The 144179-nt window shown below is 34.5% G+C and overlaps 1 protein-coding gene across 3 annotated transcripts; it reads left to right on the forward strand.

Annotated features, from left to right (window-relative positions):
* The first annotated feature begins 34574 nt into the window (after positions 1-34574).
* On the forward strand, positions 34575-113346 carry NPR3 (natriuretic peptide receptor 3). Of its 3 annotated transcripts, XM_023496153.2 has the most exons (9): positions 34575-35220; positions 35910-36637; positions 43430-43552; positions 56539-56705; positions 86149-86284; positions 99417-99511; positions 102295-102430; positions 105825-105912; positions 107730-113346. In XM_023496153.2, exons 2-9 carry the CDS (start codon positions 36064-36066, stop codon positions 107839-107841), a joined length of 1431 nt encoding a protein of 476 aa, XP_023351921.1. In that variant the 5' UTR covers positions 34575-35220; positions 35910-36063; the 3' UTR covers positions 107842-113346. The 3 variants fall into 3 exon arrangements, with proteins under 3 accessions (XP_023351921.1, XP_031801740.1, XP_012396925.1); XM_031945880.1 differs by lacking the exon at positions 34575-35220 and having other exon boundaries at positions 35390-36637; positions 105828-105912; XM_012541471.3 differs by lacking the exon at positions 34575-35220 and having other exon boundaries at positions 35391-36637.
* The last annotated feature ends 30833 nt before the right edge of the window (positions 113347-144179 follow it).

Here is a 144179-nt window from a genome sequence, read left to right on the forward strand (position 1 = left end):
TGTGGTATATGAATGTTATGGAATATTATTGTTCTGTAAGAAATGACCAGCAGGATGAATATAGAGAGACTTGGAGAGACTTACATGAATTGATGGTAAGTGAAATGAGCAGAACCAGGAGATCATTATATACTTCAACAACAATACTATATGAGGATCAATTCTGATAGAAGTGGCTCTCTTCAACAATGAGAGGATCCAAATCAGTTCCAACTGATCAGTAATGAATAGAACAAGCTACACCCAGTGAAAAAACAATGAGAAATGAGTGGGGACCACAACATGGCATTTTCACTCTTTCTGTTATTGTTTACTTGCGTTTTTGTTTTTCTTCTCAGGTTATTTTTACTTTCTTTCTAAATCCAATTTTTGCAAAATAACTGTATAAATATGTATATATATATTGCATTTAACATATACTTTAAGATATTTAACATGTATGGTACTACCTGCCATGTAGGGGAGTGGGTGCAGGCAAGGAGGGGGCAAGTTGGAACAGAAGTTTTTGCAAGGGTCAATAATGAAAAATTACCAATGCATATATTTTGTCAATAAAAAGCTATAATTAAAAAAAATGCTGTTTTAGCAACAAGAAGATTACACAACAATCAGTTCTGATGGATCTTTTCAACAATGAAGTGATTCTGGCCAATTCCAATAGACTTGTGATGGAGAGAGCCATCTGCATTCACAGAGAGGACTATGGGGACTGAATGTGGGACACAACATAGTATTTTCATTTTTTTGTTGTTGTTTGCTTTCTTTTTGTTTTCTTTTCTTTTTGATTGATTTTTCTTCTGTAGCATGATAATTGTGGAATTATGTGTAGAATAATTGCACATATTTAATATATATTGGATTACTTGCTATCTAAGGGAGGGGGTGGAGGAAGGAAGGAGAAAAAATTTGGAACACAAAGTTTTATAAGGGTGAATGTTGAAAACTATGCATATATTTTGAAAATTAAAAGCTAAAAAAAGAAAAAAATATAGTCAGTTAATTTTTTTTTCCCTGAGGCAGTTGGGGTTAAGTGACTTGCCCAGGGTCACACAGTTAGAAAGTGTTAAGTGTTTGAGGCCAAATTTGAACTCAGGTCCTCCTGACTTCAGGGCTCATGCTCAATCCATTATGCCACCTAGGTGCCCCAAGTCAGTTAAAATAAAAAAAAAGAATTTTGTTTGATAATGTTTTTTTTTGATATGGTGCCAGTAGTGTTGGTAAAACTCCCCAAACACACATAAAAAAGAAAAACAAACCCAGATTGAAAAAACTGAAGCAAACTAAGTTCCAGAAGAGGAAATTAGAAAACCCAATCCAAAATTAGAAAAGAGGTCATTCTTTCTACCAGATTTGTCAAAATTAATTTTTTTTTGTTAGAACTTTGTCATGTGATTTTGATGTAGTTTTAAAATCTTGCTACTCTCAATATGGGATAGATTTGCATTATTATTTATACATAAGTGAATCAGACTCTATCACAGAATACTAAAGTTTTCCTGAAAATTTTGTCTTATTGTACAAAAATGATTGTATTATTTTTATTTCATTTTTGCATAATTCTTTTATAGAGCTTAGGACATTTTTATTATAAACAACTTTGGGAAAGATACTATTACCAAGTAGTATAGAAAATAATATAAAATGCAATGCTGAAAGAATAATGAAATAGATTTTTATTCCTTGGAAAATGTTTATATCTGGCCTTTACAATCCCAGATTGTGGGAGGGAAAATCATTCTATATAATGTTTGTACTTAGCAGGGCAAGACCTGAAATTCAGCTAGAGGAAAAAAAAATCCATAATGCCACTGAAACTCAATTCCACAAACATTTCTTGAATGTATACTATATGCAAGATATGAAATTTGTGTCAGAGATAGAAAGCTGAAACCTATGTGGATCTCTTTACCTTTATCACATCCTGTGAGTGTTGGCAATCTAATGGAGAGGTATGTATATACAAGTAAAAGTGGCACTGGGCAAAATTTAATAAAGGCAAAAGTGAGATCCGGACAAATTACTTTAAGGAAATTTAAGAAGAAAAGATCAATTTTAGATGGGGGCAAAGGAATCAGGAAAAGATTCATAGAAAAACAACACCTAAGCTGGACCTTGAGAGGAAAAAAAAGATTTCAAAAGGCAGAGCTAGTTATATTCTAGACATGAGGTACAACTTACACAAAAGCATAGAGATACATGACTACAAGGCAAGATCTAGTAATTTAGAATGCTTGAGGGAAGCAGAGAAAAATAAAGTTGCAAAAGTACATTGGAGGGGAGCCAAGATGGCGGGGATGACACGCATTTCTTTCTGACCTTCTCCTAGAACTTTCAGGCTAATTAGCAAATCCAGCTTCTGAATTAGGTCTGGACTGTCATAATCCACAAATTTTGGGAGTGCAACAAATTATCAGCAGAAGATAATTTCAAAGATCATTAGTAAAGGTCTGTTTCAATTGGAAACAAGAGGGAGGCAGCCAAGCTCAAGCAGTTGAGCACAAATGCTAGCACAGACAGCATAGAGACCCAGGGTTATGCAGTCTCCACGTGGCAGTTATAGACTCCATGTGGCAGAGAATCTACAGGGAGGAAACAGACCAGAAAAGGTCTGTTTCAATCAGAAAAGGGAGGGAGGCAGCCAAGCATAAGCAGCTGAGCACAGATGCCAGTACAAACAGTATAGAGTCCAGGGGTGATGTGGACTCTGAGGGTGGGGTGGCCTCCATGTGGGGGAGAATCCACAGAGAGGAATCTACAGCAGCAATGTTGGCCACTCTGCCCTGGTTGCAAGCTAGTAGATCAGCAGAGAAATTATAAATCCAACACAAACACAAAAGGTAAATAGTGAACCCCCAAATGCCAGAATCTCGCTGGACCTGGCAATGCTCATCCAGCACTGGTATTGAGTCAGCAATGACCCAGTGTAGCCACCCTTGCTTATAGAGAAAGCCACTGCTTGTAGAGGAAGCTTGTAAAACCTCCATTGCCCTAAAAGCAGACCTTAACTTTTTTTTTTTAAATGAGTAAAAATGAAAAGAGAACTCTGATGATAGCTTTTATAGTGAAAGAGAAGAACAGATGAGACCGACAGATTGTCTCCAGATGAAATCCAGATGAAGCCCCAAAAGGTGATATAGTCCCCATCACACATGGCTCTCCTAAAAGAAATGAAAAAGGATCTTAAAAGAAAGCTAGAAGAAAAATGGAGAAAGGAAATGAAAACTTTGCAAGAGAATTTGGAAAAAAGCATATAACTCATTAAAAGATAGATTTGATAAAATGAAAAAAGAAAAGAACTACCAGAAAAAACAGAATTTGTGAAATGGAAAAAGAAAATAATTCCTTAAAAAACAGAATTTGTGAAATGGAAAAAAATTCCATAGAACAAAACAACTCATTTAAAAATTCAATTGGACAAATACAAAAAGAAGTAAAAAAAGTAAATGAAGAAAATAATTCATTAAAATTCAGAACTGAACAAATGTAAATGAATGACTCAATGAGACAACAAGAATCAGTCAAGCAAAACCAAAAATATGAAAAAAATAGAAAAAATGTAAAATACCTAATTGGGAAAACAATCAACCTGAAAAATAGATGTAAGAGAGACAATCTAAGGATTATTGAACTTCCTGAAATCCATGATGAAAAAAAGAGCCTAGATATTATTTTTCAGGAAATCATCAAAGAGAACTGCCCAGATGTCATAGAATCCAGAAGATAAAATGACCATTGAAAGAATTCACCGAGCACTTCCTGAAAGAGACTCCAAAATTAAAACCCTAAGGAATATTGTGGCTAAATTTCAGAACTATCAGACTAAGGAAAAATATTACAAGCAGCCAGAAACAATTCGAATACCAAGGCACCATAATAAGGATTACTCAGGACCTATTAGCTTCCACTTTAAAGGATCAAAGGGCCTGAAATCTGATATTTCCAAAAGGTGAAGGAACTTGGAATGTAGCCAAGAATACATTACCCTGCTAAAATGAGCATTTTCTTTCAGAGAAGAAGATGAACAATCAAGGAAACTGATGAATTCCATTTATTTTTTATGAAAAGACCAGAGCTAAACAAAAATTTGACCTCCATCTATAGAATGTAAGAGAAGCATAAAAAAGTAAAAAGAAAAAAAATTGCTCTTGAGTACTATTTCTGTTATGGGTATATATAGAGAATACATGTATAATCTGATTTTACTGTTATAACATAAAAAAGAAACTAGAGATGGAAAGGGGATTGTAACAGAAAAAAATGGGAAAGGGGAGGTAAAATGAGGGAAATTTCATCTCAGGAAGAAGCAAAGAAAATATATTATAATTGAGGGAAAGAAGGAAGAGTGATGAATATTGTGTCAATCTTACTCTCATCAGATTTGGCTCAAAGAAAGAATATTAGATATATTTGGTTTCACTGAGAAACTTCTCTCACCTTATAGAAAAGTGGTAGAGGAAAAAGGAAAAGGGAAGAGATAGGCTTAATAAAAGGGAAAAGAGAAATAGTAGGGAAAAGGTATAAGAAAGGGGGAGGGTCTCTAAAGGGGGAGAACTGCTTGAGGCAAGTAGTGCTCATAAGTAAAATACTGGGGTGGAGGGAAAGGGGAAAAGGAAAGAGAAAAGTATAATTTGGGGTTAAGAAGATGGCAGGAAATACAGAATTAGTAGTTTTAACTGTAAATGTGAATAGGGTGAACTCTCCCATAAAATGTAAGCAGATAGCATACTGGATTAAAAGACAGAATCCTGCAATATGTTGTTTACAAGAAACACATTTAAAGCAGATTGATACATACAGAATAAAGGTAAAAGGCTGGATCAGAATCTATTATATTTCAGGTGAAGTAAAAAAAAAAAAAAAAAAAAGGCAGGGGTAGCCATCCTGATCTCAGATCAAGCAAAAGCAAAAAATGATCTAATTAAAAGAGATGAGGAAGGAAACTATATCTTACTAGATAATGAAGCAATATCAATATTAAACATATATGCACCAAGTGGTGTAGCATCTAAATTCCTAAAGGAGAAATTAAGAGAGGTGCAAGAAGAAATAGACAGCAAAACTATAATAGTGGGTGATCTCAACCTTGCTCTCTCAGAACTACATAAATCAAACCACAAAATAAATAAGAAAGAAGTTAAAGAGGTAAATAGAATACTAGAAAACCTAGATATGATAGATCTTTGAAGAAAATTGAATGGAGACAAAGGAGTACACTTTCTTTTTGACAGTTCATGGAACCTATATAAAAATTGGCCATATATTAGGACATAAAGACTTCAAAATCAAATGCAGAAAGGCAGAAATAGTAAATGCACTTTTTTCAGATCATGATGCAATTAAATTTACATTCAATAAACAATCAGAGGAAAATAGACCAAAAAAAATTGGAAACTAAATAATCTCATCCTAAAGAATGAATGGGTAAAACAGCAAATCAATAATTTCACCCAAGAAAATGACAATAATGAGACAATATGCCAAAATTTGTGGGATGCAGCCAAAGCAGTAATAAGGGGAAATTTTATATTTTTAGATGCTTACCTGTATAAAATAGAGAAAGAGATCAATGAATTGGGCTTGCAAATAAAAAAGCTAGAAAAAGAACAAATTAAAACCCCCCAATCAAATACCAGACTTGGAATTCTAAAAATAAAAGGAGAGATCAATAAAATTGAAACTAAAAAACTATTGAATTGATAAATAAAATTAAGAGTTGGTTTTATGAAAAAAACCAACAAAATAGATAAAACTTTTGATTAGAAAAAGGAAAGAGGAAAATCAAATTGTTACTCTCAAAAATGAAAAGGACTAACTATCCACCAATGAAGAGGAAACTAGAGCAATTATCAGGAGTTACTTTGCCCAACTTTATGCAATAAATTTGATAACCTAAGCGAAATGGCATCTTAAAAATATAGATTGCCCAGATTAACAGAAAAGGAAATAAATTACTTAAATAGTCCCATTTTAGAAAAAAGAAATAGAACATGCTATTAATCAACTCCCTAAGAAAAAAATGCCCACGGCCAGATATATTTACATGTGAATTCTACCAAACATTTAAAGAACAAGTAAATCCAATACTATATAAACTATTTGAAAAAATAGGGAATGAAGGACTCCTACCAAATTCCTTTTATGACATAGACATGGTACTTATTCCTAAACCAGGTAGGACAAAAACAGAGAAAGAAAATTAAAGACCATTCTCCCTAATGAATATTGATGCAAAAATCTTAAATAAAATATTAGCACAGAGATTACAGAAAATCATTCCCAGAGTATACACCATGATCAACGTGTATTATTATTATTATATGTGTATTATTATACTAGGATTATACTAGGAATGCCAGGCTGGTTCAATATTAGGAAAACTATTAGCATAATTGACTATATCAATAAGCAAACTACCAAAAACCCATATGATTATCACAATAGATGCAGAAAAAGCATTTGATAAAATCCAACACCCATTCCTATTAAAAATACTAGAATAAATGGACTTTCTCTTAAAACAGTCTCTAACATCTATTTAAAACCATCAGCAAGCATCATATGTAATGGGGATAAACTGGAACCATTCCCAGTAAGATCAAGGGTGAAACTAGGTTGCCCACTGTCACCATTACTATTCAATATTATATTAGAAATATAATTTCTTCTACTAATATATATTCTTTTTTGAACTGGTCATTTGTTGTTATATATTTTGAATCCTCCCTGATGTTCTCCTGGACACATGACAATGTTCTCTTTTGTTTTGTTTTCTTTTGTTTTACTTCTTTATTCCTTTTTGACTTTTTTTTTTAATAAAATGGTTTTTTGAAATTATATTTCATATTTTTTATTCATATTCTTTTATTTATGGTTTCTCATAAAGCCATTAGCTTCCATTTGTTCAATTCTAATTTTTAAGCAATTATTTTTCTCAGTGAGTTTTTCTATATCTTTTCCAATTTGGCCAATTTTGCTTTTTTAAGGCATTCTTCTCCTCATTAGCTTTTTGTATTTCCTTTTGTATTATTCTCAAATCTTTTCCTAATTCTTCTCTCTCCCTTGATTTTCAAAATCCCTTTTAAGTTCTTCCCTAGTTTGAGGGCAATTCTTATTTTTTTTGGATGTTTTGAATATGGGGGCTTTTACTTTGTATCTTCTTCTGAGTGTGTGTTTTGATCTTGTCAACATAGTAACTTTCTATAGTTGGAATCTTTTTTTTGTTGTCCTTTCATTTTCCTAGCCTATAACTTTGTTTTTAACTTTTTGTTAAAGTAGAACTCTATTTCAGGGTGAAGGGTACACTGTCCCAAACTGTTTTTAGAGATTCCTTTAGGTATATGACCAGAAGCCCTATTTTCTCAAAATAAAAAGCTTTGAAACTGTGAGGAGGGTCCCTACCTCACCATAGCTAAAAGACCTAATATGCTAAAGCAACAAAGTCCTCCTATGATTTGAGGTCTTTAGAAATTGTTCCCATCACCACTACCCATGCCCACTCTTGGTTTGGTGATTTCCCAAGACCACCTCACCTTACTGACATCTTTTCTGTCAACCTTGCAGGTCTTCTTGAATGTCTCTGAGTTGAGAGATCTAGAAACTGCCAGTGCTGCTGCTCACTCAGAGGTCCTGTTTTGCTGGTGCTGGTATTGGTGCTGGTGCTGGTGGTGGTGCTGGGCTGGGCTGCTAGTTCATCCTGCTCTGTGATTACATGCTGGACTTGTAACCTGTTGCCTCAGACTGTTTCTTCTATCCTTCCTAGTCCTCTTTGGTGTCTATGGGCCGAGAGGTCTAGAAACTGCCAATACTACCTCTAATTCAAAGGTTCCTAGATTTGTTACTACTTTGCTGTTACTAGTACTGGTACTGAGGCTGAGATTGGGGCTGAGATCAGGCCTGGGACTTCACTAGCTCAGCCTGCACTGGGACTGTGTGCTGGATTCCCACCCTGATATCACAGACCTTTTCTGCTGACCTTCTAAGTTGTCTTTGGCTGGAAAATATTCTACTTTGTAAAGTTCTCTCTAAAATGTAATGTTCTCTGTTGAGGTTTTCTTGAGGTCTCTGGAGGCAACCTTCATTTCAATCAGTAATCACCACAGTACAGCCAGGTTTTAAAGTCCAAATCCTTTATTGTCTCCTTTCCTGGGTCCTGGTTAGCTTTCTTAGAGGCCTATCTCTCTCCTTGGTTATGATTTTTGTCAATTTTGCCAATCTGATGGGTATGAAGTGGTACCTTAGAGTTGTTTTAATTTAAATTTAATTTGTTATTTAATTATTAGTAATTTAGAGCATAGTTTCATGTACCTATTAACCAATTGGATTTCTTCTTAAAACTGTCTATTCATATGCTTTGGCAATTTATCAATTGGGGAATGACTTCTTAGAAATTTGAATCTGTTCCTTATATATCTTGGAAATAAGGCCTTCAATAGAGAAAATGGCTGCATTTCCCTTTTAATTTCTCACTTTTCTTTTAATTTATGCTTAGTTGGTTTTGCTTGTATACAAATTTTTTAAGTATATGTAATCAAAATTGTCCATTTTCCTGCCTATAACCCTCTTTCTCTTTTGTTGGAGCATAATTTTTTTATCTATTCATAAATTTGATATTGTATTTATGGTAATTTCTAAGTAATTTATTTCATAATTCTATAATTTGTTTATGTTATCATCCTTTATGTCTAAATCATTTATCTACTTGGAGTTTGTCTTGGTATAAAGTGAGGAGTATTAGTCTATAATTACTGTTTCCCATGCGATTTTATAATTTTCCTAATAGCCAAATAGTGAGTTATTGTTTCAATTTCTGGTGTCTTGTAGTCTATCAAACTAGTCTATCAAATCTCTTTCTGTATAATGGACTATCTAACCCATTCCAGTGATAATTTTCTCTATTTCTTACCCAGTATCATATTATTTTTATGATTTTTGACTTTGTAGTATAAGATGATAACTAGTGTAGTATTATATTGTATTGTATTGCTAAGACCTTTTGGGAAGATGCTAAGATTAAGAAAGACTGGGAAAAGGTTCTTGCATACGATGAGACTTCAACTGATACTTTACTTGAAGAAACCAGGGAAGTTAGAAAGCAGAGAAGAGGATGGATTGTATTCTAGGCATGGATGACAACCCATGAGAATAGTCAGGAAATGGAGTATTTTGTTCTGGGAACAGCTAGGAGGGCAGTGTCACTAGACTGTATAATATATAAATAAAAATACAGTATAAGAAGATTGGAAAGGCAGGAAGGGATCCAAAACATTACTTATAATTCTTCTCCACTCTTTACCAAACTTTCTTATTTCTGTCAAGTATATCATCAAACTTTTATAATCCAGGCTAACAACCTTAGTGTCATTCTTAATTTCTTACTCTCCCTTGGCCTATATATCTAGTTAACTCTGAAATCTTATCAAATCTACCTCCCCAACATCTATTGCATTTATCCTCACATCTTTATTTACTGGGTCACCATCTTGAATGGATAAGGTTAGTGTCTAGTAGAGCAGGTCTAAAATACTGCACTATACCAGTAGGTGATAGTTTCTAACATACAACATATGATCATGTAAAAACGTCTTAAATTGGAAGCCAGTAGGTATTCTAATATATAACATTTAATCATGTAAAAATTTCTTAAATTGGAAGGTTTAGATTTTAGATACATTTGTTTCCAGTATACAAATTTGAAATTCTATATGTCATATTTACCTAGGATAATAAATGAATTGTCTCTCCATTTTAATGGTGCAGAAATAGAATTGATTTATTTGGGGTCATAATGGTATCTTATGACTCCTGAAAAAAAGACTATGACATTAGTCTTTTCAACTACAGCACATTACTTGATTCACTTTGAAACTACAGTTGCCCTTCTAGCCTAATTCAATGGCATTTAATGATATCTAACACTGGCCTTTTGCCCTCTGGATTTAGATCTTAAAATCATGGTCAATATCTTAGCAACTAAGATGGAAAAGAGTCATCAACTACACCAGATCAGGTACCAGACAGTCTTCTATACACATTATTCTGGATGTGCCTTGTCACTTGACAGCAACCAGACAATCTTCATCAACTATTCTGTATACCAAGTACCTGGAAGTGAATTGAGATCAGGGAATTTGTTTTATTTACTGTGAGAAATGGTGGGAGAACAATATTCTGTTTCTACAGATGTTGTGACTTGGCTATAAAGATAAGGAGTTGGAAAGAGAATCAAATTAGTATTCCATACTATCTTAGTCAGTAATAGTGCTTGTAGTCACAAAGGAATTTATTCAAACATAAAGTCAGGACTAAGGGAAGGGTTAAAACATCCTGTTAAGATATCTCCAACCAATCACCTTGTGAGTCAGGAATCTAGCTAACCATAAAGTTTCTGATAACAGGGCTCAGACCTAAAACTGGCTAAAACCAGCTAGAGTCAATGACAGGACACAAGCTTTTTGCAAGCATATATGCTTAATGAACCTCATCCCTATTAACTGACATACCCCTAAGATGGATTTAGTCACCATCTTTGAACATGGTATGTATGATTAGGGAGGGGGAACATATTAAATGTATGTAATGTACATAGTGGAAGTACAAGGAAACATGAAACTTCTGAAAGGTTTCTCCTCCAGTGGAAACTCTGGGAAGAAGGAGGATGCAGGCCTAGGGCAGGATTACAAGGTATAATTGTTGATTCTGATACCAGTGAGCCGTGTGGGTAAAGTCATATGGAATTTTCACATTCACTCCTGCAGGAGTATATTAGAAAGTTTAAACTGCTTCACTTATCCTGAATCTGTTTATTCACTGTGCCCTTTTTAGGATTCTTAGTATTATTCCTCATAACCACTAATTTTGGGAAAAAAATTAGCTTTCCTGGAACACGGAAATGCATTCCATGTTTGAAATCAAGAAGTCTGGCAAGTTCCATATTACATATTTAAAACTATTATATAACTGTCTAATTTAGAATGTAAATCTGTTAGATAGGATTAAGTACATTTCTTAATTCAAAAGTATTATGAAGTTGTCAATGCTTAATAACTATGGAATAAAAGTAATTTCCATTATCCATATTCTGTGTACAATAATAGAAGAAAAGTTTTAAACCATCAGAAGTCAAGATTAAACTCATGGATACATGCTGGTAATTTGGCAAAGATATGTGTATTTTCCATCAGATATTGTACTTAAAAAAAAGAAATCTAACCAATATTTTTTCTTGGTCAATTCCATAATCAAAAAAAGGAATTTTTTTTGCTTAAGAAATTCTACTTTACATAAATATTCTTTTGGATTTAAAAAAAAGTTAACAACAAATATTTCCTGTTTCATGGTGCATATGTTGTTCCAAGGACAAGTATCATATTTGAAATTTACTTTAACTTGTTTAATCTTTAAGACTACCAGATACAATAAGGAGTTGTTGGGAGGAATGGAGTTGGAAATAGTAACAGCAGGGGTCACTTATTACTAAAGACCTGTGTATTTTATGAACTCATCACTGACACTATTTTCTCTTTATCTAAATGCAATAAAGCTTCATGAATGGACTCTTGCAGCAAACATTGACATTTAATCGATACTTCCACTTACTATCTTCCTTTCCCCTACTTTTCCATTCTTCTTTTAAGATTAATAAGGCAGGGCAGCTAAGTGGTGCAGTGGATAGAGCTCCAGCCTTGAAGTCAGGAGGACCTGAGTTCAAATTTGGCCTCAGACACTTAATACTTCCTAATTGTTTGACCCTAGACAAGTCACTTAACCTCAATTGCCTCAGCAAAAATAATAATGATAATAATAATAAGGCAATAACCACTCATAAGCCTTCTAATTAGACTCTCTCTAGATGATAACAGGGTTCATAGGAGGCATATATATATCATTTCTTCATAAAACTATAAGCAGTATTCCATTGTTTAGTTCTTTGTAATTGTTAATTTGTGATTAAACGTTTTATATTTTTTTTAACTAGCATTTTTGAACTTTCTACACAATTCTAATCTTTTCATCAGTAGCCAAAGCTGGCAAGAAGAATAAATGAACAAAAATGCTATTTGTAGTAGTTTTATATTGTGAAAAATTATACAGTATAAAATATATACAATATACAAATATGTATAAAAATTATTGTAGATCTGGAGATCTTGTCCCCTTTCCCCTTCTGAAGAGGAGAGAGTCATTCTGTTATAAATTTTTCACAAGGGCTATATAAGTTCCTAGATTATATATATATATATAATCTCTTGCTTCATTTTCGTATAAACTCTAGAGTTTATATAAATAAATAAAAGTATAATAAAACATGTAAGAATTTAAAAACTAAATCAATATGTTACCTGCAGAGATCCTTATCTGCTAATTAGAAACCCTGGTTTCTAGTCTATTTTTTTTTTTTTTTTTTTTGGCCCAGATTTATTAGAACCAAAAGGCAAAGTGAAGATAGAAAGAATATTCTGATAACTTTCAGTCAAAAACACAAAGGAAAAATCCCTAAGGATGTCATAGTCAAAGCTGTTCATCAAAGAAAAAAAAAAAGAACCTTGCAAATATGCCCCCCAAAATCACTTCACTGGATAAATGAAGGATAGATCTGAGTAAGGATTTATGACTGGGCAGATGCATTAGCAGGCTATTGCAACAGCTCAGACATGAAGTGATGAAGGCCTTTACCAGCATAGTAGCAGTATCAGAGCAGAGAAGGGAATATATTGAAAGATGTTGCAAAGACAAAATTTACAGGACTTGTCAAAATCTTCTCTCTCTCTCTCTCTCTCTCTCTCTCTCTCTCTCTCTCTGCTGTCCCTTCCCCTTGTATTTTTCCCCCATTGAATTTAATGATTTGCTACACAGAACTTTGTATGTTCAATCTTTCATTGCCTGGTCTAGGTAAAAGTAAGGTTCATGAAGTAACCCCTATTCCCATTTGATGGTTGTATATTCTTCTTCAAGTATACTTGAATTTTGAGAAATAGTAATTCTTTCCTTCCTATTTTCTCCCCCATCATATTGCTGTTTCTTCTTCCCTTCTCCCTCCCTTCCTTCCTCTCTCCCTCCCTGCCCCCCCCTTCTCTCAAAATCAAAGCAGTAAAACAAAATTCAGGCACTGTGCATACTTTTAAACAAAATTATTATTGTTGTTTGTTTTTTATGCACTCTCTTTGTGACTACTGAAGATGAGATGCCAAAGGGTTACTTTTTTCTCTCTCTCATTAGGTTGCAGCAGTTATTATTTACTTTCCCCCCCTCTGGGACTGTAGTCAGATAATCTTAGTCAAGCCAAACAAATCTGTATAGTGGATATTGTTTAAAAAAAATGTCTTTTTACATCCTGAGTTCACTTATTTTATGAGATATATAACATATTTCATCACAGGTCTTTGGAAGACCTTCTTAATTACTTCATTGATCAGAGTTCTTAAGTCTTTTAAAGTTGTTTTTCTATACATGTTGTCCTTATTTAAACTATTCTCTTGGTTATTCTTACGTCACTCTACATAGTTCATTGAACCCTGTATTCTCTGTCTCTATCATTTATTGTGGTGCAATAATACAGCATTACACTAATATATCACAATTATTTTAACCATTTCTCACTTGATAGAAACCACTCCTGGATTCTAGTTCTTTGCTTTTTCTAATTTTTTCATTTAAATCTTTCCTTAATGACAGTTCCTAGTGCAATAGAAAGAGCACTTAACCTGCAGTCAGAAAGTCCTCAGTTCAAATCTAGCCTCAGTCACTTACTAGTTGTGTGCTTCTGGCAAGTCACTTAACCACTGTTGGCCTTCACTTTCTCAAATGTAAAATGGAAGTAAAGATAGTACTTATCTCTTAGGGTTGTTGTGAAGATTAAATGAGATAATATAAAGTACTTGGCAAAAGGATTGGCACATAATAAGAACTTTATAAATGCTTATTTCCTTTCCTTCACTTTTTTAGAATTAGGAAATGTGTTTTTTTGTGACAATTCCTTCCTGAATAACTTCCTCTTCCTATTTGTGTTTCCTTTAAGCTTGATACATTTCTACACCAACCCGTATATTTGAGTGTGTGTGTTCAATCTTCCTTTGTTTACTTCAGATAAGAATGAGGTTCAGATATAGCCAGTTTCACCTAGACTTTGCTTATTTTTGCTTATTCTTCTTTTCATGTACCCGAGTTATGAAAAATAGTGTTTATTTCCCTTAATTCTCTTTGCTACACTAGTATCAGCTTTTATTTATTCTTCTTTTTTTTCCCCTCTTAAATCCCAAGAGCAGAATTAATCTACTCCCAGGTCCTCCATTCCAGATTCAGATTCTAGATTAGGTCATTATAATGGGTCAAGGTTCTAGAGTCTGGATACCACAGGATACCATGTTTCAGTTCTGAATTGGGTAACTAATTCCTGGGACTAGATCTGAGACTAGGACCTTCCCTCCACCTCAGCCCCTGGCTTCTGCTTTCATCTCCTAGTGTCCATTTTCAAGTTCAGCCCTAAATGCCTCATTTTCCTTGGAAGATATTCTTGTGACTTTCTTAGGGGAACTGGACTCTGACATTTGACATTAACATTTTGGATGAAACTATTAATGTTTAATAGATTTTAACTTGTTTCATTTAAGTGACCACATTTCAACATTTATTAGAAAATTTCCCAATTTATTAGAGTATTCCCAAATTTTCCATAAATCTTATGATACATACATACCTGTGTATGTGTATGTGTGTATACACACATATGTATACACATGTATATTCATATAATGTCAAATGTCATCTGAACTGGAACTAGCCTCTAATCTATTGATGGTCAGAGCCGAAATTGATAGGGCAGGCTAGAGGCAAGAGAGTTAGAACACATAGAAGTTTAATGAATTTTAGAGGAAAATGATATTTGCATACAGAAGTATCCTACTTCCAAGAAGGAGGGCTTAACAAGCTGACCAAAGATAGGTCTTATATTACGCAGCTTCCTAAACTGTGGACTGTGATGTCCTTATAGGATCTCACAAGTGTAGGGGTTGCAAATGTGGGGGTTGCAAAATTATGATTTATTATCAATAAATATTCAGTTTACACATATGTACAGATCTACATACAGGGGGTCAGATAAAAATTTCTTGGGCAAAAAGGGTTTATGAATGGAAAGAGTTTAAAAAAACTCCTTTAATGGTTCCATATCCAATCCAGCACAAATGAGCTGGATCATGACATAATTATTTTTAGATCCTGAGTTACTCTGTGGGATTAGTATTGTCTTAAGTCTTGAGAGTCATGCCCACCCTGCAGGACACATAATGAGAATTTTGTGACAGGAACAGAAGTGTGGTACCTGTCAGTGACAAGGGACAAAGTCTGTGAATATGGGATGGATGGCTCTGGAAAATAAGGGGAGCTAAATCCCTCAGTGAATAACCTGGTGCTGGTTTAAGCAGTACACTTTACCAGAGAGTGATATGTTTCTGAGTGTTAAGGTTATTGTTATGCCAAACTCAGGGCACACATATATGTACACACATATACACAATATGTGTGCAAGTTTATGTATATATGTGTGTATAAATGTACATACACAAATGTATATGTATCTATGTATGAATATATGTATTCGCTTATTTCTATAATCTCCTGAACAAGTGACCATTTTGTATCCCCTTGAAAACCTTTAGGAAGGGGGAACCCACTATCTTCTAAGCTATATCATTCCATTTTGAGATAGATCTAATTAATAGGTAGTTTCATACTTATGTGTAATATCACCTAAATGGGAAAATAATTCAGACCAATTTAAAATGACAAGGAAAGCAAATTGCTAGTATTAGGTATGAATAGAAAAGAGAACATATGTGAAGTCAGAAGGTCTGTTTTCAAATCCTAATTTTGTCTCTTTGAGATCCTTTTAATACTTCACTTCACTATCCTGGGTCTCAGTTTCCTAATGTGTAAAATTAAGGGATTAGACTTCATGATCTCCAGGATTCCTGCCCTCGCCTCCAACTCCAAATCCCATAGACTTATTCAGCAAAATGTTACCCTTGACCAAAGTAGTTTTGCAGGATTTTACTAGAGAATTTCACATGCCATATAGTCAAAATAGTTCTTGATATAGAATCCTCCTACAACACACCCAGGAAGTAGTCATTCAAGCTTAAGATGGAAATGAGGAGAAAATTACATGAGGAGAAAATTCGCTTCTGTGCAAGGCAGCCCATTCTGCCTTTGGATACCTCCTATCAGAAAATTTTTTCTTTAAATCAAGCCACAATCTTTTCCCTTACAATTCCCATTCTTTATCCTTAGTTCTGCTGTTTGCAGACAAATAGAACAAGGCAAACCCTTCTACATGACAGCTTTCAGAGAGCTTTTTTATTCCATTTAGTCTCTCTCTCCTCTCATTTATGATTTACACATATCTATTTATGAATTAAATGAGCAAAACACAATGAATTCATGGACAGAAAGTAAGGATAGGCACCTGATCTTTATGCATCTTCCCAGGAAGAGAATTTTTCTTTTATTTGGCTTGTAATAAATCAATTAATAATTCTATAAATTAATTCATAATTCAATGATTTCTCAGAGAAATTGCTATAGTTTGTTTGATTGATTAAATTTTTGAATCAATATTAATGACATTGATCTGTAGTTTTCCTCTTGTAGTTTATCCTTCCCTGGCTTGAGTATTAGACTATATTTGTCTCATAGAAAGATTCAGGTAGAATGCTTTCTGTTCATATCCTTTGACCATTTGATAATTCTTAGGTTTATAAATTTGACTCCGTTTTCTATATGTTTGAAAAACAAGGTTTTTAATCAGAAAATTTGCTACAATAATATTCAATACTTTCTATGGTACTTTTTATCACAATTAGTTATCCTGAGTATTTCTCTTAATTTTATCTATCTCTGATTTTGCTTTGTCTGATTGCTATACATGCTTTTGTTCTTAGGAGTTATATGTATCATCTTCTTTATAGGAATGTGTATGGTTTAATGTTATTGGGACCTTTCAATTACTCTTTCATATTTACCTTTTTATTCTTCTCTTGAGTCTTTTGTTTGAATGTCAAATTTTCTATTCAATTCTGTTCTTTAATAAAGAATGCCTGAAAATCCTCTATTCAAATATCCAACTTCCCTGTAAGATTATATTCAATTTTCTGGGTAGGTTATTGGTTGTAATCTAAGACCCTTTGTCTTATAGCATAGCATTATTTCAAGCTTCTCCTCCTTTAATGTAGGAGATGCTAGATTTTGTGTGATCCTGACTCAAGAATTCTCAACAGAATATGTGAGAGTTGTTCCTTAACTTTTGCTTTTGACTATTGTAGTATTCTAATTCATTCAGAGGACATGAATTCCTAAAATGTTTGGAAATGGGAAGGAAGGCCTGATTAAATCACTCTCTAATTCTTTGAATAATCTTCATAAAGTTATGATTCTGACTAATTTTCAAATTTATTAAAAATAACAGAGTAACAATTTAATATTAGAATGACCTCTCAGATTTCCTCAAAGGAATGATGATTAGAATGATTTTTTAATCTTCTCTATACTCAAGATAATGATTAATGGTAACCTATAAGGTAACCTTATAACTTATATAAGAAGGAAAAAAAATAATATGTTAATTGGATTGCTATTATTATCAAGAATAGTACTATTACTACTACTACTGTACTACTACTACTACTACTACTACTACTACTAGTAGTAGTAGTTCAAGGAACTTGAGATATAGATACACTCCTCAATGATGCAGATCACAATTTTTCGTCCTCTGACTCTTGGCCATGTAAATTCTTACCAGCAGCTCCATTCACTATACTTTTTTTCTCTAAGATTCTTGATAATATAAAATCTCTTCATTGGCTATCTTTTGTCTTAGCTATACAATTGGTTCATTTGCTTTTCTAGACATATGTTTTTCAGAGTTGTTGTGAGGATCAAATAATATATTATTTATAAAGTGATTAGCACAATGCTTGGGACATAGTAGGTGTTTCATAACGTGTTCCCTTCTTCACCTTCTCAAATGATTGGATCAAAAAAAATTATTAAAAGTGCATTAAAGCCCTAATTTTTCCATAACTCTTCCAGAATTTGTTGTTTCCTTTTGGCAATTTTTCCAATATAAAAGGTTTGAGCTCAAACCACAGAGCTATCTTTATCTGAGTGATTTGGGGCATTTTTCCTTATAATTACTGATAGCTTGTATTTCTTTATCTGAAAAATGTCTGTTCATAATGTCTGGCCACCTTTAAATGGGGAAATGGCTTCTATTGTTATAAATTTGAATCAGTTCCCTATATATTTTAGAAATTAGCCCTTTATCAAAGAAATCTGTTGTAAAACTTTTCTGTCAATGACTTATTCATCTTCTGATTGGTCCAGTGAATTATTGTAAATGAAGATATATTCACCTAAAACTAGATTATTATTATTATTACATGTTGTATTCATTGCACTGGGGGTAAGCATAAGGGTAGAGTGGAATTCCTGAATATTTAACCTAGCCAATTTTATATGCTATCATAGAATTTGCTGCCAATAAGTTTCTGTTCCCATTTCAATTCCAAGACATCATTTCTAAGAATGTTTATAAATTTTGTCAGATTCTCATTCAAGATTACTACAAGATCTCCCCACCCTTATGCCTGCAACATAACTTTCCCTACTTTTGACAGTGTCCCCATCCTTTGTCAAAACAAACAAATAAATAAGTCCACAGCCTAGCCTACAGAAAGAGGTTATTTATAGAATAATAATATAGAATAATAATTCTGGGACTGATTGTCAGAAAATCAATGTTTTATGATCAACTTACTATCAAGTATAGGGTTAGAGTAACATAGTCTATTATGTGTCTAAATGAGTACATAACTATTTCATTTAAATCTTCACATGGTACTTTGCTGACCAGCATCTAAAAGGAAGAACTGAAAAAGATTGATGTGGGGAATAATTACCAAAACAAATTTTTAGAGACCAAAATGATTTTCTTTCCTAAATATTACTTGGATAGTATGGTAGAAATACTTGGAAAACCTGCCTCAAACAAATGAGTTTTATTAGTTTTTTTTCCTTAATATTTGAAGGACTAGGAATTAGACATGGCCCCCTCCTATTGGGCTTTTGGTTCCTTCAAACTGGAAAAAAGGACAATTTTAAGACTTTCCTTATGTGCACCATGGTCCAAGGGAATTAGCATTGAGATCTGGCATTTAATCATCACTTTCCATATCCAAGTTCTTTATAAGTACTCATTCCAATTCTTCATAAGTAAAGGGAGTGAGTTGTCATGAAATTACTCAAGAATCTTCATGATCTTTTCTAAAAAAATTTTGTAATGAGTTTAAAAGACCTAAATGAGAAACATTTCCATAAACATAGAACACCAAAAGAGAATTGTTTGTGAGGCCATAAATTCCATTTCATACCACTTGCTTTAAAATAAAATGATGTCACACATTACTTTCAAAACTGTTCTGCTTATTTGTTCTTCCTTATGAACTTCCTTTGATTTCTTTGCATTTTCCAAACTATTTCAATAGATAACTTTTTTTATTACATCATCATTACTAACTCCCTTTAATAAAGCAAGAGGAAAAAAATAGATGTAATAAATAAGTACATTCGAGGAAAACAATCTACATAGTGGCCATTCACCAAAAAACAAAAAACAACAACAACAAAAAAACTATGCATCTTTTTGTACCTTGAGTCTATCTCCTTTCTAGAAGAGATGAGTTACATGCTTTATCAAAAGTCTTCTGTACATATTTTTGGCCATGTCATTGATTAGAATTCTTAAGTCTTCCTTTTAAAAAAAAATTTGTACTGATATCTGTTTTCTTTTTTTAATAAACAAAATTTCTCCCAGGATTGATCTCTCCCCCCATCCCCAAGAAAGTCATTGCATAATTTTTTTTAAATGAGGGGAAAATTAACAAAACTGATCAATGCATTCAAAAAATCTGAAATGCAATGTATTATATCCTTTGACCTTCCAACTCTGAAATGGAATTAGAAGGAGGTACTTGTTCGGGTCCATTCATTTCTTTGTATAATATTCAGTTTGGATTGTAATCATTTCCATTTCCATTATTACAGTCTGTGTGTGTGTGTGTGTGTGTGTGTGTGTGTGTCTGAGTGCACACGCACATGCTTGTGGTGTCTGTTTACTTCACTCTGTATCAGTTCATGTATTTCCATTCTTCTCTGTGTTCAATAGCAATATTTTTTAAGCCAGAGTAATATTCCATAAATTCATGTGTACTACAATCTGTTTGACCATTCTCCAATTTATGGGCATTTACTTTGTTTCCAGGTCATGAGTAACACACATAAAAAAATCACATAAATGCTTTATTACGCATAAGGACTTTCTTCTTATCAATGACCACCTTAGTTTATAAACCTAGTGAAGTCTTGGGTCAAAAAATATGAAACATTTAAGTCACTTTATTTGCTTAATTCTAAATTGTTTTTCAAAAAATTTATGGATTTGAAGTTCCATGAATAATTCACTAGTGTGCTTATCTTCCCCCAATTATAACATTAATTATTCCCATTTTTGTTATCTTTGCCGAATTTGTTAAATGTGAGATGAAATGTTGAAGTTTTAACTTGCATTTATTTTATTATTAGTGATTTAGAACATTCTTTCATATGGTTTTTAATAGTTTAATAATTTATTTTTCTGCATTTCCTTTGATATTGTAGATTAGATGTGTCCAATGTGACCTCTGTGGCCTGCCTGCAACAATTTGACTGGAATTGGATTAAAATATAATTGGGAAATATTTAACAAAATAAATAAAAATACAACAGTACAGAATACAACAGAAAAACATATATCTATCTACATATCTATATCTATCTACATATATCTTTTAAATCAATATGTGACCACAGAGATTCTGATGTACAGCTTAGTGGGTCTCATTTCTATATAAATTATTCTGATTCTTTTGCTTTTCCACATGGATTTCATTTCATTGAATTCTGTAAAATACCCCTCGGTTGGATTGGAATAGCATTCAAACTGAAAATTTGCTTTAGTATTATTGTCATTTTTATTATACCGGAACAATGTAACCATGAACACTGAATATTTCTTAGCTATTTTGCCCTCTGGTTTTTTTTTTTTTTTTTTTGCTTAAGCAATTGGGTTTAAGTGACTTGCCCAGGGTCACACAGCTAGGAAGTATTAAATGTCTGAGGGCAGATTGGAACTCAGGTCCTCCTTACTTCAGGGGTGGTGCTCTAATCACTGGGCCACCTAGCTACCCCTTCTCTAGCTATTTTGAATTGTTCTTTACTTCTCCAAGCAGAATCTCCAAGTAGATTATATCTACATAAATAATTTATATGCTTTGGCATACTGATCCCCAAGTATTTTTTATACTGTATACTTATTTAGAATGTGACATATTTAGAATTATCCACTCTTGGATTTTGCTAACTGACAATACATGGAAATACTATTGATCTTTGTGGCCTACAACATTCCCCACCCCACCCCCCCCTTTTCACCTATCAGAATTTTAATACTAAAATAAGTGCTAAATCAATGCTAAAATTAGCACCATATGGCCTTTCCCAGATTTTCAGAAAATTTACTTTTTGAGTTTCTCTTGAATCTTGTGTTCGTTTTCAAGTTCCTACTATGTTCTGCTCTTTTAATTAACAATGCTTCAAAACCCTCTATTTTATTAAAGATATGTTTTTCTCCTTACAGAATTATGCTGTTTCTCAGGGTAAGTTATTCTTGGTTGTATGTAATTTTGCCTTGGGAGATATTGTATTATAATTTTTCCTATCATTTATAGTAGAAGCTTTCAGGTCTTGAGAGATGCTTACTGTGATTCTTTGGAATTTAAATTGTTCCTTTCTGGATGTTTACAATTTTTTTTTCTTTTATGGAGAAGCCTTGGATTTTTGAAATGACATCCTTGTGATTTTCCCTTTTGGAATCTTTTTTTTTTTTTCATGAAAGTATTAAAGTTCTTAAGGTTCTGCCTCAGTTTTATATATATATATATATATATATATATATATATATATATCCACTTCTATTTGCTCAAATGTACTTAACTTTCTAGGTTTCTCTTGACTTCTGTGCTTGAATTTCAAAATTTCTACTCAACTCTAATCTTGATTATCTTCTTTTCATCAAAGGGTCATCCCCCCCCCCCCCCATTATGACTATATTCAACTTTCCAGGCTATATTCTTGATTATAAGCTTTTATCTTTTGCATTTTGGATTATCAGATCCCAAGATTTTCTGTCCATTAAAGTCATTCTCAAATTCTGTGTAGTTTCTTGGTACTTAAACTCTTTCTGATTGCTTGCAGTTTATTTGTTTTGTTTTGACCTGGAAGATCTGGATGCAGGCTTTGGCATTTCTTGGAGTTTTTGTTTTGGTGTATTTTTTAGAAAAGATATTAGTGACTTCTTTCTCTTTCCCCTTTGTTCTGTTTCTAATAGATTAAAGGCAGTTTAAATTCAAAAACATCTTGAAATAAAGTATTCAAGCTTTATTTTTGTAATAATTTTCTGGCATTTATGCTTATGTCTCCTTGGCTTGTTTTCTATGTCTTTTAAAAACAACAGATTACAGTTTACATTTCTGCTATTCCCCCCCCCCCCATTTTTAAAAAAAATGTTTTCATGGAGCTATTGATTAATCCATTTTAATTTTTCAAAGGTTTACTTTTTGGATAAAATAACTTTTATTTTGTAAGCAAATAATTTTCCTTGCAAATCATTTCTCTATAATTTCCCTTTCAATTATAATCATATGTTATATCACTTATTTAATTTCTTTTAGATAGTCTTGTAGTCATTGTGGCCAAATTATTTTCCTTTCTAAAGCTCTGCTTATAGTTGTTGTAGAGTTAACAATTTTTTTCTTTTTTTCTTTTCTTTCTTTCTTTTTTTTTTTTTTTTTTTTTTTTTTTTTTTTTTTTTTTTTTTTTTTTTTTTTTTTTTTTTTTTTTTTTTTTTTTGCTGAGGCAATTGAAGTCAAATTCTCCTGACTTCAGGACTGGTGCTCTATCCACTGTGCCACCTAATTGCCCTAGAATTAACATTTTCTTTTGAGTTTTCCTCTTGGATGATCTTGATCCATCACATTTCTTCCTAGTGTTCATTGTCTTCTGGTTAATCATATCTCTACACCTCGTTCTTGATTTTGGACTTCTTGTCCTTCATTTTCAAAGAGGACTATAGTATCAAAGAAGTGATGCCATGGCATTCAAGGGAATTGGATTTAAGTAAGGGACAGTTATGCAAGGTCTTCTATCTCACTTTCCCCTTAAGAACCTTTTAGGTCCAGTGATCATATATAGATAAGGATGATTGGAGATGGCCTTGGATACAAAAAGAGACCTAGGCCTTTTAAGCTAAGATCTTTAACAAGTCTCAATTTGGCCAAGGCCACATCCTTTTAGTGATCAAAACTAAGTAGAAATAGAAGCAAAGAATAGCCTCTTTCATCTCTAGTCAAAAAACAAACAAAACAATATAAATTAATAAATCTGGGAAGGTAAGACCCTCAGGGTTTCTGGCCAAAACAGATTTTGGGTTTAGTAAGAAACTCATATTTCACTTCTGTGTATTATATTCTTGTATGGAATTATCAGTTCTTTGGACCTGATCTTGTATTCTTGAGTTTCTTCTTTGGGCTTCTACTTCTCGTTATGTCTCTCCCCCAAGCAATATCAGACTTCAGTGTATCCAGTCAGAATTCTTTATCTTGCTCTCTTTGAAGAGAGTGCTGATTTTTCTTCTCTCCCTTCTGGGACTTCCTTGGTTGCTTGAAAGGTCTCTACCTTCCTTGAATGTTCTTCGAATATTGTGCTGGATAGTTCTTTATACCATTCTACCTTTCTTGATCAGGGTACTGGGGAGTCTTTTGACCTTTTTTTTGCTTCCAAAATAAGATACGAGGGGAAGGGGGTGTCTTTTGTCAACCTTGTGACATTCACAATCAAGATGTTGTGTAATCTTACATTCCTTAGTGGAATTTCCCTGGTCATGACACTGTTGTTTCTATTTTCTGCATCTTCATATCTCCTGGAGTTGTTTTGATCAGAATGGTAGATTATTTCTGTACTCTCTTGAAACTTTCTTAGTAATGGATTGGTGTCATCTGATTTGTAGTTTTCCATATGCTTATTTTAGCTTCTCTGATAGGCTGATTCTTCCAGTGCCCATATGTAATATGGCCCTACATTGGGCACCAAAATGTAATATTCTCTCTAAAATGTATGTTCTCTTGTTGGGTTTTTTTTTTGGGGTCTCTGGAGTCAGCCTTCATTTCAGTCCAGTAATCACCACAAGTACAGTCAGGTGTTAAAGTCCAAATCCTTTATTGTCTCTTTCAAAGTCTTGTCTCTTTACTTGGGGCTTGGCTAATTTTCTGGGGGCCTTTCAGAGTCTTGGTTTCAGTGGAGAAGCAAAGGAGGAGAACCTGCCACCAAGGTGGTGAGAGATGGGATGAATCTGTCTGAGTCCAAGGATTTGTGCCCCAGCCTTCAGCCTCCAGCCTTCTGTCTGCTTGTCTCCGAATCTCTCTGGATGAAGCTTCTTTCTAGTTTATAAGCTCCATACTGAGTATACACTAATCTTTATATCACTAGGAAACCATTATTTGTTGTAGGATTAAATCAATGCTAAACTAGATTTAATCATTGTCTCCTCAATTCCACTTAGTACCTTGTTTCAAGTTCTGGCCCATAACATCTCCTTGTAGGATTAGATCAATCATACTGAACCATGCTAAATTAGATAACTATTGTCTCTATCAATTCCACTGACTTAGTACCTTGTAAGAATCCTTTGTTTCAGGTTTAGAGTTCTGGCCTATAACATCCATAGACTTCTGATTGTTGTGAATTTAAATTTTTGGGTTCCAGATTCATAAACTCACTATGGGAATAGGATATTAACTAATGAATTCACTGGTTTTCTTCATTATGGATGCATTTGCTTCTATTTCTCTTTGACTTAAAAGAACTGACAATAGTCTGTGAGTCTGTGGTCTTTCTTACAAGGTCCTTTTCTATCAAAGACTGAATTATGTTCAATATATTCCTCTTCTAACAGGAATTTGAAATGATCCACTAAATAAAGAAACTTACTGAAAATCAGATCAAACAAACAAAAAAAAAATGTGATAAAGACTTGTTAACTTAGCAATTAACCAAACAATTCAATGAATGAGAGAAAAAAACCCTGCTTTACCCAAGCATCCAATAAATGTCAGTTAACAATGTGTAAATACTAAAATTCATCTAGAGTGAAAATAATACATTTATGTATTTATCAGTATTTATGCAGATTTAAAAATTTTCAATATATGCCCCTTGCTTCAAAGTTTTCATATAGGTAAATGCAGAAACAATTGTAATGACTGGAAGATCTAATGGTAGTGGCATGAAGAATAAGAATTCATACCTTATTCTGTCTATATGATGAATAGATGAACAGATGATAGAGGACTTGAGGTAGATGTAATGGATTAAATTTCAGAATTTAGAATTAGAAATTTTATTCCAAGGTTTTATTATGCCCAAACTTTGATATAAAATTTTCATTGTCCTTCAGAGTATGTCATTTGAGTCACTTATGTAAATAATTAATTGGAGTGATGCTGTTATATTTATCAAAATTTTAATATAATTAACAGATTTTTTAAATGAAAATACAATGTAGAAGAATTTTTATTCTATATTTACATAGATTAACAGTAGTCAATAACATGGCTCCTCTTGAAATCTGGACATATTGCCCACTTCACAGACAATCACACACATATAAAGAAACATATGTAAAGAGATACCATTTTAAAGTTGTTTTAAGAATAGTTAACTTTATTTAAAAATAATTTGTTAAATTAATGTTTCTTTGAAAAGTATAATGATATGGGAGTGAAAGATAGCAGTACTTTGCCCTGTGATGGTAAGATGTCTGGGAACTTTTCTTGCAAGATGATGTTTAGGCTCCTGTAATATCTGGGCTAACTTTCTGGAGGAATCTCAGGACCAGCCTTAGTCTTAGTGGAGTAGACAGGAGAACCATCAGGAGCATGGTCAAGGATGGAGTATCTCATTTCCAGTCCTCTCATCCCTTAAATACCTCAGTATAATCACATCACACTAAGTATGTGCAAATTAGAGAACCATTATCTCATAAATCACACTGAGTAAGTGCTAACTATAAGCACCCTGCTGTAAGTATCCCTTGCTTCAAGTATAATATAGGTGGTCTTCTGACTTCTCAGAAAGGGAGGTGAGAACACCAAAGGGAAAGGGGAGCCAAACCAGATATTGTTAGCAGGTTTCCTCTGGGCTGAAGGGTCTTATACCTTACCCAGAGTTCCTCCACTATATGCAGCCCTCTACAGGCTACTTTTTTGATCATGACATTCATGAAGTTCAGTGATTCTTAATTTTTTTCTCCTGAATCTATTTTTCATTTCAATGGGTTGTGTTCTGCAATGTGTTAAATGTTTTCAAGAAGCTACAACCTGAAAGCCCCAGTGTTGCAAAACTCTGAACTGACAGTAACTCTGAACAGTCAATGCTGGGTCAAAGACTGAAGGAAAATAGAGTTAAGCAAGTTATTTATTATGACAGAACATCTCCATTTATACATTTCTCTTTCCTTTCACCCTGTCCCTCCTCACAAGTGTTTTGCTTCTGATTTCTTCCTTAGTCTTTTCTTCATTCTATCAGTCTCTTCTTTCCTTTCTTACTTTTATCCTCCCTTCTATCAGTCATCTCCGTTCATTTTTCTTTCCCCATTCCCTTCCTACTTCCCTAAAGGGCAAGATAAATTTTTATGCCCAAGTAAATGTGTATGTTATTCCATCTTTGAGTGAAATCTAATGAGAGTGAGAATCACAAAATGCTTACTCTTTTCCTTTTTTTCCTCTACTGTAATAAGTCTTTTGTGCCTTTACATGTGATATAATTTATACTATTCTGCCTCCCCCTTTCCTCTTCTCCCATTACAATCCTTTTTTTTTCACTCATTAATTTTTAAAATCATCACATCAAAGTTAACTTATACCCACACTCTTCTATGTATTTTCCTTCTAATTCCTTAATAGAGATACAGATGTCAAGAGATATCATCTTTCCATGTAAGGCAGTCGACAATTTAATATTATTAAATAAAATGTTGTTTTTTTCCCTTGCCTGTTTACCTTTTTATGAATCTTTTGAGTGTTGCATTTGAAGACCAAATTTTCTGTTCATTTCTGGTCTTTTCATCAGGAAAGATTGAAAGTTCTCTATTTCTTTGAATATCCATCTTTCCCTCTGAAAGATTATGCTCAATTTTACTGAATATTTGATTCTTTGTTGTAATCCAGACTCCTTTGAGTTCTGGAATGTCCTCTGTTTTTTTTTTTTTTTTTTTTTTTTTAATGCAGATGCTTCTATATCCTGTGTAATCCTGACTGATATTTAAATTATTTCTTTCTGGCTGTATTTTTTTTTTTTTTGATCTGATAATCTTGGAATTTGGTCACAATATTCCTTGGAGTTTTCATTTTGGTCTCTCTTTCAGGAGGTGATTGATGAATTATTTTAATTACTATTTTGTTCTTTGGTTCTAGCATATCAGGACAGTTTTCTTTGATAATTTCTTGAAAGATGTTGTCCAGGGTTGTTTTCTTCTTCTTCTTCTTCTTCTTCTTCTTCTTCTTCTTCTTCTTCTTCTTCTTCTTCTTCTTCTTCTTCTTCTTCTTCTTCTTCTTCTTCTTCTTCTTCTTCTTCTTTCTTTTTAATGAATTATTTTCTTTAGTTAGCTTTTTTACCTCCCATTTCAATTCTAATTTGAAAAGAGTTGCTTTCTTTAGTGGATTCCCACCCCACCCCCAATTTGGCAAATTCCATTTTTTAATGCAATATTTTCTTCAGTCAAAGAACTGAGGGGCCTCTACTGCTGATCTGTGCTGTAGCTAAGAGCCTCCCACTAGATTGCCAGGACCATACCTGCACTGGGTGGTGGTCACCTTTTAACCAAGTGAGAGAGACTTTTCCTAAAGACTTAAGTTATCTTAAGCTGGAAAATTGTTTCACTTCATATTTTTATGGGCTCTATAATACACTTAGAGCTTTGATTTAGCATTGTTTCTGAGGAAAACTGGGGAGAGCTCAGGCAACTTGCTGGCTTCTCTCCATCATTTTAAAAATTATTATTGGTTTTCAAGTCTATTTTATGATTAATAATTTGTATTTCTTTTGAGAAATATTTAGTTATATCTTTCAAACACTCATCTTTTGGAAATTTTTTGTACAAAGATTTTCCCCAGTCTATATTTTTGCTTATTCTAGGTGCATTTACTTTATTTTCATAATTTTTAAATAGAACACTCTACTTTATTGCTCATATTTTCTATGTTACAAATTCAAGTCCTATCTACAATTTAAAAATATGTCTCAAAATTTTATTTTAGATTTTGATAGTGCAACTTATATTTAGCTTATTCCAGTTGGAATTTATTATACTACATGATGCAAAATTATGTTGTTTCTGACAAATTACAGATTACTATCCAATTTTTCCAGCATTCCTTCTGACTAAATCCCAGCTTCTTAAACTGTGGTTCTTGACTGCAAACGGGGTTGAGTATCTGAATGTGGGGGTTATAAAATTATATTTGACTTGTAAATGCTTGACTTGTATACCTATTTTATATATTTCTATGCCTGGGGCAATGTAAAAATTTCTGAGGCAAAAGGGGTCATAAGTGGAAAAAGTTTAAAAAAGTCCTGGACTTAAGTATTCTCTTCCTATTGTACCCCATTATTTTTTGTTTCTATTGTACCCCATTATTGTACCCCATTATTATTTTGTTTAATACATGCAATCATCTCCTTGCTAATTATTGACACAGTGTTAAATACATAGATTAATTTTAGAATCATGATCGTTGAATATTCCTTCACTTTTTAAAGGTAAAAGGTAGTATGATTAAGAGAAATAGAAGTGCTCTAAAAGTACCAAAATAATGGAGATATTTCTTGTAGTTAGGAGTAGTTAGGGAAGTTTATATTAAGAAAATGGACCTTGAAGCAGTCACTGAAGCTTTCTCTTTTTAATATTTTCCAAAATTCTGTTCAACAGGTTGTTCATCACATCACATCACATCACATCAATAGATGTTCAACATCTACACATATATTATTATGACACACACAAATGTGTGTGCATTTGCACACATATTTTTGCAAGCCTTACATACATAACTCTTCTATTATTTTATGGTCACATACGTCCCTGGTGATGTCTTTTATATCATTTCTTGAATACAACTCAGCATTGGAAATAATGATATAAGTCACCATGCATTTTCCTCTACTCTTTGCTCATATGCATGTATTATATACATATATACACAAAGCATACACACATATTACATATATATACATACATATACATGAATATAATACATATGCATGTATTAAAGTTCAGGTGATACTGTATGTATTTCCAAAAGAAACTTGACATTAAGAAGATGTAATTTCTAATCATGTAGCAGGTTAGGATTATTGAAAATGCTATATAGATTCTTGAATGGGGTACAGATAGCCTCCCATCTTCTATTAATATTGATATTATTGTTTATCTAAGATTCCTGTATAAGATCCATGTATCAGAATGCTAACTTAATGGGCAACCAATCCAAATGCATGCTATAATCTGGGAAAATATTTTTTATCAGCTTGGTTTTTACCAATGTGTATTATTTATCTCTTTGATAGCTTGGGCAGTTGATGGTGCAGTGAACAGTGCAATGGACTTGGAATCAAGAAGACTCATCAACCTGAGTTCAAATCTTACCTGAGACAATTTTCAGTTGTGTGACCTTGGACAAGTTATTTAACCATATTTGCCTCAATTTCCTCATCTGTAAAGTGAGTTGGAGAAGGAAATGTCAAACCACTCCAGTGTTTTTGCCAAGAAAAATGCCAAATTAGGGTCATGAATCAATCACATCTGAAAGAAACCAACAACGAAAAGTTTGGGATCTCACTGAAAATGTTCTATAGTATTACAGAGCTTAATACAATAGACACAATGCCATTTGTAAACAAGAGCATCTGCAGAATCTTTACTCTCTAGAAAATTCCTTTTCTGTTAAGTAGGACTTCTTACATAAAAATGATAGACATCTTTGGTAAGCATTATGTCTTGTTCCTTACTCATAATCAGAGGAAAGATTAACAATGTAATTTGTTGTGGTTTATTTATTAAGAAGTCTTGTATAGGATCTAAATACATAGGAGATTGTTGGGGGGAGAGGATTTTCTATCAAATATATGAAGACTTAGCTTGTAAATACTAAGCTGGGTTATACCCCGCTTAGTAGATGGGTTAATGGGTTAGATGGGTTAAATCATTTGCAATCTAAACATTTTCTATTAGGTCTCTCAAGTATAATTCTTTCTTGGAAAGAAAATAAGCAAAGGGGAAAAACAATTTGTTGTTAATGTACACCTAAGAGAATAGTAAAAATTAAGCCCTAAAAATAAGAAATAGATGATCTCCTAGAGCCATGTGTTCACTGATTCCCACAAGGCACTCCACCACAGCAATATCTCGTGAATTTTTATCATAAATTTAAGCAGAAAACATTTTCCATTTCTTGTGAATCTTAAAACAGACGTATACAATAGAAGAAGTGGCACCAAGTAATAGAGCCTCTGCTGTGGGAAGCTAAATCCTAAAGCTCAAGTTTTTATTTAATGTTTTGGTAGTTGTTGTATTTTTTCCACCTACAAGTTCTTTCTTTAGTATGAACTATACATTAAAATGGAAATCTTACACTAAATGACAGATGTGTTCTTGAATTATGTGTTATGTACTTTTATCTTTTCAACCTCTAGGGGGAACTGTCTTTTCAGCAATCCTTTCCCCAGGAGGCATTCTGTGAATGAGCTACAGGCTTCATAAGGATGTTCCTCAGTGTTACTTAGAGCTGGTCAAATGAAGGGTGGAGGCCTTCCTTAAGAATTGAAGCTCGCTCCAATGTATAACAATTACAGCTGTGATTCCAATAATGAATTACTGGAGAGACAGCAACAATTGGTGGAGACAATATTTTTAATAGCCTTTAGAAATGCCATACTTCTATAGAATACTAGTTCCAACTGTTGTAATTATGTCAGGAAAGACATAGTATTGTCATAGAAGATAGTGTTTTGTTTTCATAGGTCCTTAAACAAATGATCAAACAGTTTAGAGAAAAGTTATTACTCCAGTCTTCTGATTTCATGATTTAAAAATGTTATACACAACTAACTAAATAATTTTTAAACTATATGACATAAGTATTCATTTGTATGACAAATTAAATTTAGAGGCTGCATAAAATGTTAAAATACTCCTTTCCTTCCCTAGTTTAGCTTCATTCTGCTTTGGATCATGTTCTCAAAATCTTTAATTTTATATTCCTTTCTGACAGGAAAGGGGGACAAAGTTCTTTCTCATTTCAACATTTTAAACAATTTCAGAGGAGAAGTATTTTCAAGTTGGATTCTTCAGGGATGTAACACTTCTATTTTGTAAGTAATTTTGGCCATTCACATAATAAACATAAAACATCCTATCACAATATAATAGTCTATATTTATATGACTCAAGATTTGAAAAGTGCTTTACATACCTTAGCTCATTTGATCCTTATAACAAGCCTGAGAGGTAAGTGCTATTATTAATTCCATCTTATAGATGGAGAGAGGTTAAATGATTGCCAGATCATAAGCTAGTAATCATTTGAGACAGAAATCAAACTCAGGATTTGACCTTCCCTATTCAGATTGCAAAACTCTATACAATGTGCTAGCTAAATATTGTGTACATTTATGTCACTGAAATTTTTGCCATATACAATTGTGGGTTATTTTAATAAAGTGGAAATCACATTACTACTTGAAGGCATCATTACAGGAGAGCATCACTATATAGAAAAGATTGTCTGTTCATGTTGGAACTTGGCTTATAATTGGTTCACATAACATCTATCAACACATAATTCTAAATCTTGCCTACAGTCATATGGTCAGTATGTGTCCAAAACAGGTCTTCTCAACTACAAGGCCATCTTTCAATCCAACTAGGTGATACTACCTGTTTAAAATATACAGGTTATTAGAACATGGACAAGTCATTTAACCACTTAATGTATCCTAGGAATAGATTTCCAGAACAATTCTATCACAAACATATCTTTGATCTGAAGAGGTGTAGGGAGTTTTTGCACTGGAAATCGATCACAGATCAAATCACAGATTTGGACTAGTTAAAAAAAAAATCTAGTAATTCTCAGAATATGAAAATGAACATGGAAATTATATTTGAAATGTTCTCATTACATAAATATTTGGAGGATATTCCCTGATATTATATCAGGTGATAGGACTAGATGATTTCTAAGACCCATTCCAGTTTTAGGACATTACTTTAATATATATAAAATGATATATTTAGGACATTACTTTAATATATATAAAATGATATATGCTATACACTGATATTCATCTAAACTTCTTGTTGATTTTCAAATGCTAATTTTAAATGAAGTAAACAATTCAACAATATAAAATGCAAAACTTTATGGTGTTTATAATTAGCCTATTTATATAACTTTATGTCAATTTTCATTTGACAATCTGTTGATAAATCCCAATTTTTCTTCTTCAATATTTTTCTGAGGGATGTTTTGAAAAGCAGAAAATTGAATACTATGAACTACTCTAGGTTCATTATTTAGTTTATTAGAGTACCATATGCAAATTTTCTCCTTAGTTCCTTTTACATTTTAAATAACTTTAAAAGTTTTTGAATCAGTTACACACTGAAAATGAGACATGCCAATTCCAAGTCCAAATAGTGAAAATTCTGGTATTAAAGTAAATTTACATGCATTGTTCTGACAGTGACCTCCATGCTAAGTTGAGAAGGCCAAGTGAGAGGCAATTCACTCATACCATTTAAATCCTATGCCTCCCTCTTTATGGCTTGAATAACGAAGTCTGGAGAATTATTTTGCCTTTGACTATATTCACCCGGCAAACTCTTAATAGGAATAGTAGGATACTTCTTATTCTTGAGGATCTTCAGTTTAAAATGATAAATTCATTCAATCCAGGGACTCAAATCTTTGACTTCCTTTAAAAACCCTAAAATTACCTAATAAAGTGCATTTTCAATTATTCTTTTGTGGATTTTGTCCAGATCCTATGTTTGGGGTGAAGGAAGAATATGGGATGTTTAGAGAGCAGCAGTTCTGCTCCCATCGTATATGATGAACTCCCTTCGTAGGAACTCTTTCTACCTTTACTAATTGACAACTTCTGTATAAGTACTCTGACAGAATTGCTTGGTATACAAAGACTTGTCCATGATCACATTGCTAGGATGTGTTAGATGGAAGATTTAAACTCAAAAGTTGTTGACTGTGGGACTAGCACTCTAGCCACTATTCCATGCAATCTCTCTGGTATTATTAGGTAAAATGAAAATATTTTAGAATTCAGTCTTTTTTCTTAACTATTAAGTAGTTAAAAATTAATATATTTTATTTTTCCCAGTTATATGTTAAAACAATTTTTAACATTAAAAAAAAGTTTGAGTTCTAAATTCTATCCCTTTCTCTCTTTCCCCTCCCTGAAGGAGTTTTTTTTTAATAAAAACTTTCATAAGAGTAGAAGAGAACTTTAAATAAAGTTAGATTCTAAGATTAGTTATATTTTCTATTCTCTGTTAGCATTGGTATTGAAAAATTGTATTTCTTAGCTCAACAAGAGAAAAAAAAGAATTATCAGGAAGCACTTAATCATAAATACAAAAGGAAACAAGAATTCTAGATTAGTAGACAAAAAATGCAGAGCCTGGAGCAGTGGTGCAAAGGTTACCAGACATTCATTTTACTACCGAAAGAGGGCGTTTTCCTGGGAGTAATGGGGGGGAAGGAAAGCTTTAAAGTTTGCTTTCTTTAAAGTTAAGTGAAAGTATTTAAGCTAAGTGCAGATCTTTTGTATCTTTTTAACTTGTGTAATTTAAATATTTTAAAGTCTCATAGATGTCGAGAAATGTGACCCAAACAAATAATGAATGTTTTACGTGTACGTATACTAATAATTAGAATACTAAATTATATTTGAACATGCCTGGAAAAGCAAGGATTTCTTGACTTGATAGTCCGGCCATTGACTTGTATGAAATCCTTTCCATTCTTGCCTTTTGATTTGCAAGAGATCAGGATTTCGGACCTGTTACCTTTCTCTTCTTCAGAGAGCTGCACTCTCTTTTGGAAAGGCAGGGAAATGGAAGATCCCGAACTTACTTTTCATTTTGAGCCTATAAGGTTCTAAGGACGTTTTTTTGGGCAGTTTGGAAACATTTGCTGTGTTTCAATAGCTTGTGAGAAGAGGAATCGCGGATTGGAAGTCGTTTCTGCAAGCTAGAAGTTTCGCTTTCTCCCCTCCTTCTCACCCCCCCCCCCAGCCTTTTTTTTTTTTTTTTTTTTTTGGAAAGCGCTCCTTGATTTCAGTTGATCTACATATCTACAGATCTTCCTCGATCCGGGAAGAACGTATGTAAAGAGAAGCTCCCCCAACCTCAGGGATCAGAGGGAAGGCAGAAACTGCATAGGTGAAAAAGAAGAGGGAATGGAGGAAAAGACACCAAGAAGTTTCTGCCGGGGAAGCGCAGAGTGCAGAAGGACCGCCAGAAATTGGACTTGGCAGCTTGTGTCCAAGTTATGTAGTAAAGGACGGGACACTGGACAAGTCTAGTTGATTTCGATCTGTGAAACCAACTTCTTCCTCTTTGGGCGCTTCAACCTAATTGTCAAAGATGTCAGCCTCAAAAGAGCTCTGGATAGTAGAGATAGAGAGTAGGCAAAAATATCTTCTCCGCACATAGACGCCTTTCTGTGACACTGCCTGAAAGAGAGGGAAAGAGAGAGGGCTAAAGAGGAGAGCGCGCGCGCGCTCTGCAGTGGAGAGCGCCGAAGTTTTCCTTGCCAGTAAGTCAGACAGGATCTCGGTTGATTGTTATGTTTGCTTGGAGCCTGTGTGTAAATCTGAAAATTAATTTATTGAATGAGGATCTTTTAGTCAAGACACTTTTGAACTGAAGCGGTGGAGCCTGAATTGAACTGCTGAGTATTGGAGCAAGTTGGGGAACAGAAAAGGCGCGTGTGCACTGTGAGTATGAACTGAGGGGAGATGAGTGAGTACGTGTGCTGCAACTTTAAGAAAAGGTCGGGGTGGTGGGAGGATTGAGGTTGGGGAGGAGGGAGGGAAGGGGTGTGGGGAGGAGTCCTGATGTAAGAATGCTAATGAGAGGCTCCCCTCCAACCCCCCGCCAACCCCCCACCCTACCCGCTCGAAATACAAACCCGTTCTCGCAGCTCCATGTGTGGTAACAGGCTCCTCCGCTACCACACTATTTAAACAGAGGATATGTATCAAGGAACAAGGGAGAATCAATGAGATCAAACAAGAGGCAGATGCTCCGTCAATTACAATCACTTGGACAAGTTTAACTTTTTTTCTTTTTGCAAGCATTCTTTCAAAACCAACCTCAACAACATCCAAAAAAAGAAGTCACCTTTAGGCAAAATAGTATAGGAGAAAAAAAATCAGTATCTATATAACATATTGTAGGGTCATAGATAAAAATTAAAAAAAAAAAAACTGGTGACATTTCAGAATACCCTTTTTCCGGTCATTTGACGGTAGAGGGGAAAATTCTGTTTTCTTAGGGTACCCAAGGGGGCGCAGGGACTAAGGAGGTAGAGAAAAGGGAGAGGGAGAAGGAGGGTGGTGGGAAGAAGAAAGGCTAAGGTGAGTGGAAGGCACTTCAGCGCAATGCCATCTTTTTTGTTACTCAGTTTCTCTTCTTGCGCTGTGCTCAGCTGGGCGCTCCTGGCAAGCGGCGGCGGCGGCAGCAGCAGTAGCAGCGGAAACCGAGGCGGAGGGCTCCCTGTGGTGGAAGAGACACAGAAGATCGAGGTTCTGGTGCTTCTACCCAAGGACAACGCTTACATGTTCTCCTTGGCCAGGGTCAAGCCGGCCATCGAGTACGCGCTGCGTAGCGTGGAGGAAAATGGTACCAGGCGTCAGCTGCTTCCACAGGGCTACAGCTTCCAGGTAGACTATCAGGATTCACACTGCGGCAATCAGGCACTCTTTAGTTTAGTTGACCGTGTGGCAGTTTCCCGGAGGTCTAAACCAGACTTGATCCTGGGCCCCGTCTGCGAGTATGCGGCAGCACCTGTGGCCCGGCTGGCATCGCACTGGGACCTGCCCATGCTGTCTGCCGGTGCTCTTGCCGCTGGCTTCAAGCATAAGGAAAGCGAGTTCTCGCACCTCACCCGTGTGGCACCCGCCTACGCCAAGATGGGAGAGATGATGCTCGCCTTGTTCCGGCATCACCAGTGGAGCCGGGCATCCCTGATCTACAGTGATGACAAGCTGGAGCGGAACTGTTACTTCACCCTGGAGGGGGTCCATGAGGTCTTCCAGGAGGAGGGTTTGCACACATCCGCCTACAGCTTCGACGAGACCAAAGCCCTGGACGCAGAAGAGATCGTGCGCTATATCCAGGCCAGCGAGAGGGGTGAGCTAGGGGAACGTCTCCATCTCGTGTACCTTTTAGCCTTCTCCCACTCCGCTTCCCAACCCTCTCTATTCTACTCCCTGAACATTGTAAGGGTATCCCATTCTCTTCCCACTTTTCCTGGCTCTGGGGACTTGGAAAGGGGTGACAGTGCTGGAGAAGTGCAAAGGGTAATTGCAGAAGTCCAAGTACTTTCAGCTTTGGGATGAACTTTTCCCGCTGGTCACAACTATCAGCCTTCCCATCTCCCTCGTAAAGGAAGAGAATGTTGGAAGTGCATAGAGGGGTGGAGATAGAGAGATAGGAAGGAAATCTATTCTCTCTCCTTCCCTAGGTTCCGGTCCTGGTACTGAAGATTTATTTTGACTTTCCTCTTTCCCTTCCTCTTCCTTAAAGCTTGTGTAGAGGTGATTAGCTTTCTTACAGCCCCATTTTAAGTATCCTTTCCCCCTCTCTGCCTGTCACGCTGTTGTCGCATTTCCCTTACTTTTCCGGCTACTATTTTGTTTTCTTTAAAAAGCTTGATTGCATTGATTTTACCTCCCCCATTACCAGGGTCCTCCTCCCTTCGCGTACCCCCACCCACTCACCCTCAGCCTCCTTATAAATGCGTTTCCTGGGTTTACACTCAAAATGCGTTGCCGTGTCTTGGCAGCAATCAACATTCCCTTTAGATTCTTGAGCGTTTCCATCCCCAAAGCTCCCAACTACGGGCAACTTCAGGCTCCGTGCTTGTTGAAGAATCTTACATCCACGTGGTTCCAACCGTAATAATAATTGTGTCTTAAAAAATAAATGCCGAAATAAGCAAGAGGTGGGAAATGGGTTGAGTGAGCTTAGTAGCTGCGAGTGAGAAAATAAAGGAGTTCAACTTCCTATTATAAACTAATTTCAGAGCAGTGAGTGAAATTTCCCAGGGAGATCAGACACGGTGGCTAACCATATCTGGATAAGGGTGCAATGCGCCAAGGGGATGCCGTCAGCTAGTTCCAGAATAATGAGCCACCTTTCCTCCTCCCCTTACGCCCTTGCGCCTGTAATGTAAGTGGTGAAATCTTGGGTGCTCTCAGCTCTGGAAATGGGTCACGTAAGGCTCAGCTCCCCTAAAGATGCGTGAGCTTGCAGAAAGGTTTACCCGCAGTGTGGAAAAGGCGGTTCCGCGCACTTGAGAGCTGGGCAGGCAGAGCGTAGGAGAGAAGCGAGCACTGGGCGCGTGGAGTGGAGCGGTTTTTGGCCCAACCTCCTCACTTTGTTTCAGAAATCCTAAACAGGTGGGAGGACTGCAAAAGGCGTAGGCGTCAGTTTTAGCCTTGCACATTGTGGTTCAATCTAGGATGTTGGGCAGATGGACCCTTTGGCCTACATGGAGGAAGAGGAGGTCCTGGGATTGCGAAATATGTGGCCCAAATCAAGTTTTTCTATGCATATCTGCCCAGGCCCTGCCTAGGGTTGCCCCGGGCTATTGCCACATGGGACTAAGTGAACGCTTATTAAGTCTCTATAATATATGATTGAGCTATATACATGTATGTATATATACCCACACTCCTATTTACAAATGTACAACTCACACACACGATTGGCGTTCTAGTCCATTTAGCCAAGATTTTGGGCCGGTCCTCTCTATGTCTGCACACACCTCAGATTACCCAGATTACTCGGGCTTTTCTTGCCCTGCTGCTCATGGAAGAACCATTCAGATCGAGTTCTTACAACACATTTCCTACCGGCCACACCCAGGACGTGAAAATAAACCCATCCCCATCTCTTCCCCACCCAAACAGAGCAGAACTCTTCTATAACGGCATATATTCCCAGTGTACTGGCGGTAGATGACTGCAGGAATAAATATGAAACTGACAGACCCGGAGCTCAGATCATCAGCCCAAGTGTAACCCTTCCCTCGCCGTCTGGTTAGTGTGAGCGGCGTTAAACTGAATGGTAGAGAGAGCAGGGAAGATACTGTCTGGGTGGATATCAGTAACTGGCAATGCTGACTTCCTCCCGATTTCTGCTCAGATTTACCTCAGAATCTCGCTATAGCCATGCTTTTTGCCTTGCAAATGTGGGCTTTGGTTGCCCCACTGGGGCATATTGGAAGGAGGGAATCTTTATAGAACATTTCCAATCTCACTGGAGTAGTATTTTTTGCTTTTAAATTCAGGATTAGGAAGGGCTATTTCTTCACCTCTTCCCTTCTCTTCAGGTTCTCCCGCTCCGGCTCATTGTGCCTTGGGGGGAGCTGAAGATTTCAGCTTTAGTCAGTTTCAGAAAGCAGAAGTTTCAGAAGGAAAAGCAGTGGTAGAATAAAAACATCAGTGTGTTCACTAGTTTATTGAAGAGGAAACCCCTATACTTAAAATTACCCCCCGTGTCTTCTCTTTGTAACAGGAAAAAAAAATGTAGTTTATTGCTTTGGATTTGAATATAAAAATGTATATGTAAATGACATACCCGATGATTATGAATTAAAGCTATACTTTTTTTTTTTTTTTTAAACATGCTCCTACCTATAGCTGCAGTTCAAGGATTTTGGAACCTAGAAGAAAAAAAAACTTATGAAAACCCATTTTGAAAGAATAAAATCCATCAGGTTCTCTTTCTATGTGCTTCTTCCCTTCCCCTACCCCACAAAAGGTAGCAAACAGAAAGGTTGGATTTGTGGCTGGCATATAGTAGTTCTTTAATAAATCCTTGTTGATTGATTGAGCTATTTTTTTTCCAAGAAAAGTCTGTGTTTGCAGAGGAAGTACAACTACATTGTTAGAGGCAATTAATTTTCAGATGTTCATAACATCTTTTAATAGTATATTACTTTAAAACTGTTTTCAACAACAATAATAATAATATTAAATGAACATCCAGTGTTTAAGGTTAGAAGACAGCATATTACCTCTTAAATCTTTAGGTCTTTCAAATTTTATCCCCGTTTTAAAGATGGGGAAACTGAGGCTCAGAGAGGTAGCAATTTGGACAGTGTCACACAATGAGGGTCAGAAAAGGCTTGACTTTCCATAGTAGCTTGACTGTTGTTTATGATATCAATTTATTTTCAAAACAGATGTTTAGCAATAACTCTGAAGGTACACAAGTTGACAGGCTTCTTCAAGGCCACCCCTTCCAAAAAAAATCCCTTACTAATTGTCTTTGCCCTTATATATGGGGCACCATACAAAGAGAACCATAGACAGGGGTTGATCCGATTAGAAGTTTATAGCCTGAAACAAGAAAGGGAACTCTGTCTTACTCTTTAAGGAAATTAGAAAATTAACTGAAGACATAAACATTCCAACAGTATACAGTACACAAATTAAAACTAACTCTCCTAAAAAACTGCTGAGAAGCATGTTGGGAAAATCAAGTATCTGGAGTCAGACAACCTTCCCCCTACTCAGGAGATTTGGTTTTGAAGGCCATCTCAGCCATAAGCTTCGCATTTCTGGTCAAGTCCCTAACCTTTTAGAGCTCAAATTCATCTCCTTTCAAATGGGGATAATATATCCTGGAACTCATAAGATTGTTGTAAGAAAAGCACTTTTCAAACCTTAAAGTGCCATATAAATGTGAGTTATTGCTTTAAATATTTGGTTAAAAAATGGCTGTACTACTACTGTACTAGTATACCTGTATATTTTATTACATATAAAAAATGGATGAGTTTTTTTATAATACATTTATTTTTGACATTTAATTCTATTCAGCAAGTACTTATTAAATTTTTACTCTGTACAAGACACTTTTTAGAACTCTGTGTATACAAAGCCAAATGAAAAAACAGTTCTTTCCCTTAAGAGACTTTCAGTGGCAGAAAATAATTTGAAGACCAAGAGCACTAAAACTAGGGGGATTAGGAAAGGTTTATTATAAGAGGGCATATGAAATTGAGCATTGAATAAGAAGTACAGATCATAATAGGCAGAAGTGAAAAGGGAGCTCATTTCACACTTAGTGACCAGTTTAAAGACACGGAGCCAATATATAGAATGTCAGATTCTGAGAACAAGTAATTCATTTCACTGAAGAAAGTATGCAAAGGAGAGTGATGTAAATTAAGCCTAGAAAGTCGATAAAAAAATCGAAGTCTGAGTAAAGGGAATTCAAGTTTTTTAAAGGTACGTCTATTAAGACCTAATTCTAGAGATATTCTCCTTGAGTTAACTATTCAATCTAGGACTGAATATTACTAGTTTAGTTATTCATGACTTAATTAATCTGTACAATTCATGATTAGACCTAGATACTCCATGAGAATTTAAGCCAGCTAATACATGATTTCTTTATTAAACAGTCTGAGATAAAGAATTCATTGGATGGTCAGTGGTGTTTCCAACCAAAGGACTCAATATAAGTACAAAATAACTAATATGTATTATAGTCAAAACAAAGAGCTATTTGTATACTGGCTGAAGGAACAATGTTCTAAAAACCTTTGGAGAACACAATGGTTTCTGAATAATAAAAAAAAATGTTAACATCTTTGAAGACCTATTATTTGTCTGTAGAAGCACAATATTTTTTTATTTAGTTGCAAATAATATGCCTTTTTGGAATAGAAATATTCCTAAATTATTTTCTTTTTATTAACTATTATTTGCATAAGTATCTTGTATAGTTGTGTGATTCATTCATTTGTATGCATATGTAATACATGTTTACATGTGAATAATGTTGAAGAAATTGTAGAACATCAGTCTTCTAGCCCAAGAGCCTAACTGCTGTACTGAAATTACACTTAGTAAAACCTTTAAAGAATGTGTACCTCATTAGGTATTGCTGCCTATTCTCCCTAAATAACAGTCTCACCACTTATTTACACATTACTGTTTTGCTACCACATCAGTCACATATAACATTTAACTTTCTCTTAGGGGCTCAGTAGTGACCCCGTGTACTAGCTTATGGCCTTTTTCTGTACTACTCTCCAAGTGGTTATAGAAAAGTGTTGGAACCATAGATCATACAGGCTTCAAAAAAGGATGTGGAAAGAGGGTAAAAGAAAGAACACATGAAACTCCACAAGTTCTCTAGCACAGAAAAATAGAGTATAATGGGGAGGAAGTGACTATACCTAAAATCTACGTAAGATGCCAAAGTATCAGAGAATAGGGTCTCAGACATACTTACTCAGTCTTATTCTTAATTAATCATCATTTATCAAAATACATTTCAATAAATTAATGAATGGCATAAAAAGTCAGTGTGTTCACTGAGAGCTATACAGGACCATAAGAAGTCTCCAACCTGGCACTTCCTAGCATTCCTACAAGGAAACTATGCAAGAGAATTATTAGCATCATAAAAAGTCTCCTGGGAAGGAGATTCCTCAACTTTCCTTAGTACTCAGGTTTCACTGTTTCATTCTTTAAATGTTTCTTCTAAGGCAGATCTAAAGGCTGTTTTTTGAAATTTAATATCAGTTTTTTTTTTCAGAATACAGAGTTTATAAGACAATTCTTGACAGTCAATTCTTATTTTTTTATGCTGATGGGGCAAAAGAAGCCAATTGAAATTTGAAATTCTTATCTAAGTCAGCTGTTTCACCCTTCTCCTCAACTAACCCTTCTCCCTAATTTCCAACTGCTGCCAAAAAGGAAAGAAATGCACTGGCTTGTGTTATACTCCCTCTCCCTCCATCAGTGGATTGATGAAAGGAAGATCTTAACCTTAGGGTTTAAATAACATAAATAACAAAGAGTGCATTTGAGTTGTAAAATCCAAGGTACTATGACATGTAACTCTTCATTCCAAATGGATATATTAGTCATATCTCCAATCATCAAAACCCCAATTCTATGGGACATCGCTTTAAGAGTTTTAGCCCCTTTGTAATAACAAACGTCAAACTTGGTGCCATAACACATTGAGCTCACATGTATGATAAAGTAAATATCAGTCAGCTTAACTAGCCTCCAACTGCTGAGGCAGGATTTTGCATGCTAAGTTTCAAGTTTGTTTTGTGTCTTTCAGTGCCCATGCTATTCTAAGAGATAGACACTTCTCTCATTGTTGGCCACAGCTCTAGAAAGTTTTTTGCTTACCACAGTGAAAATTGTGGGACATTAAATGGTTTATCCAGGGCAAACAAAAGTAGAGATCTTTCTATTACTTAACTTGCTTATCAATATTGATCAGACTGAACAAATTGCCACTTTACCTAAAAAAATCCCGACAACTACTATTTATATAGCTCTTTAAGCTTTACTAAATAAACATTTTCGGTACAGCAGTTTTGTGAGGAAGATAGTTCAAATATTATTATCACCTTTTCATATAGGAAGAAACTGAGTCCCAGAGTGCTTAAATTATCTCCTAGTCATACAGTAACAGGGCTAGTATTGAACTGACTTCTGATTCCAAGACCGGTATTATTTTCATCTACCACTCTGCCTCACATCAGTATATGTTGCTATTCCAGTGTTCTGGAAATATTTAGGTATTATCTTATAAATGTAAAAATGTAGACCTAAATTGAATTTCAGGTAACAGACCCAACATGCAGCAAAATGCCTATTGCATGTGTTAAGCTTCAAAATAATGTTTTCACATCCAAACCAGGAGATAAACTGAATGCTATTAAAATGTTTAATTCCTCAGAAAATATCTTTTTAACAACTCAATTAATGAAGATATACTTAATTTAGTATTACTGTTGTTAAGATACTTGTATTATTTTATTAATATATAACTTTCCCCCTGTTGCCCCCACCAAATAGTATTAGGTAAATTTATCGGTTTGTTCTGAATATTTTCAAGGACAACTTCTTATTGAAGTTTTTCATTTTTCCTCATCAGTTGTGATCATGTGTGCCAATAGCAGCACAATCAGAAACATCATGTTAACTGCTCACCGGCAAGGAATGACCAATGGGGAATATGCTTTCTTCAATATTGAACTCTTCAACAGCTCTTCATATGGTAATTCTAATTTTTTTTCACCTTTTTGACCGGTATGTAAACTTTTTATTTGTAAATGTGATTTTAATGTAATCAACTGATGATTCTTAAGGTTCTCACTACATTCTCTAGTATTTTATGTTTTCATTTGTGAAGAATTCGAGGTGAACAAAAAGATAATGTAGAATTTAGGTGCTAAGCATTTTAAAACTGATCCCTTCAAAAGTTCATAGAATCCTTAAGTGAGGAGAAAAAGCGTTAGAAATCATCTAAAGAAATTAATAGAACAATATAGCTTGTAGGCTCTATGGCTAGAAAGACCCATGTTTTCCAGCCTTCTCCCAGTTTGATGCTTGAACTAGGTTCAGAGAAATTAATGAATATTTGGATACACAGTTATACAGTTATCCCTTCCCTATCTTTATTTTCCCCATCACAGTTTTGATATATTGTGGGTGGCATAAGAAATTAAATGGGAAATTTGGCAGGGGGGGAGTTTTGTGGAAGCTGTAGATGACACATGAAGGCCAGCCAATAACATAGAAACATTTTAAAGACTCACAAATGTATAAAATACATGTATAGTGTTGTATACGGTAGCCTATGACCAAATACTTAAACTAAAATTTTACAATAAGGTACTGAAAATGCCCTATAAAAGAAAATAAAAAAGGGCAGACTTCTTTTCTAGTGTGAAAGGGAGGCCAAAACATTTTATGTAGATTTTCCAGATCATAGGGATCAAAGGGATAATGGTAGAGGTGACAAACTGAGATCCTCTCATTCTAAATCCAGTGCCTTTGGCCCTCCAAGCTGAAGAAGGAACCCTAGAGGGTTATTCCATTCCTTGTCCACAAAATGCTACAGCCTGGCTTCTTAAAAGTCAGCTCTTCTAGAACTTAGTAGATGGTTTTCCAAGAGTTCTTGTCATTGAAAAGTTCATCACTCTGTAGTTGGGTTGAGGATGCTGAGTCTCTCTGAATTTATTTAGGCTGTTCCCCAGGCAATAGTTATGTAATCTTTTACCTTGCTTGTCCCTGAATGCTTCCAACTTGAACCTGGTAGGAAATCAGAGCAAAACTTTAGTGAATGTATTATGACTATATTGGTAATAACAGATTAAAAATTGGAGGCATATGAAAGAGAACATGTCTCACCAATCCAGAAATTCAGTACACAAACACTTTCTATTTTGCAGTCAGCAAAACTTGAAGCTCAAGTAATATTTTTGTACTACCTTACTAATTATTTTTCATTCAGATTCTTTTTATTCAGTTTTTCTTTTTTAATTTTTAAACTGTTGACTCATTAAAATATTGTCACTTTTTTGTAAGAAGTTGTTTGCTTTTATCATGCTCAATCTCTTATACTTTATGTTGATCATAACACTGAATTATCTAAAAGGGTGATAATTTCATATGTAATTTAGCTTGGAGGCTGAATTTTGCTCCTAGGCTTCCAGACCAAGAAATTAGAAATTTATATGGTCCTTCCTTTTCACTTGTTTTCTTGGGGTTGATATAATAACTTTTTGAATAGTTTAAAAACTTTTAGGATCTTGTCACTTTCACTTCCAGCACATCCTAAGACAACTAGAATATTGTTCAGAACCTGAAGATAGGCAAAAAAAGAGATGTATTCCAGATGGATGATATAATAGTTTATGGAGAGGTTAATTAATTTAAAATCAAGTCACTGTGTGAGTCTCTAAAGAAATAATTCTGAGAGTTTCTTCCTTGAAAGGGGAAAAAAGATGTAGCCTTGAAATGTCTATAATGGATATAAATTTTTTCTCTATCAGTAAATAAATATTAATATTTATAATAATAAACTCTCAATAAATTAATATTTATTTGAAAATGATTTTTTCTAATGTTAAAGGCATAGCCAGTGGTGATCACTAACAGTTATTAGATAGGTTATAGAACAGTAGAATATAGAACTACAGGTATCTTAGAGAGACATCTAATTGAATTCCCTCACTTTATGGAAAAGGAAATTGTGGCCTAGAGAAGGTTAAATGACTTTCCTAAAAATATGCAGGTAGTAAGGATAAAAGGTAAAGTATGAACTCAGGTCTTTAATCAACCAACCAACAAGCATTTAGATGTGAGATGTGATGAGGTCATCGAGTAGGAGAATAGAGAGAGAGAAAAAATGGAGAGTCAGGATAGAACCTTGGAGTACATATCTGACAGGTAAAAGGAGAACTAAGACATAGCATAGTCAAGGAAGTCCAATTATATAAAGGGAGAAGACATATACACATTGGGGCATCTAAAAATAAATACAAGGTGATATGAAGACAAGGGAGGACACTGGCAGTGGGAGGTGATTAAGAAAGGTTTCATGTAGAAGGTGGTACATGAATTTCTAAAAGGAAATTAAGTATTTTAAGAGACAGAGATGAGAAGAAAGTATTTTCTGGAAATTGAGGATAGCCACTTCAAAGGAGTGGAGAATGGAATTGGAATGTTTTATATGAGGATTGTTAGGAAAGATAGTTTAATTGCATTGTAAGGTAAGTTGATGAAAGAAAGTAATATGTAATAAGATGAGAAAGTTAAGTTGGTGTCCAGGATATTAAGTGCCAAACAGAAGAGTTCATATTTACATAATGGTAATGGAGTAGCCACTGGAATTTATTAAGTACAGACATAACATGATCAAAACTTTTTTTTTAAGAACTTAAAAAACCCTTTTGGTAGCTAGGAGGAAAATGAATCAAAATGCAGAGACACTTGAGGCAGAAAGACCATTTAGGAAGCTATATTTCTTTCTTTCTTCCTTTCTCTTCCTTCCTTCCTTCCTTCCTTTTCCTCTCTCTCTCTCTCTCTCTCTCTCTCTCTCTCTCTCTCTCTCTTCGAAAGCAACCTAGGCCTTATTTTTTTAATTTTTTATTTAATAGCCTTTTATTTACAGATTATATGCATGGGTAACTTTACAGTATTAACAATTACCAAACCTCTTGTTCCAATTTTTCACCTCTTACCCCCTCCCCCCTCCCCCAGATGGCAGGATGACCAGTAGATGTTAAATATATTAAAATATAAATTAGATACACAATAAGTATACATGAAGAACCGTTATTTTGCTGTACAAAAAGAATCAGACTCTGAAATATTGTACAATTAGCTTGTGAAGGAAATCAAAAATGCAGGTGGGCATAAATATAGGGATTGGGAATTCAATGTAATGGTTTTTAGTCATCTCCCAGAGTTCTTTTTCTGGGCGTAGCTAGTTCAGTTCATTACTGCTCCATTAGAAATGATTTGGTTGATCTCGTTGCTGAGGATGGCCTGATCCATCAGAACTGGTCATCATCTAGTATTGTTGTTGAAGTATATAATGATCTCCTGGTCCTGCTCATTTCACTCAGCATCAGTTCGTGTAAGTCTCTCCAGGCCTTTCTGAAATTATCCTGTTGGTCATTTCTTACAGAACAGTAATATTCCATAATATTCATATACCACAATTTATTCAGCCATTCTCCAACTGATGGAGATCCATTCAGTTTCCAGTTTCTAGCCACTACAAAAAGGGCTGAACCTAGGCCTTATTTTGCCTCAATTTTTACTTTAGCCTTGAATCACTGAATGGGTGTTCTTTCACACAAACTGGGATCTGGGAAAGATCTCAGCTTAAAAAGTTCAAGGTCTCCTGCTTCCAGGGCCATCACCAGTTATCTTGACCTGTGCCTTGCCATTGGACTCTGTTGACTTTTGAAGAAAGAATGAGACTGATGACTCTTGCACAGCTCTGCCTCATTGCAAATGAAATCCAATTTATTTGCAAATAAAGATGCCATCTTCCTGTTGTTATAACCCTCTTCCAGAATGAAGGACAAATAAGCACAACAACAGCAATATTATAATAGTCCAAGTAAGAAATAATGAAGGCTTGAATTAGGACAGTTGTGTGGATGGATAGAAGTGGGAGAAATATGAGAGATGTTATTGAAATAGAATCAACAAGATTCAGTAGTTGACTGGATATGAGGGATAAAAATGAAGATTTGAACATGACACCAAAGTTGTGAACCTGGGTAATTGGAAGAGTGATGATGGCACTGATTAAAATAGGAAAGTCTAGAATAGGAATGTGTCTTGGGATGGGGTAGATATTGAGACCTGTTTTGGACATTTTGAATTTGAGCTATATTTGGGTCACTGAATTGGAAATATTCATTAGGCAATTGGTGATATGTGAGTGACACTTAAGAACTCTGGTTAGATCTATACAGATCTGAAAATTAAACAATGGGATGTGATGAGGTCATCAAGTAGGAGAATAGAGAGAGAAAAAAAGGAGAGTCAGGATAGAACCTTGGAGTTCATTGATAGGGAAAATGAATGAGTCACTTCAGCAAAGACAGAGGGAGTGATCTGACACGTAAAAGGAGAACTAAAATATAGCATAGTCAAGGAAATCCAAAGGAGAATATATATCCAGGGGAAGAGATTAGTCAACAGTATCAAATGTGGAAAAGGTCAAGAACTATTAAAATTGTAAAAAAGCTATTGGATTTGACAAGAAATGTGGACTGTGGCATTTTTTTCCTTAAAAAAAGATCAATTGAACATAATATGTTATGGTCTCTTTTAAGATTTATTCATTTATTTATTTATGTGATGATATTTGAAAAATCTTTTTCCTACAGGTTTTCATATACTTATACAATAATGATTAGGAAGGGATCTTGAGAAATTTTCTAGCCCAGCATTATCTACATTATCTTTTTAGAATGTAAATTAAGTGAATAGTTGAATGAGAGATCCTGTCTTTTGAGGTTAAGTAATTTTACAAAGCTATTCTGCTTTCTGGGGATCCTAATGAATATTTTTCACATTTAATTTATTTTATTATTTATATTTAATTTTATTTATTTATATTTATAGATTTATTTATTTATAATTTAATTTTAATAATTTATTAATTTAATTTATTTATAAGACTTTAATTCTTATAATTTATTTTTATATATTTTATTTTTAAATTTAATTTAATTATAAGAATGGGAATATGGTATATATCAGTAATTTCATGCCAAATGATTAGAAAAGCTGAAAATAGGAAAATATTAGAAATTGGAGCAAACTGTTGAGTGTCTAGAACATACAAACCTAGAGCAGAAGCATTAAAATATATTATGTTTGTAAATTTGCAAATGATTCAGTTGGCTTTGATCTTCTCCCAAGGTGTTACTTAAACAGCCTCTAATGTTTTCAAGTGGCAAAAGGTACAGGAAAATTCAGCCAATCTGTGTGAATGCCATTGGGAAGCCTGAGCTCAATGTATTCTTTACAATCTGGGCCTCTTTAGAGTTTTAGCAGTCTGGCATGTGAATCTAGAATTTCTCAAGGATTGAAAAAATAATTATATTCTGGAATGATCCACCAGGGATAGCAAAACTCTCAGGCTGAAGAATTTCTAGGCAAATAAGTCTGTTTGGAACAACCTTGAGAGTCTTATCTATTTGAAAGAAGCAACTCAGATAGTACTTCTAAGATAAATGGCAGCACACGTAGAATTTGAGGCCTTCTCTCTGAGATTATCTCCTTTACACAGTCTTGTGTCTTATAAGTGCATGATTCTTTGCCTGTTGCCTCTTCCCCTAGAATGTGCACTCACTGTGGACAGGGACTTTTTTGCTTATTGCCTTTCTTTGTATGCCTAATATTTGTTGGTTGGCTATAGCTTGAGAGATTGAGATTCTAATCACATTTGTTTTGCCATTCATTAGCTATATGCACATACATAACACACTCAACTTAGCTGTACCTTAATTTTCTCTTCTTCAAATAAGAAATAATCTTATATGTCTTGAGGAAACGAGGAGGGGCAATGGATTGAGCACTGGGCCTAGAACCAGGGATGCCTGAGTTCAAATCTGGTTTCTAACAATTACTAGTTATATGATCCTGGGCAAGTCACTTAATCTCAGTTTGTTTCAGTTTTTTCAACTATAAAATTGGGATAATAATAGCACTTACCTTACAGGAATCAAACATTTAGCACAGTGTCTGGCACATATGAGGCATTATATAAATGCTTATTCTCTTCCCTCCTTTTTCCTTTCCTAGCAATTGCTATATCAAATGAAATGACTTACGTGACAGGATTTTGAAAAATATAGATCTTTACATAAACAGATGATATTATTATTATTATTATACCTCACCTCCACAGAGTTCTGGGCCTCAAGGACAATACTAAATAATTTTGTACCTTTTGTTCTACTCGAATATAATCTAGAAATTATCTAGTCTAGACCTTTATCCCTGACATAGTCTGAGGGACTTTAGATATAGTCCCGATGTCATATCTTACCCACTGCACTGTTTGTACCTTCACACTAATCATTCCTTTACTTTCCCATGGTTCAGCAGGATTGGAATTGAAGGTGAGAAGAAATGTTATACAGCAATACTTTTAAAAAAATGAAACGCAAAAATATGGTCTAACTTGTTATTTATTGAGTGTTGTTTGTCAGTCTCCAAAGCCTTAATTCTGTTTTGGGGGAATTTCTTTTATTTTAATTCAATTAATTTCAAAAATTTATTTAGCACCCACTATGTGAAAAGCATTTTTCTGTATGCTGGGGATATAAGGGCAAAGTCACTGCCTCGAGAAATTTATATTCCCTAGTGAAGATAAAATGTGCACACATTTATCACTTCTCTCTATTTCTGATACTAAGAATAGTGCTTGATATATAGTAAGCACTTAACAAATGCTCACTGACCAACTGATTGATGTCTAAGTAAATACAAGATAATTTTAGAAGGAAATGAATACAAATGACCAGATGAATTAGGAAAGTCTTCATCTATGTGGTAATAAGTTGGATTAAACTTAAAGAATGCTATTAATTCTAGAGATAGAGTTGTTATGAGTATAACCAATGTTGGGGATGTCTGGTGGCAAAGGGCTAGAAGCAGAAGGGTAGCATGCTAAATAATGGTCTCAACATATAGGCCATTTTACTGGAATATAGAGCATTTGAGGCAAGTAATATGAAATATATTTGGGAAAGTAGATTAGAACAAGAATGTTGAGAGCTTTGAAAAAATGCCAGATTGAGGAGTGTTTGTTTTATCCTGAAAGCAGAAGAGAAGCACTGAAAATTTTTGAACAAAGTAGCAAAGTGGTTGGGTCTAGCAATATTAATTTAACAACTATGTGAAAAATATACTGAAGAAAGGAGAATATAAAAGCAGGGGAACTGATCAAGGATAGGCCATTGCAAAAGTATGAGCAAGAGGTGATAAGATACTATGTTAAAGTAAAGTCTGAGTGGAGAGATGTTGTGGAGATAGATTGTTCAAGATTTGGTAACTGATTGAATAAAGATGGTGAGGGAGAGGGAAGACTTGAATGTACAAACTTGTTACTAGAAGCATAGTAGGTGAATGAATAAATGAATGAAAAAAGAACTTATTTAATATTTACTACATGCTAAGCCCTGTGCTAAGAGCTTCAAATACAAGTAAAAAAGCCAAACAGTCCCTGCTTACAAAACTCATTTTCTTTTTTTTTTAAGCTTTTTATTTTCAAAACATATGCCTGGATAATTTTTCACCATTAACCCTTGCAAAACATTGTGTTCCAATTTTCTCCTCTTCCCCCTACCTTCTCCCCTAGATGGTAAGTAATCCAATATATCGTAAACATGGTAAAAATATATGTTAAATGCAATATATGCATACATATTTATACAGTTATCTTGCTTCATAAGAAAAATCAAATCAAAAAGGAAAAAATGAGAAAGAAAATAAAATGCAAGCAAACAACAACAAAAAGAGTAAAATTCTGTGTTATGATCTGAACTCAGTTCTCACAGTTCTGTCTCTGGGTGTAGATGGCTCTTTTCATCACAAGATCATTGGAACGGACCTGAATCATTTCATTGTTGAAAAGAGCCATGTGCAGCAAAATTGATCATCCTATAATTTTCTTGTTGCTGAGTACAATGATCTTCTGGTTCTGCTCATTTCATTAAGCATCAGTTAATGTAAGTCTCTCCAGGCATCTCTGAAATCATTTTGCTGATCAAAACTAACTTTCTAATAGTGGATTCATGGAGTTATAGTTCAAATGGAACCTCCAGTGAATCTGAAGGCAAGGCAGATGGTAATACATTTTTTTTAAATGTCATTTCTAGTGATAAAAACTATATCTGTTATTGATGTTGAACTATTTGACAATGCCAGATGCTTTATTGGTAAGAACTTTCTATTCTAGATCATCAGTAGCTTTAACTGGAGAAGTGGGGGTAGTACTACCTATAAAGATGCAAAGATTATAAGTTGCTCCTCTTTCCTATTATAGTTGTGGGGACTGGGCTAGAAGCAGAACTGGTGGCCTGGGGGAAGGGGGAGCATTGCTATTCTAAGGGCTCTGTGTAGTGGACAAAATCCCCACACTCTGAGAGAAAGTCGTGATGTGGTAGTTTAACATACATAGCATATACTCCTTCTTGTCTTTGTCTTAAGAAACCTTATTGTTTTAGCTATACTGACTTTCCTATCCCTTTGGTGATGTTTGGTTGTGGTTGTGTTTGTGATAAGGTATCCCTTATCATAGCATTTGCTCTTCTCGAAAATGACTTCAGGGGCCAGGTAGAATGTTTGGAGTAGTGAAAATGATGTTCTTTGAGCATCGTCTAAGGTTCTTTGGGCTCCTTTCCCTTTAATAGCTTCTGGTCAGCAGTTAATAGATAATGGAAGTAGGGGTGGTACATTCAATGGAAATAAAGAAATTTGAGGAAGGTTGGGTTTAGAAGAAAGGTTCTGTTTTGAGTAAGCTGAGTTTGAGATAGTGATGAGACAATCACTTGGGAATGTCCGGTAGGTAGTTGATGCTATGAAACTATAGTTCAGTAGAGAGATTAGGGTTGAAATGTATATCTGTACAAAGAAAATAAAACTGGACTTATAGGAGTTGCTGAAATAACCAAGAGAAGATGCAGCAAGAGAGGAAAAAAAGATCCAGGACAGAATCTTGCATAATAATCATACTTAATGGTTGAGACATAGAGGAATCCAGTGAAATATGCTAAGGAAATATCCATCAGATAGATGGAAGAACCAAGAGAGATGAGTGTCATGGAAACCAAGGGAACAAAAAATATTTCAGTCAACAAGCATTTCTTAAATGCCTACTGTGTGTCAGACACTGTGCTAAGTGCTAGGGATGCAAAGAAAGACAATGCAGTCTGCTTTCAAAGAACTCACAATTTAATGGTGGGGGAGAGGAACATGTAACAAAAACCTATAGACAAACAAGATATATACAATATAAACTGAAGATTATCAATAAAGGGAAGGCATTGGCATTAAGTGGGATCATTAAAGGATTCATTATGAGATAAAATTTTAGCTAGGACTTGATGGAAGCAAGAAGGTGGAAATAAATTGGAAAAGAATTCCTAACATGGGAGAAAGCCAGTAAAAGATACCCAAAATATCTTGTGAGAATAATAACAAGAATATCAACATCATTGGAAAGTAAAATACAATGTAAGATTAGAAAGGCAGGAAGGAACCAGGTTATGAGAGGTCTTGAACACCAACAGAGGATTTTATATTTGATCTTGAAGGTGATAGGGAGTCACTATCCTGAATTGAGTAGGGTAGTGTCATGGTCAGATCTGCATTTTAGGAAGATTAATTTGCTATCTGAGTAGAATACTGGTTGGTCTTTTTGCCTCATGTATCTCCTTATAGTCTTATATAAGTCTATTACAATAGTCCATGTGTGAAGTGATCTAGGCTAAGATGGTGGAAATGTTAGAAGAGAGAAGAAACCAATGGCTAGAGAGAAGTGGAAGGTAGATTTAAAGTAAAAGAGCAATGATTGAACAAATTCTCAATAAAAACAGAAGTAAAAGGGTTCAGGGACCAAGAAGAGGGAATAACCTTGGTATGAAGAAAAGTTAGCTCTTCTTCAGAGACTAAAAGAAAGGAAAAGTGAATGGGAGATGATAAGAGAGATTTTGGAGTATAGAGTAATACAGATGAGAGAGTTTACAATAGAGATTGGGTTATGTATGTAGATTGAGTGAAGAGAAGATACTCAGTTATGGAAGCAATTAGAGAATTTGTTAAGTGACTTCAAGAAACAAGAATTAAATGTATTTCTCCTAATCTCATGTCTTAAGAAGTATGAGATAAGGTATCCAATGGTGGAGAAAGTAGTTGGGAACCCAATGCCTTTCCACTGTCCAAATACAACTTTTTTTTTCTTATTTCTTCACAGCATTTATAATTCTCAGACCAAAGTAATCTTCCCTTTGTCCCTAACAATAAATAATTATAAAAACAAATTGACTAAAAGGAATAATAATATAAAAATAAAAACAAAACTTAAATAAATTGTTCAAGAAATAGTAAATTTTCAATCTCTTCATTATGGATTCATCGGTTTCACACATCAAATCAACAGTTGAGAATACTGTGATGAGTCTTGCTCTGATTTTCTGAATAAGACAATCCTGTCAATACCTTGAAATAGTAAAATAGTTGACACCATCATGTTGAATCTATGAAAATTTCATGGACTTTGGGGGCTTCCAGATGTAGAATTAGATGTGGTTGTACAGGAAAGCATCCTCAATTTAATTACCACTCCTCCCCCACGAAATAGCTATTTTTGTGCAAGTTAGTGGGCTAAAAATTAGGAAATAAGAATGAAAATTGTTTTCCCACAAAATGTTTATAGTTTAATTATTGCAGGAAGATAATGTATATATATGCATGCAAGTTTGATACAAAGAAAAATTTGATTAGGGAAAAGGAAGTTAGGATGTAAGGGGAAAAAAATCACCTTTAACAAGAGGAAGACAGCACTTTCACCTGGGTGGAGGACCAGGAAAGTGGAGGACAGGAAGGGTTGGCACCTAAGTGGAGTCTTGACAGAAAAGAAAAGGTTCAACAGGTGCTGATGTAGAGGGAATTTGTTCCAGGTATGTTGGGAATAACTCACACTGCTATTTGAAGACAGGAAGAGTACCAGATAAGAATGGGGAATGTGGCTGGAAGAGTTTGAAGAGGAGTTCAGTTAAATAAGGTTGAAAAGGTAGATTGGATGCAGAGTGTAGGGAATCTAAAATACCAGGTCAAGGAATTTGTATTTTATTATAGAGGTGACATGGAAGAGACACAGAAGGTTTTTTCATAGATGACATCAACAGACCTATATATCAGATATCTGTGTGACAAATAAATAAGAGAAGGGAAGAAAAAGAAGTCAGGTAGATCCATTAGGAAGTCATTACAATAGCCTAGGTGACACATAATGAAGATCTGAACTTGGCTAGAGTGAATGTAAAGACAGAGATGAGAAATATTATGGAAGTAGAACAAATGAAATTTAGCAGTTGATTGGATGCAGGGAGTAAGGAATTCAACTAAATTCAACAAATCTTTATTAAGCACTTACTACATGCAATGTACTATGCTAGGCATAGGGCATATCATACCCTTTCCTCAAAGATCCTAAATTTTATGAACCAGTTATGGTTGATAGGAGATGTGAGTAAAATATTTATACCAATAAAACATAATTGCACCTACAATAACATATATTCCAATAAATAAATATAAAATAATTTCAGAAAGGAGAATGATCAGTGGTAGGGGCCAGATTTCTCATAGCAAGTATCATCTGAGTTCCATCTTAAAGTCCATAGATTCTAAAACATACCAGTGAAGAGGGCATGCATTCTTAAAATGGAGAACAGTATCTATACAAAGATATGGAGAAAGGAAATGACATGTTGCTTTGGAGGGGAAATAGCTAGTAGGCAAATGTGACTGGAACACAGAGTGTGTTAAAGGAAGTTAACATGAAATGAACCTAGAAATGTTGGTGGAGGTAAAGTCAGAATTAATTCAACACTTGAGAATAAGAGCAATGGGAGAACAATAGTTTTAGGGAAGATGGTAAGTTTACTTTTGGACATGTTGAATTTGAGGTGGTAAGGGTACATTAAAGTGTGGATGCTCATCAGACAACTAAAAATAAAGGACTAGAAATTGGGAAAGTCACTCAACTCACTTTTGCTTCAGTGCTCAATTGATAATGAGCAAATGAATGCTATATTGCAATTCATTATCATAGGATAATAATTTTAAAAATCATTTTGTATATTTTATTTGAAAGGATTTAAGATACTCATTCATTTAAAATTCTTGGCAGTGTCATGATATTTGTTGTTATATGTATATGTATAGAATATATACTATATATGTATTTTAATTAAATTTTTAGAGAGATAGTGTGGCATAGTAGATAGAATACTGAATTTTAAAATCAGGAAAACCTATGTTCAAATCCTACAAATCATTTAACAGTAACTGATATTTATAATGTTTGCACACATTATTTCACTAACTTCATTAACAACCTGTTAGGTTATTATCTCCATTTTATAGATTAGGAAACTGAGGTACTTTGAGTTTATTACTTAATTAATGGGAGCCTCAGAAAGCTAATATTTATCTACCAAGTTATAGGAATTTTCAGTGTGGTAGAGAGAGGAAATAAATCTTTGATATATAGATATATTGTTCTGTGTACATTTGTGATAGTGTGATGTTTCAAGACACAATTATATAACACAAATAATTTAGTATACAGTTACACTTTCATTAAATTTCTAGTTGGTTCCAAATGATTTCTCTTTAAGAAGACAGGAAAAAGATTTTGGTTTTGAAATTTCGATGGGTGGAAATTGGCTTTATGGGGTTATTAACAAGCAATTACATCAACAATCCTTTGTTTCTCTTCCCATTTCAAATCTATTTTTTTTGTTCAAGGGCCTCCTGCCATCAGATGTTTTCCACAATGATACATTCTAATTAATTGCAAAACTGTGACAATGCCTCTTAGCTTGGCTACTATAGAAAGAAAGCAGAATGTGGAGACTCAGGGCAGTCTAAAAGGAAAATGGTTCCTTTATGGTGACTAGCTTGGAATTGTAAATATTTTTATTTCTCCTGTAGGAGATGGCTCGTGGAAGCGAGGAGACAAACACGACCTTGAAGCTAAGCAAGCGTACTCATCCCTTCAAACAGTTACTCTACTGAGGACAGTGAAACCTGAGTTTGAGAAGTTTTCCATGGAGGTGAAAAGTTCTGTTGAGAAACAAGGACTCAATGAAGAGGATTACGTAAGTACTTGATTATAAGTCTAGACCTTAATAGCCTGAAAACAGTCATGTAATTAAATCAAAGGTGACAAAGTCGACTATTTTAAACCATTTGGGACTTCCTAGGGTCAAGTCTGAAATTCACCGTTACCATCTGAGTACTTTTTGTTGGTCAACCTTTATTCTCTCCCCTGTCCTCCCATCCTTCACTCACACTTTCAAACTGCAAAAGAAAAAAAATGTATTTTTTTGTGTGATTTCAATTACACAGAGCAGATTTCTCTAGACACTCTCATCTCCCTATTCAGCAGGGAGAAGTTGTAAGAAGGAATTCCACATTTCTGTCATGCCTCATTTTCTAAATCTTAGCAGCAGGAGAGAATTATGGTTTTAACATTTTCTGTCTTTTGGTACATTTTTTTCTCCTCTTAACTTTGCTGCTTGCCAGCTCTTCTCTTGTCTATTTTCTTATCTCATTTGTCCCACTTTTTGCTGTAAAATATTTCTCTTCTGAAGAAAATAGGATGCTTTGTATACTGATTCAATTCAGTTCATTAAACATTTATTCATTATCTACATTTTGTGAGCTATTTTGTGAGCAATTGCTAGGTACTACAGATATAAAGACAAACTCTTCAAATTTCACCAATCTCCAAGGAGTAATATTGATGATAAAATTTTCAAACCTGGACTAGACAAATTGGCATCTCACAGAAAGTGTAATTACTTTCAAAAAGATACTATTTAAGCTAAAAAAATTTGACCAAAATATAGCACATGATAAACTCTGGCCCCTTCTTCCACCTAATTTTATGTATTCTATTGTTATTAAGACAATTTCCATTAGATATTTTATTATTTTAAAACAATATAGATAAGATATACTTTTTAAAAATCTCATTTGAAAAGCCTTTTTCACAGCTTAATAAGAGAGCAGTGGGGCTTTTTGGACAGTTGAGTTAAAGTATGTGAAACTGTTAATGCTCACTTATATAGTTTGGGAAGTTGGTTTCAATGATCATTTCATATGCCAGTTAGGCTAATACAGTCTTTTAAATAAAGTCTAGGAATAATTTGAATTAAAGTTAATCTCACTATTCCTTTGAGTATAATTCAAAACTATAATATAGCTGGGTTCAAATCATGACTCTGCTACTAATTAGTTAGGTGGCTTTTGGTTTCAGTTTTCTTATCAGTAAAATGGATAATAATATCTGTACTATTACCTATACCACAGGGTTGTTGGTGAGAAGAATATTTTGCAAATTTCCAAGTATTATATATACTATTCTGATACAATATTGTACCAAGTACATATAGCAGGTGCTTTCTAAGTGCTTGTTAATTAAAATTGATTGATTAACAGATTCTAAGAAAAGCAGCATAGCATAATGAATAGAGAGATGATTGAAATAATGTTCAAGGGATACTTCCAATATTAAATGTTCTATGACTACAGCGAAGTTGCTTAACTTCTTAGTGTCCCAGGAAGCTCTCTTAATAGTTTAGGTTCTATTACAATCATACATATGTAATATATATACATATATATTAGGTTAAATTATATATACATATATATATATATATATATATATATATATATATATATAGAGAGAGAGAGAGAGAGAGAGAGAGAGTTTTTTCAAAAGGAATTCCCTAAATCACAGGTCTAAAAATTGTTACTTCTCCTTATGAATGCAATATTTCTTTTTTATTATAGCTTTTTATTGACAGAACATATGCATGGGTAACTTTTACAACATTGTCCCTTGCACTCACTTCTGTTCCAACTTTTCCCTTCCTTCTCTCCACTCCCTCTCCTAGATGGTAGGCAGTCTCATACATGTTAAACATGTTAAAGTATATTTTAGATACAATATATGTGTGCAGATCTGTACAGTCCTCTTGTTGCCCAAGAAAAATTGGATTCAGAAGATAAAAATAACCTGGGAAGAAAAACAAAAATGCAAGTAGTCCACAATGAATGTAATATTTCTAAATGAAATATATGTGAGCTATTGTTATTATTATTACTTTTCTATCTCATAGAAGATCATAGGATCCAATGACTGATAAACATGTTTATATAACACTAGACAAAATATAAACTCTCTGTGTTAAATAATAATTCTTAGTATAAGAGCAACAAAGGCAAGTACTTGTAATAATCTGTATGCTGAAGCAAGTAGATTTATGTAACATAGGACAAGTAATCAATTCTTTTATTTTTTATCATTTTTTAAAGTCCTTTGTTCTAGTAGACTGAAAATAACAAAAGGAACTTGAGTATTTGATTTTTTTAGGGTTCTAGGATATGCAAATTCCTATTGGGTACAAGAAGTTTGTCAAAGAATTATGGGAAATATTGAGTAATCAACTCTGTGATCTTATTGAACCATTCTAAAAATAAAAGTGTTAGGGAAAATATTTCTGGATTATCAAGAGATGTCATATATCAAAGAAACTTATCTTTATCAAAAATTAATCTCTTTTATAATATTTTATATATACATGGAAAACTCTAGAATTTATTTTCTTTCACATTAAACAGAGAATACTGAAAGTCAAGAGATATGAACAGCAAAAAAGATTGGGAATCCAATTTCAGTTCTTAGGGGTCCTAAAGGGAGAGAAATTTCAATTTTTAGGATTTCAATTAGTTGACTGGAAAGCTCCAACAATAGCTTTTAAAAAGTACTATAAAAGTATTACAATAGTTAATGTTTATAGAGAGGTTTAAAGTTTTCAAAACATGTTACAAGGGTAGTTGCTTATTTTCCATCTTATGATTGCCCCTTAATATAATTACTATAGGTAATTTTTGTTATTTGATCATTTTGTTGAAAATCCTGTAAAATGTTGTTTAGAAAGCAACATAAAGTCTTCTCTCGATTATCTGCACATGATTTGATGCCTAATAGGTAAATATTGACCAAAGGCTGGTTTCCTAGTCTCACCCAACAGACTTTTGGTCCATTGCCCACAGTCATCAGTTGGCACACATTCATGGAGTGTAACCTAATTTTAATAATAGTATATGCAAAACCTAGTTTGGAATGCATTATGACTTTTTGTAGTGGATTTACTTTCCCAAGTCAAATATAAATAACTACTTGCTATTTTGGATGAGCTATACTATTACTTCTCTCCATTGGTGGGATAATTAAAGGGTGACTCTAGGAGTAAATAATAAACACAAAATAGAGAAAGATGTGTCACCTAGTCCATCCAGCAGACAGACATTAGTGCAAAATTTCTTCTTCCTTTTTTAAATATTATGGTTTTTCTACCATTCTTATGAATATTTATTCTTAAACAAAATTATTTTAAAATCAGTTTTCTCCATCAACAATAAAGTCCAGAGAATCCTTACACTGGGATTGTCTTTAATCATGCCTGATGACACCCTGAATTTAAAGCCCTTCCCTATAGTTTTGCCAAAGATTAACTCTTATCACAGAAAAATAAAGCTGGAAAAATCTTCCATTTTACAGATGAGGAGAGAGATCCGGAGAAATTCATTGATTCTTAGTTTATATAATGTCACATTATTATTGAAGAAAACATGGCTTGAATTCCACCTCTTTTACTGTACTATGCTGCTACCTCTAACAATAAGCTCTGCTCCTTCATTTGAGCTAACCTGGAAATATAAACTGAAATGTTTTTTCTACAAGCACTCACACGGTTTTAACATGGAATTATAATACCTCCATACCCTGTGCTCACATACTTATAGTAGTAACAAGATTCCTTCCATGTCTCCTGATTCTGCTGTAACCTGCTCTCTCTGTTGCATGTGATATAGAGCAAGCAGTGCTTATTAAACGATCCATACTCTTCTATTACATAATCAAATAATATTTATTCTATGCCTAACTAAGCATGACTGAGCTAGATGCTAGCTAGTGCTGTGACTCCAGGAGGTATGGGAGCGTCTTTTGTTTCTGTGAACCCAGCATGCATCATAGCTTCTTCCTTTAAAAAAAAAAGTCTCTGATTGTCATAATGTTTAATTGCATTCCTTGTCTTCAACACTTATTAGACTCTGAAAGCCTGGAACTTACTTGTAGTCCCTGTATTGTAAGTAAGAGTCTTTAACTTATCTATAGTATTTATATTAAGGGGCAATCACAAGATGGAAAATAAGCAACTACCCTTAAAGGCTGAGGATGGGAATCTGAAATTGAAATGGAAATTAGGATGAAATTAAGTAGTGGGAGGTAGGAGAACACTATAGCAAAGACTATCAAAAGGGGAAAATAAATAATTTGGATAGTTTATGATGTATTTTAACCTTTGCTGTGAAAAGTTAGTTGCCTCCTTACATTTTGGTTAGTGTTCTACTTGAAAATATATTTTGGGAGAGTGGCTAGAGTGTTGGACCTAGAGATAGAAATATTCATCTTCATGAGTTTAAATCTCACCTCAGACACTTAATAGTTTTGTGACTGAGCAAATCACTTATCCCTGTTGACACATAATATGAGCTGGAGAGGCAAATGGCAAAACACTACTGTGTTCTTGCTAAGAAAATCCCAAATGGGGTCACAAAGAGTCACACCAGATCAAACAACAATGATCATATGGAATTGCTAAATATCATTTTCACCTATGGTATAATAAAAACTGGACTGGGGCAGTAGCACAAGACATTGAAATTAGAAATGCCAAAGATTACTTAACCCTGTTTGCCTCAATTTCCTCACCTGTAAAATGAGCTGGAGAAGAAAATGGCAAACTACTCCAGTATCTTTGCCAAGAAAACCTCAAATGGAAAGAATCAGACATGGCTGAAAAATGACTCAACAACATACTTGAAAATATATTCTGACTAGCTGTGGCCAGATCAAATTATATATAAGATCTATACTTACTGTATTCGGTCTCTGGCAGTGAGGTCATTGCAGTAATATGTTACACATAGCTTTCTTCAGAAAGTCTGAATTTTATCAAGAGGTTTATTTATCCTGGCTGAGATTGACCGAACTGGGCAGGCAATATTGTTACTGCTTAGCATATTGTAGAGAACAGCCTGTTTGGCAAAGCTAATGGATTAACTGTGGACACAGTCTGACAAATGAGAGCGTCACAAACCAAAGAGCTTACTGAGTTTAATACTATTTTAAAGTTTTGGTCTATTATAATATCTATCATTCCACCTTTCACCCATTTCTTTCCACCCCAGTTCTCTCTTACTTGGGATCTACTAATAGGAATAAAGGAACTGTTGTGTTCACAAGACAGTTCTTATTGAAAATGTTATCAGCTGCCTCTGATTTGATAGTCAGAGTTGTGACATGAAAATGAAGGTCCTTTGATAATAGTGACCAGATGAAGTTAACAGGGTCAACTAGATAGTTTCTCAACATTTTTTTGAAAATATGAAATGGATCCATAAAAGTCTATGATACTGGACTATGAAAGTACCCAGAAGCTGTATTTTATACCTCCTTAGTGAAATAACATGTAAATGTGTGTCTAACACTCAGATATACTGGATTTGCTAGAAGAATCTAAGCCAATTTATGCTGTAGCAGAATAAATCCAGTGCATTTGTAAAAGATGCCCAAGTAGCCCAGACAAAAGGAATAGAATCTTGCAGGCTTGGTTGTTCATCATTTAGTGGGTCTCTTTCACAAGCATCTATGAGGCAATAGCCCTTTGTTCCTTTAATGTGACTGTGGTCAATTAGTGTGCACACAGATGGTGTTGCCCTTATTGTTTTTAAGAAACTCTAGAGAGTGGTTGTTTTTATCTTATCTCATATACACATATGGCATATCCACACACATATATGTATGCATACACACACATATATATATATACACACGTACACTTTTATACACACACACACACACACACATAGACTGAGATAGGGACAGAGAAACAGAGTTATATAGACCAAAGCTTCTTAGATTATAAGTTATGACTCCATCTACAGTCAAGTAACTAAATATGGAGGTCACAAAATTATGATTTATTATCAGTAAATGTTTGATTTGTATATCTATTTTATATACCTATATACTCTGGGATGTGTAAAAATTTCTTGTGTGAAAAGGGATCATGAGTGGAAAAAGTTTAAGAAGCATTTGTATAGACAATTCTTTGTCCTCCAAGAATGTGAAAAATTCCTAAGATGAGATAGTTACACTATTTAAAATTATGCCTATTGAAAATATTTTTTTTCTTCTTATATTTTAAAAATGAAGTGAGGAATAAAAAGAAAATATGAAATGAAAGAATTCTGGAAACTGTCAATACCAGGCCATGGCCCATAAATCTTGTCACTAGAAATATTAATGAATGGTGGTAGAAGATACAGTATTATAAAAATTGTTCCAATCAAAGCAGAGTGATAGTGTTGAAGATATAGCAATCTGTGTGGGGTCTTAAGTTTTTCTAGTTACACTGCTGCTAATTTGATTAATGCATCATTTCAGATGGCTAAATAACCATTTTATTTTTAGTTAGATGTTTTAATTAAATATATCCAGGGAAAGAAATGCTGTAACCTACTTTGGTAGCCTGGTCAAGTATTTTAATAATCAACCATAAATTTCCTCTTTTAGTCTAGTCCATATCCCATCAGCTAAAGATTTAAGTTTCTTTTCTTTTATTCTCTTCTTTTAGAGAAACAGTAATACTCATCCTTCTCTGTGCAACCATTCTTCACATAGCTATTATTTCATATCTAAACATGAATCAATATGTGGTTAGTAGAGCATAATGATGAAGGTAAAGACATGGTTTTGGTGCTGTTGAATTCGCCACTCATCTATCATAAAGCAAGAAAAATTGAGAGAGCTTACAGATCAATGCAAATCAGCTGCAACTTAACCAGAAAAATAATACACACTCCAACTATGGTGAGTTTATCATCTTTGTATATGAAAGAGAGTATACTACCTGGCTAAAAGTGCTCCTTCTCCAAATAGTTTTTGCAAAAACTTAAAAAAAATATTCTCTTGTGTATTTTAGAGATTTACTGTTGAAACAAATGTCATCTTAGATTCCACTATGGAAATTGATTTGAGTAGGTTTAATGAAACAAAAGGCATGCCAAGACTTTAAACCAGCTGTGAGTCAGGATAAAAAGATTAACTAAGAAGAAGATGAGAATAGGATAATAATAAAAGGGAATTTTTGAACAGATCATTTAAAACAATCCCTATTTAATGTGTTTTGGGTTTTATAGGTTTATTCCCTCTGTTGCTTTACTGCTTTCCCCTCTCCCAATTGTAGGAGAGTACACTACTATTGAAAGCACTTTATATGTGAATGAAGCTAATTACTATAGTTAGCTAATTGTAGTACAACTTGGGATTTGTAAAGCTCTGTATTGAAAAGTTGATCTAGAGTTTTCAAATAATGCCTTATGTAATCTCAACCATGTGTCTTGGGTGGTTTTTTTTTTAGCTTAGAAGTAATGTTTTGGTTACAAAATTCATGAAAAATCCATGTTTTGTTGTGTTAAATAATGCTGCCCCTTAGTATTTTCTTTAAAAAGCAAAGGCACATTGTGAGAAGAGAGGAAGAATACATTTGTTAGAGAGGATTTTCATTATAGGAAACCTTAGCTACTTTTAATCTCTTGAAGAGAAGCTGCAGTAGAAAGTTGATTTTCTGACTTAGATCTAAACAAGTATTTTCAGTAAACTCTGAACAGAACTATTCGGCTAAGGGAACTCATTTCTTAAAGGAAACAAATTTAGAATTGCTTTTACTAATCTGAAGCTTTTATCTGTTAGGTCATATTAGCTCTATTATTCCTGCAGATGTTTGTAAAATTCTTGAAGATCTCAGTTGAAAAGCCCCAATGTAATGTAAACAAAAGCTCTGAAATGAAAATTCAAAACTAATCAGATACCAAGATTTATCAGAGTTAAAAGTATTCCTTAAAGGGCTGAACTTGAAGAGTGAGACAACTAAGGATGCTTAATGCTTTGTTTAAAATATTACACCAGAACACATCTTTAGAGATGTTCATTGATCATATTTTAAAATACAAAAGACTAGGTTTTCTTTTACTTCTAATTGGACACTGATGTGTAGCATTCAACTGTCAGCATATGCAGAACATACTTTTGTTTATACAATTATCTAATTGTGGTGCAACTTGGATGTGTAAAGCTTTGTATTGAAAAGTTGATCTAGAGTTTTCAAATAATGCCCTGTGTGATCTCTATCGTGTGTCTTGGGTGCTGATTTTTTTTAGGTTTAGAAATAATGTTTTGGTTACAAAATATATGAAAAATCCATTTTTTTTGTTGTTATTAAATAATGTTACCGCCTTAATATTTTGATTTTGCCTTTAGACTTAGTTTCATCCCTCTTAATGCGACCTCTGTTCTTGACTTAAGGGAGAATCTGGTAAATGCTGTTTTTATTTCTAACCAAGTATTCTGAGCAGGGATGATTTTATAACCTTGGATATTTGCTCTTTTGAGGTTAGCTGGCCACCCATAACTTGTTTTTTCTTCTCATTGAAAAGCTGAAAATTTAACTAATTAAACAAACATTCCAACAGTGCCTGATGCACACCAGTATTGTTAGTGAGTAAGGATGTGTGTGAAAATTCTCTCTGATGCTTCCATCCTCTGATGCTTCCAAATATAGAGAAGGAAGAATGAGGTGCCAGAGTATTTATCTAGCCAAAGAATGTGAGCAGAAACAAGGTTTTGTAAATAATTTAGCTAGCTCAGACATTACCTTTTGGAAACCAAAATGTTTTAAAAAAATATATTAAGTTCCTTAAATCAGAAAAAGGAACACAAAGATGGATTCTGAAGCTGGAAATTCTTACTTTAACACCAATTATCAAAAAAAAGGAGAGTAGAAGGTGACATCAGCCTTGAAATTTACCAGATCAGATCATCCTTCCAGACTTGGCTAAGTCCTTCCCCACACTGTTGTCTTACTTTCACCATCCAATTGAATGGGGACAGCAACCTCAGAAATAAATTTTGAAAGTTTGCTATTCAGCAAAGGTAGTGAAAGAAAATAGTAATAACAACCAAAAAAGCAACATATGCAGAGCTGTGTTTGCCCCACATCAGGCAAGCAGGGTCATTGACTGGTGACTAGTAGGCTTTTGTGGCTTTCCAGTCCCATCAGAATAAGAACAGGCTGGAGGGCTTTCTTCCCCATCCCCCAATCCCTTTCTCTTTACTGTTGGCCAGGAGTAATTTGTCCAAATGAAAAGGCCCATTCAGGGACTAGATCGCTTTGCTAATTGCATTTGAAAGAATAAAAGCAAACCACAAATTGGCATTCCACAACAAGAAAAAAATTCACATGCCAACAAATTCATAAGATTAATTCTAGTATTGAAAAGCAATTAGAAAGAATAAATGTACTCCAGTAAAAGAGAGGAATGACTTTAAAATTTTTTCCAGTCCAAAGAAAAAACAGCTTTTCTAAAAATTTAAGACATTCAAAATTTCATTATTTTTATATTTGTAAAATAGAAGAAATGTGAAAAAATTCATTCTGTAATGAATGTCTCGTTTTAGTTTTTTCTTCTAATTATATTAAAACAAAATAATAAAAAAGTCAGTTCTGCTAAAAATTAGTTCGAACTTGATTAGAAGACATTAAGTATCTGTTAAAGACTTTTCCCTTTTTTTTACATGTAAATTATTTGCACATTGGCAAGGATGGATATATTGTTTTTCCAAACTCCAGTGAATATGCTATCATGTTATCATGCTGTGCATGATCAATTATTTGCAAACACTACTAATTCTGTGAAAATGTAGGTTTCTCCCATTGTCTGTAGAAGAGCTGTGTTCTGTAGACTTTCACAAATAATAATCTTCTTGCTAGTCTGAAATATCTTTTGTTTATTGTTGTTTCATATCTGATTCTTTGTAACTCCATTTGGGGTTTTCTTGGCAAAAATACCAGTGGCTTGCCATTTTCTTCTTCAGCTCATTTTATAGATGAGGAAACTGAGGCAAACATAATTAAATAATGAGGATGACACAACTAGTAAAGCATCTGAGCTTGAATTTGAACTCAGGTCTTGATTCCAGGATCAGTGTTCTATCAACTGTGTCACTTTGTTGTACTAAAACATCTATATTCTGTTTAAATGTTTTTAATATCTTCTTTAATGTGTTCTTTCAGTTTGTGCTACAAAATAATTTTAGCTATAAAAGTATTTGCAAATGATGGCAAAATTTCCATCTATTCTTGCCTGAAATAAACAGCAATTTAATTATATACATACACACACATATCAGCATGAAAAGAATAAGACAGTCACATTCTTTTTTTCTGACAGTGTAGATAACAGGCCTTTCATGTTGTTTTACAAAATTTTCAATATGAAAAAAACACTTGGATTTTTATATTGATGGAAGCCAGTGTGCATAAGAGGGAGGACTGGAACCCAGGAAAGTCCTTCTGATTCTGAGACCTGTTTTCTATTTATTAAGCCACTCTCACTGTCTGAAAATAACTTAGTGATGAAAATGTTCTTTAGAAGTCAATGTATGCTATTTTAAAACAAGAACAACTGTTTAGGTTCACAGTACTGATTTAATTTGAAATAACGTATGCATTATAACCTTATTGCAATACTACCTAGGTGGTCCGAAGAATAGAGCATTAAGCTTGGAATCATAAGTTCAAATACAATCTTGGACATTTGTTAACTGATCCTGGATAAGTCACTTAACCCTGTTTGCTTCAGTTTCCTCATTTATATAATGAGGTGAAAAAGGAAATGGCAAACCACTCTAGTATCTGAATATATCTGAAAAATCTTAATTTAGTAAAATCTTAATTAGGCCAACAGAAGTTGCATGTTAGATTCCTGACAGTGACTTTTGTTGTTGCTCTTGCAGAAACATGACTAGGTTAAACCTTTGAGAAAACATGAAAAATAGAAGATTTGTGGACAGACTAGAGATATATGAATGATGTTCCAATTTTTGAAAAATGGCAAAAAGTAGAGACTAGATATGAATAATTTGTTACTGAGCTCTGAAAAAAAATACAGAATGGATTAGTAAATAGGTGGTTTGTGAGACCTTAGAAAAGGAAGCAGTGCTCATTGGGAGTCACCATTAATTAGCTAAGAGCAAGTCATGGCAAACATATACATACACTTTTCTGAAATGTTTGCTTCAGTCATGTCTAACTCATTGTAATTCCATTTGGGGTTTTCTTGGCAAAGATACTGGAATGGTTTGCCATTTCCTTCTCCAGTTTGTTTTACAGATGAAGGACCTGAGGCAAACAAGGTTGCTCAGGGTCACACAGCTAACAAGTACCTGAGGCCTGATTTGAAATCACAAATATCAGTCCTTCTGACTTCAGACCCCAGTACTCTAGCCATTGTACCACACTGATCCATTCCATCAACAGCTATAGAATATCAAAGGGATAGATAGATAGATAAATAGATATAGATACAGATATATAGATTTTTTTTCAAAACAAAGTTTTGTCACATATGTGCCTGGCCTTTAATATATCTTGGCTTTGTGGGACTGAGCAAGTCACTTAATTTCTCAGTCTTGTAGGCATTTCTCTGAGATTGTCCTGTTTAGAGAAGGCACAGATAGGGGTAGGTAGAGGAATATTCTTCTCAGAAACTCATGAAATCAGGAATTACAGGTGCATTCTCTGTTCTTTGTTACAGGGAATCTGCCAACATTGATACTGGTGCTGATTCTGCTGCCATCTTGTCACTAAGATTCTTGAACATTGGGTCTTTATAAAATGATATATCTAGGTTAGTTGATCTTTAAGGTCCTTTCTGGTTTTAAAAGTCCATGCTTCTAAGATGGAGAAAGTTTGCCTCCAATAATTGTAAAGTTAGGTAACATTGTAGCTAGCTGAAAATTTTAACCTAGAGAATATTAATTATCGCTTGATATTAGCCTGAAGGAAGGTCTCCAATGTAATGTAACACGACTTTGTCCTCAGACCTGACATATCTGAGTTTTGTTGTTCTTATTTCTTTCATATTAGTAATATAGAAAATATTTTTATCAAGTGTGCAGATGATAAATTTGGGAGGCAGAAGCTAATGGGTTAAATGACAGAATAAAAGTTTTAAAAAAATTCTAACAAACTAAATGGTGTTGTTGTCTTTCTGACCTCATTTGGATTTTTTAAAGGCAAAGATATTGGAGTGTTTTGCTATTTCCTTCTCCAGATCATTTTTCAGATAAGAAATCCGAGGCAAACAGGATTATATAACTTAAGGTCACACAAGTAGGAAGTGTCCGAGACTAGATTTGATTTCAGGAAGATGAGTCCTTCTGACTTCAGGACTGTCACTCTATCTATCCATTGTGCCACCTAGTTGCCCTAGGCTAGCAAACCATGCCAAAATTAAGGTGAAATATAATAATATGTAAGGTCCTTGTTTCAGATTAAAAATAATAGTACCAAGATGGAAGAGATCTGGCCTGATAACAGCAACAAGATGTTTTGGGCCAGAACTCTGAACTTGAAACAAGGATGCTCACAAGGTACTAAGTGGAATTGATGAGACAATGGTTATCTAGTTTAGCATGGTTCAGTATGATTGATTTAATCTTACAAGAAATAATGGTTTCCTACTGATATAATGATTGGTTTATACTCAATGTGGAGCAAATAAGCAGGGACTGAGAGCCACAGAGGACAAATGCACAAAAAGCTCTCGCAGCTAAGGAGACAGAAATTCATTTCACCTTCAATCAGGCTCCTGGTGGCTGACCTGGCTTCCTGCACTTCCCTCACAGAGACCAAGGCCAGTCTGAAAGGCTCTCCAGAAAGCTTCCCAGTACCAGGAAGGAGATAATAAGGGCTGTTCTTGTGGTGATTACTGAACTGAAACGAAGGCTGCTCCCAGGGACCCCAAGAAAACCAAACCAGAGAACATTCCAATGTATGGTCTTTACTTGACCACAAATTCAAAGAGATCTATATTGTAATATAGCTAATAAAAAAAGTTAATGTGATCTTGAGTTACATGAACAGAAATCAAGCACGTAGAAAAAGGGAGTAAGTAATCCAGTTCAAGAAACTGCGTTTAGAATAGGGAATATTATGTTTAGCTCCCCTTACCACATTTTGAGATAAGCATTTTACAAACTAGAAAGCATGCAAAAGATGGTGATCTGGACCATGAGGAAAGTTCGGTAATCATATCCTTAATGAAAATAGGTGAGGAAACTAGGAATGTTTAGGGAGTTCATAGTAGTTGCCATCCTCAAATATTTGAAAGGTTGCTGTGTAGATGGCTAGAATGAAAAACAATTTGTAGAAACTTCATGGCCTTTGTTCTTCATCTTTTGTTGCCATATTTGAAAATAGATAGGTTTTCCCCATCATGTGCTTGGTGAATTGCTCCTTTCCCCCCTAGTTGATAAGTATTCACTTATTCATTTTAACTTCATCCTGTTTTTCTTTTTACTTCTTCACCTTTACAAAGTTGAAAATTCCATACTAATCACCTCATTGAACCTTCATACTGAGGTGAGGGAGAAATATGTCTTTAATAAGTTTCCATCATAAACAATTTTTTAAAAGAAAATTATATCATACATGTCAACAGGATGCTGGATGAGATTTTAAAATTACTGATTGGTAAAATGCTCTTAGATTGATAGTAAGTCATTAAAAATTATTTCTGGATTTAGGGCCTCTAAAGTAATTTTATATCTCCAATAAGAGTATAGAATTTTGAGATTCTCCTTCATTTTGCAAAGAGAAAATTAAGAGTTATAAAGATTAAGTAATTTACCCTGTCTCAAAGTAGCCCAAATTAATTTGAACTGGTCTATAATATAAATATGATATAATATTAATATAATATAAATCAGATCTATAATTCCAAATTCCAAATACTTTTTATGTTATGCCATGCTGCCTCTCTACGTGACAGAATTCTCTATCCTTCTTTCTCCTATTTTATTGAGTCTTTCTTTGGGATCAGAATAAAACTCATTTTTTGAAGTTAAAATGCATGTCTCTTTTCCCCTTTGTGAATTTCTACATTTTTCCTCTAGCAACTTCATTGATTTTCCAATTACTTGAAGTTCAACTTCATTTTAGTGATCATCTCATTGATATTTTTGTATGCATTTATGCATATTGTTTTCTATACTGCTTATTTCAACTCAGCATTAGTGCATGCAAATCTCATGTTTTCCTGAATTCATTCTATTCAGTTTTTCATACTGCACAAGAATGTTCTATTCCACTCATTTATAATACTTTTTTGGTTTGTTGTTCTATCCATTCCTAGTTGATGGGCACAGACTCTGTTTTCTGCTTTTTGCTACTGCAGGAAGTGCCACTATACATAATTTGAAATATGTTCTATCTTTGTTGCTGTTTTTGGCTTTTGTAAGATCTCTGAGTAAAAGAATATAGATATTTTAGGCACTTTTTCTGCATGATTTCAAATGTATGTCCAGAATGGCTTTACTAATCTATAGTAACATCATTTATCAGTGTACCTGTCTTTTCACAATGCTGTAGGATTTTGCAGATGAGTTTATTTCCCCAGATGCTGTTATACTTGACTTCCATATCACTCTTCTTAGCAAAAAGAACAAAAATCAGTGTTTGATGATTAGTCATCTCAAGGCTCTTCTGGTCACCTTGTTATGATAATTATTTTATGTTAATTAAAATTATTAGGAAATGGTTACAATTTGTGTCAGCACTTTTCCTCTTTCTGTTTCCCATTTTTGGTGTTGACAACTTGTATGATTAGGTTAGATTGGAGTGGTTTAGTTTTGTTTAGTTGGAGTTGTTTTTTGATTGCTATTCTTTTAGCAAGTCAGTTATATTATCTTCAGAAAGGTTATTTGAAAGTTGCTTTCCTATCACTTACCAGTCATTTCCTATCTATTAATATGTCATCTATTTCATTTTTATGTCATTTTTTTATCCGTGATGACAAAATAGAGAAATTTGCAAAATGACTTTTAGTCATACTTTATTAAAGGAAAGTATTAGTATAGCAATTTTTTATTGTAACGATATAAACATTTAGTTGGACTGGTAATATGTCTTTTGGGGACCTCAGTTTCCTTATTTGTAAAATGGAGGAGGTTAAACTAGGTGAAGTGAAAGTACTTTGCAGCTTAAAAATTTTATGCCTTTAAAAAAAGTATTCCCCAGTATCTTGTTACTTCCTGGGTTATTACTAATTAGCTTTTGAATGAATTTCAGTCACTTTTCAAGTATAGAAGTTTACTTCATTGAACAAATGAGAAGCTGTAGATTATTCAGAAGGTGACATTTATGGCAGTTAGATAGTGTAATGGTTAGAATGCTGAATCTGGAGTCAGGAAGAACAAAGTTCAAATTTGGTCTTGGATATTTTACTCACTGTATGTTCCTGGGCAAGTCACTTACTCCTGTTTTTCTTAGTTTCTTCATCTGTAAAATGAGCTGGAAAAGGAAATGGCAAACCACTCCAGTATCTTTGCCAAGAAAATCTCAAATGGAATCATCAAGACTTGTTACAACTGAACAACAATAAAAACACTACATTTAGCCTTGTAGGCACAAATCCAAATCACAGTAATTCCTGAAAACAATTGTTAATTGTAAATATAGAGTCTTTGCCTGTTTTTTATTTTTTATTTATTTTTATTATTTTTAATTTTTATTTACAAAACATATGCATGGGTAGTTTTTCAACACTGACCCTTGCAAAACCTTCTGTTCCAACTTTTTCCCTTCTTCTCCCCAGCCCCTCCCCTAGATGGCAGGTAATCCAATACATGTTAAATATGATAAAGTACATGTTAAATATAATATATGTATATCTATTTATCTTGTTGCTCAAGAAAGATCAGATCTAGAAAAAAGGTAAAAAAAAAAAAAAAAAACCTGAGAAGGAAAACAAAAATGCAATTTGCCTGAGTTTTTAAAGACTTATACAATTAGCACTGGGTATTTTTTTTTTAAGACTTATAATTTCATTGTTGTACAAAGAAGTCCTGATATGGATCAGTGTGAATCAGCACCTTAGATGTAACTTTTAGTTTTAGAATATTGTCTGTTGTAATGAAAAGCTTGTCAAATGATTTACTGTTTTTTCACATAGGCAATAGATCCATGACTTATATCCAAGGTTTCCTGGTTCTAATATTGCCTCTCAAATCACCATGCCATACATCAAACCATGTAATTCAGTAAGAATATTAAGTTTTACACTTGGGTTAAAAACCTCAACTTTATAAGAATAAAATAGGTGTATGACCACCACCACTCCCAAAAAATCTGGTGGGGGGAGGGGCAGTTAGTGGATATTAAACTCAATATGAATCACCTGTGTAATTTGATGAAGTATTTTGACTTCATCTAGTCCAGGGGTCCTCAAACTTTTAAAAATAGGGGGCCAGTTCACTGTCCCTCAAACTGTTGGAGGGCCAGACTATAGTAAAAAGAAAAACTTTGTTTTGTGGGCCTTTAAATAAAGAAACTTCATAGCCCTGGGTGAGGGGGATAATCTTCCTATGCTTGCTCATCTGGCCCAAGGGCCGTAGTTTGAGGACCCCTGAAAATGCAATCTTCAATTGTATTAAAGGAGATACAACTTACAGAAACAAGGAGGTGATAATTTCATTTAAGACTTTCTACAACTTTAAAGTTTATTTTAATCACATGATATTCAGTTTTACAAGTTTAGGGGTTTTTTGCTCGTTTTCCTTACATTCAAATAAGAATTACACTTGTAACAACTTAAGTGATTCCTCTTTTTTTTCTCTCTTTCTCCTGGTATTTAGCCAATATTTTTTAAAGTCTTATTCACAATAACAAAAACAAATTCCTTCAAAGGCAACAAAGTTGCTTTATAGTTAACATAGTTTAATGACAAATTTTCTTTCTAAGAATAATTAGGTGCTTAAAAGATATGAGGATTAAAAATAGCTTAATACTGATGATGGTGGCAGACATGTTGCACCAGGAGTAAGATCTGGCTCTGCCTTGGCCCCTGCCCCTGGGAAATTAGGTATCCTTAGATATTTGTCTTACTATTCTTAGATATACAATAATAAAGTAAAATCAGGTCACCTCAAAGGGTGTTTTTCTACTTTGTGATTTATGATTTCCTCAAGCCACTAAGGGCAGTTAAAAATATTCCATGCATCTATTTACTAATAGAAAAGAAATTAAGTCTACATAGGGGCGATTAGCTTATATCACAATGGACCTTTTTAGGAAGTAAGTCTTGTCTAATCCATTTGCTCATATCATTGAAATTCCCATAGCTGGGTCATACCCCTACTACATCTGGAATATTGCATGCTATTTTGGAAACTATACAGCAATAAATAATACTGCTTTGTGTTTTTATAGTGCTTCATATCAAACTGTATTATTAAAGTTTCAAGGAAGATAATTACTTTTAGTTGTTCAAGGAAATGGAACAGCTTTTTTTTTTTATTAGGATATATAGAATAAAGACAGTATTCACCAAATTCAAGAAGAAATAGAATTCAAATTGAGAAAGGAAGAGTTAAAAGGAAACAAATATATATATATATATATATATATATATATATATATATCAATTGGGTTTGAGTTCTGGCTTTAACCCTTCCAAGTGATATGGTTATAGGTAAGATGGAACCTAGTTTTCTCATTTATAAAATGAATATGGCAATATTTGTACTGATCACCTTAAAGTATTATGAGAAAAGTGATTTGTGAAGTTATATGTAAATATCAGCTACTATTATTGTTAGTAGGAGTAGTAAAGTATACATTTTTATATTTTTATTATTAAAGCTTTTTATTTACAAAGCATATGCATGGGTAATTTTTCCAACACTGATCCTTGCATAACCTTTTGTTCCATATTTTCCCCTCCTTCCCTCCACCCCTTCCCCTAGCTGGCAGGTAGTTCAATACATGTTAAATATGTTGAAATACATGTTAGATCCAATATATGGATACATATTTATACAGTTATCTTATTATACAAGAAAAATCAGATTGAGAAGGAAGAAAAAGAAAAACTGAGAAAGAAAAAAAATGCAAGCAAATAACATCAGAGAAAGTGAGAATGCTATGTTGTGTTCCACATTTTGTTCCCGTAGTTCTTTCTGGGTGTAGATGGCTCTCTTCATTACTACACAAGTGGAACTATTTCGAATCATCTCAATGTTGAAGAGAGCCACATCCATCAGAATTAATCGTCATATAGTCTTGTTGTTGCTGTGTATAATGATCTGCTGGTTCTGCTCATTTCACTTAGCATTAGTTCATGTAGGTCTCTCCAAGCCTCTCTGAAATGATCCTGTTTGTTATTTCTTACAGAACAATAGTATTCCATAGCATTCATATACATAATTTATTCACCCATTCTCCAACTGATGGGCATCCACTCAGTTTCCAGTTTCTTGCCACTACAAAGAGGGCTGCCACAAACATTTTTCACATTTGGGTCCTTTTCCCTTTTTCAATATGTCTTTGGATATAAGCCCAATAGAGACGCTGATGGATGAAAGGGTATGCACAGTTTGATAATTTTTTGAGCATAGTTCCAAACTGCACTCCAGAATGTTTGGATCCGTTCACAGTTCTACCAACAATGTATCACTGTCCCAGTTTTTCCACATTCTCTCCAATATTCGTCATTATCTTTTCCTGTCATCTTAGCCAATCTGACAGGTGTATAGTGATATCTGAGTTGTCTTAATGTGCATTTCTCTGATCAATAGTGATTTGGAGCACCTTTTCATGGGGCTACAAATAGTTTCAATTTTTTCATCTGAAAATTATCTGTTCATATCCTTTGACCATTTATCATTTGGAGAATGGTTTGAACTATTATAAATTTTAGTAAGTTATATGTTTTAGAAATGAGGCCTTTATCAAATCATTTGGATGTAAAAATGTTTTCCTAGTTTATTGGCATAAAGTTAGGTAAAGTATCTCCTGATTATTGCTCTAATTTCTTCTTCATTAATGGATAATTCTCCCTTTTCATTTTTAAGATGAACAATTTGATTTTCCTCTTTCCTTTTTCTAATCAAATTTGATGAGAGTAAGATTCATACAATATTTGTCATTCTATGAACTGCCGAGAAGAAAGTGTACTCCTTTCTGTCTCCATTCAATTTTCTCTAAAGATCTATCATATCTAGCATTTCTTGTATTCTACTTACCTTTTTAACGTCTTTCTTATTTATTTTGTGGTTTGATTTATCTACTGCTGAGAGAGCGAGGTTGAGCTCTCCCACTATTATAGTTCTGCTATCTATTTCTTCTTGTACCTATTTTAACTTCTCCTTTAGGAATTTAGATGCTACACTACTTGTTGCACATATGTTTAATGTTGATATTGCTTCATTATCTATGGTACACTTTAGTAAGATATAGTTTCCTTCCTTATCTCTTTTAATTAGATCAATTTTTGCTTTTGCTTGATCTGAGATCAGGATGGCTACCCTGCTTTTTTTTTTTTTTTTTTTTTTTTTACTTTACCTGAAGCATAATAGATTCTGCTCCAGCCTTTTACTTTTACTCTGTATGTATCAATTTGCTTTAAATATGTTTCTTGTAAATAACATATTATAGGATTTTGGCTTTTCATTCAGTCTGCTATCTGCTTACATTTTATGGGAGAGTTCACCCCATTCACATTTACAGTTAAAACTACTAATTCTGTATTTTGTGCCATCTTATTAACCCCAAATTATCCCTTTCTCTTTCCTTTTCCCCTTTCTCTCTTCCCCAGTATTTTACTTATGAGCACTACTTGCCTCAAACAGTCTTCCCCCTTTAGAAACCCTCCCTCTTTCTTATACCTTTCCCTTACTATTTCTCTTTTCCCTTCTTTTTAGCCTACCCCTGCCATTTCCTATGCCCTCCCATTTTTCTATAAGATGAGAGATGTTTCTCGGTAAAACTAAATACATATAATATTCTTTCTTTGGGCCATATTTGATGAGAGTAAGATTCATACAATATTCGTCATCCTTACTTCTTTCACTCAATTATAATATGTTTTCTATGTCTCTTTCTGAGATGTAATTTCCCTCATTTTATCTCTACTTTCCCCTTTCTTTTCTATACAACCCCCTTTCCACCTCTAGTTTCTTTTTTATATTATAACAGTAAAATCAGATTATACATGTATTCTCAGTGTATACCCACAACAGATATACAGTTCTCAAGAGTTTTTTTTTTTCTTTTTACCTTTTTATGCTTCTCTTGAGTTGGTCAAATTTTTTTGTTTAGCTCTGGTCTTTTCATCAAAAATAAATGAAATTCACCAGTTTCATTGAATGTTCATCTTCTTCTCTGAACAAAAAAGCTCAGTTTAGGAAGGTAATTTATTCTTGGATGCATTCCAAGTTCCTTCACCTTTTGGGAATATCAGATTCCAGGTCCTTCGATCCTTTATAATCCTTATTGTGGCTCCTTGGTATTCAAATTATTTCTTTCTGGCTGTTTGTAATATTTTCCCCTTAGTCTGATCAAATTTAGCCACAATATTGCTTAGGGTTTTAATTTTGGGGTCTCTTTTAGGTGTTTCGTGAATTCTTTCAATTGTTATTTTACCTTCTGATTCTATGATATTTAGTCAGTTCTCTGATGATTTCCTGAAAGATAGTGTGTAGGTTCTTTTTTTTTTCAGGATGTATTTCAAGGAGTCCAATAATCCTTAGATTGTCTCTCATAGATCTATTTTTCAGGTCAGTTGTTTTCCCAGTTAGGTATTTTGCATTTTTTTCCTGTTTTTTCATTTTTAGGGGTTTTGCTTGACTGATTCTTGTTGTCTCATTGAGTCATTTATTTCTATTTGTTACAGGTCTGAATTTTAGTGAATTATTTTCTTCATTTACTTTTTTAAAACTTCTTTTTATATTTGTCCAATTGAATTTTTCAATGAATTGTTTTGTTCTGTGGAGTTTTTTCCATTTCACAAATTCTGTTTTTGGGGAGTTGCTTTCTTTTTCCATTTTATCAAATCTATCCTTTAATGAGTTATATGGTTTTTTTTAATCTCACTAAGTAGATTTTGTAGTGAAATTTCTTCAGATAGTTTCTGTGTTGTCTTTTCCAAACTCTCTTGCAAATTTTTAATTTTGTTTCCCCATTTTTCTTCTAGCTGTCTTTTAAGATTCTTTTAAATTTTTTCTAGGAAAGCTTTGTGTGATGGAGATCAGGTTATATCACCTTTTGGGGCTTCATCTGGAGACAATCTGCTTTTAGTCTCCTCAGGTTTCAAAATCTGTTCTTCTCTTTCACCATAGAAATTGTCTGTTGTCAGACAGCATTTTTACTCATTTATTTTAAAAATTTAAGGTGTGCCTTTAGGGAGGAGAAGATTTTCCAAGCGGTGGCAGCTGCACTGGGTCAGTGCTGATTCACTCCTGGTACTGGATGTGTGTGGCCACAGAATCTGTGAGATTCTGGCATTTCAGGGTTCACTATTGATCTTTTGTGTTTATGTTGGATGTTTTATAGCTTCTCTGCTGATTTACTGGCTTGCAACCAGAGCAGAGTGGCCAACACTGCTGTAGATTCCTGTAGATTCCTCTCCCTAGATTCTCTGCCACACAAAGTCTGTACCACCCTGGGGAATCCGCACCACCCCAGCGAGTCTGCACCGCCCTGGGACTCTGCATTGTCGGTGCTGGCATTTGTACTCAGCTGCTTGTGCTGCCTCCCTCCCATTTCTGATCGAAACAGAACCTTTTATGGTCTGTTTCCTGCCATAGATTCTCTGCCCCACAGAGTCTGCACCACCACTGGACACTTAACTGCCCTGGGATTCTGTGCTGTCTCCACTAGCATTTGTACTCAGCTGTTTGTGTTAGGCTGCCTCCCTCCCATTTCTGATTGAAACAGACCTTTTCTGGTCTGTTTCCTCTCCATGTAAAGATTGTGCTGCCCCAGGACTCTGCACTGTCAGTGCTGGCATTTGTACTCAGCTGCTTGTGCTGGCTGCCTCCCTCCTGTTTCCACTTGAAACAGACCTTTTCTGGTGATCTTTGAAATTATCTTCTGCTGATAATTTGTTATACTTCCAATATTTGTGGGTTCTGAAGGTCCAGAGCTCATACAGAAGCTGGTTTTGTAGTTAGTGTGAGGATAGTAGAGAAGATCAGAGAGAAATGTGTGTTGTCTCCGCCATCTTTGCTCTGCCCTCCTCCCTGTAAAGTATAAAGGCATGATAACCAGAATGATAATTTTAAAATAATTTCAAGGAAATATCAGTTTGCAGATGTTTAATTCATCAGTGAGAGGTGAATAGGTGGCCCAGTGGATAGAGTACTAAAGCTGGAGTCAGGAAGAACTGAGTTCAAATTCAATCTCAGACACTTACTAGCTATGTGACTGGGCAAGTTACTTCATATCTGTATGGCTTAATCCACTGGAGAAAGAAATGGTAAGAAACTCTAGTTTTTTTGCCAAGAAAACTCTATGGACAGTGAGGTACACAAGGTCATGAAGAGGTATACGTGACTAAATAACTGAACAAAACTAGTATCTCATTACTCTACTCTCTTCTATACTTGAATTACTCACCCTTTTGTCCTGATCATGCCTTGACAATTTTAACCTTACATTACCCACAACATTCTCCTCCTTAAGACCTTTACCCATGCTGCTGAATGGAGTTGGAGAAAATCACAAAACTACAATAATTGAATCCATAACAAATTTAGATTACATAATCTTAACTGAAGAATCTTAACTCATAATGCTCCACTGAAGCAAGGCAATTCTTTTATACTTTCATAATAGATCCATTATTTTACTCACCACAGCATTTATTTCACATCTTTTCATCCATTTTCAAGCTTCCCAAGATACCAACTCCTCCTTTCCTCTTAGCTAAGTCCTTACCCATATTTCACTGGAAAAAATGGAGGGAACTAAGAACTCCTTTCTGTCTTCCCAGATCTCTCAGATGTCTTCCCTAAGATCTTTCCTTTCATTCTTGTTTCATAAAGAAAACATGGACCCTTTTTGACAAATCACTTTGCATGTACCCTTGATCTCATCCTCTCCTTTATTCTCTAGTAGATCATGCTTATTATCATTCCTATTCTATCTCTAACCATCAGTCCCTCCCTCCCTATTGACTCTTTTGCTGCTATCTACAAACTAGTTCAAATCTCCTCTATCCTAAAAAAAAAAAACTTCACTTGATCTAACTATCTCTGCTAAAGCAAAGGACAAAATAATTGTCATAGCCTTCTTCTTGTTCATGGCTACATTCCTTGAGAAAGCCATAATCATTAAGTAACTCCATCATTTTACAGATAAGGAAGCTGATGTTCTCAATGATTAAGTCCAAATTCACACTGCCAATAAGTGTCAGAGGTAGAATGTGAAGCCCAATTTTTCTGACTCCAAGTTCAGCACTAAAGTTGTAGCTAAAAGGAAGGTTGGCTCATAGGTACATACTTGGATAGTCCAATGAAGGATTTGACAAATTTGGACTTACCATCTATCCCCTCAAAAAACAAAAAGTAGCATTTTATAGGACATTTGGTCATTTTGTGTTTTGGTAATTATGATAAACATAAGCAAAAAGACTATTATAAATATAATTACAGCATCTGTAACACCTCCCAAGTTAGAATATGAGAAGGGAGAGAAATTCTCCAAAGAATTTATTGTCTACAAATTTAGACAACATATATATGAATACTTTTTGGCTTTAGTACAGAAATAGCATAAAGAAGAATTGTAAGAAATATTCCAAATGTATTCCAAAATGTAGTTCAGGACAAAGAAACAAGCAAAGACCATGGTTTCTAATGTACATAGAAACCTCAATCCTATATATCAGAAATATTAAAAACTATACATAATAAGCACCAAATAATATGAAAAAATGAAATTAAGTATATCTTTTAAAACAGGAAATATAATCAATTACTGACCGATGTAATGTTTGAATCAGCTGTTCTTACAAAAACCCTATATACTTGTTAAAACAAAGGACAAAAAAAATTAGAGGAAAGGATTAAAATGAGTTAAAGTATTAAAGTAGCATGAACTTGATCTAGTTAAAGAAACTGCCAATGTAAAAATAAAAGCAAAAATGGGAAAGGATAAAGGAATAAGCATCTATCATTAACATACAGAAATAATTGACATGAAACAATCATTATGAGGAAGCTAAAAGAGTCTAGAAATCTTTTCATCTAGAAAACATTTGTATTTCTTTGCCAAATTAAAAGGTATGTCAGCATAAAGCAACAACAGTTTAAAATGTAAATTTGTTACTAAGGTCTTACAAAGAAGAAAGGTGAAATATTCCAAGCTATATTATTCATGTTGTATTCATGTGCTTTGGTTCAGGGTTCTTAATCTTTTTTCATTCAGGACCCCTTTTCACTTGAGAAATTTTTACACAACCCTGTACCTATAGATATCCAAATAGGTATGCAAATAAAATATTTATTGATAATAAATCATAATTTCATGACTGCCCACATCCAGTTAATTGACCCCATTCTACCATAGTTTAAGAAACTAGGCTTTTGGCAGGTCTAAAACACTTTAGATTGCAGAGAAGGTACCAACCAACATAAATCAAGGGGGTTTTCTTCCTGGGAAGTTCCTCATAACAATGAAATCACAGGTCCCCATATCACTACCCATTTCTTTTAAAAACAAAGAAGAAGAGTAAAGGTAAAAACAACTTTTATGAAAAAAAGCTTGGTAAATGGTCCACTCAAATCAAAATATCCAAAGAGGACAGAATGGTGAAAATGGAGAGAGAGTTACAAAAAGAAGAAAAATGCAAAAAATCGGTAACAATTATTATGGCAAACTCTTTTTAAGGAGAGTAGGGCTATCATGTTTAGTTTCTGCCATGTGAAGCAGCATGGAAGATATATGGAAAGAGTACAGGGATCTGGAGCCAGATGACTTAACTAAATCTACCCTACTACCTTTGTGACTTTGGACAAGTTACTTAAATGTTCACTGCCTCAGTTTTCTGATTTATAATAAATCAACCAATTGAAATGCATTAAGTGCCTACTATGTTTCAGGTCCTCTATTAGACACTGTGATACAAATACAGTGAATTGGAAAAAAAAACACCTACTGAAAAGCAATTTACTTTCTAATAGGATAATATATATATATATATATATATATATGTATATGAAGTTTTTGTACAGGAAAAATAAAGAGAATAAAAAGAAGTTAAATATGAAGTACTTAAGTACAAAGTAGTTTGAAAGGGAAGGCATTAGCAGTTGCCAAGATTAGGAAAGTCTTCATGTTGAAGGCAGAGTATAAGCTTCATTTTGAATTCTGTGGAGTATGGAGGAAGAAGAAATGTTATCCAGACATTGAAGAATGTCCATTCTTCAAAGACACAAGAGATGAGACATGGAGCATTATTTGTGGCAAATAGAAAATAACAGTTTGTCTGGATTACCAAGTACAAGGGAGTAATATAAAATAATCATGGAAAGATTCAACCTGACAAGATTATAAAGGACTTTAAATGCTAAAAGAAAATTTTATATTTGATCCTAAAGGCAATCAGGGAGTTGATTACATAGGTGAGTGACAAAATCAGAGTTGTGATCATGTAAAATTGCTTTGGCAGCAATGTTGAAGATCAACTGGAGTGTGGAGAAAAATGAGGTGATTAAAAAACCATTGTATTAATTAGGCTAGATGTTAGGAAGGAACTGTAAAACTAAGGGATTCAACTAGATAGCTTCTAAAGTTTCTTCCAACTCTTGGTGTGTCTCAGGTTGCTTATTTCTCCATATCAAAGATTTCCTCCTCTTCCCCAATCACCCAAATTCACAGGCAGAAAGTGAAGGCTACATTTCAGCTGCAGTCTCTGCCTTTGCTTCTGCAGAGCTGGTGGTTCAAGATTGCATCTTCAGGGCAGAAGAACACATTATAACATAGGTGGTCATGTTGCTATAACAAGGGAGTTTCTACCTTCTCCTCCTAGCTGTTACTACCCTTTACAAATGCTTTTCATTCTTCGTGGTGGGGGAGTTTGGGAAGTGAACTTTTTTTTTGAGGATTCTTTGCAAACCTTTTGCAGAAGATAGAAAATTTGTATCCTCACTGAAGGCTGGGAACTAGAGATTTATAGTAGGAAGACAGAGTCACCATATTGTTTATTTCAGCACATATGAATACTACAAAGTAAGAACCAGGCAAGATTTTATATTGCTTTAAATTTAAATAGTTTTCTTCTGATAAACACTAAGTCATTTACAGGTGTTCTCTAGATTTAAGGATCCTGGGGAGTTAATGACAAGGACCATTTATGCCTACTTTAGAGAAGAGCTGAGAAGTATCTTTCTTTGCTATTATGTGTTAAGTTGCCAATACAAGCATTAAGGATTCCCCTGAATGTAAGATTGTTTTATAAGAGAGGGGAGGGGAGAGAAAAAGAGAGACACACACACACACACAAAGAAATATTAACATTTAGAAATGCTTTATTTCATAAGTTACTAGCCATCACTCATTGCTACAATAAATTATTATGTTACTACCCTCTCCTGAAATACCTAGTGTAACTGATGAATGTTATTAGTAAAGAAACTAAATGATGAAAATCCCATTCTTCCCAATACTATAGTAAAGATTCTGACCAATTTGTTGCTTATATCTAGCAAGGGTCAACACAGGAAAAATATGGTAAAACTATGGATAACCTGTATTAAATATGTTCTAACTTTGAAATGTTAGAGCATAATCTCATTCCTCCCATGAAATTTCCCCAGATTGAATGTAAGAAAGATAATGACTCCTACTTCATTCCAATGATAAACAATTAACTACATAGTACAAATATTTATCATTCCTGATTTGACTGTCATCCTTGGGCTATTTCTTCATTCACTTATATAATCTCTGTGCACTTCTATGGTTATTCTGTTTGTCTCTGACATCACTATTGTATGGCTTAGATGGTAACTTCCTCAAACATCTGCATTATGTTTCTTTAATGTTATTTGGATAGTATTCAGCATCAGCCAAATCAATTTAGGTATTTAGGAAAGGTTTGTTTATAATTGAGGAAATATTTTCTAGGACTGAGAAGTATGAAGTCCATGAACAGGTTATCCAGAGGATCTCTTTTCCTGAGGCCAGTGAAAATAATTCAGTGCATATTTAGGTGCAGTCTCACATAGAAATTATTTTTAATTTCCTTATGGTCTGCTGATCCACCGGGAAAGAGAATTTCAAGAACAACTTGATGTTGAAATGCTTTTTTCCCCCTTCCATTTTTCCCTTTGTACTTCCATATACTTATTTTCTTCCTTAAAACATCAAATTTCCAATATCTAGAATGTGTTAGGAGGCATTCCTTCCATTAAAAAGCAAACCTAAGTGTGAGGATTTGCTACTTGTGAAAGAATCTCAACACTAGGGTTTTGGTTCTGGCTTGAGGTCTATGAGGTAGGTGTTATGACAGATTTCTGGTATCAAACAGTGATGCTAACAGGTCTCCACCCACAGCTGGCCTCACCTGTGCTAATTGTGTCCCTAGAGGGAACGAGAAAATTAGCCATCTGTAGAGAAAGAGGGGGGATGTGTCAGATTCACTTGCAAATTAAGTTGGATTTGAATACAGCACTAGAAATGAGAATCCAAATGGACTGTTTTCCTTCAGTATTAAATCTTTCACTTATTTATTTTTATATTTATGTTTTTATATAGATATGCTGTTTTCCCCAATAGAACATTAATTCATTGAGGACTTGAAGTATTTTGCTTTGTCTTTTTATCTTCCATAGCACAGGGCCAGATACATAGGAGATGCTTAATGCTTGATTGATTAATCAGGAGAAATTAATTGCAAGTATTTTCATGTACATTAATCTTATGTATGACACAGGAAGTTCCAACATTGCAGAGAGCAAGAATGGGATACCAAAAAGAGGGAGGAGATTCTACCATGGGAATTTTTAAAAATTGAAATTGTTAAAGTATACCTTTTTTCCCCTTTTTTTAGATATTAATGTGAAGACTCACAATATAACTGAAAGGCATTTATTAAAATTTAATTACTTTTTCATACCAAAAGAAATTATCTCTAAGACTCTGATTGCTCAACTGAAAATTTCATGATTCCTTGGAAAATCTGTACACGATACTACTGGGTTTATATCCCAAAGAGATTTTAAAGAAGGGAAAGGGTCCTGTATGTGCAAGAATGTTTGTGGCAGCCCTCTTTGTAGTGGCCAGAAACTGGAAACTGAGTGGATAGCCATCAATTGGAGAATGGCTGAATAAATGTGGTATATGAATGTTATGGAATATTATTGTTCACTAAGAAATGACCAACAGGATGATTTCAGAAAGACCTGGAGACACTTACATGAACTGATGCTGCATGAAATGAACAGGACCAGGAGATCATTATATACTTCAACAACAATACTATATGATGATCAATTCTGATGGACCTGGCCATCTTTAGCAATGAGATGAACTAAATCAGTTCCAATGGAACAGGAATGAATTGAATCAGCTACACCCAGTGAAAGAACTCTGGGAGATGACTAAGAACCATTACATAGAATTCCCAATCCCTCTATTTTTGTCTACCTGCAATTTTGATTTCCTTCACAGGCTAATTGTACACTATTTCAGAGTCCTATTCTTTTTGTACAGCAAAATAACTGTTTGGACATGTATACTTATTTTGTATTTAATTTATGCTTTAACATATTTTACATGTATTGGTCAACCTGCCATCTGGGGGAAGAGGAGGGGAGAAGGAAGGAAAAATTGGAACAAAAGGTTTGGCAATTGTCAATGCTATAAAATTACCCATGCATATAACTTCTAAATAAAAAACTATAATAAAAAAGAAGAAAATCTGTACATTAAGTTCACAAAAGATAATTTTACACCAGTCAATATTGGCCCTTTGCCCCTCTTTTTTCCTTATATGCTTTGAGGTAGTGATTTTAAGATGAACTCAACATCTAGTGTTAGAAACTTGGAGATTTGTTCTTATCCCTCCCAGAAAGCCATTCAATAACTGACAAAGTAATGGAATTCAAATATGAATTTAATGATTAAACTCAGGCATTGTAATACTGTGTAGAAGTAAAGAGTTCCCAGGAACTTTAAAGCAGAAATGATAGACCCTAGGGGAAGCTAGGTGGTACCACATTGCACAGAGCATTGGTTCTGGAGTCAGGAAGACTCATCTTCCTGGAAATCTCACCTTAGACACTAACTGTATGATGCTGGGCAAGTCACTAAATCCTGTTTGTCTGTTTCCTCATCTATAAAATGAGTTGGAGAAGTAAACAGCAAACCACTCCAGTACTTCTGTCCAGAAAACCCCAAATAAAGTCACAAAGAATCAGACACAATTGAAAACAACACAACAACAATACATGTTTTCCTAAGGCATAAATTGGGGTAATAGTCAAGATCCTAGTTAATATTCATTAAGAGAAATAATATGGCACTTGGTCTCAGCTAACTGATATTATTACCTTTTCAGGTTAACATGTTTGTGGAAGGATTCCATGATGCCATTCTTCTCTATGGTCTGGCTTTACATGAAGTGCTGAGGGCTGGCTATAGCAAGAAGGATGGAGGAAAAATCATTCAGCAGACTAGGAACAGAACATTTGAAGGTATGAATTCATTGTAGCATTCAGAACAGAGTTGTAAAATTTGAGTTCTAATTGATGCTATAAAGAATTGATATGAGAATCCCCTCTTTGGTCAGAGGCACAGGTCTAATGTGAAAAGAATTCATGAACCCGAAAAGTTTGATTGGAAAAAGGGAAGTTTATTGACACTGAGAAGTCAGCTTTGCTAGAAAGGCAGACTTCTGAGTGGCAAAGTCCTGTTAGGGAAATAAAGGGCTATAACTGAGAAGAAGGTCTCTTCACAGGGGCAGGTATCCTGGTAGGCAGCTATGCCAAGAAGAGAGGTCCCTTGACAAAGCATACTACCTTGGACTTCTGCAAAGATTTGGAGTCTAGAATTGGCCTTTATAATAGTCTGAGGCCAAGATTTCCAGTTGAAAAGAGAGCCAATGCCCCCAGGCTTAGATTCTTCTCTTGGAGTTTCAAACCACTCAATATCAGACCCAGATCTCCAATTGAATGAAATTCCTGAAGATCTGGCTACCCAAAAGATCTATGGGGAGTGATTTGCCCAAGATCTCCTGTTGAATGAAGACACTTATCTTAGAACAAGTTTTTCTAGAAAGTATGCTTCTTTCCAGACTTTTTGGAGTTGGAGACCCCAAATCTCCCTTCTTTTACAGGGGACACAGTTTCAGAATAATTATTTTACAGACTAAAGGGGACACAGTTTCACACCTGTCATAATCCCTATTCTATTTGGGAAAAGTCATCTGGCCTTTTCTCTCATTTTTCTAATTTTAAAATGTGAATTATTGTAGACTCATGGCCTACTTCATACACCTGTTGCAAAAACAAGTGAATTATCTGAACAAGTGATATACAATTAAAGATAACACAATTTTTGTTTACTAAACTGAGGAGCTATTCTTTTTTGGACAAAAGAGTGACTCCAAGTCTTGTTCATATTGAGGACAGAATTATCATTCCACTGACTGACTTAAGTAGAGATCCCTTAGGATGTTTTCTAATCTTTGCTGTTACCATGGAGTAAAGACTGCTTTTTATTTTTCTTAAAAGTTCATTTTTCAGGTCTGAAAAAGGAAGAAAATATTACTTCCTATCTTAAAGATGATTATTTTAATATAAATCAGGTCAGTGTAATACGCCATTCAGCCTGTGATGCCCAAGTGCTTCAGAGAGTCATGGTATTATGGATCTATCCAGAATGAGAGTTGAATACATAGTCTAGAGGGAAAGGCACACACAGCAAGACATAGCATTTAATATTGCTTCTTACAAATGCATGCAAGTTTTATATCAAAATTCCCATTTATCATGGTGCAAGTTATTTACTTTGTGATGTCAACTCACATGTGTTACAGCAAAAGCTCAAAACCTCCCCTGAATAGTAACATATACTCCAGTGGATAAAGCATATGATCTGAATTTAAATCCTGAGTCTAAATTACCCACATGATTGGTGATGTTAGTTCATCTCTTTAGACCTTAGTTTATTCATTTGAAAAATGAAAGAATAATTCTAGAATATATCTTATTCTAGATCCTACAATCCTGTAACTTTCATTTCTTTCCTAGATTTTAAAAATACTTTGTCCTGGTCCATTTTTCTAGTTCTATACTTATTACTTATGCAAAAATGTATAAAATAATCTAGACAGATTAAAAAAAAAACACATTCTTTAGGTAATTCTCTCCTTCAAATTCATTATGATTGTCACATTAACGTATCTCAAATCCCTTCTTTATCTTTGAAAATATATGTGATCCACCATTTTGATTCACATGGTATTAGGTTTTGGCAATCCATAGAAGATGGGAGATTGGGTAGTTTGGAGAAATTAGAATCAGGAAAATTCTAGATTTAGCACTGTCCCTTCTTACTTGCTGGAACTCATACAAATTCCCTATCCTCTGTGAGTCTGTTTTCGGATTCATAAAATGAGGAGAATATGATATTTGTACTACCTTCCTTATGTCAGTTATAAGAGAAATACTTTTTAAAACTCTACTGTAATTTTACAATATTCCCCAAGTACAGTAAATCATAAAGCACTTATATGTTTTATCCATTCAGGGTCTCAGTTATAAATATGTTTTTGGACAAGTAACTAAAATTACAGTTTATAAAGCAAGCTACAAATAAGTCAAAACATAAAACCAAATTTTATTAATATCGTCTGTTTTTGCATTACCTTACATTCTCCATGCATCCCTCTCATTATTCCAGAGAACCATCCCTATAACAACAGTGACAATGATTACTGAAAAAAAAAAAAAGAATAGGAAAAATCAGCAAAACCAACCAACCCACTGAAAAAAATCTGATACTATATTCAGTATTCTATATCTCTGGACTCTCACCTTTTACCTGCCAAGAGTTGGTGGAGGGTTTTTGTAATTTGTTTTGATTCTTTTTGTGTTATTGTTTTTCCCATTTATATTGTTGTATATTTTTTCCCATCTCTGTTTACTTACTTTATGCCAGTTCATATGTCTGTGCTTCTCTGTTTTTGTCATATTACCATTTCTTACAGCACAAGAATATTTAATTGAATTCATAATCATGATTTGTTTAGTCATTCCCAAATTTAAAGGCATGTACTTTTTTTCTACTTCTTAGCTAAAACAAAAAACAAATGCTGTTCTAAATGATTTTATTATAAATGGAATCTTTCTTTTGTCAATGTCCTCCTTGGGATTTATGTCTAGAAATGGAATCTCTGGGTCAAGAAGTACAGGCATTTTAATTATTTCATTTGCATTATTTCAAATTGTTTTCCAATATAATACTAATCTACAGCTTCATTAACTCTAATCGGCTGAGGCTTGAGTTGATGCACTGAGGTCCCAAGCACGTGAGGCTTAAATAGTAATTGGACTACACTCTATTAATATACATACTTGGATAAAGAATCCCCACCCACTCACCCACCCACTCTGTGCAAGTCCTGATGTGTTGTATAGGAAATGACGATTTTGGTGGGTGGAGGCAGAGAGAGACAGGAAGAGAGGCGGGGAGAGATTGGGCCTGGGTGTCATGCTTGTAGCTGCTGGTCGTGTGGCTGCTGGTCTAGCTAGCTTCTTGACTCAGCTACACACATTGCTATTGCCCATTCTCTTCCACCTCCGATCTTTCTTCACTGAGAATAAAGACTGACGATTTTCCCCTAACCTGAATTCCTGACTCAATTCCTGGCTGATTTTAAAATACGCGGTTTTCACAATTAACAATGAATTAGTGTGCTTATCTTCCCATATTCCTTCCAAAATGGACTATTTCAATCTTTTATTATCAATTTGTTGGGTATGAGATGAAACCTAAGTGTTATTTTGAGTGAACATTTTTAAGATTTTGCTTCACATAGTTTTTGTGAGGAAAGCATCCTGTCAACAAGTCAGCTAAGCTAATATTTATTTTTTTTAATAATAGCTTTTTATTTTCAAAATATATGCAAAGATAGTGTTCAACATTCACTCTTGCAGAACATTGTGTTACTAATATTTCTCTCCCCCTTCTCCTACCTTCACCCCTAGACAGCAAGTAATCCAATATATGTTAAACATATATAATTCTTCTATACATATTTTCACAATTTTCATTATGCACAAAAAAAAAATCAGATCAAAAAGGGAAAAAATGAGAAAGAAAACAAAAAGCAAGCAAACAACAACAAAAAAGGTGAAAATATTATGTTGTGACCCACATTTAGTCCCCATAGTCCTCTTTATGGATGCAGATGGCTCTCTCTATCACAAGTATATTGAAATTGGCATGAATCACCTCACTGTTGAAAAGAGCCATATCCATCAGAATTAATTATCTGGACTAATGTTTAGACAACATCTAGTTTATTATTGGACTGAAATTTGAAGCCTCTCTAGTGAATAGAAACTGCCTAGCCCTTGAGAATCCCAAGTCACCTGTCTACCATAATAAATCATCCAAATAGGGATTTAGTGGAGAGAATTGTTAGTGAGAAGCAGTATGGTCTAATAGTAAATGTGCTAGACTTAGTGTAAAAAGTTGGGAGTTCAAATCCTGGCTTTGACACTTAACTAGCTGTGGGACTGTGAGTCCTAATCTCATTTATAAATTTTCTCAATTTTATAAAAAGAGAATAATAATTCTTGTACTAGAATTTATCTCATAAACTTGTAGGGGAGTAAACACCTTTTAAACGTATCTCATAAGAATTGTGGCAAGGTAAACACCCTTTAAACCTTAATGCTCTACACAAATCTAAGCCATTCTTATTTTCCTGTTACTGTGCTATTCTTTTTTAATTCCCTTTATGCAAGATATTGCACAAGATATTGTTTAAAAGCCATTATAGCTTGTTGAGATCATTTTTTTCTCTTTTTCTAGGAGAAATAACTTGATTTTTTTTTTTTTTAGATTTGATGAATGTTACTTGTAAATTTTCTTCATCTCCCTAACCATCTTTCCAACCAACAAATTTTAATCTTTATTGATAGCCTGGTCTCTGTACAAAATCACACAATTAACTAGCAATTAACTGTCAATTAATTCATTCAGTATTAGTAGTTGTTGTTCAGTCATTTTTTCAGTTGTGTCCAATTTTTTTGACTCAATTTGGGTTTTTCTTGACAAAGATACTGGGGACCTTTGCCATTTCCTTTTCCAGCTCATTTTATATGGTAGATTCAAACGGAAAATGAATGCCCTGACAATATAAGCTTTATGTTCTGAGAACAAAATTCTGCAAATATATTTGACATTTTGTATATCTATGCACATACAAGTACATAAAATATATTCTTCAACTTCAAAATAGCCATGATTTCATAATGATTTCAAATGAAAATGTCAGCTCTTTTATCAAAAAATATTGTAAAGAGTCTATTATATCTCAAATATTGTGCTAGTCAACAGGAATAAAAGTACAAAGAATACCTAGTTGCAATTACATATACATTAAATACTTATAAAAATCTGTACACCAGAAATATAAACCAAATATATATGAGTTCTTAAATACAGTATAGTTTGCAAGGGTAAAAAATAATAATTGGGAAAATCACTGAATTGGCTTTTGGGCAAAAAGATTTTATCCATGGCCAATCTTCAGTTGATTAGTTTGTACACATTTAACTAGTACGGTCTGAATATGGACCATATGGCACATGCTTCTTATCTAGATGGGCTCTGCCAAACTTTGCACTCTGCTAGCATTTCCTTCTTAAAATCATCCTATAATGAGGAATTGGGGGATTACTCAAAGAGATGATAATATGTATATGTGTGCATACATGCATACATATAAATACACATAAATATATATATTTATAGGTTTGTATGTTTTCACACACATAGGCCCAGATAAAGTACCAGACCTAAAGTTAAAAAAAAAAAAACAAAAAACAGCTCATTTTCCTAAGGTCAAATCTGGCAAACCATTGTTTGCCTCAATGGCTCCCCCCTCTGCAATAGCGTTTTATTTTTTTCAAATACATGTAAAAATACTTTTCAACATTCATTATGGTAAAACTCTGTGTTCCCAAAATTTCCTTCCTTTTCTTACCTCCTCCCTCCCCATGGCAGCAAGCAATCTGATATATTGCCTCAATTTTTTCATATGTAAAATGATCTGGAAAGGATATGACAATCCTTTGCCATGAAAACACCAAAAGAGGTCATGAGTAGTCAGACAAGACTGAAAAATGACTGAATAACAACAAAGAACATATTGAGAAAAAGATACTTTACTTTTGAATGATTTATATTATAATTATTAGGCAGTTTTAAAATGCTCATTCAGTGTTATATTATTGCAATAAATCATTGATTAGTATTAAAAAAAAAAAGAAAGAAAGAATGCAAGCCTGAGGTTGGGAGAAATGGGTGCTAGTCCTGGCTCTGCCATTAAATCGTTCTGTGACCTTGAACAGGTTAGTCAGTTCCTCTGAGCTTCAGTTTATAAATTAATGAATTGAAGGACCCAGGACTCCAGTCCACACAAAGATTTCTCTCTAATTCTCCACAGTTTCATTAGAGTTTCCCAGTTCTTTTGGATTAACTGCTGCAAAATATTAGATTTTTTTTAGATCCTTACTAAACTTTTGAACTCTATTCTCTCATATTTCAGGGTACATGCCAAAGTTCTTCATGACTCTTCTGTCCTTTTTCACAAACTTTATGATGATAGAGTCTTTACCACCCTACCCACATCTAATTCCATTTCTATCTCAGTAGACAGCAACTCCTTGTTGGTCAGCACTGGTTCCCAAATAGTCATTTCTCTTTTCATTTCTTCCATCTTTTGAAGGATAATATTATCAGTAAGCAGATCACAAATTTATCAGTTGCTCTGCTGTTGGCGGTTGTGTTCCCCATGGCCCAGCAGAACAAGTTCAATCTTGCTTTCATGTGCCAGCTCTTCAAATACTTGAAGACCACTATCATCCCTACCTTGCTTTATGTCTTCTCTTTTTCAAGCAAAATATCCTTATGTGATAACTAATTATATGGCATAATTTCCAGGCCTCTCACTATTCTGGTCACTCTTCTTGAATATGCTCTGGTTTGTTGATGTCCTTCGTAAAATGTGAAGTTTAAAACTGAACATTATACTTCAAATGTGTTCTGACCAGGGCAGAGTAAAGTATAAGCCTACTCATTCTGAATATTTTGTCACTTAAATCAAGTTCAGGTCATGTTAGTTCTTTTGGACACCATTTCACAACTTTTGACCCATGCTGAGTTTAGAGTCACTAAGAAGCTCCAGGGATTTCCCCCTCCATAAATTGTTGTTTAGTCATAAATTTACTCTTCTGAATTTGTGTTCTTTTTTAACCCAGGTGAAATGGTTTAAATTTACTTTTCATTGATTTTTACCAAATAACTTTTATCTTTTTGTTCTAGCCTGAGATCAAGAACTTTCTGAATCTTGATTTTGTTATCAAATATTATCTGTCCCTTTCAACTTCATGTCATTTATAAATTTGATAACTATTACATCTGTGTTTTCATAATATCATTTGTAAAACAGTTAAAAAGAGAGGAGTCAAGAGAAAGCCCTTATAGTACCTAGATTCATTTCTACAGATTGATAATGATCAAACTCATCCCTCTTTGAACTCCAAATCAATCTAATTGTACTATTGTGCAATGCATGATATTTTACCAGATGTCTTGTTAAAATACAGGTACAGTATGTTGATGGAATGTTCATGATTTACTTTATCATACAGAATACAGGATCACCTTTATATCATGAATAAGCTTCACTATTAGATTTCAGTGACGGATATTGTTGTGATGGAGAGATAGTATAATATAGTAGAAAGTGGGCTTTATAAGATATAAAAAAAACGACCTCAAATCAAGGCCAAAAATAAAAATAAAAAGGAAATTTAGTTGGATGGGATGACCTTTTCTTGATGAACTCTTGCTGGCTTATAGTGATAATTGGGTTCTCTTTCTAAGTAATCATAAATTATCTGGTTAGATAATATGCTCTATAACTTTATCAGAAATCAAAATGAAGCTTATCAGTCAATGGATTTAAGAATCATCTTCATTTTTTTAAAATTTAAGGCGACATTCTATCTACTTTAATGCAGTAGGCTTTATCACATAATGGCTGTCTGATCCTGAGCAAATCATTTAAACTTGGTGTCCTCAGGGTAACATTTTTAAGTATCTATGTTGTACAGTTGCTGATCTGATTTGCGTTGGTAGTGAGAGTTTTCTAATTGAACATTCATCTGCTCAGACTTGAAAACTAGATTTATAGGTCTAGATTGTCCTCTATATCATTCCCATCCCCAAAGTACTACAGCCCATCTCTTAATCTCCATTTTTCTTTTGCTGAAGCATTTTGGGTTAAGTGACTTGCCCAGGGTCACACAGTCAGGAAATGTTAAGCATCTGAGGTCAAATTTGAACTCAGGTCCTCCTGACTTCAGGGTTGGCACTCTATCCACTGCACCATCTAGCTGTCCCTCTCTATGTTTTTTTTTTTTTTGTCAAAGCACCATCTTGAATTATATCCCAAATATTCTTTTTGTTCTCTGGGTTATATTTTTTCCAGATCTTGTGACTGGGATTTATTGTTAGCAATAGCTGTAGCTCTCTTATCATCTCTCTTCTTAATTTATACTTATTTTTTTTTTGGTTCTATAAATCAAAAGATCATTCTCTCTCTTTTTTTTTTTAGAGAAATCAGGAATAAAATAGGAACTGATTCTGCCTCTTCTTTTTATTGATCTCAAATCAAAAAATATTTAAATGCCTATTCCGTGACAATCACTGTGATTAGCACTATAGAAACAGAATACTTGAAAAAATCCCTAGTGGAAAAGAAATTACATTATAATAAAAAAGACAATAGCAATCTCTATAAGCATATGTAAAATGAATATAAAAGTTGTTGAACTAAATAAGATAGTTTGATAAGGGGCATTAGCAGTTGGGGGATCAAGAAAGGCTTCATATAGGAGGGAGTGCTTGAGATGCAACTTGAAGGAGTCTCTGAGGCAGAGCTAAGGAAGGAAAACATTCCAGACATAGAGGGTGAATGATGAAGCTTGACACAGGGCAGAGAGTTGTGGGAACCCCTTCGGGTTGGTGCAGATCCTTCGTAAAAGAATTTACAAACTAGAAAAGTTAGACTGGCAAAAAAAAGTTTATTGGTACTGAGAAGTTAGTTTTTGCTAGGAGGCTGACTTCCTCACCTCAATTGTTTGGAGACAAGGAAGCTAAAAGACTTCCTGATCCTCCCTTTTCATGTTCTTCTTTCTCATTATACAACCCATATTCAAAAATGGTGGGAAATTCTTTCTTTGGGGGAGGAGAAATTAATATTAATTGACTTATTAAGCAAGTGCATTCCGTGCTTGCAGTTAACTTTCACCCACTTCTTGTTTTGGGTGATTTTTAAAAATCAGTTTATCAATTCACTGGCACACTATCTTGTTTTGTATAACTAAGTTGGTCAGCTCTCTAAGTCTTTGTCCCTATATGGAAAATATAATTCTAGAGGTTTCCCACAAGTGGTTAGGTGGTAGTGTATAGAAGATCATGCCTGAAGTCAGAAAGCCCTGAATTCAAATTCAGCTTCACTCTGGGGCAAGTCACTTAATTCTATTTGCCTCATTTTCCGCATCTGTAAATGAGTTGGAAAAGAGAATGGTAAACCACTTCAAAATCTTTGCCAAGAAAACTTGAAATGGGGTCATAAATAGTCAGACATGACTGAACAACAGCATATTTGTATCAAGCTCATTCCCTTCTTTCATATTTTTAGTTTGATCTGACTTTTAACATTTTTGAAATTATTTCTCTTAGTTATTCATCCTCAATTACCTGACTTCCCTTCTCTCAATTTTTTAAATTTTTGTTAGTAAATGAGTTCCTTGAGTCTTGGATCTTTTTAGTTACTCCCCTTTTCTCCTTGGAAGAAATGTCAAGAATGATACAATGCAGATCAAATTGATACCTGCTATGAATGTTAAGGACATGACAAAAAGTGATTTTTAAAGCTATATAGGTAGCAATAGGAAAACTCATTGTATTTCTCCCAAAATAAACCTTCTTTTTTCAAAATACCTTTTTATTTTCAAAATACATGCAAAGATAGTTATCAACATTCACCCTTGCGAATCCTTGTTTCAATTTTTCCCTCCCTTCTTCCATCCTTATACAGAAAGCAATTCAATATATTAAACATGTGCAATTCTTCTACACATATTTCCACATTTATCATGCTGCACAAGAAAAATTAGATCAAAAAAGGAAAAAAATGAGAAAGAAAACAAAAAGGAAGCAAACAACAAAAAGGTGAAAATACCATGTTGTGATCAACATTAAGTCCCCATAGTACTCTTTCTGGATGCATATGACTTTCTCCCTTCTAAGTCTATTGGAATTGGCTTGAATCAATTCCTTGTTGAAAAAAGCCACATCCTTCAGACTTAATAACCACATAATCTTGTTGTTGTGTACAATGTTTTCTTGAATAAAACTTAAATTTCTTTTTTCTTTAAAATATATCACCATTCTTCCAGTTTCCAGGGTTTATAAATTCAGTGTTATTTTTGATTCCTGACTTTCCATGAACCCAAATATCTGATGAGTTGCTAACTCATGATATTTTATTTCCACAACATCACTTACATTCAACTCTTTCTCTTCTACTTGCAAAGTTACAATCTTTTAATTGCCAAATTTAATGGCCTTTTGTCAATAGTCATCCTTCCTGATTTTTCTGCAGCCTTTGATGCTTTGATGCAGCTTTGATAATTATCTTCTTTTCCTTGACACCTTTTTCTCCTTAAGTTACCAAGGCTTTCTATCTTGGTTTTCCTCCTGATCACTCCTCTGTGGTTAAAGGCTAATGTCTCCTGGGGCTCTGTACAAGACCCCTTCTCTTTTCCCTCTATACTCTTTCATTTAGTCATTTCATTAGCTCCCATGAATTAAATTATAATCTCTATGCTGATGATTCCAAATTCTATTTATTCATTCCTAACCTTTCTGCTGACAAGTGATCTTATTCTTTCTCACCTTCTCCATCAGTTTACTTCTTATATTATTCCCATTCTCTTATTTGTCTTTAATTTCTGCTTGTCTTCTAGCTGTTTCTCTAATAGATACAAACATACCCACGATTCATTCTCAAAAAAATCCTCACTTGATCCATCCATCTCCACTACCATTCTGTATTTCTTCCCTTTCATGATTATAGTCTTTGAAGGCCATCTACACTGAGTGTCTTCACTTCCTCTTATATACTCTTTAATGTTTCTTAACTCTCTGCAGTATTGCTTTTGACAGCTTACAACTGAAATGTCTTTCTTAAAAGTTTTAAATGATTTTTAACTGACAAATCTGGTTGCCTTTTCTTGTTCCTCATCTTCTTGACCTCTATAGCTTTTGACATCATCTAGTACCTTTTTCTCCTTAAGATTTTGTTCTTTCTAGTTTTTTTTGACATTGTTCTCTTTTGGTCCTCCTACTTTTCTGACTACTCCTTCTCTGCTCCTTTTCTGGATCTTTATCCAGGACATGCCCAGTATCTGTGGCTGTCTTCCAAGCTTCTGTCCTGGGCCTTTTTCTTTCCTTCTATACTATTTTACTTGATAGTCTCATAAACTCCACTGTTGTTATAAGTTGTTATATGAGTTAAATAAGATAATATTTGTAAGATGTTTAACATAGTGCTTGCCACATAGTAAGTATGATATAAATGCATCATCATCATTATTTTCTATTAAGCAATTGTCTTTGCTATGTAGAAGAGTCTCAGTTCTATTTACACAACTCTAAATTCTCCCCTCACCAAGGCTAAGGATTATTTAGCAAATTTGGAATTTAGCAAATTTGGACTGTGATTGATTTCTTAAAGTATTTGATAAAGAGGGTGGTAAGAAAGTTCAATTTCATCTTGATGAGAGAGGTCAGAGTGAGGAAGAACTAGAAATGTAGCTCATTTCTTGAAAAAGAGTTTACCTTAGACAAATTGAGGTGAAAGGTAATGTTACTTATATTATGATCTTGATAGATCTCACCTTTTGAAATTTTCAGTTCACTAACCTGCAACCCTGTGAATTTTCACTTAGCAGTCTCACCTTGCTTCTTGGCAGATCATTTAGGAACTGTAATGTAGTCTGTGGTTAACTGATACTTCTTTATGGTGTATGTATCCTTAAATGAATGCAACACATTTATTAGTGCATCAAAGAGCTGCATGTAAACTTTGCTTGACACTTTGAATAGAAAAAAATCATAGTTGAAGATAGAGAATACAGTTTTGAGTGCTAAGATAATTATAACTGAAAAATCATATTGAGACCTAAGGGCATGACATCTGGAGGGCCCAAAAACTTTCAGTAGTTACTTATTACTAAATCAGTTAAAAAACTCCTGAATTTGACTTTAGAGACTCTCAATAGCACTGCATCAATCTACAGTTCCAGTCTTATCTCCCATTCTCTCTCTCCCCCCTCTCCCACTCCTTATATATTCTTTATTTCAACCAAACTGGACTACTTGGAGCTTTGTCCAATCAAGTCATGCTGACTAAAGGTATATAATCTGTGTCCATATTCTGTACTTGCTTGCTTTCATGTGTAAGTCCTATCTATCGAGTCTCTTTAGATTTTGGTTCTTTTGTGAAACTTTCTAATTTCCCAACTCTAGTAGGAAAAAAAATTTTTTAAGAAAAAATGTGACAGAAAACATGATTTTTCTCTCTTCTGAATGTTTACATTAGTATTTGTACATTTCTTACATATTTATCATATTCTAATTTGTTTTATAGTTACTTGCATACTTATGCCATCTTCATTTGGGAGTCACTGAGATATCATGGCTACAAAGCTGGCCTTGAAGCCAGAAAGACTCTGCCAAATTGTTTAACTCTTTAGGGACTATAGTTATCTAACCTGAACTGGAACATTTTCCTTACTGGAATTCCTATACCAATGAAATCATACTATCCTCTATTACTCTCTTCACAACAGTATCATAACATTTTTGAAGACAAAGAGCTTAATTTTAATTATCTTGGTATAGAATTACAATGCATTGTGCCTTGAACATATTAGTACCTATTAAATATTTTAAATGAATGAATGGATATAAAAATTATGTCTTTTAAAACTTAATCAAATCATAAGACCCAATCCACCATGGTTCATTTAGTATAAACAATGACATAGTCATATCGGGAACCCAGAAATATTTATCTTCTTCTTTGTCTTTGTATTAACACTGGCCTCAAAAAATCTGAGATGATTTTTAATAACTTTTCAATTCACCCTCAACATAAGCTCTGTAAATGTAGATCAATTTTTCACTCAACAGTTTTAATATAGTATTCTCAGTTGGTATACTTCATTTCTGAAATAATTTCAAGTTCCCTTTCTCTCCAATATATTTCCAAATTAAGGTCACATTTTTTTTTCTTTTTAAAATAAAAAAAAATTGTTAAGAATTCAGGAATATAGAGACACAGATGAACTTACAGTTTCTTTACAAATGCCAACAGAAACATCTAAGAGACTTATGAGATTTTCTCTGGTATTTGTTATATAATAAAGAAAATTGTCAATTCATTTTCATGGTTTTTTTGGGAGAAAATTATTTTAAGTAACTGACTTCTAGCTCTTGGTATATCATCTCCAGGTATTGCAGGGCAAGTATCCATTGATGCCAATGGAGACAGATATGGTGATTTCTCTGTGATTGCAATGACTGATACAGAAGCAGGTACTCAAGAGGTAAGCATGTGAGTCTTGTTGAGTCTTACTCAATTCCAAGCATTACTAAATTAATTTCTTTCCTGTTTAATGAAATGAGCTTTCCTAAGTGAGTGCCAAGTGCAAGGCTAGCTGGTTGGAATACTATTTTGTCATACCACAACTCCCAGATGATCATGAATCAGGCCTTCCTTGTTATATGTAAGAAAGTGTGCTAGACAAGAGAAATGTTATGGAACTGTCTTTTTTTTCTTCATTAAACTTTGAGGACTCTCTGAGTAAAAAAAAAAATAGAGATGGACTTTAATGCACCAAAAGACAAACTGATTGAATAGTGTTAGTATAAACCTGACCTTTTGAGTTGAGATAGTAATTCATTTCTATAATATTACTTGAAATGGAACTGCAAAGGGCAGGAAGCCTGCCTGGAGATTTCCTAAGTATGTTCCCATTTGATAGAGAAGTGAATAAACTGAGAGTAAGGAGTTGAAAGACTAGGAGAGATCTTTGCCTCTTCTAACTCTTCTCAGTGAAAAGAAAGTCTAATTCATAAACTTTTTGTTTGGGGGATTCAAATCAAAAGAATACCCCTAGGCTGGAATTTGGGTGGGTGAGAAGTGCGTTATTTCAGTTTATGGCTAAAATGAAACTTGGAATCAGATAGGAAAGGTTATGATTTCTCCAGAGAACAAAGCTGCTCTGAGAGATAACTCAGGCTGGACATGGGGTTGCACATAGGGTAAGGGACCCCAAAAGTCATGGCTACAAGAAGAGCCAGCTAACTTGAACATACCAAGAAAGTTATCATGGAATCTAGGCAGGAAGCCTTCTATATAAAGATGTTTTTGATGGTACTTGGTTTCAACATTGCTTCAGGAACTCTTTATTTGAAAACGATCAATCCTCTAATCCTTATGAGTTTGAATTATACTACAAAATGCTAGATCTTGAGGTTAACATCATATTTTTAAAAAAATGACTAAACCACACAAGAGGATACCCATCAGTTGGTAAATCCCTGAACAAATTGTGTTATATGATGGTGAAAGAACTTTATTGTACTATAAGAAATTATGAGAGGATGGCTTCATAAAAACCTGGAAAGACTTACATGAACTGATGCAAAGTGAAATGGGCAGAACCAGGATAACATTTGAATACGTCAACAGCAATATTATAAGAATAATCAACTGTGAAAGACTTGGATAGTCCAATCCAGACAAAAATCCAAGACAATTTCAAAGGACCCATGATGAAAAATGCTATCAACTTTCTGAGAGAGAATTGATGAACACTGAATGCAAATTGAAGCATATATATATTTTACTTTCTTAATTTTTGCTTTTGCTTGCATGACTTAAGTGTATAATTATCATATTATTTGCCTTTTTAGAAAGAGTGAATCTGGAACTCAATTTTTTTAAAAAAAATGAATGCTATAAATAAATAGAAGCTTTTAATAAATGACTAAAACAGAAAAGGACATACATATTCAACACATAAATAATTTATCTTCTGGTGAATAAATTGCTAATATTTTAGCTGAAAAACTGTTTAGATGCATATGGTATATACTATTTTTGGAGAGAAAATTTATCAAATTGCAAATTGGCATCTAAAGAATCAGCATACCACATATGCAAGCATCTGATACTGCCATCCCTTATCTCCTCATGCCTGGACTATTGTGTTTTGTAATCTCAAGTCTCTCTCCACTCCACTTAATCATCTATTTAGCCATCAAAGTGATTTTTTCTAAGGTTCAGGTTCAACTGTGTCACCCCTCTTCCTCAATAAATTCCAGTCTAGCCCTAGCACCTCCAGGATCAAATATAAAACCCTCTTTTTGGCATTCAAATCCCTTAATAACTTACTCCCCCCCCCCCCCAATTTTTTCCAGTCTATGTATTCTGGACAAGTCATTTAACCTTCATGTAACCTCTCACCCTATTTCCTTATCTGTAAAAGGAAGATATATATATATATATATATATATATATATATATATATATATATTCTATCTTGTGAGAGTCTTGTAAGGATCAGATGAAGTAGTTAGTACTTAGCACAATGCTTGACAGAATAGATGTGATATAAATGTTAACTATTATTATTATCATTATTATTTTTGTACCTTATATTCCTACATCTCTGCCTCCTGGCTTCCCTGACTTCCTTCAAATCTTAGCTAAAATGCCACCTTCTCCAGGAAGCCGTTCTTTTTCCCTTTGATTACTAGTACCTTCCCTCTGTTGTTTAATTTTATTAATTCTATATGTATTTTGTTTGCAGATAGTTGTTTGCATATTGCCTCCCCCATTAGATTGTGAGCTTCTCAAAGGCAGGAACTTTCTTCTGTCTTTCTTTGTATGCCCAGAGTTTTTTTTTTTTAAATTAAAGCTTTTTATTTTCAAAACATATACATGGATAATTCTCAACATTCACTCATGCAAAATCTTGTGTTCTAAATTTTTCCCTTCCTTCCTTTCCCCTCTCCCCTAGACAGCAAATAATCCAATATATGTTAAACATGTGCAATTCTTCTATACATATTTCCACAAATATCATGCTTCACAAGAAAAATCAGATCAAAAAGTTAAAAAAAAATGAGAAAATAAAATTGTATGGCCAGAGTTGAGCACAATGCCTAGCACATAGTAGACACTTAATAAATATTTATTGAAACATATAGGCAAGGAGTTTAAAGTATATTCTCTCAACTAATAAGGCAGAACTGTACATTTTTGCCTCCATAGGAAAAATATATTTTTGGATTTGACTTTCTTTTTTTTTTCTTTCTATAGGTTATTGGTGATTACTTTGGAAAATTGGGTCGTTTTGAAATGAGACCAAATATAAAGTATCCTGGGGGACCTATAAAACTGAGAATAGATGAAACCAGAGTTATGGAGCACACAAACTCTTCTCCTTGTAAATCATGTAAGTTTAGTAACAACATGCCAACCTCTTCTCTCTACAAAAACAATAAATCAGAATGAGAAACTGTCATAATCAATGTAAAGAATTTATTAAGCCGTCCTTGTCAACTTGGAACCAATATTAGTACACATACATAAAATAAATAAAGCATACCTGATTGCTGTCTTCCTGTAGATTACATAGCTACAGTTCCCTTTGTGACTGACAATACAAGATTTAAAACTATGGTGCTTGTTTCTTTACTTAAATGGCATAGGGAATATTTATGAAAGTTGCATCCTTACTATATGAATAATTTATACTGAAAGTTCTTAATCAGACTGGTAAATTGAGATTCAGTTTTTTTAAGTACTTGGTATTTACAAGTATTTTAAGAATATTTAAGTATTTTTGGTATTTGGGTATTTAAGCACTTGGTATCTAGGGTATTTAAGCATATTTAAGTATTTTGATATTTATTTTGAGTATTTAGTATTTAACTTTCCCTTTGAGGAAAATATCAAATACTAGGATTTATCCATCTCTTCTAACCAGGAAACATTCAGGTTTTTGGAGATTGGAATTGGGCTTTTTCCTTGATTACTGAGAACCTAGGTGTCAAAACTACTAAAAATTCCTGAAACCTTCTGGATTTGCTTCAAAGTTAAAATTTTGGATTTTTAAACTGTCATGTATGTCAATAGAGAATAATTATTAGCCTATCAAATGAGTGCAAGCGAATGCTCTCCTAGAGATTATACATATGGTAAAAGAGTCAAAATTTCTGTCATAGTAAAAACTTTTCTAAGCCAGGTCTGAATTAATTGATCATTTCTGACTTTTCTAGAGATAATTATTTTTCCTTTTAAACTCTGAAGATCATGAGATCACAGATTTAGAACAACTAATTGTATCCAAAGTGTCTCAGGCAAGGACAGAGAGAAGTCAGAAGTCCTTCTGACACAAGATCTGGCCTACTTTATGAGTGGAGTGGGAGAACTGGTCCTTGTCTCCTTTAGTGCCAGTGATAGTGAGTATCTTGGTACATGGCTATAGAGAAACACAGGATTTCCAAGCAGTTTTCAGAAGCAAGATACCTATCATCCACCTTGCTTTCCTCTTATAAACCAGAAAAGAAAGGAATCCTTGGGATGAGGCAGGACCTGGGAAGGAAGGTAGCCTTTCCTAGAGGGCCAAACTTTTCTTGTATTTCTGTTTCCCTAATTCTTGGTACCTTTTCTTTCCCTAGAATTTTTTTTTTGCCCTCCTTGTCTTCCCAAACTTTGCTGTAGACTGTTATTCTAGAGAACTAGATTTAAATATGTGAGGGGTTCCTTCATGAGCTCAGAGGAGCTACTTTGAGCCTTGAATCCTGCACATGAGGAGTGGGCTGCCTAGAAAGGGAGAGAAGAACACTTCCTCATACCTAGGAGTTCTTGGCAGAAGCCATTGAATTACCTTTCAATGAAATCTATTCTTCATTTGGGGGAGGATTTTAAGGGAGCAAAAGAGAAGAAAAAGAAAACCATTTAGTTTCTGTTTAAAGGCCACATCTTGAGAAGCTTCTATCTTCAAATCCAGGAACTTTTGCTTCCCTTGAAACTTTTTTTTTTACCTCCCAAGATTCTCAAACTTACCACAAGAGCCTGAGTGATGAATTTGGGATCATTTCTACAAGGTCATTCTCCTTCCCTCAACCTGTTCAACTTCTTGTAACAAGGCATGAAATCAGGATCTATCCCCTTGGAAAGGCTAATAATGTTCCTGTGTCCCTTAAGAAGGCCAGTTTTTATCATCCTAAATGAAGTAGCATTAGACTAGAAGACAGGATATTTGTGTTCTAGGCTCTACTCTGACAGTAATTCTGGGCGTCTGTTTTTTTCTCACAGTCTGGGAGTTTTGCTCTTCATTTTTAAAAATAATAATAGCTTCCTACTTTTCAAAATGCATACAAAGATGGTTTTCAACATTCACCCATGCAAAACCTTGTGTTCCAAATTTTTCTTCTTCCTCCCCACTTCTTCCCTTCCCTGGGTAGAATGTAATCTAATATAGGTTAAACATGTGCAATTCTTTTATACATATTTCCACATTTATCATGCTGTACAAGAAAAATCATATCAAAAGGGGAAAAATGAGAAAGGAAAAATACCTAGCAAGCAAACAACAACTAAAAAGGATAAAATACTATGCTGTGATCTGCATTCAGTCTCAACAGTCCTCTCTCTCTGGATGCAAATGGCTTTCTCTATCAAAAGTCTATTGGAATTGTTTAGTCTCCATTTGATTCTATTAGTAAGAGTTGAATGAATCTTCTGGGAACTTGGACAAGTGATTCTGCTTATGTAGAGCCTCATATTCCTCCTTTTTAATAAAGAAGTTAAACTAAGTTACCCCTAAAGTTTTAACATGTTATTATTATGATATTTTATTTTATTTAAGAAGGAGGAGGATATCTTTAAGCTCTTTTTCACCTTTCTTCCTCTAAATCTGTAAGGACTGTAACTATGGAGCAAGAATTGGCTCTCCATGTACATAAACACATTTTTAAATTTAATCTCTATGATTAATAATTTTAACACCACTTTCTTTAGTCTAAGTAATCAACAAAACAACAAATCAAGCCCTTATTTATAACATATACATACTCACACTGAAACTTTAACAATGGGCTCAAAGTTTTAGCTGGTTCCAGTATATCCTTGTAGTCATTTATTATACACTTACCTCAAAGTAATCAGAATTTTCAGGTAACAAATATGAAAGGACAACTGGCTTTAATACTTAGGTATAATTAGTTGAAATAAGAAGGTACCAAATTCCTTGTTTTCTTCTGTGAGGGAAACCTTATGATTTTCTAAGGTCTCTTTCTTTCTCCATGGTCTACTTTCTCCCAACTGAGGGTGAACTTTGTTCTGCTTTTTCCATATGAAAAAATTCCTAATTCTGACCTGTGACATCCTGGGCAAGTCTCTTAATTTCTTTGTCTATTTGATAGATTCCTAGTCTTTCTTTACAAAGTCATAAACAACTTGGAATTTCCTATGCTGATGAAATCAGTTCTTTTGTGTATTCCTATAATAGAGACTCATTCTAAAAATTTTGTAGATCAGTAAAATATGCTTTGTTTTGACATTTAGGAAATATGGTCATAGATCAATGTGTCTAACTTGCAGAAACTCTTACACTGAACAATGCCTTCAAATCCCAGAATCATCTGGTTCATCTTCACTCTTTTCTGTAGACACCCTCTTAGGAAAAATATGCAATTTTCCCTAAAAAAGTTTTCCAAAGAAGAAAAAATAAAGATTGACTTAGGATGAAAAATGTAGAAACACTTTCCAATGAGGGGAAAAACAATACCAAACCTAATTATTTTACAAATTGAATTCTAAGCCTTTCATTATTCTTCAAGCAGGTGGCCTGGAAGAATCAGCAGTCACAGGAATTGTTGTAGGTGCCTTACTAGGAGCTGGCTTGTTAATGGCCTTCTACTTTTTCAGGTTAGTACTTTTTAGATATTCTTTCCAGAACATTTAAAATGGCCTCTCCTTTGTTGTTCATATCCCTTGTCTTGTGTGCATAATTCTCCATGGTTCAGTTAGTCATTTCTTTTTTTTTTTTTCAGAGAAATGCTAGCCTAAAAAAGCAGAAACTTTGGTATGTAGTTAGTTACCTCAGCTGATTAGAGATTAGTATTAATAAGGACAGTAGAATTATATATTCAATCCCTATGTAATAATAAGAATTACTAGATTTTATAGAGATTTAAGATTTTCAATACACTTTATAAATGTTATAAAAGATGTCAATCAGTTAGCCATTGTGTCCTCTGACTGCAAATAGTCTGTTACTAAATTTGGCTAGCTTTGGATATACATATACCATTTGTCACAAGAGTGATCAAGTATAAGAATGGAAAGACCAATATAAATTCATCACTACAGCTAGAAAAGTACATGACCCAATTGTGGCTCAGGAATCACAAATAGTGATACATTTAATAAGGACTTGAGTCAAAAAGTTAAAGCTTTTCCTTATTTCTAGATCCCCAGACACTCTTCATGTTTCTCATTACTTCTCTATTTTAACAATACTGTTAAATAATTATAAAATCATCTATAATATCACCTGTAGTTTTAGGAGTATTATAAAGCTATAAGGAACTTTGGAGATCATTTTGCCTAGCCTCTTTATTTTACCAGTTAATGAGATTAAGTTTCAGAAAAGGAAAGGCACTTTCCTGACATCACATAGCCTAGTGAGAGATCTAGAATACTAAACCAGGTCTCCTAGCTTCCCAGTCCTTTCATCACATCTTTCTGTTCCTCGGGGCATTTAATATCCAATGTACACCTTCAGACAGTCTTGCTACATATGAGAGGATTCAGGACTAAAGCCATTCTGGATCATAAAGAATTCTAAGGAGAAAAGAAACTAATCACTAATCTATCTACTAAATACATAAAAAACAAATGCATCATTTTGTTGCACTTTTGAATAGAATTTCTAAAAACTAACCTTGCTCCCCTAATAATTTCCTTAAGCCAGCCACGAAATTAGAACTAAGTGCAGAACCTATCTGGAACAAAAGCTTACTAGTTGTCATGAGGAACTATCACCAGGATTACTACATGTGAATATAAATGATATTTCTGGCAGTGTATGTGCGTGGTGTGTGTGTGTGTGTAGTCATTGTAGTCTGTATCCAGGATCTGAAAAAGCCTATGTTCAACATCCTACTCTATGTCCTGAAGATTCATAAAATTGAATATTTATTTATGTGTGAGACTACTGGTATATACTAAAAGAGCACTATTCCTTCCTTGATTCTCTTGGTAAAGAATTGGTAATTCTTTAGTATTTCATGGTTCTTGAAAGCTAGAATCTCCTAACTCAGCAGGATTGGGCTAACATTTTTTTTAGTGTCACTTTGTGGGAATAATTTTTCTCCCAGTTTATTCAGAAACTGTGCAATTACTTTGATCCTTAGTTCATGCTTGTAACAGTGGTTTGGGAGTTTGGGGTAGGGCAGACAAGATTTAATCTTTTAAACCACAAAGTACCCAAGGAAAAAGGGGAAGATTTGTTCCTTGATGCTTTTGGAAAGCATCTCAGTTTTCCTCGACATAGAGCTCTTGAATGAAGGCACAATGCTTCAGGGCATAGTACTTTTATCTTTGACCAGGGCTTCATTTTCTGTCACTTCTAATTTATCAACCCAAACTCAAATGTCCCTCTGGGGCATAATTTGTAAGAGATGCTATAGTGCTGCACAACCAAATGAGGTTTTCTTACTTTGCTCTCTCTTTTCATGAAGGAAGAAATACAGAATAACCATTGAGAGACGAAACCAGCAGGAAGAAAATAACATCGGAAAGCATCGGGAGTTAAGGGAAGATTCTATCAGATCCCATTTTTCAGTGGCATAAGGAAATCCCTGCCATTCTTCCTTAAATTCTTTAAGAAGATGGATGGAATGACAGACATCGGTGTAATGAAAGAGGGGCTCTTGAAGAACTCATTCTTTTACAAAGTTAGCTCATTTTGTTCTTCAATTTCTTTAGAAGCTCAGGAATGATTTACTAATCACATTATGCCACATGGCCTTTCATCTCATGACAAACAAATATAAAGATGAAGTGTTATTCTATAAGATCTTTTTAATTGTTTAGAGGATCTATGGATATGTTTATGGTTCTTAGGTCTGACATCTCTAGAATTTGAAGGCTCTATTAGCCATGACAAGCAAGGATAGAAAGCTGTGGTTTCTTGGATTGAAAAGCTGCCTTATGACCAGTATAAAAGCATCTTTACTTATAGATTAATCTTGGAAAAGATTTAACATTCAGAACTCTCTTAATGAGAAATGGAAAGGTTGGAAAAACAGTCTCACTCTCTGGAGCTGGGAGGCAGTTTTGGAGCTCAGGACTCATTTGTCCTTCAGCCAATACGTGCTGTCAGATTCAACTACATGCCTAAAATGAGGCTCTCCTCCCTGCCCCCCTTCCAGGGGAAAAAATAAATTGTAAATACTAGTTATGTGTGAAAAGATTTGTAACTATTATAAGCCTTTTTTTAATGGGGAGAAAAAATTTATTCCGAAGTAGCTTTTTACTTTTAGGCATTTTTATCTTTTTCTTTTGCTATTAGGAAACATCTATCTTTTCACACATTTTTAAAATCCAAAAATAAAAGAAAGAAATATTTCTAAAACATGGGAAAGTGCATCAACCTATAATGCTACAAAAATGTATTTCTTGCTATATGGAGGCTGAAAGGCATATTACTTCTTCTCCTTTCCACTAGCCAAAGAGTTGATCCTTTAATGATAAAGAAGCAGAAACAGGTCCCTTTTAAACTTCAAACAATTGGCCTAGCAATATATCAGACACTGAAAGGAGGTTATCTCCAAGGTACAAAAACTCTTCCTACCAGTACCTGGCAGGAAATAGGGATGGGATTGAGGATAAATGTCTGTAAATACAGGAGGAGAATTAAGTTTTGTAAATAAAAGGAGGCAGCTTTTCTTTCTGGAAGGCAACTTATAACCTAACACTAGAGTACAACTTCTAGAAGACTACTTATCACCTAAGGTATAAACCTATAATACTTGTCACTTCTAATTTATAAATATAGTGAAAGATTATAATAAGCTATATTCAACTTTGATATAAAAAGGTAATCATTAAAATATATTAAAATTATTTGATAAGAGCAAGAATGTAATTATATCCTGTGACCCTCCAACTACTCCTAGGGAGCCTTATGTTTTTCTGGTAATTCTTGTTTAATAGCTAGGTAGATATGGTATTGAAATTTCAATTCCATTGATCAGGTTTCTCCTGTACTCCCATGTAGCACAATCCATAGTTACATGTCAAGATGCCATTTAAGCTCTTCATTTTGGAGAGGTAAAAATCCTAGAAAACTGGAATTGTTTCACATGTCTACATCCTAAAACTGGTATTTTTGCAGAGAATATTTGATAGATACCTTACTAATTATTATGCCCTTCATGGGAAGGAGAACAAATCACTGCTCCTCATTTAGGACAGATGTTCCTCTCTGAAATAATAATGATTAGGTTTTAGCTAACAGAGTAGTATGCTGACAATGTTTTATCAAAACTCAAATCCTTTGTGATTTAGTCCATGACTAACTTTTCTCAAGGGCTTCTGCCTATGTTTTTTTTTTTAATGCAGTTACTTTATTATTATTAGAGATAGTTTTTTCTTTTATTCATATTTAAATAAGATGAAAATAGGGGATATGGAAAAGAAAATTTCCTGCCTTCTAATTTCAGTTATTGATAAATTTGTTTCAAAATTGCTGTGCAAAATTTGACTTCATAGTGGACCCCTGAATGAAACAAAAACTAAATTGAAAAGAAGGCAACAAAGAAATTCTAAGAGTGCTTCATAGGAAAGAGGAATTTTTGAATGAGATGCTGAAATAAAAGAATCAATGCAAAAAACAGCTATCAACTGTTGGCTCACAAAAAGTGAAAATGATTTAAAGTTTTTCGTCCTAGCATTTCCATGAACCTGAGCAAGCAAATCTTTGTTGTGATTATCCACAGATGGTTTGTTTAAAGAAGTAACAGAGCAATTTCATGTGATCATCTTGTTCTTGTCTATTGTCATATATGTATATCATTTATAAAACATGTCCATTTAAATTTGTACCATATGAACAACTCTAAAAGAAAATTCTGCAAGAGAATATGGGCCACAAGTTACTTGAAATTGATATTTGAGAGTTTCTCTCTTTTCAGAATATACCAGGAAGAGGGATATTTCCAAACTTCACAACATAGATCCAGATTAAATTTCTTTAGGAATTAAAGATAATTTGGTGCACTGAAAATGACCAAAACCTAGTGCAGAATGTGGAAAAAATATCATAAATATTAGAGTCTTACATCCTTAGAAATCATTCTAGTCCCTTCTTGAAGCAGATCTCTTGAACCAAAAATCTACTTCCTCATTAAAATGATTTGTTTTTTCATACTGAGCTATAGAGAATCACATCTCTGTTTTGTGAATAAGAAGATAAGCATAAAAATATCAGATGTCTTGCCCAAAGTTACACAAAAAGTCAGGGTTAAGTCCCTTGAGCTTCTGATTTTTGGTTTATGATTAAAACTGATAAACCATACTGTCACACTCATGTCTCAGAATTGGCATTCACATTCTACCAGCATTCTTTTTCCAAATTTAAAACAAATGGAGTTTGAGTTTATAGAACATTTTAATAAAATTTTATCATGTCTTTTAAAAAAGGTATTATCTCATAATATTTTTCAGTCTGGTTACAAATAGATTAAAAGTAATAGTGATCAAAATAAAACCCAATTATTCTTGACTTTGTTAAAAAAAATAAAAGTTTTTTTTTTAGTTATCTGTCACCAATCTATTCAGATGGTGCTTTTAACTTGGAGGTAAAAGATTTTTACCAGCTCGTCAACAAATTGCCTTTAAATCTATAAAAATCTGTAGACAAACCTTTGAATTTCTTTGGAAAATCAACAGCCCACGTTTCCTGTAGCTATAAGCTCATTTCCAAATTCCATGAACCAGTTCTTTACATTTCAGATTCTTTTTTAGAAGGGGTGGAGAGGTTGGAAGGAGGCTTCCTTTTCCCAGGCTGCCAGTGAATAGCTTTTCTTTGCCTTCGCATCAAAATGTCATGATTTCTTTCAGAATTCCTTATTGCTTTACTTTTCTTCCCAACTCTTGGATTCATTGTTTGTGAAGTCACCACCCCCATTTAAGCTCTTCTTATGTTACAAATGCCACAGAATCATTGAACTAGAAGGAACTTTATGAATTTGATGCAAACCAAAGTCCCTCCCTCTTCCCTTCATTTTACAAATGAGGGGAAACTGAGACCCAGAGAAAGGAAGTAATTTTCCCAGAGTTCTTCCATAAATGGATTCTATTGTACTTTAAAAACAGAGATTTGATTTAAGGATTAATTCATCTAACTTGAAAATCTACATCCAAAGACAAGAAAATAGTTTGTGGAAAAGGGAATACATAACCATTCTGGTTAAATTAGCATACAAGAACAACTCATGGAAATGTTTTCAGAAAAAATTACAAAATTATGCCAAACACATTGAAAATCAGAAAGCACATTCTCAGTATAAATGTAGACAATATTAACATAGAATGCTTAGAATTCCTTGACAACAGAGTAATTGTGCCTGAAAGTGGTCAAAAAGTAAAAAAAATAATGGCAGTTCATTCAAAGTTTTGTGGTAGTTGCTTTTATTTTAACCTATGGCTCAGAACCTAATGAACCATTTAATAATGAACTAAATTCTATTGCATAGCTAATTGATGGAAAAATTATAAACCTCTGTTTGAGGTAAGTTGGAAGAAAGGAGTGAGAAATAATAGTTTATCAGAGTCTTTGTGTTTTTACCCATTTTTAAAGTAATTTAATACCAATAATCTGATCCCCAAACAATAGTTCCCTTGTGAGCCAAACTAGAGAGATAGGTAGCATGGATATTCAAGGCTTACAAAAATAACAGGAATAGGGAGAGTTGCAGGTATTCATGGGAGGACCAGTTAATGAAACAGATTGTAGTAGAACCAGTTTACATAGATTGCACTCCATTCACAGGTGTTGTTAAAGGTAGTAGTTTGGCATCTTGCCTAATAAGCAAGTAACAACTTGTGACTCAAACATGCATGTCTTTTAAATAAAGAAAAGATAAAACAATCCAGTCTTGTAGGAATCCTTACACTAGCTCTAGACAAGCTTTTGGAGTAATATAAATCAGGCTTATCTGGATATGAAAAGAAACTGGGCTCTTTGACTTTCAAAACTTATACTTCACAGGTGTCTCATAATAGAGATGTTCAATCTGGTATAATTACAACTTTCAAAGAGTGCTAGATTGGACTCTGTTCAAATTTCTCATTAACCACTAATTAATTCTACATCAAAGGCAAAATAGCATTCTAGATAATCTGATGTTTTTAATGTAAACATTTTAAAATATGATACTTAAGACTCAAATTCAATATGATTGGAGCATCAGAAATAAAAATCCTTAAATTTTATTAGTTCTTTGGTGTTTCAGGTGTGGGATAGGTCTTAGGATAAGCTTGAATAAACTAAAAAAATTCAATTGCTTTGATGGTTTAAAATTAGTTAAGCTACTGTAAAGCATTGACATGCATTATATATAGTTTTTTTTATTATTCATTAGGGAACAAAAGACATTAAAATTGGGCAGAAGATGATAGATAATAACAAGAAATGAGGAAGTTTGGAGTTTTGATAGAGTAGTCTATTCAATGCCCACATCAAATAATGATACTTGAGGAGGTGTTTTTACTCCCATTAGTGGGATAAAAGACCTCCTGCAAAGCCTGAAGATAAGACCTTATGGATTTGGCCTGAATACCCACATGGTATATCCCAGTTTCCATTTGTAAGGAATTTAAATGAAACCAAGGGGATCGGGTAGAAAATATTGGTGTCTAACTGGTCCCTCCTCTTCTGGATGATACCATTCATTCTTAAAAAAAAAAACAAAACAAAACCCTTCAAAAACACAGAAATAGATTCAAGACAATACAAGCCTATTTACCCACTCTCAGGCTGGTAGAGAGAGAAAGCAAAAGCTGCACAAATTATATACTGTGCATTGTACCAATGTAAGTAGAACTATCTGCATATAATGTGGTTTAATTTATTGTCATTTTGTGTAGAAAGTATTAATGACTGTGGATATAATCTTTGTTTATTTATGTGATATATTTTATTTCTGGTACAAGTTGGGCATTTGAAGTATCTACTTCATTTGCTATGTTGACTTGTGTGTATATGTTCTTGTAAATATTTCTTTTAAGCAAGAATGTCACATACCCAGAGTATAATAATATGTTCACATTAAAAAGATATCCCACAGAGAACTTAAAACTTTTTTTCTTGGTTTTGATCCAACAACTTCAAATAATACGTAATGTATAGTTACTCTGTATTAGAACTCTGTTCCTTCAACTGGTTTAGATAAAAACATTAACCACAATAGAAAACAATAAATTGAAATGGGGGAGTGTTACACATCAAGGACTTTACCATTATGATTATCTGTGCCCCAGCAAATGAAAGATGTAATACACTAAGATTAAAAAGAGTTGCAGATTAAGTACTAATTTACTTTCCCTTATTTGGGAAAATTAGTTAAGATATTCAAAGTACCCCACATAATTGGACATGGTTTGGCCTATGATGCACACATAGATTTTGTATTTGGCTCAACCAATACTCACCATGAAGTCTTGTTGTAAAGGGTAAGCTATGTGGATTCCAGCATCTGAGAAAATACATGTGCCCTGTTCAAACATCTCTGTTCTGTCTGAAAGGTTAAGTCATGATTTATTTTAAGCTTTAGAGAAACATAATGATCTATATAACTAGGGAAACGTTCCCCTGTTGGTCCTGCAATGGCAGCCAATAGGTCCTCTGAGTGACACCCAAGGATCCACTGGCAGCAGGATACACAAGTTGGATTAAATTCAAAAGTCAGATATTGGGAGGAGGGGGAGGTTCATCAGAATTCCTTCCAGAAAACCTCTAAGTGAATCTAAAAGATAGCAAGATGAAGACTCTTAGAATTTGATAAATGCCACATTCCAGAGCTAGTGGGAGCCAAGAAGTGATATGACGTGTAATGGAAAGAGAATTTGGAATCCAGACTAACACCTTGCCACAGCATATTTGTGACCATGTACAAACTTCCAAAGGCCTATCATTGGATTTTATGTATTTTATATGTCAAAAAGGGACAGACCAATAGGTGTTTACATAGATGGATAGATAGTTATGCTTGTACCAGGCACTATATTAAGAACTAGAGCTACAAATAAGTAAGATTGTCCCTGCCCTAAGGAGCTTTCATTCTAAATGTATGAAGGCCAGACATAAAATATATATGGAAAAGGAGAATAGGGTTCAGAAAAGTATAGAGATGGCCAGGAAGTATTCCAGAAACCTAGTTCAAGGCAAGATAAAGAGACTTTTCATCAATCTGGCCACAGGTTTTCAATTACAACTCTCAAAGAACTAACTCATAGAGAATTGTTTTGGGTTAGAATCTAGAGTTTGTGACTTCTATAGTCATGAAATGGTGGTAGCTTGAAATTTAAAGGACACACTAGTGATTTAAGACCTGAGTTGGCAATTTTAAAAAAATTCAATTTTATTATATTTTTCAGGTCTCTATTCTCTCTCTTCAATTATATCTCCATTGAGAAAGCAAGAAAAATAAAACCTCTGTTACAAACGTGTACCCAAACAAAATAATTCCTTGCATTGGCCATGATTTATGTGTGTGTATATACACATACACATATATACATTAAACTAAATTGAATGAGTGGGTGGGGTGTTTAACCTTAAGAAAACAAAGACATATTTTGAAAGATGAGCAATTAGAATCCTTTGAATTTTTTTTGGAGAGGCAATTGGGATTAAGTTACTTGCCCAGAGTTACACAGATAGTGGTAAGTGTGTGAGGCCAGATTTGAACTTAGGTCTTCCTGACTTTAGGGCTAGTACTCTAACCACTGCAACATCTAGCTGTCCTTGTATTCTTTTGAAGTAAGAGAAATTGAGTTTTTCTCCCTGCTTGGCCTTATTGGTTCTAATTGGCCTAATGGGTAGAAATTATAGAGAAGAAAATTTAAGCTTAATAGAAGATTCCTAACAATTCACACTGTTCAAAAATAGAATAGGCTGTTTCCTTTGGTAATGAGTTCCCCATCACTGAAAGTATTCACATAGATGGCCACATGTTGGGGATATTATAGAAAATACTTGATTTTGAGCTGGAGTTGGACTAGCTCCCTCTAAGGTTTCTCAAACTCTGAGATTCTATGATTCTAAATACAAATAATCTGTGATAGATATGCTGTGTTGGTAGTTACCTAAGGGATTCACTCTTTCAAAGTCTTTCAGACATGAACAGGAGACATTTCTACAGCCTACTTAGGAAACTATTTCTTGAGGAGCAGTCATCACATTTTTGAAAAATTACGGTGGCAGCTGATCCAAAATCTTGGCCTTGAACTCCAGCCAATGTTTTCTTGACTCCAAAGTGTCCTGCCAACACAAAGTAATTGCACAGCTGACAGAACCTCTCTTGTTACTTCTTAGGAATGACCATCATTTACAAGCTCTAATGCCAACCAGGGTCCCCCAGTGAACACACAACCATTCGGGGTAATTTTTCAGTGAGTCATCTTCTGGCTAACTGGCCATCCAACATCTGCTCCAGAAAAATGCCATAGATCTTTTATTTTGGATAATCTGCATCATGAATCGTGACCTCTATTTTTCATTCAAACTATAATGCTAGCAGTTATTCCATCAGACCATACCTTCTTTTTCTTCAAGTTGCTTCTTGCTCTCCTGACCATGTAATTTGGTACCTTTCTGTGTGCCCTTTCAATTCCCTTCTAGGTGCTGTGACTATGTCAGTATATAAGCCTGTCAATAGAACCGTAAGAAGAAAAGCCTTGTGCTCAGCATTACAAATAAGCATCTCTGTCTTCAAGGAGGAATAGTATTTGGTATTTTGGGGAAAAAAAACTTCTTTATATGCTGATATTATGCTCTATTCCTTTCTCCCAATATTGCTTGTGAATCTCCAGATTTTCTATCATGTCCTTTCATTTTGGAACATCCCTGTTCCTCAAAAGCCCCATTTTCCTATTGGTGAATTTTCCCCAAAACTTTCATTTTGAGAAAGAATACAAACTAGCCACATTGTACATCCCTCCAACCCAGATTCTCTTTCTAACTTCAGACTTTATTACCCCACATCAATGCAAGTGTTTAGCTTGCCTTTTCTTGTACTCTGACCCTTTGTAATTCCCTTTTATGTACTTTCTTCCCCTCTTATAATATAAGTTCCTTGAGGGCAGTGGGTGTCTTTCTTTTATCTTGAACTCACATCCTGGATGCTTAGCACACAGTGCCTGGCATATAATAAGTGCTTAGTAAATTCTTCTTGAGGTGGCTTGACTTAATTTTTTTCTCTATGTACTCTCTGAATCTAGAGTCCCCTATACTGCAAATTCTGAATATAGAGTCCCCTGAACTATTACTAGAACAAATTCTAAAAGCTTAAGAATAAAGGGCAAATACTTGTGAACATGGGGATTTGAATGGAAACATAGCTTTAAAATGTCATGTATGATGTGATTTAATATTACCATGTTAAATAATTGCAAAGTTGTTTAGTTTTTTTATTGTGGCTAGGCTGCCCACTTTTTTTGGTTGCCAGCTGATACAGAAGAAAATACACATAGGAGGGTGATCTGGTTAATGTGAGTTCACTAGTCTTATCCAGCCCATCCTTAGGATACGCAGGAGTGTTGGTTCCAAACAGGACATTCAGTACCATGCTAGATCCATCTTAAGAATGAAACCTCAAATTATTCTACATTATTCTTTTTTCCATTCATTCATTCATTCAAGAGATAAGTATTAAATATCTACTGTGCACATACTTGCTGTAGGGCAAGTCTTCTTAAACTTTTTGCAATTGCAAACCTTTTGCACCAGGGAAATTTTTACATGACCCCTGGTATATAGATATATAAAATAGGTATACAAACCAAATATTTACTGATAATAAATCATAATTTCATGACTCCCATATTCAGTTATATGATCCATATAGGGTCATGAACTACAGTTTAAGAAGATAGTTGTAGAGAATATAGAAAACTAAAAAGCAAAATTGATCTCCTCAAATAGATGACCACTGTGTGGAAAAGATAAGATATTTACATAAATAAATGCAATTCAAATTCACACAGAACACACTGAAAATGAACAGTCCACCAGCCAAGAAAATGCATACTTATCATTCCTGATATCAGAAAGGCTCAGGAGAGTAGGTCTCTTGAGTTCAGCCGTTTTCAACTAAATTGAACTAATGTGATAGAATATCTGTATTAAGTTAAACATTAATATGGTTGAGGATGGGAAGGATAACTCAACCCTGGTCAGAAATAGATCAGATCAAAGCTCCCATTATGATCAGAATAGGATAAGGCCTGTGAATGGTCCCCGCCCTTCCATCTTGGGAGAGAGAGTTTCAAAAACAGTAAAAAGGAAAATAAAACATAATTTTAAAAAGAAAAGTGTTAAGGGGAATGATATGGCTAAAATTGTGTTCTGAATTGTGTGTATATATAGGTGTAGATAGATCAATAGATAGAAAGATATTGGTTATAGGTTATATGTTAGGTGGGTTAGATTAGAGTGTTGCCCTTTTTTCTCAAGGAGACCAAAATGACATCACTATGTTAGAGTATGGTGATGTCTTTTGATTCATGCATAAATTGGATTTAAGTGAGGCAGAATTGCATGAAGTTGTTGGCTTCATTCTCTCTTCTAGATTCGTTACTATCCAGTGGCAGGACAGAGTTAAGGCAACTGCTGATGACTCGAGATGCAGTGGATAACCTTAGTGTCTTTAGTATCTAACTAAGTTCTAAGTGCTCTACAACATTCACTTCTCTTGCTTTAATGGAACACAAACATATATACATCTATACATAGATGCATATATTCACAAAATCCTTTATTATCCCCTTCCTCTTTTTTTGGAATACATTTTACTTCCTTGTTCTAACACATCCCAGTCCCATCTACCTTCCTTGACAAGGAGATAGGCTAGAAAGGTAGGATAGCAATATGAGTAATTTTGTTTATTTATTTTTTTTTACTATATTCAGATCAAGAGCAGGCTGAATGAATACTGTAAGCATTCTGAGAAGTAAAAAGTAGACAAAACTTTCATCAATTCCTTTATGGCTGACAAAACAACTTGAATCTGTGAATTCAGATTGAAAACCTATGATATAAAGATTGAACAGAAAAAAGTCAGGAAGTAATTACACTTAAGGTGATTTCTACCATGAGAAGAAGTGGGTCAATAAGGGCCTATCTATGGTATGGAGTGCATAGAATTCCTCATAGAGCATAGAAATAACTTAAAGATCATCCATCCATCCTAGCCTTTTTTTATTTTTACAGATTAGGAATCTGAGGCATAGAACTGATCTGCCCATGGCTATATGGTTAGAAAGTGTCCAATGATGAGACTCAGTACCTTCACTTCTGAATTACCTAGTTCTGTTAAATCTCAAAGTTAACTTAAAGTGCAAAATGGACAGTGTATATTGAATCTTCTGCCAAAATTAAGAGGTCCCCAGGAACTATTTGATATGTCAGGTTGAGTTAGTGTAGGAAATTGATGCAAGACTGTTTGCCAAATGGGGGCAGGTGCTAGATTGTAGACTGCCCACATGTTTGCCTTTCACTCTCCATAATTCTTCCACTTTTCAGAAAACATATAGAAATCTTTTTCACTGGGGCAATATATTGTGTCAGTATCATAATCTCTTTTTTTCCTAACCTGTTGTAAGAATTCCAGTTCTTTAAAATCCAACTTCTGCCTGGGTCTTTGATTGTCCAGCCAATCTTCAAATCACTGCCTTGCTGAGAATTATGTGTGCCTCAATTCTGGAGCTTATCTTACTCTAAATTTCTCTTTCTACTTAGATTCCTGGCCTCTAGAAGTACCAGTCTTCTCCTTACTGCCTATTTTTATGAGGCATTTTCTACTGTGTTATGTCTACTTTGGCTCTGTGTCCAATATCTCCTTCTATCCACAGTTCCAGAGTAGAAAACAAGGAGAAGAGATCATAAAAACTAAAATCAAGCAGATTATGAAGTGGAAAATGGAAGTGTTGTTCAGTTGTTTTAGCCATATCCAACTTTTTGTGTCCCCATTTGAGGTTTTCTTGGCAAAGGTACTGGAGTGGCTTGCCATTTCCTGCTCCAGCTTATATTACAGAGGAAGAAACTGAGGCAAATAAAGTTAGATATTTGCTCAGGGTCTCACAGCTAGAAAGTGTTTGAGAGCAGATTTGAACTCAAGTTCTCCTGACTTTAGAGCCAGCATTCTATCCATTGTAACACCTAGCTGCCCCAAAATGGAAGATGTCTGAAATATTAAAATAAATTGTTTATTAACAAATAAAAAGACTACAAAGGGGTCAGATTTGATCATGCCACTCTTCTACTTAAAACTCTTTCATATTCCTAGTTGCTTAGTAAATAAAATAAAAACTCCTTTTTCTAGAATTCAGTACCTACCACAATCTAGCATCACCTCATCTTTCTATTCCCCAATTCACATTATTTCTTTTCCTAAGTGCTATGTTGCATCCTAATAAAGCTATTTGCCATCTCTTCTATATCTCTCATGAAAGATTATGTTTCTGCCTTTAGATATACCACCTATTTGCAGAGATTCTCCATCTCCTTCTGTCCCTATTTCTGTCAGTTGAAATCCTACTTACACTTTTGAAGTCCCACTGATGTTACCTCTTCCATGTAGCATCACTTGAACTTTCTTTCAGGAACAATCTTTTTCCATCCCATACTTCACAAAGTTCCTCCTTTGTTCCTCTCTGATATGCTTATCTTGTCATTATAGTGATCTGTGAAAATGCTATTCCTTCCTACTCGATCATAAGATCATAGATTGAGAATTGGTAGGTAACTCAGAAGTCGTATAACACAACCTTTTCATTATATAGATGAGGAAATTGAAGACACATCTTATCTAAGATCACATAGGTCATTAGTGGTATCATAGAGACTTGAACCAAGGTCCTCTGGCTCCACATCCAGTGGTCTCGCCACTGTATCATACTTCCTTCTTAAGTTCCATCAGGGAAGACTTCTATGTTTTTTATTGCTTATATTTTTCCCAAAGCTTAGCATAGTGGTCTGTATATTATAATTTAAGAAACTACTTGTGAAAAATCAAAGATTATCAGAAATATGCCAAATCTATTGGATTTTGCAGGAAGTCAATAAGTCTTAGTCACCACAACTAGATCTAGAAATATCAAATGTAGTCTTAAACTTCACTCATATACTGACCCTTCACTCACATTATGTGTATGTCAGGGGTGGTAGGGTGGGATTGGAGATGAGAAGAGATCTCATCATACTCCAGGATTATGTTAAAGTGTGAAAAAAAATATGAGAATGGTCCTTTCTATATACTTCCGTGGTACAGTGAGCAATGTTAGAAAGAAGCTCTAGTCATGTATCACTCAATTTTACAGATGTAGAAACTGAAGAATATATGAATTATTTACCTGGAGCACATTGTGGAAGGCATAAAAGATTTCAGGAATACATGTAGCTCTAATAATTCACTGTGATTGATGGAATGATCTTTCACACTTTTTCATTAAAAATGGTAGCTTTTTTGAGGTGAGGACATGGTCAACATTTGCCATGTATTATATTAGGCAACCTGTAGCATGATGGGTATTTTGAAAATGTCAGATAAATTACTAGTTGTATAATTCAACCTTCGATGGCCAATCAGTTCTTTGAGGAAGATTCAGATTATTCATTGTTAAAATGAGAGGATTGTGTTACATGTCTTCTAAGCTGCCTTCCAGCTCTCATACCATGATCCTATGGTCCTATGACTCTCCAAATTCATAGCAAACAAATGACAAATGCAAGATTCAAAATCATCATTCAACTAGCATTCAACATTATATTCCACCTGGTTTTTGGTTTCATTGCCTAAATTTAATACAGTTCTCCTTACAAGCCTTTTGTGGTGTTTTATAATGATGGAAAGACTATTTCATCTTGGCCTCAACTATTCTTTAGTGAACTAATCATAGAGTTCACCATATGGCACCATTTATATACTTGGACAAGAATTATTGGTATAAACATCCTACCCACATACTCAGCCTTGATTTGTCTTCAAATGTAAGATAAACTCATGAGACTGGCTTTGTTGAGAGTTCAGAAAGTTCAGTTTGGACACCTTTATGTAATAACTATGGCTGACAGGTCACATTTATTGCAATTGAATTTCTTGTTCATCAGACTTTATTTCCATTGACATTCCATTAGGACCCAGTATATTTGGCTTGGCAGCTCACTGTTCATGGCAGCATGATACCAGCCCCAAAGAGCACGGGGGAGAAATGCCTTTGTATATCTCAAATTGCCTTGTATACCTCTATCACATGGCTGTGAAGTAAGAAATCACACTTAGTATGTTTCCCTTTATTTCCTTATTGTTTCTTGCAATTCTATGCCCACTTTATCACAGCAAAACTTATAGTAAGGAGAGAAAGTATGATTTCAAATTAATGAATTAAGAGTTTTGATTTTCATATAAGGCAGATTGAGATCCACTGCATATTCTTAGTAGTATTTGACTGGACAAGATATAATATAACTGGACATTGATGTTGTCATCAATATGTGCTTACAGGATATAATCAGCAAGATGTAGATTAATCACTTCTTGAAAATATCTTCAACTTCATGAAGAAGGATTCCTCCCCTCCATGGATTCCTATTCATTCTATTTTTTAAAAAAATGAATTTTTTAAAAATCTTAGTTAATTTTTAAAAGTTCTTAATTCTGAACTTAATAAACACTAAACAAGATACATTTCCTTATACAACATAGGAAAGGAAACAAATGTACCAAAACTGTGACTCAACATTTTGTTTACAAACCTGTTCTATTCATTTATTTACTACTGATCCATGTTCCATTCCATTCTGAAGCATTCTAAATGCTTCATTAATGGTTTTTCACTTTTCTTCTTTTTTATTTCAATAACATGATTTAGCTCCTTCTTCCTTATCCTAAACTTCCCTATTCAAAATGCCAGAAAAACAAACTTTCTAATAAATATTAGTTGAGTAAAACAAATCCTTATGTTAACCATGTCCAAAAATGTACATCTATGAGTTCTATGCCCCTTATGAGATGAATATCATACTTAATCATCACTCCTTTGTAAGTATCTTACTCTTAATGCTTTCTCAAATCTTTCGAAATTGTTTTTCTATATAATGTTGATATTACCTCATTAATCCTTGTTCTGCTTATTTTACTTTGCATTAGTTTATTCAAGTCTTCCAGCCTTGTTTTTTTCTGAAAAAAATCTGTTTCTTAATTTTTCACAGCACAAAAATAGCCCATTACTTCATATGACATAATTTGTTCAGCCATTTTCTAATTGATGGCAATCCCATTTTTCTAATATTTAGCTACAACAAAAAAGAAGTTACAAATATTTTGTATTTACAGCTTCTTTTCCTCTTTTGATATCTCTGCATTACATGCTTTAAGGTCAAATGATATTTTTCTTTACTTCTGATTTTGTGTATTCAGCAGTAGTGATATTGCTGAGCCAAAGCAAATACATAGTTCAATGACCTTTTTTAAGGGAGGGAAACATAATTCTGTAAAGTCTGGGGTAGCTCTCTGGAGGGCCTCAGGATCAGTCAGAGTCAGGATCAGTCAAAGTCCTTGGTCTTTAGGAGTAGAAATAAAGAAGGCAGGCAAGTTGCCATGTGGCTCATCAAAAATGGATCCTGTACTCTGGAGTCTGGATCCAAAGTCTTCCCTGCTGAGCTCACTGTGGCAGAGAGACTCTGACTGTCTCCCTCAGCCTTCCAATCCTTCCTTAGGATTACCTCACCACAACACATTCGGCAGGCCTCAATCCTGAGGAGAGCCATCACATCACCATATCATTTAAGTATATGTTTATAGAGCCATTATATCACATTGAGTAGGTACTTAGCCCTCTGTAATTGTTCCAGCCTTCTACATAGTTCCAAAATTCTTTCCAGAATTATTGGACCATTTTGTAGCTTCATCAAAATGTTTAATATACATTATTCTGCTTTGCACATAGTAGGTGCTTAATAAGTGTTTTTTAAATTGAATTGTGTTGATACATTTAATATGGTACAAACATCACCTAAGGAATAGATTATACTTTTAATGGCTTTTTTGTATTGGTAGAAGCCTTGTTAGAATTTCTTAGTAACATTAAGCAATTTCTTCCTTTTTTTTTAGTTAAAAAGTTTTGATTTTTTTGCATGTTGCTTTCATTTCCATAGCCCATCCCCTACTCAGACATAACTTGTTACAGAGTAAAAAAGAAAGAAAAAAAGCCATTCAGAAAAACAACAACAACAATAACCAAGAAATCAAATGAATCTGATATTGCAGGAAATGACCCACATCTATAAGCCCTTGCCACTGAAAACAAGGGAGAGAAATGTATTTTGTCATCTCTTCTTCAAGATCAAGACTGTTTATCATAACTATATTCTTTTCAGTTTTTTGCACTCTTTAAGTGAATTTCTTTTAAAATAACCTTGGCAATAACAGAATAATCCTAATGAAGATACTAGATATCAATTAAGCCAGCTGTTATATTAGAAACAATAATTAATTTTAAGATGGAGAATGGAAGGTCAGTCATTACTAAGTTTCTAGCTTGAATAAATATTATCTATTGGTAAAAAAATTAATGTAACATAAAAACACATTATGATATTGACACAAGAGGGCCAGAACTTTAGTTACTACTCATTTGCTCATATCTTTCTTTCCTATCTTCCCTCCTTCCTTAATTCTCTTCCTTCTTTCTTTCCCTTTCTTTCTTTTTTCTTATCTCCTTAATCTGTCCTTCATTCCATCTTTCTTATTTTCTTTTTTTCTCATTGACATAGGAAACTCACATTGGGAAAATTCCCTCTACTGGGGCAAATTGGCAATTATTTTGCAATTTTTAATGTGAGTTTCTGAAATACTGAGGGGTTCAGTGATTTGCTCGGAGTCACACAATTAGCATGTCAGAAGCTAGACTTGAACCTAGGTTATCTTAATTTTGAGGCCACCTCTCTAGACACCATTCTATATGATATCAATTCCCATCTTAAAGGCAATTAATCTGGCTCAATAAAGTCTTCTCATTTCCTGAATATTCTTTTGAATGAGTTCTCCTGTTACTTAAAATGAAGTAAAATATATATCCTGAATAGTTTTAGCCCTAGAGGCTGAGGAAGGAACTAAGGAGATACACAGTTCATCATTGGAAGTCTTTAGTTCAGGGAACACGTCACTTCTCTGTTTAAATTTTCAAGAATTGGAGGAAGATCCCTCTCAATCACAGTCACTCAGGTTTCCGGTTCAGCCTAGATAACTAAACATTTATGAGATGAAAGACTCTTCCTTGTGATCAGAAATTTTTAAATCCTAAAATCCAGTCCCCTTCTTTTTTTTAAACTATTAGGTCCAGCTACAGTCCAGGAAGTTCTCTCATTTAGCCAAGATAATTGCAGCGTCACAAATTCAGCCCTTGAAAGCAAGAACAAAAAGAGATCTGGAAAGGGATACCACAGTTCAATTTGTTGTGTATGATCTCATTTTATAATTTCTGTGATGTCATATTTTAGCTCCCCTTCATTTCTATATTTTTAGGGTAAACTCATGTCGTGTTACAGAACTACTTCAAAGGGAAAACTTAGCCCAAAGTTATTTTTCTCTCTATTTTTAAAAAAATCTCTGATCAATCTAAGGTTATCTATAGTAATCATTCACTAGACTTCCTAATTCTTTCTTGAAATTCAGAATGAACTTAGGAAGGATTTTTATTTATATTGGTATAGCATGGGAAAGAGAGCTAACATTTATTAAGTGCCTAAAATGTGCCATGAATTCTGCTAAGTATTTTATAAATATAATCTTATTTGATTAATATGATATGAAAAGTAGAGTGGATGAAGGATTCACCTCAAAGTCAGGAGAATCTAGGTTCAAGTATAACCCTTAGCATATATTGGTCAACGGATCCTTGAAAAAAATGATTTACCCATTCAATATTCCAGGCAACTATAAATCATAGATCATTTGGAAATCTCCATTATTACTGGGAGTTTCCTCTCTGGGGGTCCTCTACACAGGAGAAGTCAAAGGTTTGGACAAAAATAACTTTAGAGAAAGAGAGGGAGAGGAAGATAGAGACAGAGACAGAGAGGCAGAGAGAAGGAAGAGAGGGAGGGAGGGAGAAAGAGACCCACACCCAGAAAAACAGAGACATAGAGACAAAGAGACAGACAGAAAGAAGGAAGGAAGGAGAGAGGGCGGGAGAGAAACAGAAAAAGAAAAGGAGGAAGGAAGGAAGAGAGGGAAAGGAAAAGGAAGAGAGAAACAGAGACAGAGAAAGAAAAAGACAGGCAGAAATAAAGACATTCACACACATAGAGAAAGAGGGGGAAGGGGAGAAAGAGAGGAAGGGAGAGGGGGACAAGGAGAGGGAGAGCAAGAGGGAAGAGTATGAATATATTTACTATGTGCCAGGTACTGTGCTAAGGTGGGGAAAGAATACAAAAGGAAACAAATAAGACAGTAGACATCTTCACGGAGTTTAGCTTCTAATGGAGGCAAGTAGATAGGATGTTAATGAAAATTATCAGAACATTTTTTTTTCTCGTTTTTCCCTTTTTGATAGATTTTTCTTGTGTGGTATGATAAATGTGGAAATATGTTTAGAAGAATTGGGCATGTTTAACCTATATTGTATTACTTGCTGTCTAGAGTGGGGGAAGGAGGGAGAAACTTGGAACACAGGATTTTGCAAGGGTGAATGTTGAAAACTATTTTTACATGTATTTTGAAAATTAAAAGATATTAAATTTTTTTCAAAAGAGAAAATTATCAGCACAGTGTTAAAATTGGACATCTCTGAGACTCTAACTCTGTTTAGCTTTAAATTAAATGAATCTTGTGAACTCCCCAGGATTAACGCCAGGGTAAGAACCCAGGTTCCCATCGCCTCTACCATTATGTTTACTATCACCTGCAATGCCAGCTCTTGACTCTGAACTGGGCAAGAGCTCTTCTCTGCATCCTAACTGAAACACCCTTCAGATTCTCTAGATTTTTTACCCAATGGCCCTTAAAAACAAAGAAAGAAATGGGGCTGCCATGCTACATTTTCAACCAATCAGGTCTGGATGCCAACATCTGGCAACTTGTGCAACTCTCACACATAAGGACAATTCCTTGATTCCCTAGGGAGATGATTGTGTCATTGTCTCCTTTCTCAGTGCGATCATCTCAGATGACATGTATAGCAATACGATTATATATTCAATCCTATCATCAAAAGATGTATTCAATTCCACATCTATTTTGCCTGCAGAAGTACAGGGACATAAAATTTCTTTATAACTGTAGTCTGTTCTAAATATGTAATTAAGATTAAGTTGTGCTTATTAAAAATTCTGAACAAATTAATAGAGATTGGTTCCTATGAGGTAAATGGAATCAAGTATGATTGTGATATCAAACAAATTGAGTATGGGATAGAAGAGAAAGCTAATAACAACAATTAAAAACAATTCTTATTACTTCATGTATCAGTTACTTGAGATGATTAATCATTGTAAATTAACGCTTGCTGTCAAATGAGTCCTGCATCATTAAGCAAATAATTAAAACATGAAATACTGTCAAATTCCTAGGCTTTTAAGAAAATCAGATTGACTGTATTGCTTTCACATTTCCCCTATTCCTTAAACCTCCCTCTTCCTTAAGCCAGCAACCATTAACTTACCTTTAAGCTCACACTAAGTGCTATTTAACATAGGGGACAGCAAGCCAGATAGGACTGGTTTTTAGTATCAGAGGTGTCTTTGTTGTGGAAAGATGTCAGTTCCCAAATGTTCACTACACTGTGCAGATCTGTGTACCTCAGGAAGGTTTATAGCTTAAAACCCATTTCCTTGGGGACTTATAGCAACTTGTAAATCCATGAGGAATTTTTCAGCAAAGTTCCATGTCTCGGTTTATTCACGGATTAGACTTGTAAGAGTAGATTCATTCTAAGGCTCTAATGTACAACATTTTTCTCCCTGCAAAGAACACTTGCTTCTCTTTTTCCACACTTCAGTTTGTGATCGTTTGAGAATTTACATCCTAAGTTATATCCCCCAATGACTGGGGAATCTTAGAGAACACTCCCTGTGGCTCCTCTCAAGGTCCAATTCCTTTGAAAGCTTTTCTTTATGCAGCCTGAGAAGATGGAGTCCTTACTGCCCCCTCCTCTTCCCCAAATCAACAATTTCACCAAAGTTTGTAGCTTGGGTGGATTTCTAAGAACTCTGACTCTGTTCATCCTAGAAATCTGAAGTGAAGACAGCAGCTTTTCAATTAGCTCAGGCTACTTTGTGATAAGGAGTGTAGAATACGAAGAAAATTTCTATATAAAATGATTCTAAGTTGTGCTGAAAAGTTGTCCTTTTTTTTTCTTCCTAGGGATATGCCTCTCCTCTAAGGCTTCATTTTGAGGCCACTTCCTACAAGAGTCCTTTCCTTGTTCCCTGAGTTGTCATAGCACAGTCCTCTTCCCTCTATTCCACCTTCCAAAAACGTATTCTGTATTTATCTTTGTACATGCTGATTTCTTTGAGTAAAATGTAACTTCTTTGATAGCAGTCACTGTTTTATTTTTCTGTCTGTGTGTCTGTATCCACAGTGCCTAGAACAGTGTTTCACACATAGTAGGCATTTAACAAATGCTTGTGAAATGGGTGATTTAAAAAAAACATTAAATTTCTTCAGAAGGAAACATACATTTATTAACTATAATCTTTGACAAACCATTTAACTGCCACTGTCTCAGTTTCTTCATATGTAAAATAATAATAAGAATACCTACTGACCAGAGTTGTGAGAATAAAATGAGACAATATTTGTAAAGTACTTTGCAAACCTAAAAACACTATCTAAATGCTAGTTATTACTATTATAAATTGATTCTTTGATCAGATATGTAGATTTCATGCATCATCAGTTGGTTTGACTTTTCTTATTAAAGGAACAGTTCTTTTGTCCTGATTTCACATTTCAGAGCGGGAATCTCAGAGAGTTTAAAAGTAACCTAGTCAAACCACCACCTGAAAAAGAATCTCTTTATCCAACCAATGGTCACCTAGTGTTTGATTAAAGACCTCAAATGAGAACAATCCACTCTGTTGAGGCTACTCATTTTTCTGGGCTCAATGAATTCCCTTCACTCAGAACATCATTTGCTTTTAACTTCTAGGATTCCCCCATTCTCATTCCCAGTGTCTTTTGATCTCATCCCCTTCAGTTCAAATTTGTTTCAAAGGGATTCCTCTTTATTAATATACAATGCTATCGTTGAAAGAGAGCCTCAATAATCTCCACTTAAACTTCTTGATGAACAGTTGAAGAAACTGAGGCTCAGGGAGGGGAATGATCTACTGAAGTCATTTTGCTACTTAATTTCACATCTAAAACTAGAAAACATCTCCTAATTATTATTCTAGTCCTCTCTATATAAAAGAAAGACACATGCACACACAGACAACACACACACACACACACACACACACACACACACAGATAAAGACGGAGACAGAGAGACAGAGACAGAAACCCAGAGAGAGACAGAGACAGAGACAAAGAGAGGCAGAGATTTTTTTCATTCTCATTTCTAGACTTTTCCTCACACACATGCACACAGTGTCCCTCTCACCCTTCTTCTATTTCTTTTCCAACTCTCTGAATCTAGACCCTTTAAAAAATATATTGTACCTTATATAATAGACAATATTGTGTCTACTACATGTTTTAAAATGTATTACTTGTTATTTTTGAGGATCTTAAAACAAAAATAACTATTTTTTTTTTGGATTTCACAAGAACTTTTATTTCCCAAATATTACTTCAATACAATGAGCTTACTAAAATTTTTTATACATATTTCAAAATTTCTACCAGATTAATACCATAGAATTTAATCTGATTTCTCATTTCCTTGAATTATAGGGTAGAATTTTTGTTTCTGGTTTTCTCTGTTTTTGAGATGGTTTGGGTTTCTCTTGTTGCAGCTTCTTTTTCTTTTTCCATCTCACTTTTTTGTTATTATAGTTTTTTTATTTACAAGTTATTTGCATGGGTAATTTTACAGCATTGACAATTGCCAAACCTTTTGTTCCAAATTTTCCCCTCCTTCCCCTTTCCCCCTCTTCTAGATGGCAGGATGACCAATAGATGTTAAATATATTAAAGTATAAATTAAATACAAAATAAGTTTACATGTCTAAACCGTTATTTTGCTGTACAAAAAGAATCGGACTCTGAAATATTGTGCAATTAGCCTATGAAGGAAATAAAAAAAAATGCAGGCAGGCAAAAATATAGGGATTGGGAATTCAATGTAATGGTTCTTAGTCATCTTCCAGAGTTCTTTTGCTGAGTGTAGCTGGTTCAGTTCATTACTGCTCCATTGGAACTGATTTGGTTCATCTCATTGCTGAAGATGTCCAGGTCCATCAGACTTGATCATCATAGAGTATTGTTGAAATATAAAATGATCTCCTGGTCCTGCTCATTTCACTCAGCATGAGTTCGTGTAAGTCTCTCCAGGTCTTTCTGAAATCATCCTGTTGGTCATTTCTTACCAAACAATAATATTCCATAATATTCATATACCACAATTTATTCAGCCATTTTCCAATTGATGGGCATCCACTTAGTTTCCAGTTTCTGGCCATTACAAAGAGACCTGCCACAAACATTCATGCATATACAGATCTCTTTCCCTTCTTTAAGATTTCTTTGGGATATAAGCCCAGTAGTAACACTGCTGGATCAAAAGGTATGCACAGTTTGATAAAGAAAAGTAACTTTAAATTAAATCATAGATTTGTTATCCATTATTAACAATAAATTTTGTTCATCAGTCCTAAACTGATGGTTTTTTTCTTTTTGCTAATAAATTTAGTTATCTGAGGCAAAGCAACACACACACACACACACATACACACACACACACAGGGGCTTGGACCTGTCGTTATTTCCTAGTCTAATTTTCAGACTTTTGCTTATGCTTTGTACTTAAATTTTATCTGATTTACTTGTGAAGTTGGAGTGAAAATTTCCAGCACATGGAATATGTCAACATCCATAGTAATTACTTATTACAGTGTCTATGGAAGTATTGCCTGTACACCTTTTTTTTGACACAGGGGGAGGTGAGCCACACAGTATCTGTGACTCATTCTTCCCCACCCCAATTCACTCATCAGGTTGGGACCATTCCTAGATGGTGAGGAGATGATTGGAATAGCTGTTGCCACAGGGAAGAGTTCATAGTTCCTTTGAATTAAATACAGACTTTCTCTTCTGCAGAGAAACCCAGGAACATAGCGTAGACCTCAAAAGCACTGTGGTATAAACTTAGTGTCTTCTGTCAATTACCAAAAAAATGTCCTAGAGACAGCTCTGGTCAAAAGTCCATATAACAGTTACAACTTCCAGCAAATGCCAGCTATTTGAAGTGTTTTGTCATTTCTATCCATGTAGAAGTCAGTTGTCACAAACTATTTAGAAATCTAGTTATAGTCAAATTTCACCTAACATTCTTGTTTCCTCAATTCAAATCTATCCCATATATATCTAGTTAACCTAAAATGACTCTGCTGTACCAACCAAGGCCTGCATAATATGTTACTCTCTGGTTTGTATCCAAATGTGGATGTTTGGATGTATCTACACATGTGATACATATTTGGATGTATCCACTCTTACTAGGTCATGTCTAGATTTCTCCAAAGAGGGGAGGAAAAGTTACTTAATATGAAACATTAATAAAATATGAAACAATTAAATTATTCTCACACAAGAAGGGAATACTAAGGACACAAAATAACTACTATTACAATCCTACTAGGGTGTTGATACTTATCCTCATCAGACAGCGAAACAGTTTGCAGTATTGATAATGAAGCATTCAATAGTTAATCTTGGTTAAGCAATATTCTTAGAACTCTGTTAGTAAAACGGCCAGGCTTCTACCAATTCTCTTCTTGTTGGTGGCCATTTTCTCTGAGATAACTGGAAAAGTTGCCAGGGGATACCCCTTTTCACCCTGCTCCTCCCTTCATTCAACTGCAGCCTTTCATGAGATTTTCAAGGTGTTTCACATACCTAAATGCCTCAGAAGGAACAGCCTTTTATTATTATTAATTATGTTGTCATATTATATTCATCATTATTATGTATTTTATAATAATTATTATTATTATTAAATTTGAGTCAGTTTTATATATATTTTAGAAATGAGGTCTTGATCAGTAATGGTTGTAAAATCTTCTCCCCAGATTTCTACTTCCTTTCTAAACTTGGCTCCATTGGTTTTGTTTGTGCAAGAGCTTTTTAATTTAATGTAATCAAAATTATTCATTTTGCATTCCATAATGTTCTCTAATTCTATCTTTGGCCATAAATTCCTCTCTTCTCCACAGATATGACAAATAGACTATGCCTTGCTCTCCTAATTTGGCAGTTTTTGTCAGATAATGAGTTCTCATTCCAGAAGCTGGAGTCTTTGTGTTTATCAAACATTAGATTACTATAGTAATTGACTATTATATCTTGTGTACTTAAGCTATTACAGTGATCTACTACTCTATTTCTTTGCCAATACCAAATAGCTTTGGTGACCACCACTTTATAATATAATTTAAGTTCTGGTATGGCTAGACCAAGAAGGTCTAGTTTTTAAAGACAAATTTAATTGAGGAGGGAATGATTCTCAGACACTAATTGGCCCCTGAGAACAAAGACCACAGGACACAAAAGTCTGGTGAATGTGGGGACATAGGAACTTAGCTTGGCAGCAATCATCTGGCAGTGGTGGGACATGAAGGGGTGAAGGAGGGGAGAGGGAAGTAAATCCACCTTTACAGCTTTCTATGTAAACTCATTATTATTACTGATATGGATTACAAAATGATGTGGGTGATGTAGACATCAGATGATAGTAGGCACTAAAAGCTGGAGTTCAGTTGTGTGAAGAATTCACAATGGCCATTCTCTTTGGCAAAAGGTAGATTTATTTAGGGGCATAGATTATGGACAAAATGAAGGGATACAATAGACACCATTAATGGTAAATATGAACTAGAATGAGAGAGCATATGAAAGACAAATTCCTCAGTGAAACTTCCAGTTACTCAGGAAAACACCCCATGAGGTCAACTGGTAGGCTAAATCCTGAAAGAGACTTAGCACCTAAAAGAATTAGTTAGTTATAAGGAGGAGAATTGGCATTGGAAAGCATATTGGAGTATGGAGAAATGCCTTATACACTTGGGAAAAGATAAGGGGAAAGATATCATGAAGGAGAGTGCCATGATGGACTGATCCAAAGGAAGGCAATAGTCATGGGATAGTCCATAAGCAGATTTTATAGGGAAAATTTAACCTCAAGAGCATGATAGGGATTTCTGACAGACATGGCAAGGTGAGATTGCTTGAGACCTCTACAGAGGATGGGTCTCAGGATTTTGACATAACTTGAATTTCAGATTGGACTATTTCCCTAGAGAGTGAGACCATGGATCTAAAGTGATCTCTATCAGTGCCTTTTGACTGCCTGCCTCAGGGATTAATTTTTATCAATTCCCCTGCTAACTAGATTCAACACTGAGACCTCATCGGTTTGTTAAAGGATAATAAATTCAGTTGCTTCTGTATGATTATAGGAGTATATGTGCAGCTAAAACCGTCTAAATTTCTATACTTTGATTATGACTTTGGGTAAAGAAAATGAGCAGTGAAGTATCAAACATAGTGCTATACACTTTACATCATTATTCCATACAAGTCCTCTGCCTAGTATAATAGATTATTTAGAGCCTAAGGATTAAAAAAATCTATTTAATAAATTTATATTCAACTGTCACCAGGTAAAATCAGTTCTAAATGTAGTTTTTTTTAAAAAAGCAATTCAGGAAAATAAACGCAAACAAAAAGCAAAGAGGTTACCTGAACTCCCTGCCAAAGTCCTAAAATCTACTCATATCCTTTTCTGCCCAAAGGGTCTACAACTGGATCCCAGATCAATACTCATCAGTACAAAGTTAATTCAAATTGCCCCAGATCCACACTATTAGCTTCTCTTAAGTCTCTGTAATGTGTTATGGGAGTGATGTGGTAGAAGGAAGTAGGAAAGAGGTGAAGAGAGGGGGAGATGGAGGAAAGGAAGAAGGGTTAACTGTTTACTCTCCAGTTCTGTTAGTATTCTGGCCCACAGCAAATGTAGAGCTTTATCTAGCAAATTTATAGTAATGCAACCAAATTTTATGCCAAATGGGTCTAAGTTTCATTGGAAATAGTTGATGAAAAGGAGCTGAAGAAAATTCAATAAAAGCTGTGGCTTGTAAACAAAGTATAAGAGGTTGGCATCTTCCATGAATACTGGAAGTCACTTCTTTGGCATGTGAAATTGGATTTCAAATTTCATACTTTGCAGGCTAATAATATATGCATCTATCTTGTTCTGGATGCTGTATGTGGATGTTTTAATTTCTATAGGCCTTTATATCTAGCTTTTCCTTGCTGTTCAGTCATTTCATTTCTGTCCAACTCTTCGTGAACCCATTTGATGTTTTGTTGGCAAAGATACTGGAGTGGTTTCCTTCTCCAGCTCATTTTACACTTGAAAACATAGCAAACAGAGTTAAATTGACTTCCCAAGTTCACACAGCTGGTAAGTGTTTGAGGCCAGATTTGAACTCAGGAAGATGAGTCTTCCTGACTCCACATCTGGCATTCTATCCACTGTGTATCCTATGTATTTAGTTTATTACACATAATAAATTTATGAAAATTTATATATGTACATGTGTATATGTAAATTTAATGGAATTGTAAAATTTACCTTTTCTTAAGTATTTCTTTAGTGATAGCATAATGCATAGTATATATTGTTGTATATTATTTGATATATTATATATATTTTATATCTAGTAGCAGTCCATTATTTGTCTTTTTCCCCTCCTTTTCTCCTTTCTCGCTTTTTGTTCCCTTCCCTATCAGTTATCAGTTAAAGCTGCTGGACTTCCCAGAATGCCCTTCCCCTCCAACCTTCCCCTGCTCTCAATTCCCTTTGCTCTAGGTATTCATATCCTGACTTCTCAAAACCCAGCCCCTTTGAGATGCAAGAAGGCTTGTGGCCACAGTTATTTGTAACAGTCTGCCTCCTATTCAAGAGGTTGCAGAGGTAAAGCGGACTCCCACAATGGTAGCAAGGCAGAAATGGCACATTTCTGTGAACCAAACTCCCTCTTTCCATTTAGCCCTCATCTCCACTTCAAAATCCCTATGACTCCCAGCTTGTTGAGTGGAACAAACAGCAGTAAGCTCTTTGGTCAGGTCATACCCTCTCTTTAGCCTGCCCCATCCCCTTGTTTTGGCTCTGGACTGCTAGTTTTATCTCTATTCTTGGATTCTGCAGTTTGACCACCATGTGGCCATACTCCCTGGCTCTAGTCCTCTTTAGTTTCTGGGTTGAAAGCCTAATATTTATCTCTTCCTCTGTATCATTAACCACATCCTTTGGTTCTGGTGACAGATTCAGTATTGGATCCCCTCTATTGGATCCCCTGAATTGTTACTACCAAAGAAACCCACAGACCTATCCTCTGGTCCAGACACAAATCATTAAGCCCAAAAGAGTATAACTGAGGCCACAGACTCCTTGTTATCTTACACTCCAGATTCGGCTCCCAGCTCCAGAGCCAGGCTGAATAGGGCAGGGTGTATTAGGAGAAATTAATTCTCTGTGAAAAAATAAACCAGGGGATGCACATGTGAAGAAAGGAAATTGTCTCATGTCCAATGACAACTCTGGACTCTTACACATGAACTGTGCCTATAGCATTTGAATCTTCTCTGTCTCTCCTATCATTCCATCTCTGAAAGACTCACTCATCAGTTTTGATTTCGGCATTTCATTTTCTTCTCTGATTGCCCCTGTAACTTATTGTCCACCACAACAACTAGTTTTGACACCACAGTCTTTATTCTATCTCTGTTGGTGATAGACAGCTCTTCTCTCTCCTTTGCCCAGTGTTGATTGCTATTCTTTGCCATCAAACTTCATATCATCTAAATGGTGTCATGAGGCAGTAAGAAGTGTCAAGATACCTTAGCAGGTAAGTGTGTGCTATGGTCAAGAAGGATATTTTGGGAGGAAAGCCAGGCCGGGGAAGAGTGATGGATAGATAGCTTCCAGAATACCAGAAAAACTAAGGGGAATAGTACTTAAAAAGTATGAAACAGGAATTGGTTAATATATATAAGAGGTTGCAATCTAGGAGAGGAATGAGACAAAAATGTGGAGATACAACTCTGTATAGGAGAAAACAGGGTAAGGAGATTAATTTCAAATACATAGTAAAACTTCATTAATTTGATGTTACTGTTTCAACTTTGGGATTACTCAGATCCAAGAGGTGGTGGGATATACTTTTTTAGTAATAATGTAAGTTCTATATTATAAAGCAGCAGTCATCAAAACCATTTGGTATTGGCTAAGAAATAGATTAGATGATCAGTGGAACAGGTTAGGTTCACAAGACAGAATGGTCAACTATAGCAATCTAGTGTTTGACAAACCCAAAGATCCTAACTTTTGGGATAAGAATTCATTATTTGACAAAAACTGCTGGGATAACTGGAAATTAGTATGGCAGAAATTAGGCATGGACCTACACTTAACACTCTATACCAAGATAAGATCAAAATGGGTCCATGATTTAGACATAAAGAATGAGATTATAAATAAATTGGAGGAACATAGGATAGTTTATCTCTCAGACTTGTGGAGGAGGAAGAAATTTGTGACCAAAGATGAACTAGAGACCATTATTGATCACAAAATAGAAAATTTTGATTACATCAAATTAAAAAGCTTCTGTACAAACAAAACTAATGCAAACAAGATTAGAAGGGAAGCAAAACTGGGAAAACATCTTCACAGTTAAAGGTTCTGATAAAGGCCTCATTTCCAAAATATATAGAGAACTGACTCTAATTTATAAGAAATCAAGCCATTCTCCAATTGACAAATGGTCAAAGGATATGAACAGACAATTTTCAGATGATGAAATTGAAACTATTACCACTCATATGAAAGAGTGTTCCAAATCATTATTAATCAGAGAAATGCAAATTAAGACAACTCTGAGATACCACTACACACCTGTCAGATTGGCTAAGATGACAGGAAAAAATAATGATGATTGTTGGAGGGGATGCAGGAAAACTGGGACACTGATACATTGTTGGTGGAGTTGTGAACAAATCCAACCATTCTGAAGAGCAATCTGGAATTATGCCCCAAAAGTTATCAAACTGTGCATACCCTTTGACCCAGCAGTGCTACTACTGGGCTTATACCCCAAAGAGATACTAAAGAAGGGAAAGGGACCTGTATGTGCCAAAATGTTTGTGGCAGCCCTGTTTGTAGTGGCTAGAAACTGGAAAATGAATGGATGCCCATCAATTGGAGAATGGTTGGGTAAATTGTGGTATATGAATGTTATGGAATATTATTGTTCTGTAAGAAATGACCAGCAGGATGAATACAGAGAGGCTTGGAGAGACTTATATGAACTGATGCTAAGTGAAATGAGCAGAACCAGGAGATCATTATATACTTCAACAACCATACTGTATGAAGATGTATTCTGATGGAAGTGTATTTCTTTAACAAAGAGACCTAATTCAGTTTCAGTTGATCAATGATGAACAGAAGCAGCTATACCCAAAATAAAAAAAAACACTGGGAAATGAATGTAAACTGTTTGCATTTTTGTTTTTCTTCCTGGGTTATTTTTACCTTCTGAATCCAATTCTCCCTGTGCAACAAGAAAACTGTTCGGTTCTGCACACATATATTGTATCTAGGATATACTATGACATATTCAACATATATAGGACTGCTTGCCACCTAGGGGAGGGGTGGAGGGTGGGAAGGAAAAATTGGAACAGAAGTGAGTGCAAGGGATAATGTTGTAAAAAAATTACCCTGGCATGGGTTATGTCAATAAAAAGTTATTATAATAAAAAAATAATTCAACTGAAAAAAATTAATAATGTAAGTTTAGACTATAAAAGAAGAATCTAGTAGTGCTAGATGGAGTCTAGTATTGATATTGTTTAAATATCTAAAAATAGTTTAAAAGCATCTAAAGACCAATGTGTTTATTTGTAGTCATTTTTACATAGTTTTACAAGTTTCATTGGAAATAGTTGATGAAATGGAGCTGTTCATATCTTACTATGTGTAAAGTACTGTGCTGAGCACTTTATGATTATCATCTCATTTGATCCTTATAACTACCATGAGAAACAGATCTTCTAAGGACCTTTTCTAGGCATCATTTTATTTTCTTGTTTTAGTTGCTATTGTTCCCTTTTTACTTTCAAAAAGGACCAGTGACATCATGAGGTGAATTAGAATTAAATGAAGCAGAACTACATAAAGCCATCAGCTTCACTCTTTCAGAGTTGTTGAAGTCGTGTGGCAAAAAGACTGGTGATGGCCCAGGATGCCATGGATGACCTTAATGACTTTGATGACTGGACAAATGTTGATCTAGTTGTAGTTACTGTTTTTTCTCCTTTTTGGAAGAAGACCAATGACATCACGGGATGAATTGAATTGGATTTTAATGAGCCAGAACTACATAACAGTGTTAGTCTTGCAAAGACATCAAAGTCCAGTAGCAGCATGAAAGTCAGTATGACTAGCAATGGCTTGGCATGCAGTGGATGACCTTAGCATCTTCAGTGCTCTAACTGCTCCATAGAACCTACTTCAATCACCTTTGTGGCCACTGGATCAAATTGTTCTCATCTACCCATTCTGCTTGGGAAATCTTCACATGCTTTGGGTAGACACCTTCACATCACTGTTTGGTTTGAGCCCTGTCAATTACTCTCAACTTAGTTTGCCCTGCATAAGTTGGGAGTCATAGGTTCTAGATTCATAGGGAGCCTCAGAGGCAATCTGATCCAGCCCCCTTCTCTTACAAATGAAGAGACTGAGATCTGGGGAATCTCAGTGATGAGATTATACAGGTTTAGAAGGTTGTAAGTTTACAAAGTTATACAGCAGAGGTGAGATTTGAACCCATCCTCCAACTTCTTACTCTCTGGACCTTTCCCTACTTATCTTCCAGCAGCCTTATCAGCATGGAAATGACTCTGGTCTTTGCCTCTTTCTTGTAATGGCTGATAACTTTGTCCAGATATACATTTCATGAGGTCCCCAGGCAATTTCATGAGGTCCCCAGGCAATACTTGTTTCATTCCTGGTTCTGCATCTTCACTCTTCAGACTTCTTCACTTTCTTACCAGGTCCTCTTCTCCCTCCCTTCCCCCCACTCCTTTCCTACTTTCCAGCTCTTCTTTATGTGGAAGAATAGTATTGTGCATATATGCTGTAATTGGAGTCCAGAAAACCTGAGGTTCAAATCCTCTCTCAGGTGCTTAGTAGTTGTATGATCCTTGGCAAATCACTTAAACTCTTTCTCCATTTCTTTATCTGGAAAATGTGGATGATAATAATAGTACTGATCTATCGGAATTATTGTAAGGATCAAATTAGATAACCTGTAAAGTGTTTTACAAATACTGTACAAAATATTGTTGCTCCTCTTCCTGTTCGAATGTAAACTTCTTAAGTCTAGAAATTGATTTTTTTGTTTTATTTATATTTGTATATCCTGCTATAGTGCCTGGTACATAGCAAATGCCTAATCGATTTTTTATCTACTATCTAGCTATCTGAAGTCAGGACTCTTTCCCTTGTATCACCCCAAATTTTCTCCTTCTGGATCTTTTCCCCTGGAAATCCTTGGAGGGATTCACCTCCTTGTTCGTAGAAACATCCTTTACCTTATCACTAACATTACCTCAGAACTCTCTTTTCAGTCATTGCTGCTTATTAAGGTTCCTTCTTCTCCCCTTTTTTTCTACCGCTCTTGTTGTTCTGGCATATGATCTGCCTGCTGAAGGTCCAGATATATTTCTCAGATTTCTAGGGCCCTGGAGACTCCTCTCTCATTGCTAGAGCAACCAGTTCAAGAAATAGAATTTTAATTTTTGTTCTATGGATTCCTGATTTGGATCTTGGAATGAGTCTGTCCATAAAAACAATATTATAAAGTATTGGTTGAGCCCTTTTATAACTCAACAATGTCCTAAGAACTGGCAAGATAAACATAATACAATCAAGCAATATAGTCTCTGACTATTTAAAAAAACATATATAATAATCATAGCTGGAAATTGAGTGGATGCTCATCAATTGGGGTATGGCTGAACAAGTTATGATATATGAATATAATGGAATATTATTGTTCTATAAAGAAATGGTGACCAGACTGATTTCAGAAAAGTCTCGAAAGACTTACATGAGCTGATGCTAAATGAAGTGAGTAGAATCAAGAGAACATTGTACACAGTAGCAAGATTATGCCATGATCAACTATGATGGACTTCACTCTTCAGCAATGAGGTAATTCAAAGCAATTGCAATAGACTTGGGATGTAAGAGCCATCTACATCCAGATAGAGAAAACTATGGAGACTGAATATGGATCAAAATATAGCATTTTCACCTTTGCTGTTGTTGCTGTTTGCTTGTTTTTTTTTCTTTCTCAAGTTTTTTTCCCTTCTGATCTGATTTTCTTATATAGCATGACAAATATGGAAATATATTTAGAAGAATTATATGTTATATTGTTTGCTGTTTAGGGGAAAGAAAAGAGGAGGTGGGAAGGGAAAAGAAATTTGGAACATAAAATTTTGCTAAGATGAATGTTGAAAACTCTTTGCATGTATTTGGAAAAATAAGCTATAAAAATAAATAAAAATAATCATAGCTACCATTTATAAAGCACTTACTATGTGTCAAGCACTGTGCTGAGCACTTTAAGATTATCATCTCATTTGATCCTTATAACTACCTTGAGAAGTAGGTACTCTTATTATCTTCATTTTACAGATGAGGAAACTGAGGCAAAAAAATTAAGTTACTTGCTTAGAGTCATTTATCTAAATATCTATATTAGGATTTGAATTTAGGAACTTAATTCAAATCAAATGTTCTAGCCACTACATCATCTGCTTACACACATTAATATACTTCCTCTCCCCTTATTTAAAACTTATGAAAATAGCACTGAAAGTTTCCACCTTCTTCCTTCCTCACCCTTGGGAATTAATGTAGTCAAATGTTGGGGTTAAGAAGATTGTTTTAAGTATAAATTGGAGAAGGGAAAGATATGTCTAGGAGAATAGGAGGAGCCTATTATAATAGTCTAAGTCTAAGCTTAGAACCTGAGCTACAGTGGTAAGCTTGTCAATGAAAAGGAAGTGATAGATAGAAGAGATTTTGGGAAATAGAATTTATAGACCTTAATAAGATTATTTACCTGGCTTATTCAGTTATCTATCTCCAAAAAAAATGTCAGGTGCTCTTAGGGCAGGGACAATTACTTTTTATCCTTGTATTCCTTGTGGGTCACCTAATGTCTTGCAAATGTCAGATGATTAAGAAAAATTTTGGATGAATAAATGATTAGATATGAGGTGGGGAAGTTAGGAAAAGAAAAAGGCAAGGGTGACCCTAAAGTTTCAAACCCAAATAATGGGGGAGAGCCAGAACTCTGAAGAAGCATATTTGAAACAGGGGTTAACTCAGAGGAATTGATAAGACAATGGTTATCTAGTTTAGCATGGTGATTAACAGATTTCTAGTTCAGTACATGTACTACTTAGTACTTAATAGAGTTCTATTAAGAGTACTTAATAGAGATTGACACCTACGATGATATAATTATAATAGAGTATATAAGAGCTAACAAGGACTGGAAGAGAGACATTTTATTTTCATCAGTCTTCTGGGGGCTGGCCTGTTCTCCTGATTCCCCCACTGAGAACAAGGTCTGACTGAAGCTAGCCAAGCCCCAGGCAAGGAGACAGACTGTGAAGGAGACAATAAAGACTTTTGGACTTTATCTCTGGTTATTCTCCTGGTGATTACTCAGCTGAAACGAAGGCTGGTCCAAAGCCCTCTAGAAAGCTAACTGGAACATTATAGGAGGTGGTGGCATTAATAGTATAAAGGGGAAATGAGAAGCAGGAACACTTTAGAGATTAGCACATGACGTCAGTTGTTGGTACAACATCTAAATGAAGATTTCTAAAAGGCAACTGGAGATTCATCTTTTTATTTATCCGTATTCTGTTTTATATTTATTTTTGTACATATCTTACCCCAATTAGACAGCAATTTTCTTCAGGATAAGTCTATGTTTCAATTCATGTGTATAATACTAGCATTCATCAAAGTGCTTAGTAAATATTTATTAATTGCATTAAAGTAATCTAATTCAGAATTAAGAAATTTGGTTCCCTTTGGTCTTATTCCTATTGAATTTGTGTGAAGGTAAATAGACCTACATAGAGACTTGCCTTCTTTTTTGTGAGGTTTTTTTGCCTTCCACTTTCAGATGCTTATTTCTTTAATAGAAGAAAATATGATTATTGATCCATGAATTCTCAGAGGCCTGAATTCCATGTCAATAAGCCAGCTTGTTAGGAGGTTATTTTGGACATTAAATAGTACAGCTACCCTCCTTAGCGTCAGACACAAAACTACTCTGGAATTAAATCAGAGAGGGAATTCTAAAAGCATAGCTGGTGGCATTCGAGAAGGGGGTGGATCTTGTGGATTTGCTCACACTGGCATGAACTTTTCTTTTTCTTTCTATATTGAGAATTATTGCCCCTCTGGAAGTGTGTGTGTTTGTGTGGTGTGTGTGTGTGTGTGTGTGTGTGTGTGTGTGTGTTAGAAGGAGTTCTGAAGAGACTGGCTAGCATTGTTCTACTGTTTAATGCCAACTTCATCCTCTGGGAACTACTGTTGATTCACTTTTACTACTATTTCTTGGGGTTTCCTTTTTATGTTAATTGTGTGTTATTAAAGAATTCTCACCATTATCTAATTTGGCCCAGAGCCCCTATTATTATTTTTTTCTTAAAGAATAAAGTAAGATAGATGAAACCAGCCAGGCCAAGCTATCCATCTTACATGGAATTGGGTCTGCCATTGGTGAGTAGTCACTTGGGAGGAAATTGCTCACCCATGTGAAGAGAATGAACTCTTTCAGGACTTTGGCCTTCTACACAAGGGAATAGAAGCAAACTTCTGCCAAATAGCATCCTCAGAGTCTTGGCTTAGGCATGGATTTACTATTCAGAGTTCAGATTCAAAAAGCAGCTTATTTCTCCTGGCCCTGGAGATAAGTATCTGATTGCTCTCCATCATCCTAGTTTCTTAGAATTAGGGTCTCTATTTAAAATCAAAGCCGTGTAGGAGCAAAGGAGGCTATCAGCTCCAAAATAGGAATGCTGACTAAGGACACCAGACCCTTTTGTTTGTTTGTTCAAAGAAAGATGGAACCTGGTTGTCTTGCTACATCAAGTTCAAAGTGTTTGAAGCCATTCCTGCTTTAGGATAATTAATCAGGGCTGAGATGTTTATAAATGAGTATTAATTTCTCTGGCAGATCTTCTATAATTGTTCCAAAACATACTCCCTCCTTCCTCTGACGTGTTTCAAGCAATAGTACATAGTAGGATAATTTAAGCTGGGTAGTTTCAGTTCCAGATCAACAAAATGGAATTTTTTCTCATTGATTAGAAGCTAGAAAGATTAATACGCTGATAAGGAAGTGGAATTCCTGTGTTTACTGGAGACCTATTTAATTGAAAGAACATCCAGCTGCCTGCCTTCCTGTTTAGAAAAGACCTTCTTTTGATTAGCATGTCAAATGTGGAATTCATTTTTTTTAATGCTTGATGATGACTTTAGCTAGGCAGTTTGGTGGTGAGTGGTTAAAGTACTGGGCCCGGGGTCAAGAAGGTTCATCTTTCTGAGTTCAAATATGACTTCAGATATTTCCCAGCTATATGATCCTGGGCAAGTCACTTAATCCTGTTTGCCTAAGTTTCCTCATCCATAAAATGAGCTAGAGAAGGAAATGGCAAAATATTCCAGTATCTGAGTCAAGAAAACCCCAATGGGATCACAAAGGGTCAAATGTGACTGAAATGAGAGAACAACAACAATGATCTGACTTTACAGGATCAGAGAATAATGGAGAAATGAACTGCTTTCTGCACCTCAACACTGAACAGTGCCTCATATCTGAGGCAGGCACTCTAAGTAAGGAACCTTAGAGACTACAGGAGCCAAATTATTATTTTGTAGATAAAACATTAAATTCTGGCTCTGAGGAAATGATGATTTATCCAAGACTATATAGGTAGTAAATATCAGAAAGAAATTTAGAACTTTGGTCCTCTGACTCTAGAACTAGCACTCCATTTCATTTTACTGCACTGCTTCGCTTTATATAAAACTTATTTAGACCAGAGAATTCCTTGGATTTTATTGGACTTGTCTATCACTGCATATAGAGGGGTTTAGGTGCCTCTCTTTCAATGTTTAGCCACCACTAGAGTGATATCAGGAAGAAGAGAATTAACTAAATCTTTATGATGGCAAATTCTTCATGTATTATTGCAATTGCAATAGTATGCAAAGTATATGACAGAATGTGAAAACATGAATTTTTTGTTACCTTTTTGGCTATCTCTAAGAATAAGCATGGCACACTTGAGAGAGCATTGAATTTGGAGTCAGGAAGGGTAAGGATCAAATCCCACTTTAGACACTTGCTGATTGTATTAGTCTTTGCAAATTAGTTAACCTCTCTGTGTCTCAGTTTCCTTATCCATAACATAAGAGATTTACACTTCTGGTGATAGGGAATTAAAATATTTTCCCTTTCAAGAAATGAGTCATTTGCTTTTTAGATGAAGCTTTCTAGTCTGTGTTAACACTGAACTGTTATAAATACTGAATATAGTTGAGCTGAATAGCCACTCCCTCTGTTTTGC

This window comes from Sarcophilus harrisii, chromosome 1 (genome assembly GCF_902635505.1).
Source record: "Sarcophilus harrisii chromosome 1, mSarHar1.11, whole genome shotgun sequence".
Classification (NCBI taxonomy): domain Eukaryota; kingdom Metazoa; phylum Chordata; class Mammalia; order Dasyuromorphia; family Dasyuridae; genus Sarcophilus; species Sarcophilus harrisii.

Coding starts and splice junctions, on each gene's coding strand:
- NPR3 (XM_012541471.3), top strand. CDS start 35,887: ATGCCATCTTTTTTGTTACTCAGTTTCTCTTCTTGCGCTGTGCTCAGC. Junction 56,706..86,148: donor GACTCAATGAAGAGGATTAC/GTAAGTACTTGA, acceptor TTACCTTTTCAG/GTTAACATGTTTGTGGAAGG. Junction 86,285..99,416: donor TAGGAACAGAACATTTGAAG/GTATGAATTCAT, acceptor TATCATCTCCAG/GTATTGCAGGGCAAGTATCC.